The 138,225-nt window shown below is 41.1% G+C and overlaps 13 protein-coding genes, 1 long non-coding RNA gene and 1 other non-coding gene across 36 annotated transcripts in view; 4 read left to right on the top strand and 11 right to left on the bottom strand.

Moving 5' to 3' along the window:
- The window catches only part of fam91a1 (family with sequence similarity 91 member A1), a 12,264-nt gene extending 6,682 nt beyond the window's left edge, over positions 1-5,582 (bottom strand). The window contains exons 1-12 of the mRNA XM_053863949.1: positions 5,294-5,582; positions 4,543-4,627; positions 4,021-4,172; positions 3,891-3,948; positions 2,946-3,013; positions 2,001-2,114; positions 1,820-1,910; positions 1,219-1,281; positions 1,032-1,138; positions 922-960; positions 312-424; positions 1-81 (exon numbers count right to left, since the gene is read on the bottom strand). The exon at positions 1-81 is cut by the window's left edge and continues 29 nt beyond it. Coding sequence (XP_053719924.1) covers positions 1-81; positions 312-424; positions 922-960; positions 1,032-1,138; positions 1,219-1,281; positions 1,820-1,910; positions 2,001-2,114; positions 2,946-3,013; positions 3,891-3,948; positions 4,021-4,172; positions 4,543-4,627; positions 5,294-5,365 — 1,043 coding nt within the window. The 5' untranslated portion in view covers positions 5,366-5,582. The remainder of the gene's footprint in view (positions 82-311; positions 425-921; positions 961-1,031; positions 1,139-1,218; positions 1,282-1,819; positions 1,911-2,000; positions 2,115-2,945; positions 3,014-3,890; positions 3,949-4,020; positions 4,173-4,542; positions 4,628-5,293) is intronic.
- Positions 4,544-10,412, top strand: LOC128758113 (uncharacterized). The gene is made up of 3 exons (XR_008414437.1): positions 4,544-4,671; positions 4,829-4,870; positions 9,737-10,412. It is a non-coding gene; the product is annotated as an uncharacterized LOC128758113 (long non-coding RNA).
- A 1,585-nt stretch (positions 10,413-11,997) lies between these two features.
- spire1a (spire-type actin nucleation factor 1a) lies at positions 11,998-33,664 on the bottom strand. Of its 2 annotated transcripts, XM_053863485.1 has the most exons (19): positions 33,271-33,664; positions 31,979-32,010; positions 26,595-26,870; positions 24,182-24,307; positions 21,678-21,746; positions 21,445-21,609; positions 19,636-19,722; positions 18,887-19,016; positions 18,315-18,356; positions 17,115-17,252; positions 16,986-17,033; positions 16,302-16,453; positions 15,917-15,953; positions 15,685-15,827; positions 13,951-14,079; positions 13,821-13,891; positions 13,725-13,752; positions 13,489-13,646; positions 11,998-13,425 (listed from the first exon to the last, which is right to left on the bottom strand). In XM_053863485.1, the coding sequence occupies exons 1-19, from the start codon at positions 33,563-33,565 to the stop codon at positions 13,161-13,163; spliced, it is 2,391 nt and encodes a 796-aa protein (XP_053719460.1). In that variant the 5' UTR covers positions 33,566-33,664; the 3' UTR covers positions 11,998-13,160. The 2 variants fall into 2 exon arrangements, with proteins under 2 accessions (XP_053719460.1, XP_053719461.1); XM_053863486.1 differs by lacking the exon at positions 18,315-18,356.
- Positions 33,665-34,525: 861 nt separating this feature from the next.
- si:ch211-215i13.3 (brain and acute leukemia cytoplasmic protein) lies at positions 34,526-37,597 on the bottom strand. Its single transcript, XM_053863197.1, has 3 exons — positions 37,316-37,597; positions 37,047-37,177; positions 34,526-36,443 (listed from the first exon to the last, which is right to left on the bottom strand). Exons 1-3 carry the CDS (start codon positions 37,440-37,442, stop codon positions 36,318-36,320), a joined length of 384 nt encoding a protein of 127 aa, XP_053719172.1. The 5' UTR covers positions 37,443-37,597; the 3' UTR covers positions 34,526-36,317.
- Positions 37,598-38,321: 724 nt separating this feature from the next.
- Positions 38,322-45,554, bottom strand: atp6v1c1b (ATPase H+ transporting V1 subunit C1b). Of its 2 annotated transcripts, none has more exons than XM_053862548.1 (13): positions 45,406-45,554; positions 44,645-44,808; positions 44,500-44,567; positions 44,338-44,423; positions 44,104-44,198; positions 42,707-42,798; positions 40,923-41,021; positions 40,738-40,806; positions 40,404-40,496; positions 39,948-40,041; positions 39,276-39,373; positions 39,070-39,193; positions 38,322-38,994 (listed from the first exon to the last, which is right to left on the bottom strand). In XM_053862548.1, the coding sequence occupies exons 2-13, from the start codon at positions 44,774-44,776 to the stop codon at positions 38,896-38,898; spliced, it is 1,149 nt and encodes a 382-aa protein (XP_053718523.1). In that variant the 5' UTR covers positions 44,777-44,808; positions 45,406-45,554; the 3' UTR covers positions 38,322-38,895. The 2 variants fall into 2 exon arrangements, with proteins under 2 accessions (XP_053718523.1, XP_053718524.1); XM_053862549.1 differs by having other exon boundaries at positions 44,645-44,805.
- Positions 45,555-49,352: 3,798 nt separating this feature from the next.
- On the top strand, positions 49,353-56,143 carry azin1b (antizyme inhibitor 1b). Its single transcript, XM_053863776.1, has 11 exons — positions 49,353-49,528; positions 50,184-50,327; positions 50,842-51,039; positions 51,126-51,299; positions 51,454-51,626; positions 52,009-52,222; positions 52,381-52,455; positions 52,537-52,702; positions 52,846-52,955; positions 54,101-54,318; positions 54,901-56,143. The coding sequence occupies exons 3-11, from the start codon at positions 50,938-50,940 to the stop codon at positions 54,974-54,976; spliced, it is 1,308 nt and encodes a 435-aa protein (XP_053719751.1). The 5' UTR covers positions 49,353-49,528; positions 50,184-50,327; positions 50,842-50,937; the 3' UTR covers positions 54,977-56,143.
- Positions 56,144-60,142: 3,999 nt separating this feature from the next.
- On the top strand, positions 60,143-67,321 carry adnp2b (ADNP homeobox 2b). Its single transcript, XM_053863635.1, has 5 exons — positions 60,143-60,259; positions 60,388-60,634; positions 61,800-61,919; positions 62,637-62,735; positions 63,894-67,321. Exons 3-5 carry the CDS (start codon positions 61,812-61,814, stop codon positions 66,609-66,611), a joined length of 2,925 nt encoding a protein of 974 aa, XP_053719610.1. The 5' UTR covers positions 60,143-60,259; positions 60,388-60,634; positions 61,800-61,811; the 3' UTR covers positions 66,612-67,321.
- Positions 67,322-67,853: 532 nt separating this feature from the next.
- ggcta (gamma-glutamylcyclotransferase a) lies at positions 67,854-70,920 on the bottom strand. Its single transcript, XM_053863637.1, has 4 exons — positions 70,788-70,920; positions 69,028-69,173; positions 68,822-68,954; positions 67,854-68,601 (listed from the first exon to the last, which is right to left on the bottom strand). Exons 1-4 carry the CDS (start codon positions 70,905-70,907, stop codon positions 68,458-68,460), a joined length of 543 nt encoding a protein of 180 aa, XP_053719612.1. The 5' UTR covers positions 70,908-70,920; the 3' UTR covers positions 67,854-68,457.
- Positions 70,921-71,639: 719 nt separating this feature from the next.
- Positions 71,640-74,103, bottom strand: snrpd1 (small nuclear ribonucleoprotein D1 polypeptide). The gene is made up of 4 exons (XM_053862829.1): positions 73,980-74,103; positions 73,452-73,528; positions 72,742-72,933; positions 71,640-71,843 (listed from the first exon to the last, which is right to left on the bottom strand). Exons 1-4 carry the CDS (start codon positions 73,991-73,993, stop codon positions 71,767-71,769), a joined length of 360 nt encoding a protein of 119 aa, XP_053718804.1. The 5' UTR covers positions 73,994-74,103; the 3' UTR covers positions 71,640-71,766.
- Positions 74,104-74,621: 518 nt separating this feature from the next.
- On the bottom strand, positions 74,622-94,017 carry LOC128757497 (ankyrin repeat and IBR domain-containing protein 1-like). The gene is made up of 21 exons (XM_053862828.1): positions 93,826-94,017; positions 90,320-90,629; positions 86,784-86,955; positions 85,695-85,826; positions 85,173-85,364; positions 84,027-84,144; positions 83,734-83,954; positions 83,480-83,568; positions 83,257-83,401; positions 82,596-82,756; positions 81,548-81,636; positions 81,218-81,348; positions 80,904-81,038; positions 80,756-80,842; positions 80,227-80,293; positions 79,803-79,948; positions 79,548-79,726; positions 79,406-79,457; positions 79,227-79,283; positions 79,016-79,139; positions 74,622-78,743 (listed from the first exon to the last, which is right to left on the bottom strand). The coding sequence occupies exons 2-21, from the start codon at positions 90,505-90,507 to the stop codon at positions 77,395-77,397; spliced, it is 3,834 nt and encodes a 1,277-aa protein (XP_053718803.1). The 5' UTR covers positions 90,508-90,629; positions 93,826-94,017; the 3' UTR covers positions 74,622-77,394.
- Positions 94,018-99,445: 5,428 nt separating this feature from the next.
- Positions 99,446-114,466, top strand: fam83hb (family with sequence similarity 83 member Hb). Of its 5 annotated transcripts, XR_008414450.1 has the most exons (9): positions 99,446-99,630; positions 107,400-107,581; positions 107,659-107,991; positions 108,492-108,656; positions 108,747-108,871; positions 108,945-109,472; positions 109,569-111,915; positions 112,525-112,847; positions 113,114-114,466. XR_008414450.1 is itself a non-coding variant. In XM_053864034.1 (8 exons), exons 2-8 carry the CDS (start codon positions 107,456-107,458, stop codon positions 112,543-112,545), a joined length of 3,645 nt encoding a protein of 1,214 aa, XP_053720009.1. In that variant the 5' UTR covers positions 99,446-99,630; positions 107,400-107,455; the 3' UTR covers positions 112,546-114,466. The 5 variants fall into 5 exon arrangements, 4 of the variants coding, with proteins under 4 accessions (XP_053720009.1, XP_053720012.1, XP_053720010.1 ...); XM_053864034.1 differs by having other exon boundaries at positions 112,525-114,466; XM_053864037.1 differs by lacking the exon at positions 99,446-99,630 and adding an exon at positions 100,797-100,814 and having other exon boundaries at positions 112,525-114,466.
- Positions 114,467-115,094: 628 nt separating this feature from the next.
- Positions 115,095-120,522, bottom strand: si:ch211-199g17.9 (uncharacterized protein LOC108180085 homolog). Of its 7 annotated transcripts, none has more exons than XR_008414387.1 (11): positions 120,326-120,522; positions 120,121-120,173; positions 119,988-120,050; positions 118,377-118,451; positions 118,265-118,312; positions 118,118-118,172; positions 117,734-117,823; positions 117,606-117,669; positions 117,457-117,523; positions 115,954-117,382; positions 115,109-115,697 (listed from the first exon to the last, which is right to left on the bottom strand). XR_008414387.1 is itself a non-coding variant. In XM_053862987.1 (11 exons), exons 2-10 carry the CDS (start codon positions 120,155-120,157, stop codon positions 117,315-117,317), a joined length of 567 nt encoding a protein of 188 aa, XP_053718962.1. In that variant the 5' UTR covers positions 120,158-120,173; positions 120,326-120,522; the 3' UTR covers positions 115,117-115,697. The 7 variants fall into 7 exon arrangements, 5 of the variants coding, with proteins under 5 accessions (XP_053718967.1, XP_053718966.1, XP_053718965.1 ...); XM_053862987.1 differs by having other exon boundaries at positions 115,117-115,697; positions 117,315-117,382; XM_053862989.1 differs by having other exon boundaries at positions 115,580-115,697; positions 117,280-117,382.
- Positions 118,866-118,998, bottom strand: LOC128758262 (U8 small nucleolar RNA). The gene has a single exon (XR_008414466.1). It is a non-coding gene; the product is annotated as a U8 small nucleolar RNA (small nucleolar RNA).
- A 163-nt stretch (positions 120,523-120,685) lies between the features above and the next one.
- Positions 120,686-129,272, bottom strand: grinaa (glutamate receptor, ionotropic, N-methyl D-aspartate-associated protein 1a (glutamate binding)). 3 transcript variants are annotated; one of them, XM_053862986.1, is made up of 7 exons: positions 129,111-129,272; positions 125,298-125,365; positions 124,493-124,608; positions 124,117-124,317; positions 123,373-123,501; positions 122,569-122,712; positions 120,686-122,293 (listed from the first exon to the last, which is right to left on the bottom strand). In XM_053862986.1, the coding sequence occupies exons 2-7, from the start codon at positions 125,329-125,331 to the stop codon at positions 122,144-122,146; spliced, it is 774 nt and encodes a 257-aa protein (XP_053718961.1). In that variant the 5' UTR covers positions 125,332-125,365; positions 129,111-129,272; the 3' UTR covers positions 120,686-122,143. The 3 variants fall into 3 exon arrangements, with proteins under 3 accessions (XP_053718961.1, XP_053718960.1, XP_053718959.1); XM_053862985.1 differs by lacking the exon at positions 129,111-129,272 and adding an exon at positions 125,611-129,048 and having other exon boundaries at positions 120,688-122,293; positions 125,073-125,365; XM_053862984.1 differs by having other exon boundaries at positions 120,690-122,293; positions 125,073-125,365; positions 129,111-129,271.
- A 179-nt stretch (positions 129,273-129,451) lies between these two features.
- mapk15 (mitogen-activated protein kinase 15) lies at positions 129,452-137,829 on the bottom strand. Of its 8 annotated transcripts, none has more exons than XM_053862596.1 (14): positions 137,522-137,829; positions 136,402-136,500; positions 135,862-135,891; positions 135,340-135,430; positions 135,143-135,273; positions 134,435-134,598; positions 132,772-132,911; positions 132,640-132,697; positions 132,437-132,574; positions 132,248-132,353; positions 131,669-131,942; positions 131,337-131,443; positions 131,063-131,215; positions 129,452-130,571 (listed from the first exon to the last, which is right to left on the bottom strand). In XM_053862596.1, the coding sequence occupies exons 1-14, from the start codon at positions 137,621-137,623 to the stop codon at positions 130,386-130,388; spliced, it is 1,779 nt and encodes a 592-aa protein (XP_053718571.1). In that variant the 5' UTR covers positions 137,624-137,829; the 3' UTR covers positions 129,452-130,385. The 8 variants fall into 8 exon arrangements, 7 of the variants coding, with proteins under 7 accessions (XP_053718571.1, XP_053718572.1, XP_053718575.1 ...); XM_053862597.1 differs by having other exon boundaries at positions 131,150-131,215; XM_053862600.1 differs by lacking the exon at positions 137,522-137,829 and adding an exon at positions 137,264-137,334.
- Between the last annotated feature and the right edge of the window lie 396 nt (positions 137,830-138,225).

The raw sequence follows: 138,225 nt of genomic DNA, 5'->3' as shown, positions 1-138,225 counted from the left end.
TCAGTGGCAGAAGATCCTCCCTCCATGACAGGACTGCCTTGCTCCCAGGACAGCAGCATCTTTTGGGGATCCATGGTACCTCTACAAATTAGGTTTATTAATTCACACTTCTAGTTAACTAAAACATTTGAGTGTTTTGACAGTATATTGAAATGTAAATTATCATCTCAGTTTCTGACACCATCTTGATCGAGGGAAAATCCAGCCACCGCCACAATTTTAGTTTAAAATATCCATGGCAGAAACCTTGGATCAGACTCCATCTGACTGGAGTCCAGGTTTTGTGCTTTATTGAGCGTTTGTGTGCGTACTTGAGTCTGTTGACAGAGGGTGCATTCTTCCAGGTGGGGTGCAGCTGGTCGGAGCCAATCGCCTGACCTTTTTTAACAGCAAAGCCAAGACGACAGTACATGGACACAGCATTCTGACAAAGTGGAAGTACAGGAAAAAGATTTTAGTCAAACCATGATTAATTCAAAGACATAAAACCAGTTTAAATTCAATATTAAAGTGCTAGTTTGTTCCATTGTATTGAGGATTGTTCCTTTACTTAGAAATTTAGACCATACTTTGGCATTCACATGCATCGATCTCTTCAGTATTTAAAAGGTCGAACTTTTTAGAGCTTTATCTCGTGAAATGTCACCATGAAATCTTAATGGTAAATGAAGTAGTTGCTTCAAAAACATCCTGTTCTTGGCCAATGAAAACTATTTCTTCTTTACCTTCCCAACAATTTCAAAGAGTGACATCTTTAATTTTCATCATATTAAAGCATGTCGGTACAGTGACAGTATATTTCCATTTTATTTTAAAGTGCGCGCTGTGCTTGTGCCTAGAATTCATTTTCAAGTTATCAACAGAAATTAAATTCATGCATGAGAATATTATATCTTCTGTTCTTAACTCAGAGAAACTCACCTTAACCAAATCCAGGTCGATTTCCAAGACGTTTGCAAGCTGTAATGCAGACGAAATGTAAAACAGAGGGCACATACAGGGAGTGTAGCATTAAAGCTGAAAAACTATACCTCTGCTACGTTTGTCTGCTCATCAATAGACACAAAGATTTTGTAAAGAAGGGTTTCAAAATAGTCTCCCTGCACACGATTCATGACGAAACCCTCCAATGGAGGCACTGAAAATCAAACGAAACACTTCAATATTTGAACTGGTTCTACTGTCAGTCAATGGATGAACACAAAAACACACAATTACCTGAGATGCAACTGTCGTCGGATATGGGAACATCCAAGTAGATGAAGCCCCGGTTGTACAAACCTGAAAGAAGAACAATAGAATTTAGTGAACGTTATTTTACTGCATGTGAATACCACCATCACTGAACAAGAATACTTTAAACAGATGTAGTTGTTATTTCTAAAGTGTGTTTTGATATAATTAGATTTTCCAAAAGAACAAGAATCTATGCATATATTTTAAAGATATTAAACACTGTTATAGACATATTGATGTTTTTATATTAAATATAGTGTGCAATTCAGAAAACTGTTTTATTCACATCAAAATTCATTTAATTTTTATTCCAGTCATCCTAGTCCTGCACTGAGAGGTGTGTTACCAATAAGAAAGACAAACAGTTACATCACTTTGCTGAAGTACCTACAGTAAGTCTCAAAGCCACCATGACCACATTGCTGGGTTACCACTCCTAATGTAACATTTAATCAATAGGAACATAGCTCAGTCAAAGCTCCAGAACAGTCTCATCGTTCAAGTAAGAGTATATGGCATTAACTACAGTGCTTAAACATCCTGACTGAGTGCAGTATTGAAAACAGAATACATATTTGCTTACTTAAAACCACATTGAACTCTATAGTTCCGGCAAGTTGAGGACCAGAATCAATCATCTTATCGATAGCTTTCTTCTCTGCTGAAGAACAGACCTGCAAGCCAACACATAAAAAGCGCAAAAACAAAACTCAAGTTGAAACATGATCGAAGACCTGGATTCATGTGAAAAGCGATTCCCCTACCCTGATGTCATCTTCAGTGATGTATCCTGTCTGTGCTACCCACCACGGCTCCACCGAAATCTCGACTGGTTTGGTGGGAAGCAGATCCCGAGCTGATTTTTTGCGAAAGAATTTCTGAAAATCAAAACAATTATAGTATATGAGTCCAGCAGAAGAGAATCCCACTATGTGATTTTTTTATGCGGCGTACACACTTTGTACACTCAAATACCGCAGTACTGGATCGCGTGATACTGTACCGACAATTGCACAATGTTGATTTTTAATAAATACATATGAGGATATAAGCAAACCACAGAAATATAACTGTACGTCAAACTGGACTAATTTCAGAACAATACAATAACTTTAATGCACATACTACTTAAGTGTTCTATATCATGTGATTTTAAAAAGAATGGCTCTTGCCATGAAACATATTTTAAATACATTTTTGAACAATTTATCTACTACTAACTACAATAGCACATTAGGATATATTGTATCATCACTCCTGTACGGTGATATGTATCATATCGCCATATTCCAGTCAATACACTATTACACCTATTACTGTACATACATGATCCAAATGTGATAAAAGGACTAGAAGGGTAGTAGTTTCCCAAGTTATTTATTAGCACAGAGTGACAGTGAATGATGCTGAAACAGCCACTGAATGCAGGCATCTCAAATAAATAGCAGCATAACAATAAATGAGTCCACTGCCGGGCAGCACAGAGCTGAAGTGACTCGCTCTGCAACCTCACAGCAAGTGAGTCACAAGTTAAATTCCAGTGTCAAGCAACTCTAACGATCAGATACGTTTCTGAAAAGTTTCAATTTAATGGATTACATTTAATCTTTTGCCAAAAAAAACAAAAGAGCAATCTTCAATTCATAATACTCATTCAGCACATGCTAAACACCATCACAATCGCACTCTGTAAAAACATCAGTTCTTACCTTGGAGGACCTGCACTGGTTCATCAAGTCAATATACTGGTTTCGCCCAATGCCCAGCAGCCTCAGACCTGAGGGTGGATGAAAATGAGTTAACACCTTAACTACACCAACAGTTAATTACTTTATGCAAGAGAGTTCAGCGAATAGGGAAGTACCAACTGTGACTCATCTCTGCAGACTTAGCACTCTACCAACAGCAGGAGCTTAGAACCCATTATCAAATAAATAAAGGTCATGATTCACCTCCAACTCCAAATATCCACATTAGTGTGCAAAGATAGACATGAGGGCACTCAGGTTCTATTGTTTAGAATCCATCACACAACTCCTGCAGGACGCACACAAATACCAACCCCCACAAAACATTCGCTTCTATTTATCGACAATGAATGACACACTTCCTGGGCTCTCTCTGAAACAGCACAGTTGGGAAGCTCCACACTTGACAGCCTGCTCACAGCTTTACTCCACTGCAGTTGTGATGTCAGATTACACAATCTCAGTGTTTAGCCAGGTCTAATGCCAGCATCAGTGTCATCCATTTTGTGTCACGCCACTGTCCCTACACTTGACCTTCAGCGGTGAGGATCTAAAAATATCCAAACACGGACATCGGCACTGGATGTGACAGTGCCATTCAACAGTTCACCGCCATGCTGCCAACATACTACTAAAATCACATATAAAGCTTACTTTTAAAAGGTACCCATGGAGCTACATCTCGCTACTACAAAGATAATTTTAATTTAACAACGAGCAGACACCAGATGTATCAATTAAACAACAACAAGAGTCACCACTGGTGTCAACTGGCAGCAAAGAAATTGACAAATTAAGAGGCAAATCTACAGACTGTGCCACTTGCAACAACAGCAGCAACAAGAAACACTTTGAAAAAGGAATGACCAGCTTAGAGCAAATAAATTGTAAAAAAAAAAAACTCACAGTCAGCAGCTGTAAAGTTGGGCAACGAATCATAACTTTTCTCGCTGTTCATAATATCCTGCAGGACAAGTCAAACAAAAACAGTCAACAGACAATAAACAGAAGAATAATTTTTGTTTGTTTTCCATACCTCCATGATTCCAGTGTAATATGAGAAGGGAGTGACCCTCAGTCCTTTCACCATGATGTCAGATAGGTGGTAGGGGTACAGCATCAGGTGGTCCCTGCTGTACTTCAGCAGCTCCTCGTAGTATTTACGTTCATCCTTTCTCACATGGCGCACTAGTCAGTGAAAAAGACTGTGAAAAACTGCTCACATGATCTGTTGACCTGAACATGGCTGAAACCCTCATTATGTCAGCTACAGGAAAGAATGCTGACAAGACTAAAAGTGGTATTTATCTATCCTGCAAACAGTACAATAACTAATGATCGATGTATTGTGGAAATATTAACCTCAAGCCATTTATGATTTAGAATTGCATCCAATTGATATTTTTCCATCAACTTAGTCAATAGACAAAACAACTCAAGCCTATGACCGTTTCTTCTGTAAGATGATGCCTGGTGTTCAGAGAGCACCAATGAATAGCTTTTTACTAAAGAGAACCTTTCATGACAACAACACGATGACAGGACACTCAATGCTCACCTAGGTTATTGCGGAACCGGAGCTGATTCCGAATGCTGTAGAGCAGCACTTGCTTCTCATATTCACGCTGGGAATTGCCCAAACTCTGCAAAGAGAAAGGAAAATGGACACAATTGCTGCTGTGACTGTGTAAGTTCTGCATCTTATCGTGAAGTCACTGCAAAACTAGGAGGCTCAGAGTCGCTACTCTGTCTAAGCTGAAGATTTTTGCTGTGGTATTTTTAGACAGACGACTCTTAAAATGTGCTTTATTCATTCATTCGCTCGTTTGTCCATTCATTTCCAGCACACTACAGCTTTTAAGGAGTCTCAGGGGACGGACCAAGAGGTAGGGACACCCTGGATAGACCAGTCTACCCACAGTCCATTTAGACACGACTTAAGCGCTAAAAGAAAATGCGCCATTATATTACATCGCTGGTGAATACATTAAGAGACATCCATTTAATTGCCGTAACAATTGTGCTTTTAGCATTTGATACGTATTGCAGCTTCCACTGACGTCACGGGGCTATGCACAACTGCTGCATGAAAACCGTAATCCGAATAACCGAGAACTGGCATCATGTGAGTGCAGCGATGGAGCGGTCATGTGCCGTCGGTGCTGCAGCGGCGGCGGTGGTCGTTCATGGCTAACTGGTGCAGAGGCTACGGGGGGAGTGACGGCAGTGACATTGACGGGTGAACCCCGAGGACACCGCGGGGTTCCCCGTCATCCTGAGCCGCAGTGTGAAACAAAGACCGGCCGTACCTGTTTGACATTGGCTGGCAGCTTCGTCCACGGGTAATTCTGCCTGATGTGGAATTCCACGTCCGTGTTCATCGCTAGCTAGCTCGCGGATTGACGGCGGATTTCCCCGGAGATGATCAGACACGGGCTCTCGGGCGAGTCCACGGTGGCTTGACCCGTCTCACCGGCACCGAATGGACGAACACTGCGGGAAGAGACTGAAGAGGACGCTTTGTCCGCCGAATGTTTTGCCTAATAATGAACCTTCACTTCCGTGTTGTATTTTCGAACGGGCTTCTCGTCACGCTCGTGGCTGCGTACGTCACTTCCGGCCAGTGAATGAACGTGTAGATCAGTTGTCACCTTTGAGATCATTTTCATGCACCTTGAAAGACTTTGTAAGTACTCCTCAAAATATGAATCAATTATCATACAACGTTTGAAAGGGTTTATTTAGTTGGCTCTGGAATTTTAAAAAAATTGCCATTTTAGGACTATAATCTTCCTTTCCTTTGGGCTTCTCCCTTCAGCGGTGGCCACTGCAGATCATCCTCCTCCATCTCACCCTGTCCTCTGCTTCCTCTTCTCTCAAACCTACGAACCTCCTGTCCTCCTTCACCACCTCCATCAATCTCCTCTCTGGCCTTCCTCTCCACCTTCTGCCTGGCAGTTCCAACCTCAACATCTTCCTACCAATGTACTGGCTACAATGTACTGACTCTCCTAAACACCTGACATGTGCGGTCCCTCAGATCTACTCCATCCTGATCCATCCTGCTCACTCCCAGAGAGAACCTCATCATCTTCATCTCTGCTACCTCCAGCTTTGTCTTTTCCTCAGTGCCACTGTTTCCAAACCATACAACATTGCTGGCCTGACCACTGTTTTGCACACCTTCCCTTTCATCCTTGCGACACCCTTTTGTCACACATCACACCTGACATTTTTCTCCAATGATTCCATCCTGCCTGCACCCGCTTCTTCACCTCTTTCTCACAACCTCCATCGCCCTGGACAGTTGAGCCTCAGCACTTAAAATCCCCCACCTTTTTTATCTCTGCATCCTGTAACTTTACCTGTCCACTTGGCTCCCTCTCATTCACACACATGTATTCCGTCTTACTGCGGCTAACCTTCATTCCTCTCCTTTCTAAGGCAAATCTCCACCTCTCTAGCTTATCTTCCACTTGCTCCCTGTTCTCACCACAGATCACAATGTCATCTGCAAACATCATTGTCCAAGGGGCTTCTTGTCTAACCTCATCTGTCAACCTGTCCATCACCATCGCAAAGAGGAAGGGGCTCAGAGCTGAGCCTTGGTGCAGTCCCACCTCCACTTTAAACCCCTCTGTTACACCTGCAGCACACCTCACCACTGTCTCACACCTGGCATACATGTCCTGCACCACTCCAACATACTTCTTTGCCACTCCAGACTTCCGCATACAATACCACAACTCTTCTCTCTGTCCTACCCTTTCTCCAGGTCCACAAAGATACAATGGAGCTCCTGACCTTCTCTGTACTTCTCCATAATGGTTCAATATTCTCACCATTTATCGACTATGACCAACTGCCAAATAATAAATGCGTGTTATTTCCAACATGTCATTGTTTAGCTATTTGATGCCTGGGTTACATTTATCCCATATTCTGTCTCAACAAAACCCCTGTCCTCTTCCCAGTGCCTCTGCATGACGTTTGTTTAAGCCTCACGTCGCTTTTCCAAATTCCCCATGACAAACTGTACTCCACTGTATTGGCACTGTGTGGCTGTAGTGGTGATGCACATGTCCATATCAGTCTACTGTACACCAATATGATGTTTATTTTTATTGATGTAGTTTGTTTTTTTAGATTTTTGTCAATTACTTAACACTGAAAACCTCCAACTGCGTGTGTCTGCCACCTCATTTTGAGATACATATTACAATACTGTTCTGAGCAAGTTTGACTAATCCTACAACAAATATATAAATATATAATATATACAAACACAAATATACATATATAAGAGCGTCTGGAGAGTTTTTCTTTTTGCAGTTTTGGGGAGAACCTGACAGGGAGTTCTTTCTATAATAAAGAATGTCCTTGTTTGTAAACAGTCTGACCTTATGGCTACTGCTACTATTACGATTACCACTATAACTAAAACAGATTTTAAAGCCCTATGTAGCATGTGATGTTGCTTTATATACACAAGTTTGATTCAGAAAAAATGCATAGAAATTTTTTTGGTATGTCATTAGTTGCTGCAGAAGTCATTTCCAAACATTCGTGCAATATTTTGAAATGGATGTTAATGTAATATCAGTACAAGAGATAATATATCTAGTTTTATGAGACAGAGTATCATGGGACAAGAAGTAAAAATGTCCTCGCATCTGTCCGCTAGGGCTTCAGAGTTCAAAACAGAGGTGCCAAGCGTTGTTAATAAGGAGCATTGGGTTCAAGTTTTCTGCTTGTTGTTCAAAATAAATATAAATGGAAAATTAGTGGAAAAAGCTACTTCTATTTTTTTTTAAACGCGGAACGAATCAAACGTCTTTCCAAACCCTCTCGGCTTCTCGCGCAGTATAAAGGTTCTTAGGACTTTCTTGGCATTTAAAGCCTTATAAATCAGTCACAGGAAAATACAATTGCTTGTTTTGTTTTAGTTTTCTTGAAACAAAACCCACCAAAGTCTAATTATCAAAGGTTGGCCCTCACAATGACTTACCCCTCTTTACTTTTGCTCAGTAAAAATTGTGGTTGACCAGGCTGGTGTGGACACAATGCAAAGAGTCTGAATGTAAACTGTTTACATTTCTGGGAGGCTCAGCTCAAACACCACAGCTTCATGGCAGAGGAAAGCCCTCCTCCATTTAACACTCTCACCTGGTCACTAGAAGTTAAGTCAGCAACCGGACATCAAACAGTTCTGCGTCACGTGAGAGGCCTCCCTGGACTTGTGGATTGGGAAACTATTCTTAGTCGTGGGAATGTACTCAGAAGCCTCGTGGCTGGCTCCGCAGAATCTGAATGGAAAGCTTTATTGTGATTTTCTTTCCAAGGATCATCTGTCCAACAAGCTTATGCCTTTGACCACATGTCAAAGAAGACTGCAACACTTATGACTGAGGGCCGAAGGTTAGAATTCGCCCACTGACTGACGTTCAATGAAGTGGCAGCTGGTTTCATCAGCCACACACATATTCCAATTCTTTGACAGATAAATAGGCTTTTTTAAACTCTAAGGTAAACAACACGACGACTCAGGTGTTTCCCTTTTATTCAATTATTACAATTGTATCCAACTTAAGGACAAACTAGAGATTGGTGACTGGACACGGTTATGTGAGGCATCTAGGTTTCAGCTGCGGTTGACATAACATCCTCTGACAACCCACATTGACAGAATTTAAATGTCACGCAGCACTCCAGGCATAAGACAACACACAAAATGATCGTGTGCCCAAATGTTTCAAGAAGGCGCGGCTGTGCAAGTGGGAGTAAATCAGTAGCTGCCACAGCAGTGATTATCAGATTAGACAGGGTCTGGTTTCATTCATATGCTGTTTATAATGTTTGCAACACCTGAATCTTTAAGAAAGAAATAAGATGACGTTATTTTTCCTAAATTTGTCCTCTTGCAACGATATGAATCGCCCTGACATGGATGAGTTTGACCAGATCTTTGTGTTGGGAGGAGAGGATACACCATACACACAGTCATCTGAGGTGTCGCTCAATGATAACTCGACACCAGGACTGCCAATAAACGAATGGTAGCCCAAGTCATGAGGTTGTTTTTGCTTATTAGTAGTTTTTTTTGCTTGTTTTTATCATTATTATAGTATAGTAAAAAGCGAAAAACAAAGAAGACATTGTCAAGGCGAGTGTCAGAGGAAAAAGAACTAAAATACCAAAACATGTATTGTGGAGAATGATATTTACTTCAATATGAATACCATGAAGACATGTTCAACATTTCAAAAATACACAGAATACTGATAAGTAAGTTGAACATTGTATATCCAGTAACAGCGGGCCTGTTTGAATGTTAAGAGGGAATGAAACTGAGTTAGTTAATAGGACTGTTATGTCGTCTGGACCAGATTACAGAAGCAGCCAGTGAAGAGTGTTAGTGCACCAGCTGTGATTGAAGATAAGATCTGCACCATAGAAGCTGAGCCAACATACAGATGGTATAAGGTGGAAGAAAAGTCACATTTTCATTAAGTATATGCATGTGCAATGTGCTCAAGAGAGAAAACACATTCAATGTCTATCAAAGGGACCAACACTGCTCTTCTGGCTCATTTTTCTGAGCAGTCATTGATGTGAAGTTTGACCTCTCTTTTTGAGAGTGTTATTTTGTGCTTATCACCAGGTACTTTTTTACTGAGGCAAAACGCTAAGTGATTTACAACAAGCAAGCAAGCTCGTTCGGTCAGTCCTGATCCATGTGCCTTGTTTTCCAGGCTATAGCAGGTGAATGACACCAAGGCCAAAAAGTTGGTGAAGTGTGAGAATCTGAAGGAGCGAAGGATGGATGTGGACAGATGCGGATGTGTCGGACGTCCACACATCCGAAGACAGACGTGTGGACGTCCAGAGGTTCTCTGCCCGATAAGCTCTCCAACCATGGATCTCTTCCTCTTGTCTGCATCTGTATCAGAGCCAACCCACCACTGTCACACATGGGACAGGTGACTGTTGTTTAGGTCAATTGTACCAAACTCTAGCTGACACCCATTCACACCTGTGATTGCGCTAGTTCTATCACTTCTGCTAGGTTTCTCCTGCTGCGTTGACATTCAAAGACCCCTGACTGTGTAGAATACACTTGTCGCTCCAGCTTCTTTAGGTACATGCGTTTTTTCATGGCCTCAATTCAGACATTTTAGCCTCAAGTGAAGCAGAAATTACACCTAATTCAAGAGATGACCCACACATCCCTCCTATTTTTGTTTCTTGGCCTATATTCAGGAGAAAAAAACTACATGTATGTTCTACTTTAATTAATGATGTTCAAAGAGCTAGAAGATCACAATATAGTACAAATAATCATGTTCAGAACTGAACAAAACAGTCTTCAGGGCACTCATTGCATCAGAGCACCAAACGTTCAACATTCGTATTTTCACTGTTAGTTGAAGGCACGTCAAGTGGCATAATTGCCAGGAGATATGGGTTCCAACATTCTTCCAAAGATGATGTGTTCAGGGCTTCACTGTTAGTCTCCATCCTGCTGGAATGTTGATGCCCTTAGATTGAGCCCATCCTGAGTGATAAACATCATCATGAACAACAGCAACAGTCTGTAGCGCTGACTGGCCCAATGTTATTGACAGGACCGTTGGTTTGCCATGGCAAAGTGAATGCCCTGTGTTACGTGATATGATTCAGAATGGCGTTCACTGTTCACCAACATCTAGATTCACACACATTTCAGTATGGTAATGCAAACAACAGCATCCCTCTGCTTCCACCACATTTAACACTGGCAGGATTATGTCAGCCACCCCTCTCAGAAACCCCATGGATCAGCAACCTTGGAGAAACTGGAAACTGCCTTGCAGTTAGAGTGGAATGCACTGCCTCTGAACGTTATTCAGAAACATGAGGACTAGAGAAGACATTGCCCAGCTTCTATTGCTGCTGCTGGTGGACCTACACGCAGCTTTTACTTTTCCATCAATATCACATCTTTCTTTCATGAGGCATTGAACCTTCATTGGATAGGTTTTGTGTGTTTTCTCCACCAAGCTCTACTCCAATTGCTTATTTCTGCTCTTCTTATCCACACTTTACAATGGAGTTCAGCATATGTCAGGGTCAGGACTGATTTAATAACCAGTCATTTTCTCTGAATAGAACTCACCTCTGTTGTGATAATGCTGGACCTTTCACGCAAGTCGGACAATATCAATGGATGTATTGCTATAAACGTAACGGCATTCTATGGTCACAGCATAACCTGAAGAAAACGTCCCACAGCTGATGTGATCACGTGTGAGTCTGAGTGCCCGCCGGTGATCCTGTGACCTGGATATGTGGGGAAGCTTTCACGGTATTCTATAAGACCCAGTCACTCTCCACACTCTCACACCATTGTGCCCACTTGCCATCTCCCTTTACAACAGGAAAACAGCAATTACCATGGCAACGCTGTCCCAGACTGCAGTCTGTCATTCGAGATGTCACATGCAGCTGTGCAGTCATTTCTGTGTTAGTGAATGCTTGTGAAGCAACATCTCCCCTTCTCATTGTAGCAACTCACCTTGTCTGCATTAAACCTTTTTTTTTCAATCAAACAGTATTGACTTAACACATAATTTTCAGTCAGCCACCTCTCAGTCGCTTCAAAGTTCGCAGTTTAACTGTGACCTATATATTATAATATCATGGATTGGATGGATGGATGTGGCCCGCAGGGATTTTATTTCTAGAAATATGTGCCTCATGCTGTCACAGTCTGTTTCTTCTTTAGAGATTTATCTATTAACAAAAGGGTTAAATGTGTGTGTGACAGATGATGATTTAATAAAAAAAAAAAAATGTTTCCTTCCTTTTTTTTTTTTTACAGGGCTTTTTTATAGATGTGTTTGCTTGTTATCGTCCATTGAGACCAGCATAGGTCACCTTCCTACTGACCCATTGTGGGAATTGCTTCTGTGTGCAGTTGATTTAAAAACTAAAAGACTTTTAAATGAAAGGTTTTCACAACGTATGAATCAAGACTTTATTTCAAAATCTCACAATGTAATCAGAACATTCCAAATGAAAGGCATCTAAAATAAGCATTTCTATTCAAACGGGACAAAATTATAATCCAGAGGAAATGCTTTACTTTACAACACAAATTAAATAAGAATGTATACACAATATTTACACATTCAAAGTCTTCAACGTGAAACATATATTACTTAAAACCATTAGACAAGTAACTCCAAAAAAGACAATCGAAATATTACATTTTGGCAACTGGCACATATGAAGAAACATATCGCTGATATTACATTTGGCATAGTTGTTGCTGGAAGAGAAATAAAATGCATTGTTCACACCAGTGCTCAGAATCACCAGCAGTGTGCATTACTAGAGCTTGTGAAACTGGCCTTGGACTGACTGAGCCTTCAAGCAAATCATGCGACTTGTGTAGATTTTGTGAAGGTTAAGGTGGCAGTGGAGTTCTCACAATCATTTACAACTATACATTTGTTTAGTATCAATTTCTGTCGGTTCAAAATGGCAACATTCCAGGGAGAACTGCTTTTGTCAACATTCTGTAAGTGGTCAAAATGATCAAATATTGCTTTAAAAATGAATACAAAACGTAGCAAAAACTTTCCAGACTGCCCACAGTCGCTGAAACTGGTTTTCTTCCTGAGGACGTGTAGGGTTTGTTTGGAATGCTTGGATTAGCATTTGGGCCCATTAGAAACGTGGGTAGTTTTGGCCTTCACATGACACAACTCTTCAACTGCTGGCAATAGAAACCACGAAGGAACAAGATAAGTTAAACCTCAAGAGACTCACAAGCCCATTTTTCAAAACCTGTGAACTCTGGAATATCTTATCCTATGACTCTGTCGGGACATTAAACCATCAGAGTCACAAGTATGAGCTGCTTATTTTGTTACTTGAAAACAATGTTTAGTCGGGTGCAGTGTTTGCCAGCGGTGTGAAATGGGTCACCCTGATTCTTGATCTAAAGCTTAGCGGGGGCTCTGTAGTGCATCTGGGCAGAAGACAATCTGCGTTTCTTTTCCTGAGTTCTAGAATCAAGAAGGGAAATGTGAAACTAGTTTCCTTACGACCAGCAGGGGGCCTTCTTAACCTGAGAGCAAGGCTTGGGGACTTCATCTCTGGGCTCAGGGATGAAAAATATCAGGGTCAGAATCAGACCTCGCTGATGGTTTGCTCGGAAGGCCTGAAGTTGATGGAGCTGGACGAGGGCATGTAGAAAGAGTGAGACTTGCGAGTGATCCGGGCTCTTTTGGTGGCCACGCACATGTTCCTCTTGCTGGAGAAGATGATGTCAGTGATGAACTTCTTACATTCCAAACACACATTCGTGGAGACCCAGTCTATAGTCAGTTCCTTGGGCAGCTCGGGTTCCACCGCCGGGCGACTTTCCTCACTGTCCGTGCTTTGTCTGGTGAACCTGAAGTCAGAGAAGTAAAGTGTTTGGACGTTCAAACTAGATGACATTGTCAACACACCATACCTGTGAACACTCCTTCGAATGGAGTTCCTGTTGTCGTCTGTCGACCGCTGGAAGGGCTGCCTCTTCATCTCCGCCGCCTGACACGCCTCTTTGGCCAGCTCGGGAGAACCCAAAGTGTAGAAGGGCAATGTGCAATAGGGCTTCGACGGAAGCTTCATCTGAGGAAAATCAAAGCATCTGTAAGGTTGCGTTCAAGCTCTGTTTGAATCAGGGGTTACACCAAGTGCTGTGCCTACCTTCTTGCAGCACTGGGAGCAGACATGACTGAAACAGAGGACAACGTTCAGACCTACAAGTTCTTACTTTGGAAGATGGACAGTGACTTGTGTTACCTTTTGCAGAACTGACAAGGGTACGACCAGGTAAACAGGGAGAAGCGCTTTGTCCGACACGAAAAGCAAAGCTGTGGAAAGACATTGTTAGGCACCATAACATGTGCTGACACAGCGCAATATTTTTTACCTTTCCTTCCTTGAGGGACTTGTAGATGTCCTCATAGTGCTGATATCTCTCAAGCTCTGCCTTGACCAGAACCTGTCTGATGTGCATCACCTCCTCCACTGTCAGCGTGGATGGATAGCAGAACTCCTCCTACATGAAACGTTTAACATAACTTTTTATTCTTTTCACCTCTCTAAATTCCAGGCAGGGTGACATGGCTGGTCAGGTCGATGTAACAAGGCAAGGTGCACAAAAGTAATGTGAAATTAATGAAAACAAATGGAACAATAGCATATAGCTTCAGCTCAATATGATGCTCACCATGTCCACTAAAATGCAAAGCTAATAGATGCAACTATGTAAAACAAACTGTGACATAATAGGTGCACAACAACAAACGCAGTGAAAACTATGAATCACAATTTATGACTAAGTGACACAGAAAGCTACACCACACCCCAAAAACACACTCCGAAGATCTTGCTGTTCGACAAGACACATTGTCACAAAGTTTAAATTGAAGTAGCCATATACAAATTTTAACAAGTGGGCAGTTTAGAAAAAGTTAATCTTATCGAATCAATCTCATCTTAACCATTAAGAGTTAAATAGAAGGTGATAACGCGAAATCAGATGATGTAGTTTATCGTCTGAAGTAGCATTTTTTCCAAACGTGATATCATGCTCATCCCCCACATGACTTAATCCAATAAGACCACTTGGTCAACAGGAGTCCCGAGACGGCTGAATCAGGTTCTCCATTATGTCAAGAGGGGACATCAGCTCAGAGGACAAACAGGAAGTGCAGACCACACAACTCACAGAAAACATCAAGCGTATTATCAGACTCTGACCTTTGAAGACCGCTACAATGGTTGGATTTAATTTAAAGATAGCAGGTCCAATCCTATTTTACGATTATTGAAATTATGGAATTAGTTTTTATTAATTATGTCACTGTATGTGCCTCACTTCACCTTCCGGTTGTATGAAAAAAATATTAAATTGACAGTTTTTTTTTTTATTTCATGTGTAAATAACAGACTGGATGAATTCGATTTCAGTTGCTAAAGTAATAACTGTTGTTTTAGGTTAAAGCAGCGGACTACTTCGCACTGCAATTACACCATGCTATCGCTAGTCGGCGTCAAAACATTGTATGGTTTTTATTGAACGTTGCGTCCGTGACCTACCAGCGGACACAACATTTCTTACATCAGTATGTCCAAATACTTCCTGAAAACTGGGAGTTTGAGACGTCAACTATATAAAGCAGATGACGTGATGAACATTAGAAGCCCCAAAAGGTGGACATTTGTTTAAGTCACATAATCTTGGAAGGAAACTGGAGGAAAAGGAAGCAGGCAGTAGCATTTAAATAAATTACAGTTACTTGTTACTTCTGGTTGGCACCAGAGTGAAACCAGTGAGTGATGGGAATGAAGCAATTTCCTCTAAACTGCATGCTGTCTGGTGGTTCCAATTAAGTCCATCATCCTCACCGGACTCATATGACCCAGCTCAGAATGACTCAGAGCAGATGACCTCACTGCAGACAAATATTCAGTCAGTCGATTGTACACGCTGCGCTTTTGTCTCTGCGGCCACAGTCACTGGCTGCATGTTTTGCCATCAGGTTTGTGTCCTGGGCTTCTACCGACCCAGTTACTCAAGTCATGTGCTCATGACTTGAGTAAGAAGTAGATGTTGCTCATACAAGCAGAGACAAACTTAAAGCCCTGACACTGAACGCACCAGAGACTTGGAGTTCTGCCTTGATGGAGGAGTAAATGACGAAACGGTGCGATAGCTCCTCGGCTCTGAAGGCAGACGCCTCTGCGGCGACTGGCGTTTATCTGGTTGAGGGGTGGAGAACACTGGAAGAACCTTTGGGGCTGCTAAAACAAAGAATAAAAAGGTGATATAGACTGACAGCACTGAGTTTCTTGACACAAGAAGAAAAATATTTGTGGTATATCTAACTCACTCTTTGCTATGACGGGAGTGCTGCACGACAAATCCTCCTGCAAACAAGCGATTACAACCTCAGTGTGTCACGTCGCAAACAGATGTGGCTGTGTCATACACGTGAGAGGCAGACGCTGTTGAGGAAACACACCACTCCAAAACCACAGAAGTGTTTACTCGCTAAATTCTTGACCTCGACAGATAACTGGATTATCTTCATTGAATTTGATTCTCTAACTGTATAGTTGCTAAGAACATGAGGAATGAGAGGGACAACAAATAATCCTGCATTATCACCCTCATATGCAAGTAAACAAGAGCAGGCCTGCTTCCATTCTGCACATCTTAACGGATAGACTTCATCTCCACAGTTGAAATTGTCGACTTCATTAAGAGAGACTTACATCTGAGTCAAAGCTTTCCATTTCAGAGAGAGCGGGCGCCTTCAGCAACTTTCGTCTCTGGCCGAGCAGCTGCCCGCTACTTTCTGGGGGTCCTGAGGGGCCGCCTTCCGACGGAGAGCTGACGGGAAGCTTAATAGGTGCATCTGTGGCGTCTGGCAGAAACAAAGCAATGACTCAGGAGGAGGACAACATGTCCTCCCAAACAGCACAGCAACAACCAAGAATGCTGATAAATACTATTGACACAATGCTTTAAAACAAAGTCTGTTTAAACATTAAGATGAACATAAATCTAACTTTTACTTACACCATCAATAACTTACCAACGTCACCACGAGCCATTCAAGGTCGGCAGTATAATAAATGGGATAAATAAATAGGAAACTCCTCAATAAGATCGACCCAAGAGAAAAAATATAAAGACCTAGGTAGTCACTAGTGTACAGCTTATCACAGTGAAATGGTAAATGCAAAAAATATAAAGTCAGGGCGACAGGGATCCTCAAATTTTATTTCCTTTAATTTAATTATTTTGAATGACATGATGTTGATATGATAATAGCTGACAACTGAATAAGAAAAGTCTTTTTCATGTTCCTTAAATGTTTTTACAGCACAATTACCAAGCTGTATTAAAAAGGTGTGGTTAGGAATACGTCCCAGAAGGCATTTAAGTACATTTACCTAAGCTGCGGTACAAATCCTGAGGAGTACTTATACTTTTCCCAGCACCTGCAATTGAAGCAACAACACAGTGCTGAGTTTCGAGCGACCTATCATTACAAAAAATGCTAAAAAGAAGACGCATCTTACCCAAACGGGTTTTCCGGGTTACTGTGGGTGAGACAGGCCTGAGCCTCCAGCTTCCTGCTCGGATCTCTTCTTGAACACGATCGAGAAGAAACAGAGGTTGGGTGGACAACTGCTGCGAGCTGAAACTCTTCCCACCGCCTGTCAGAGACAGCACATTCATCATTCCAAACAGACCTCGGTTTGAAAATCTTATGTGTGAAGCACCAGATCTGACAGGATCATGTGTTATGGGGGCACAGCTGTGGGTCTGTGTGAGAATACAGAGGGGTGAGGTAGGGAGCGGACTGCAGTACAGAGGGTCGTCCTGTGACTGTCGGCAGTCCATTCAACTGATCCATTATTAAACATTTCCAATAGACTGCTGACACACAGCGATTACGTCATATTCCCTGCTGCAGGAGTAGATTAGAAGAGAGGATCAGTAATCTCAACCGCATTGCTCAAAAGCTTTTATAACCCAGGTGACAACCCCTCCCTGGAGCAGATTCCACAAGGATTAGGAGCACTGATTCACCAATATCTGTGAATAATATTTATGTTAATGATAGAATCTTTTTCAAATACAACAATTAGAGTGATCAAGTATGATTTTACATAATAACATTAAAGATTATACTGTACAAACTATGCACAGCTAACCACATCAGGGATAATCTGGATTATTTGAAACATGCCGTATCGCCAGGAATGGTGTAATCTAGACTTTATTTTAAATAAAAGGTAGAACTACATTTAAAAAAGAGTTTCATACACCTTTCTTCATGCTTTTAGACTTGACTTTGCATAGATCGTCTTTAACCATTTGAGGCCCAAATGAAATATTGTGTTGACGCATTCTTTTAGCTTGACTTCCATTCTATTTTTTAGATTAAAACGGATTTCCCTGCTCCAGACTACATGGGTCTAAGGGGGGGATTTCAAACTGTCCCTCAACAGTTTGAGGAAGTAAGCCTCTTTCAGCAAAATAAGCCTAAAATACTTCAATTTCACTGCATGTTCTTCTCTGCCACACATCATTCAAACATTTCATGCAGGCAAGTCCATAACAGAAGGATTTCTGGTCCTTTCTCAAGGCAGGGTTGGTGACAGGGAGGGGATAAAAAACACAGTGCACAGTAAACAAACAGGAAAGAGGCTGCACTGTGTCTAAAAATAACCTGGAGTGAAACACAGGTTCACAGGTGAGGCAAAAAGCTTTACCTGATGAGTCAAAGCTGCGCGACGTGCTAAGAGGTCGCATGACTGGCAGATAGTTTGATATGGAAGCAGAGTGGAAACAAGGAAGGAGTCAATGAATTAAAACAGCTTGACAAACACAAGACTAGATCTGAAGTAATTGGCCTCTTTATGTGAAGCGACAGACATCTTATTAGCAGGCACAATGCCTTTGTTACTTCGTGACCAAGTGACCGCAGAAAACATTACTGTCAAATGCCTGACTATCTAAGAATAGACAAGAGTGAAATTATGTATAATATATATATATGTATGTATAATATTTTTTAAGTCAAATGTGTCTTTACAACTGTAACATTTAAGCAAACAGAAACTAAGCGCGCAGCAGAGCGCTTCCTGTTCAAACACCATGACACCTTTGATCAATGTAGGAAGCGTAGTGTGAAGTCAACGTGATGGATTCAGGATGACTCATTTCTGGTTAATGATTTTGTCCTCGTGTGAGGCCATGTCAGTTTATCAGCCCCACCTGTCAGTGAAACGATAAACCTAGCCCGACTAGAACAGACTGATATGTAAATAGTTCTAAGTCTTACCCAAACGGTGACGGCGGATCATCTCTGCCGTCGTGGGCCTGAGCTGCCGATCAGCTCTGATGTCCTCCAGGAGGCGCTCATGGAGGCTCTGCGGTCGCACTGGTTGAGGTTTCATTTTGCGGGCTGATACCTGTCAGGAGGAACCACAAACAATGTCAACTATAATAACTATATCAGGGGCTTTTTTCTTCTCCCATCACCGGACAGACTAGAATGATCAATGATGATGATCCAATGACTCTTGACAGCTGAACCTCTGAGCATTGACTGAGCACTCTGTGCCCTGTTTAAACTACTCAATGACATGTCACTTTTCATCACTTCATCTCCCCTCTAGTTTTTAAAAATTTCAAAGAGTATGTAATTCCTCCCTCTGGTTCGGCCCAGTGGCTCCTCCCAGACCAACCCATCCCTGGTTCCGTTTCCAAAGTGTCCACTCAACAGTGATATTACACATCTTAACCTCACTCCTCATCTTATCTCAGTAGGAGACTATCCCCAACTGTAGACAGGAACCTGTGTTATTCCCCATGCGGAGATCCTTTTTGGTCATGACAGACTTTAAATCCACCGGTGAAGATCAATCCTTGGTTTTAGGTGTGAGTCCTTTCATCAACATGAACCTCCCCACCCATTGCAACGCATCACAAACCAACAAGAAGCTTATACCACTTGTGATTAGTAGTGTTGTAGCAGGATTCTGGTCATCATGCTGCTCGAATACAAACGTGAGCAAGAAGTGCACTTACAGGTTTGAGCGGAGGTCGTGACCTGATGAATTCCAGGATGATCTCATGAGCACTTTTCCTTAACCGGGGCGGAATATCTCCATTCACCTGTCATCAAGAGTCACACAATGACAAAGCAGTCCATTTAAATTCCACCGAACAAATGACCATAAAGAAAGTGATTAGTGCAATCTAACTATTGTTCTGTTTCTCGTAACAGCTGCTGTTATTGGAGCATATTGAAACATCAACAATAACAGAGATTTTATATCAAGTAGTGACTATTATGAAAGCCTGTCCCTGTCCTGATCATGTGGCCGTGGACGGGACCTTCAACTGTGGACACTCCAATTGGTCGCCTCTACTCTCCACCTTCACCTTCTTTCATAAAATAACTTTGTATGAGTACTGACGACAAACACCTCAACCGGCAACATCTGATCTATTCAACAATGATCTTATTATTGAGGGTATTTTGAGGGCACTTCAATCGTGTGGCATTTCAGTACCTATCAGCAATTACAAAATAGTTGACGTAAACCAACCACTGCGTCCTTCGTATCACATTTCAATTGTGTTTGCATTCTTGTGTTGACTGTCCAAACATTCCCTGATGGAAACTTGTGGTGTGTGATCTGCCATCCGAAGACACTTTTTATCAAATAATCTACTTAGTACCAGTCTTGGAAGGTACATACAATGCTCTGCCTCTGGGGTGTCCACACTTACAAGGCTTGAGAGCTGCATTAAAATGCCCATGAGGTTAGGATCAACCCATCGTTTAGTGAAGTGAAATGAAATGTAACCATCGCTCTCATAACCTCACAAGGTCGATAGACTCTATAAGTATGTTATATTGTTACATTGGCATGACACAGTTCATTAACGGAAAAATCTCCAGAAAGTCATTAATGACGGAACTCACAATAAATTTTACACTTTTCCAGGACAATACTGAAGAAATATTATAAATAATGTGGAGACATTATCATTAGTTCAGATTGCATTCTCCAAATTATTATACAAACTGTAAATAAGTCCCTTTTTCAGAGTGATAAAAAATATATTTCCACACTTCATGTGTCAGAGTTTTGGGGTGGGAATGGCCCTCAGCACTTTTTTTCAGGAGTGCTGCAGTACTTTGTTCCTTTTCTTCAATTCTCCAAAATTAATTATAATTCAAATAAATTTTTAAAGGGCTTAAAGTCAAAATTCTGCAGCGATTTCTTCATACAGTTCAATAATTCATTACAAAATGTTATTCATAGAGTATGCATCAATTCATTTCATTTCATTTCATCTTAATATGAAGGCCTGGCTTACAGGGAAAAGGGGATTTTTATTTTGAATTGCATGAATTTGTGCTGGTCCCGCTATGCGATTATATATCGCACTAAAAATATAAAAAGAATGTAAAAATATATTAATAATAATACAAACCAATTTACCCCACCAAACATGCATGCTGAATAACAATGGCAATACTGTTCAAATAAATCACAATTCAATGTTTTTCCCAAATCATTCAGCCCATTCTGCACAGTCTTGTTCGTGTCGTTACAGCTGCTTTTTTTTTGTTAAATTCACTAGCCTCAATGCCAAGTCGCAAATACTGAACCAATGATCTTAAATGAACATCCTAGGTATATTTCCCATGTGTCAGGTTCTTATTGAGCAACTGTTTTGATCAACTGGATCTACCGTATGGTGATCATCTACATCATATTCTGCCAGTCTTTATTGTTTATCAATACTGCATTGCTTCCTGTAGGTTAAAACTGTTTGATGCTTTACCTATACAGTATGCCCAATAAAGCAATGTGGACTCACCATGACTTTTCGCAGCTTGTAACGTTTGGAGCGAATGTCATCCATCAGCATCTCGTACGGTGTGAGCTGGTATTCGATGGGTTCAGGAGCGTAATGCTGGCTGCTCACTTTCCTTAATTTGACTCCATTCCTGAGATCACGCATCACCTGGCCCCAGAACAGCGCCTTACAAGAAACCAAGAGTTAGAACTGCTGCTTTACAGGAAATGCTTTTAACTACCGGGGAATCTTACCCAATCAGAACTATTTAGCATATTGAGGTTTTCAGCAGAGTCCACCTGAGTCTCCATTTTCTGCAGGTTCTGTCCAAGAAATGGGAGTTTCAGAGATTAAAAACGCAACAATCTGCTTATACTGCTTCTGAATGTTGCATATACAGAATCACAGGTTTGCAAAGCACCTCTTTATGATGACCATTTCTCACAGATTCATTGAGTCCGTAATAGGGTGAATCACTGAAAACTATGTGTGACCGCATCATTTTGTAACACCACTCAGCTTCATCATTGCAACTTCGATTTATTCCTAGCACGTCTCAACAACCACTTCCTGGTTAGTTTTCAAAATAAAATGTAGGAACAAGCAGTTTCAAATTCAGCAGAGAGGAGAGTCGATTTTTCAAAAATCATTCTCTGCAGACGCATGTGGCTTTGATACCGTTGGAAATGAGTAACTTGCCACAATAAAACTTCCATGGTTTGAAAGTTTAAAAGTAGGTGACGCATTCAAAGATGAAGGTTATTTTGCGCCACACCCTAGTTGGTATTGCAGGTCTTTGTTTCTTTGCTTTGTCTCTCACAAGTAGTTGCTAATTTAAAATGTGTTTTAGAAAAGCTCATTTAGTGCTTTACACTTAAAATATTAATGGCTCAATTTGTACCTCAAAATTATGGATAATTTTAAGATACTAATAACCTTACCTTAGCTTATATCCTTTAAAAAAAAACTCAAGCTAAGTTCGGGGAACAGTACAGCGCAGGAGAAAATAAAGAAGAATGCAAAATAAATTTAAAAAATAAATAAAAACTCACACATTATAGAAATGTTTATTTAAAACATGCAAGTATAGTTCCAAATGTTCAGATGGAGCAGACGCCATTAGAGACTGCAGTTTGCTATGGACTGGCATGACATGCAGAATTTCTCCTTTCTGCACTGAAGCTGAAGGGTGGAAGGTGTTGCCTTTGAATGCTCTCTGACGGAATCTGTCTGTCACTTCCTCCATAGAGTCCAGGAGGTCAGTCAGATCTCTTAACCACTTTATCAGTCTCTGTCTAGGATGCCAAAGAACACAGAGGCCACCACAGCGGCATAAAAAGTTCAGTGTCGTAGCTCCATAAGACAACAGTGAATATTTTAATGGGAAAATATCCTTATCCAAAACCTAGTAAAATCATTTCTACATGGAAACAGGAGCTGCCCTCATTTCTAATACTTGTCAACAATAAAAATGTCCTCTCACTTTAGAAAAAGGAAAAACATAACAGAAACACTTGAAAAACAATCCCTTACACTGCCTCCTGACTCCGGGATTGTAAAGGTCACTTCAGGCTCCAATCTTCACTACCCTGAACCCATCAACGAGCAAGAAGGAAATGACCCTTCAAAAATTCCTACATGAAAGAGGATATTTTCTCAAAAACGATGAAGTGAAACCACCAAAACATTAGTGAATTTCAAATTAAGAATCATTTTATTTATTTTTATTTATTTATTATTTATAACAATAATATTAATAATTAATTAAATTGTCGTCCAAATCCAGAGAAAACTAACAGCCTCTGATCTGAGGTCCACAACTTTTGCTTTCATTGTCTGCTGGACACTCGCCACCAACAGGATCAGGACTTTCCTTTCCTTTAGTGACACAACTATAATTAAAACCTTCAAACAAACCTTGACAACATCAATGTTTGCATCTTCCAACAACCAAACAACAATAAAAGACGGTTTTATAAAAAAAATAGCAAAAAGTAATGATTTGCAAACAGCTATGGTACGTGCCCAGCGACTCATTGGGAATTATCCAGAGATATTTCGTGCCACAGAGTGCAAAGCTGTTCCTATGGTGGGTCAGCCCTCACCAAAAGCTCCTTAAATGGCAGTAATAAGGTTACAGGAGATTCTATAAATGCACTTTACATAACAGGGTTTTGTGAATCACCCTTCTGTGCATTAAATTAAGCAAACATCTATAGCATGCTGCCGTAGCTTTACAGTACACATGGAATGGTGTATGCTCAGATTAGAAGCGTTGCATGTGACAGACACTAACCTGATCAGAGCAGCTCCCAAACGTTTATACAGCAAACATTTACTGTACTCTGGAATCTACAGTTTAATCCTCTTTCCATATGTAGATGGGATTTACTGTTGCTGTTTGTCAGATTTGAATTATACATCAACTAATAATGACAGTTATTTATTGCTGGTGCTATTGGATTTGAGCACATTTTACTGTACCTCTTACACATACAAAATTCTGATGATGTGACAAACATGATCTAGGCCACTAACAGTCATAGATCAAATAACTTATAGCAACAAATCAAGGGCTTCAACAACCAGGATTTAGGACTAGTGGGATTTAGCTCCTCTTGAATTAGTTACGTGCAATAATATGACGCCTTTAAAGCTGCGAAAGTCAGCCGGCGTCATATTTTCCCTCATGTATCCAACTCACAACACAAAGTGTGAATGAGCAGACTTGACCCATCAACAGTGTAGCAACACTGACCTCCTTAGCGCTTGAGATGTTCTCCAAAAAAGTGCGTAGCTCCAGAGACTCGGCGAAAAGAGCCCGGCACACGGCCTGGTAGTGGTTGGAGGCGTCTGATGGGTTGATCAGGTGGGAAGAACAAAGCTGTAGGGAGTGAAATGTATAGTGAGCGATATCTTGTGAACAAAATCAATTGTGATCCGTCAGTGAAAGCATGTTCAGAACTGTGAGTATTCTTTCCAAAAGATGCACCGGTTGTTACGGGAACCCCAAATCGAAAAAAATTAATGGAAGTCCTTGGGGAGATCAAAGTTATTTTCCACTTTGCCTCATGCTCTGGATCACACACAGACATATGCTGTGCCTCAATTTAAATGATAAATAATGATGTGTGTTGTGACTACGTTTGTCGAGTAATTTATGATTTATTTGCTTTAGAAAACACATTATTTGGACGACAAATCAAATGTCGCATGTATGATGTCACAGCAGAATCCGACTGTTCCGGCGCTAAGGCAGATGCTAGATGTACTTAACCATCAAAAGGTAGAAGATAGTGAACATTAGCAGACATCTTTCAATACTTACTGTAAAGCTTGTTCAGCAGCTCCACAGTTGGTCGAGTAAGAGCCTGCGACGTGCATTGTAGTTTGCTACTACATATCACACAAAACCTAAAGTCACTTTTGATGCTGGGAGACTAAAGCTCTGATGGAATGTATCTTTCAAATTCACAGACCTCATATGTGAGATCTATAGCATATTTCAAGATAGATCAGAAAACCTGTCCATATCTTTTGTTAACTAAGGTCCCATGAGGCAGAAGTAGATGGGTGTCGCTTATTGAGCTCCCCATTTTCTTGGCTGAAACCAGGTGCTGATTTTTAAGCGACTCTGACAAACCAAATGGATAATGCACCAAAAGCAACTTGTTTTTTGACAATCTGTTAAATAACACTGAATAAAACAGACCAAAAATAAATAAATAGAGCAACATTTGAAATGGCAATGCAAGGAAAATAAAAGCATTAGCCTGGATACCATCCCAGTCACGCTCATATTCCGTCTTGTGACTGTTGACAAATTTCCAAGTCGCTTACAGTGTATAATTCAAAAGATTAATAGGTGTAACAACCAGCACACCTCACCTATTCTTGATAGCCTGCGCTACACAGGAGAACTCAACACCAGAAATTTGACCAAGATAATTTAGAAGAACGAATATCAGACACGACTCCAGTAAAAGTTGAGCTGAAGAGGAACTTATTCCAACGCTCTTCTACACCATTTAAAAGCCACTCATACATTCAGGTGAGATTCTGACAGTGATACAAGATGCCAGGGAAACAGATTAGCTGTCAAATTATCTCCACTCACACAAAGGAGGAAACCAGACGAATTGCATATTTCAACCATCCCTAAAAGGGTTTGGTCGGCCACTGGAATGTTTGACTCAGCACTTGTTGTCATCTGGCTTCTTCTATGACGGAAAACTCACAGGTGAGATTCGCATTCGTAACGCAGCTCCTCGAGTTTCAACATCAATGCCTCCAAAAGGTAATGCATAGAGAGATACAGTAGTTATGAGGAAATTAACTGATCGAGGAAACAGGTTGATAGAATCATTTGGTACCATGCGGAAAAGGAATGGAGCCTATTTCACTTCAATTACAGGTCACATTCTCAAGGGTTTCTTGAGAATCCGCACCATGACCAACACAATCGCATGGAACTTCAACTTCTTTCACAGATGAAGTTCAAAATGGCGGGCACAGTAAAGAGCACAGCACAGAATAGTTGAAATGTCAGGAAAAATAAATGGTTTAATAAGCACTAATAGCATTTCATTGAATGCGTTTTTGACACTTCTCACCGTAACTGATGCATTTGTGATGAAGAAAATCAATAGCTATGGGAAAAGCAAAGGGTGAGGAGTCAATTTTGAAGAGATACAACCTTAGTTAGTGTTTATGAGATAAAAGATAAATGTGGGACAGCAGGCAGAGTGTGTATACTCACTAGTGTTTATCATACTGTGTGACAGCAGGGAAGGTGGTTAAGAAAACTAACAACAAAAATACATCAAATGTGATGAGGTTTTAGTTTTTTATGAGAGATATTTTAAAAAGGTCAGCAGCATGGTACGCGCCATACTAGAAATATGACAAGAATGGACACAACCATGGAAATGCTCATCAATAACAGACTTCTATATCACTATGGCAGGGGTCACCACGCTTTTTCAGCCAGCAGGCTAGTTATAAATGACAGTCACAATGATCCACCAACCATGAAAAATATTATTTCCATGTATTTATAATAATAAATATATTGATTATTCTTCATTGTTCTTGTTCTTTCTCATCAGAGTGATGGCAACAACACAGTGCACAAAGCATCTTCATACAACAAAGTGAGGTGAGACACCTACCGCAATGACGTCTTTGAAGCTGGAAATCTTGTTGATTGGTTTTTGTGTGATGTTGGACGGTAAAGAGGCATCCTCCTCCTCCTCCTCCTCAGTTTCTTCATCCTCTTTCTCCACAGCTTCATAACCCTCATCAGGGAAGGTGTCACTTTCACTGTCTTGTGAGTTGGTCATCAACTGGATCAAGTGTTCCAGCGGGGCACTGAGTTCACGTTCTTCATTTTCACTGAGGCCGTAGTCCAGAGCCTTATAGATCATGACACCCAGGGAGTCGATAACCTGCAACAGTATAAACAAGACTGCATGAAATAACATGGAAGTCCTATTCAGAAGTTACACAAAAGGTACTTTGCTTTTCCAAATGGACTACATTTGCTACAAACTCTGACATCGTCGCAGATGGAATCACACTGTGCTAGCAATCTAGCTCTGAACAGCTGGGATTATCATTAACAACTTAATTATTTTATGAGAACAATCTTCAAATCCAGGCCAGCCACCATCACAACTCAGAGAACTTCGGATACATGACGTGTACTGACATGCGCAAATATTTCAGCATTTTAGTTCCTCGATTTTAATAGTCCAGACTTTTGCACATTTTACACATCATTCAAGACATAAAACCAGCTCATAATTTGCCCATTATTAATCATGTTTCAGATGAATTCTTAATACATACATAAACAACGGCAACTACAACAAAATGTGTAATGTCTTTGCAATACACCATTCATCATCTCAATTATTTTTCAATTTGGGTTAAGTAAAAAGACACCAACTCCCCATTTATGACGTGAGCAAATTGTGTATGTAATTTCACCACACTCTCCAAAATGTATCTATCATTATGAAAGGTTGAAATATCATGTGAAATGCGAACACCGTCATTTGCTGGCAGTGTTCAAAAATGACAACACAGCATTTATTGCGCTGGGACCTTCTTAATATAAAAACAACAATAATCAACAGCAAGTAAAAGCTGACAAATTTAATAAAACAACTATAAAATAGCAGGTAATTTTCAATGTCAATATCATTAAGACAATCGTAACAACTGATCTCCATGTTCCCACATAGATACAGCGATTCATTGTTCAAGAAGGGAGGAGTCCAAATACATAATATGGGTGAAACCAGTCATTACACTAGGAACAAAGCTCAGCAAAGTATAGTGGCAATGATGCTGTTGACTCTGCATATATATATATATATATATATATATATATATATATATATATATATATATATATATATATATAGTAGTGGTATAGTAGTGGTATATATTATAGTAGTGGTAGTGGTCAGTGAGGCAATATTTTGGAAAAGCGAGTGAGTCGTAGCAGCCCTAGAATAAAGCTATTAGAACCTATAGAATTCCTATTATAGGACTGGACCTCTGTTTTCTACCAAGAAAAGAAAGTTGTCATATGAATTATTGTAATTAAACCCTATATTACTCATGACTCTCGATTCATCCACTTAGTCGATAAAAAGGAGAAATCCACACTTTTCTCCACACATGATGCGTCAGAAATAATCTACAATAATGTTTGTAGGGAAAGAGAGGATCAAAGTTCTCTTATTTATCTTCCACCTCAATTTGCCACTGATAATCCAGCTCCAGGGCTATGCTATTCCTTGATGTTTTATTATGCAAGTTTATAATCCATCAGTCAGAGGCGGCCGGTGGTGCTAGACTAAGTCACAATAGGATCACCTGCTCACAACAATGCAAGATTATGAAATGGAAGTGCAGTTCAAGGAAATCTACTGCACTTTTTACCAGGATTATCGATGGCCCTGTACCACTCTAACCTTTCTGTATATCAAATTTGATAGGTGCACCATTCCCTTCCAACAGGCGTGTCACTCTTGCCCAAATGAGTCATAGAAGTACAAGAAAAAAAGTGCCTAATAATGTAACACAATGAAAGAGTGACCACCCCTTTCTCTTCAGACCTGCTGTATTACTTCAAGCAGTGAGAATCTGCAAAAATAATACAGCTGCTCTCCAGGTCAAAAAAGAGAAATAATAATGTTAGTGGACTGAACTCATTTACAATCAGTGAAAAGAAATGATAAAGTAATATACGCCTAGAATAGGGCGTACAGTATATAATTAAAGCCACTGTGTTGACTTTGTATTGGTTTCCGAACCGACAACACCAGAATGGCAGACATGGTGAGGACGCTCCAGTGACTCAACCACTAACACAGATGTGGAAAGAAAGAGTGGCTTGTGTTTAACCCAAGAGAATGGACTCACACATGCTCGGAAAAGTCCAGCTACGTCTTTAAGTCCCAGAGAGGGAAGATTCCTCTACAGCACACTATGTTTTTTCTGGTTTGGGAGGCGGGTTGAAGTCTAAAAATGAAGCACTCAGTACTGGCCAGTGCAGGTCATACAGGAATCAGCCTCATGCATTTGCTGTACTGGTGATGCAGAGCCTCCACGTCACGGGCAGTTACATAAGCCGAGATTTAACCAGCACAGCGCCCAGGTCTGCAGTCTCATCAGGGTGGATCACAGCGAACACTCCCTCTTTGCATCTTTCCCTGATGCATCAGCTTTATATTCAGTGGTGAAAATGTCACAACTACATTGGATAACTGAGGGACCACCTCATTATGCATCAGCAGTTCACAGGTAAAAAAATTTGTATAGACATAAAATGAAGTTGCAGTACAACATGTAGCACCATCAGGATGTCAATACACTGGTCAGCATTAAGCGTAAAAACAAAAAACTCAAAGATCGATACGAACGGGTGATGTCATTTCTATGGGTATGAAATTGACCTAAAAACCCAAATACAAACTTTACTTTTGCTCCAGCGCTAATTCTTGGCCTGTTGGACAGCATAGATGTGAGCCCTGGCTCACTGGACAAACTAATAGGATTCTGCTTCTAATCTCACCTTAATCTTTAACAGAGCCAAAACTAGGTTAACTCTGTGCTATGGATTTTGGTGGTGACCCATCTCATTAATGAAGTATTAAGACAGTTTATTAAACTATGTTACTCTTTTATTAAAGATATATGCTATTTATAAACATTTTGGCAATGCATAAAAATGTATGTTGGGTTAGGGTTGACGACAATGCAAATGCAGCTACTGCAGACGTGATAGTGAATGTAAAATAGTGACTCATCACACCGATAATAATGTGAGTTTCCAAGCAATTATTATGAGCTTGATCACATGCAGCAAGAATACAACCAGAGGAGGAAATACACCATTGGTATGTGGCTGACGAACCAAATACTTTTAACAACACGCAAACATCATTCTTGGCACGGTCACGGTGGAGGCCAGAAAATCAAATCTCAATGTGACTGAAAGTAAAACACAATTCCAAAAATTGGTTCGAAAGTTTGGGGAATTTGACTGGGGATCACACAAAAACACTATCAACATTGCAATGCCATGAAGAACCACAAGACGAACATGCTGGTCTCTCAGGAGGAGTGGTCAGTGTGTGCACAGACATGATAAACAGGCTCCTGCCAGCAGTTTGACTTGACTTGTTCAGGCCAAACAAACACTGACCGAATGTCTTCCACACACAGTTTTGAGAAAGACAACAGCAAGTGAGTAAGCTCTCCACACAAGACCAGGTGATGCAGAAGTACATTCGCTTTGAGAGAGCGCATGGACTCTTCAGACGTCACACAGACATTTGTGTTTTTCCACACGAACAAGCAACTTTGTTCGGTTTGTAAACTACAAATTCAGGTCTGCGTAATGGTGTAGAACAGTATTTCTCAGGGAACTTACTTCAGGTCGAAAAAAAACGTACTTAATAGAGAAATGACAGTTGAGGAGACAGCACAAGGCAGGAGAAAAACAGTTGCTGTTGCATGGTGAGGAGGGACGTGGCATTACTAGAGCATTAACAAAGATTTGTGGTAGATAGACATTTGTGGCATATAAGTTACAAGCTGCAAGTGGAATAACATTTAGTAGCCACAGCAGTTTGAGATGGCTGACATACTGTGCAATAGTAAGTATGATACAGGCAGCACTGGGAAGCTAGATTGTCTAGAAGTCTAAGTTATAAAAGAGCATGTAGATTTAATAGCATGCCTGGCTGCAGTGTAAACAAACATTTCTATCATTTTGGTGTTAAACCATGTTGTGCTTGATACGCAACAGACTGTGTTCTGTCAGTTTTAATTTGGGGTTAAGTTGTGTATGTGTGGGATGGAGAGTGAGAATGAGAACGTGCCTGAGTCCTGAGATATTTGTAGCTTCGTGTCAACCTACGGAAGACTTGTTTATGACACGTGTTGATAGCATCGACATCTGAGGCCAGCAATGTGCAGGTGGAAACCAGTGCTCTCAGCTTGACTACAAAAACGCTACTGGATTTAGCCAATTTTAGTTGAATCATAGCTCAACAACATGCAGTCATCACAACACGGGAGAGATTTTCATTTAAATACCTCTAGTTGTACAATCATCTGTCATGCCACGATCAGACATAGGATTTCATACGTATTTTAAGACAAAAGGAAATTCTTTGAAAGAATGTTTGATTCATCAACATCAAGCCTTTGGCTTTCATTTTTCTGTCAGGACGGCTTATGAATGATGTCCAACCGCTGAAAAATTTCCATTAAATGACCATGTGACTTAACTGCTTAAGAGGAGAAAGAGTTTCAGAATGAAGAGAGCACAGTATTGGGGGTGACTAGCCGACAACAGAAGCACATGAAGCCAAGAGTTTTGGGGCAAAGAGCAGGTGTGAAGTACAAGTAGTAGTTTAACAAACAAATACCAAAGGAACATCCTTCTCCTTCTTTCATTTCCTCCTTTTTAAATGCAGGTTGAAAAGCTTTTCCAAAATATTGCCTTTTGTGTGACGATAAAGAAACTATCTATTAAGGATGTACAGTATAAAGGTCATGCACAGCAGCAGCAGCGTTTCACGATAAGCAAATATAATTCATGTTCTGGCCAAGATGGCTCTATCTAGGTCACACTTCTCAGTTGACAAAATATTGATTTATTTGATTTACATTTTAAATGACACGACAACCTGATATGAAAAATGTACGCAATTTTGCAAGCCATAGTCTCTAGTCTGCATTGAAGGTTTTTAATTCTGTGAATCTCATTTATAGCAAGCTTCTTGTTCCATTCAGTATAGATTGGTGGTAGTTTGGACTGAAAAGTTTTGTGATGTCATTACTAAATGACAGCCATGTCACCAACGTAAAAGTCGTACGGAAAAGAAAGAAGTGAAATTCTAGAAGTAAAAAGAAGTCAAATCAAAAATTATTACTGCGAGCCAACAAGTAAAACCAGTCTTAAAGCTCTGGTTGAGGGGGAAGTTCCTTTAAAAAATAATTCTCAGGAGGGTTGAGGTGAGGAACTCACCTCTAACACGGTTGCTGTTGACTTGTATCCATCTGTAATGGCAGAGCATAGAGACACATTAGATAGACACATCATCACAAGAACATTTTTAAAAGTGCAAGCACTGATTTACAAGAAGGCGAACACACCTAGTGAGGAATCTGTGACTTAAACACAAAACAAACCAGAGGTGAAAGAGAAAGGTGACGTGCCAGTAAACAATTAGCAGCACATTATATTTAAAACAGAAGCAGGCATGTTGTACATTATTACTTAATCTATTCCGTGTGTCCAACATTGTAGTTGCATTACACCCTTTTAAAGTTCTCAACCTGTTTTGAAAATACTAAGAATGAAAGGAATCCAGATGTCGAACCGCGACTTTCCTTTGCTTTGCTCAGCATGAGATTAGAAAAAAAATGGCAGATCATATCTGGACTGACTGATGTCTTTTTGTACCCAACACTGAAAAGATAAAGTTGTGACCCCAAAGTTTACCACAAGTGGAATGTAGACATGTCACTGAAAAACGAGTGAAAACGTTGCGGCTAAATGACACTTCAAAGAAAGATGCTAATCATAAGAATCTATCCTTACATCTTGTTTTTTGCGAACTGAAAGCTACAGCACACATTTTTCACCTGTGATGCCAGTCAAAACAAACTGTGATGCCAGTCAAAACAAAGACTTCAACTCTATCTGAATTTGGGCATCACGTTATCACCACTCCTACAGATAGATTTGTTCAAAAAATTGTAATTGTATCTTTTTGCAATTCAATTTGTAACACTGTTTGGCATTAACTTCCAATTTTTCTGTTGGAGGTTTCAGCCAACAAAGCAAAGATGTACCCAACCAAGAAACCTCCTGCAGCTCATTTGGGGAAATCTAGATGGAAATATTTCGTTTTTAATGTTATTATTTTTAGAGTTATTTGAGAGTCTCCACTGCTAGATCACCTTTCATGTCTGCCGTTTGTGTGTACTTTTAGTCACTACAACGTGTTTTGTGGTCGGAGCTTGACTTTTAAAGATGATATAAAGCTGTTGCCAATGTTGACATCTTAGTAACAGTTGACTAAATGGGAAGAGAGTGACCATCATTAGAGAGAGAGAAACGCCTCAAAAACCAGTCCAGCGAGAAGACTTGAACCACCATTCCGATGTTTGTCAACAAATTAAAGAGTGGCTGAAATTGAAAGACCGTCTTGTTGTGGCGGTACGAGGGGACGATGGTCATCGTTGAGGCAACGTTTGCTAGCAGCTTTTGTTTTTGCTGCGCATCTACTAGCGGCATTCCCGTTCGACTCTCACCAGTCTTGTCTTGGAAGTGCAGGTACACGGTTCCATCTCGGCGGATTCGGACCTCTTCCGGCCCCTCGATCCGCCTGGAGGTCCGCAGCAGAGCCACGCAGCTCTGGTAGCAGACGGCCCAGGCTTGCTCTTCGTTACACGGCTGGTTGAACAGACCCAGGATCTCCTCCAGGCTCAGCTCCTCGACCGCCGCGCGAAGCTCGGTGTTCGCATCGCCGGTGACCAAGTCGGCCGCCACTTGTCGGAGACTCCTCGGCAAGGTCAAGCCGCCGTCAGTCCCCTGGAGCTTGGACATCCTCACATACTAACAAGAAGACCCAGCGAACGAGGCGCAGAGCTGGATGTGGATGTGACGTTCAACAGTGTTACCTGCTGTGACTGACAGCAACGCGCCAGACTGGAGACTCCGGCTACAGGCCAGCGGCGTGGTCCTAGCGCACGCCCTGTTTGTCGTCACCAGCGTTCTCCCTTTTTCATACAATTGAAATAAAACTGTCCTTGCTTTTAAACATAATTTTATTCCATCTTCACCTATTACAATTGAAGTTTCCTTTATTTAATTGTTTGTTAAACAACTTTAAAATAGTAAACCACAATTGTGTTGTTGTTGTTGTTTTTTTTTTCCAGAATAGCCATAATAAACTCGTGGTGACACTGACAGTTACACAGCAGCATCCATTTCTTACTACTCGGACAAAAGTAAACAAATTTGCTGGACTTTAGACTTCCTCAGGTAAGGAGAGCTGTCGCTCTGTGCTGGAAATGTATGGATACCTTAACACTGTGGTAAAAATTACTTTTAAATTAGTCTAGAAAAGCTCATGAAAACAGAAAAACCCGACTTTGGGAACCACACATGAGTATGATAATAGATAAGTAAATCCGTCTGACTAACAACCTTTTTCTTTGAGGACGTTTCTGGATTTGCACAAATGTTTTGTGTATATGCGAGTGAGGATTGTGTTACATGTATTTTTTTTAAGTTTGCCTTATAGTATTATTTTTTTATTATTATTTTTGTTAATGCTGTTTCTTGGTGTGTGCGTGTTGTATGTTTAAAAAAGGAAAAATAACAATTCACATATTTTTTGCAAAACATTATGTAAATGACAAACAAGAAATGTTTGTCTACCTCTTGATGACAGTATTTTCTAGGGGTCAATTGTTCGACCCCTAGAAGATTGTTTAACGAATTTCAGCCCAACTAAACCTGGTTGAGTAAGAAATACACAATCCACACCAACAATAACCTCAAACAATTTTTATTACAAAGACAAATAAATGTATAATATCGATCAGGAGTGGTAAATGCCCCGTTACAAACGTACATACCAGCAGTCATACTTCGCTCAACTCAAAACTAGTTGCACATTCTGAAAGGCTGTGGTCAATACTGTAACGCAACAATGGTCATCAGGAAAGCCGAACCAAGGGCTCTCTCTGCTGGTCACACATCTCACCACCGCAAGCATCCACATTGGCGTGTTTTGTATTTTCAATTGTACATGTGTTACAACATAATTCTCACTGACTTAATTATATGTCGAGTCTACATGCATGTCAACATAAACCACACACACAAAAAAACAAAGCTCTTCATCAAACACAGGAGAATAAGATATTTAAAATAAAAAAATAAAGGAGAATCAAAGTGAACACATGAGTAGTCAAAATGAGGAAGAGTTATAGGCACATGCGGGTGTGTTCGTTACTGTGTTTTGCAAAGGCTTTAATTTACGGTCATCTGCGCTCAAGCTTCAAACCCTCGGATCCGGTGTTTCTAAACAGCACTTCAGGTTCTTAGAAATGTAAATCATTATTTGGGTAAACATCACTGTCACTGGTTCCCACAGACAACTCACCAAAAATATAAAGGCAACACTTTTTTTTATTACTGTACAACATAGTGAAAAGACTCATCCACGTCCAGTAACTTTACCATGGGACCAGTAGGTTTCTACTGTGTGATTACAATTGAAATGAATCCAGATTAGCCCGTATTATATTATGGCTCACAGTGTGTTTGCCAAAAGCCCTTTCATCGTCATGTGATGTGGCTAGTTAAATCATTTTAAAACAACTTAAAGGTCAATTTGTATTGTATTTTCTCAAATGCCCTTAATGCTTCATATGATGTATACCGTTCATAATTATTCTTATATATTCATTAAAGCTAGTGATGCACTCAATCACAGTGAGATATTTTAAATAATCATTTCAATAAAACTGACTTTGAAATCACACCAATTGCACTTAATATAACTTCTCCTGAATCCCCTTGTCATTTACTAATTCAAATTTTTTAAATCCAGAATTTAAGTGTTTAATCTGTAATTCACTTCTTCTTTCCCTCAACTGCTCAACTGCTGGGGGATTTTTGCCATGTTATCTTGCCAGAGTCTCCATCTCTTCCTAGTTATAGTTCATGAAAATGGCCGGAAAAAGAAAGGAATACTCGATGTCATTACAAGATGTCAGATACAACAGCTCTACTCCACGTCTCTGTCTGTCCATTTGTTTTTATGTTATCACTATATGGCAAGAAGTGTTGTCATCTTGATGTGGTGCTGCCTCTTGTAAGAACAGAGGATGAGAATAAGTGTGCAGTTTACCTATCTGAATAAAAGCGTTGCATTTACATTCTTCCTGACGATCGTACCTCATTCATAACTTGACACCATTCACAAGAGTTTTAGTTGCACAAAGAATAGAAGCAAATTCTTCATAAAGCAACCGTCTGATGTGCAGATTGTGATTATCATGTGCATGTGGTACGGCCGGATGTAGTATTGTCAGTATTGGCTCGAACACAGTGATACATTCCCTGACCAGCACCGTAAGCATGACAAAAAGCACGGTGGAGAGTGAGGTCCACTCTTTGCTTCACACATGCAATGGCACAACATTTATGCAGCATCCTCGAATCTTTGGGTGGAGACACTTGCAGGGCTGTCAATAACTGAGATCCTGTCTGCTCAACAGAGAAGACATGGAACCACCATGATCTGATCCGCTCAACTCTCGATCCAACACTCTCTGAAGTCTCCTCATCTTTTGTCACACGGAGTTCCATGTTCATCATCTCCACTAGCGCTTATAGTGACTGAGACTGCTTCTTTAGGCAGAGTACTGACCTCTTTTGAAGCCCTTCTTTTGGTTTCCAGAGTGGATTGCTGTGAAAGAAGTCAAACATTAAAACAGGAGGGGATGAAGACAAATCTACTGAGTGAGCAACGGTATTCAGTCCAACTGAACTCTTGACAAGTCATCGTCAAGAATCCAAATGCTGTAGAAATGGCTGATGAATCAGTCCCTTTTGTAGGCCTTGAAGGCCTCATAAATACAGACCAAGGGCCATATTTGGCCCACAGGCCGCACTTTGTTGATACATTATACCATCAACTGGTATCTATCTATGGATGTCGTTGAGGTAACTCTCTGTGATGGTTCAACTTCAACCATGCATGTATCCATTCCTGCAGAGTCACTGGTGACCCAATCCAATAAATCCTACGCTAGATAAGACATGGTGGGCTCGGTTTTAAGTCCATCTCTGGCCACACACAAAAAGAAAGTTGGGATCCTCCCACCACCTGATTTTCTTTCTATTAAAACAGAACAGTAGAAAGTAGCATTCAGACAGGTGATATAGTGCTGTGAGAGTTTGGGTCTTAAAAACAGACAATCTTGAGCTCAGGATATGTAAATCACCTAAGGACCATGCATAAATCTCTGCTTCACTAGTGATAATATCTACTTCTGCAAGACATATTTACATCACTCAGGGATCGTCGGGGTCTCCTCTGGTGGTTGGAGCCGCTGCTGTTGGTGGTCAAGGCCTGTTTCCCACACTGTGTCCCCGTGTTCACCATCCTCTTCTCCCTCAGACTGGCATCCAGAGCTTTACCTTCAGAAAGAAAGGCCTCACTCAGCAACACATCCAGACACAGTCGATGTTTGAGGGTGCAGTGACGCGTGAAGTCCCTGTAGTGTGACGCTGCTTGTCAGAATCCCTGACAATGACAGCAGACCGAACGGATCTTACTGTTTGCTACCGACAAAGGTGTCTCCACGTCGGTGTTGGTGAGCCACGTCGACTCGGTCTCCCTGGTCCAGCTTTCATGGTAGCGAGGCTCGATGATCGCGTCCGCCCGACTCCCCCCACAACCCATCGGGAAGATCGTCCACGGCGATGCGGACGCGGGGTGGGTCTCACATCCTCCCCTCGGGGCTCTCTAGCGCGCCTCCATCCCCGTCATCGTGATCCGCTGCCTGTGCTGGTTCTGGTGCTGATGGTGATGATGCTCTTCACAAACACAAGCCGAGCAGCGTGAGCGCACGGAGGAGCAGCGACGTCACGAGCAGAGCTCGAGAACTCTCATTGGCTGCATCACCGTTCAGCCGCCTCACATGCAGCTCGCCGATGAAAATCGCACACAGGACCTGGGTGGTTGTAGTAGTAGTGGAACAAGTGCAACACAGGTGGGATTCAACTTGACAAAAATTAAAATGAATAAAGTGACTGATGACACCAACAGAAGCAACAGCGGTTTCTTGGAATATGCATGAATATTTGCAAATACATAAATGAATGACAGTTGTGAAGTTGAGAAGTTTAAAAGATGTTTCTTTTTAAATAAGGGACTGTACGAGTGGTGGAGTCTGATGCCAGACCCCATGCAGAACCATGATAAAGATCAATATTATTTTTCTCTAGAAAAAAAAAAAAACAATTGACATAAGAACTGTGTTCTCACCAACTGAATTTAGACTACTCTTCAGAAGGGATACTCCAATGGGTGTGGAAGATAATTTAAGATGCTCTCATGCACTGTACTTCTTGGGTGTCCTAGCGACGGAATGTGAAGATATTAAACAAAAACTTCCTGATTACTAATATTTACTGACTAGTGCAGAAACCAACATATAAATATTTGTCAGTCCCCATTTGTAAAAGTATCAGTTTACCATGATGCACACTTCAACTCTGGCTACAGTGGAGGCAGTTTATGATGCAAGTTACTCATAAAATAAAAGAAGATATTCTTTCACATAAATCATTTATTTTTATAACATTTATCTTAAATATGTTTCAATTTCCAGTAATAGTTACAGTACAGTAATCACATACACTTGTCTCCAACAGCTTGATATACACAATAATGGGAGTACCATCAGCAAACATTGCTTGTAAAGACTTAAAATCAGGTTCACAGGATTACAAGTAGGGCTGAGGGTCGACATCTATTCTTAACACGCATTTTTACATGAGGCTAAAAACACTTTACTTTCAAAAACAAACCAAAACATATCCACTGATGCATGATGCTTTAAATAAATACTTCACTATATATATTCTCGGAGGTGCTGGAAATATGCAGCAGTTTGTGTTGCATTGCCAAGATGTGCAAATAAACCCAAGAATCTGTGCTTGGATGGATCCAGTGGTTTTACTGTTTCTGAGCAGACACTAGCCTGTTCCTTCTCCTGTAGCATCCAGTGTTAACCCAGGAATGTGGAAGTTGATTAAGAATAGACAAGACATACAGAAATCTAAATTAAAGCTTAGGAATGGGGCACATCAGATGACGGCACACACAGCAGGGAGTCATGGGAGCAACGTTTCTAGACTTTGAAGTCCAGCAGGTTGCATTCGATCTTGTAGTAAACATAGGGGTAGTACTCCTGCTGGCTCAGGTTCAGACCTGGGATGTCCATGGAGGCCTGCAGAGACAGGTGGAGGGCACGTTAAGTAAATCGGACATTGGACACCTTGCTTCTGGTGGGATCTGGACATACATCAATAATGGCTGCACTGCTGTCCAGGTGCTTGTACAGGTCATACAGCACCTCCCTGAGCTTCTTCATGTTCTTCTTGTTGGGCTGCAGCAGCATGGCCTGGAAGTTCACCGGCAGCCCATATCTAAGACACAAAAACACAATTGTCAAGATGAAGCTTGTTGAGGGGGGTCAAAAAAGATTTAAAATGAAGGGATGCTGCTCACCTCAACACTGACTCCACAAACACACGCAGAGCTTTGATGTGGATCCATGCGATGAAAGCCTCACTGAAGTTCACTTTCAGCCATCGTACCAGAGGACCCTGGAGGAGTTCAGATGACATCGTTCAGCTAACTAGAATCTCTTATTATTACCCATCTTATTATACAAGTAAAAGCAATTTACTTTTCATTTACTTTTTTAAATTGTCATTTTTAAATTCATTGTTTAAAATGTATTCATCAAACCCCCAATATGATGGGGGACAAAAACAAAACTACATGTCATGAATAGCAAATTTGAATTCCAATTACATTGGAGATGCATTTGGTTAATCATGCATTGGCTTTGTTTTTATTTTTGCATTTAAAACAAACTAAGGCTTTAGCATAAAACGCATATGATATAAAGTTCAGTGTGGTATGAGAGTAGAAGTGTGCACCTCACCTCTACAAGAATATGCTGAATGTAAACACTTAACTAAAGAAGCTCTCTTTAATTGCTGCCAATTGAGATTGTTGGGGCCCAAAAACTTGTGTTGTGCTGTGCTGTGATAGGAAACCAGAGTGTCCAGAGGAAAGCGTCAGTGCTGCTTCATTTAAGCAGCATATTTAAAGTCTAAGAAAAAGAGTGTGAACTATGTGCCACTTGCACAATGCTCCTAATATAAAACTTACAAACTGCTTCTTCTTGTCAGTGGACAGACGTGTCATCTCCTCTTTGTCTGCCTTCATCTCCTCCTCGTTGTACTGGAAGTCCCGCACAGTGAATCTGCATCAACACGGCAGGCGATAAGGCACAGTAGTCTGGCACAAGCTCTATTTCAAGTGTACTTTTGAAAACAGAGCACATTAACAAACAAATGCTCCAACTGTGACCTCTGTTTCATTTTAATAGCGAAGGTCATCAAGTGCAGACAGAATTACACCTCAAATAGAATCCGTTTAGTAGCTCGTGACAAGCTCCACAGTGTGTGTGTGTTCCACACAAGAGCCCTCGTGAATTAATGAAGCCATGATCTTAATCTGCACCTCCCACTGGGAGATCTGTCTCAGAATTATTTAGACTACGGAGGAAAGCTTCTTCTCATGCAATGGTGTATTCTCTACCGTAAATAAATGTGAATCACATACTTGTTTTCTCTGGCCTTATGCTTGAAGTCGTCCAAAGCCTTTCGGAACAGGGTGACACTGAACAGACCGCTGTCGTTGTCCTCAAATAAGAGCCTGGAGGTGAGAACAGAGGCGCAAATATAATCAGTGACTCAGATCTACAGCTTGTGCTGGCAAGCCACGGCTGTAGAATGCAGCTAAAATCATAAAATGCACTGGAAAAAATATCTGGTTTACTTTAGAACAACAAACATCAAAAACTGCTCTGTTTTCATAGAGTTCAACTCTGTTTAAGCAGTCAATGACAGTGGATGTGAAACTGGCAGCGGCCAATGTGAGATTATTGAATGCTTACTTGGTGGAACGTGGCACCACCATCTCAGCAAGAGTCTCGTAAGTCTTCTGCCAGTCAGCGTAGCTGGTCCTGGAGAGAGGGAGCGGAGTAATGAGGCCGTTCCTCTTCAATGTATCACAAGAACAGTTGCAGAAGGAGCGGAAAAATGTTTTCACGGATACAGTTTGTCACTGGCGCAGGCTTACTTCGGAACCACGACCAGCATGGTAAGCAGGTACTCAGAGTCCAGAACAAAGTCCTCCTTCTTCACAATGTCAGCCAGACTCCTGGTCAACAAGCTCCCACTGAGACAGACACAAACACACAGTCATGATGCTCGCATTTTCCACAGGAGAGAGAGAGAGAGCACCCTGGTGGCGCAGTAAGGCATTGCAACCAAAACTGCACATTGAACAGAACATTTCACTGACAACATTTTGTTGTCAGTGCACACACCAGGTGCACAAAATTCACTACAATAAGCCCTATCCTGCTTATTTCATGAGCTTTTAAAATGACACTGGACCCCTGTGACCAGGAAATCCTTTCTTAAAAGAGTATATACACGGAATATATATTGTACAGTATTTAAGGCCTTTTCAACATGGCAATCGCCAACAGCCATTCTTATCAGATAAACTGGCTGCATCTCCAAAAGATCACTTAAGGAATTCACATCATCGTTCACTCCATCTCGAAAGCCATCTGTCATCATCAACTAAATCCATTATCTTTGAAATTGAGGTTGCGGTCCATCAGTGACAGTGACATGAATGTAGTAGTGATGCTTTTCAGTTGAGCTGTTAACATGCACAGTTGAAATCTCTCGACCGCGACAATGAAAACTGTTGGCATGTTACATTTTATTAACAAGATTACATCATATTTACAAAAAAGAATATGACATTCAGACAAATTATTACTGTCTTTAACTTTACAATGAGAGAATCTGGGGCCACTTGACTCATTGTTCACTAGGACTACTGTATTAATAAGTAACACATATGTGATGTTCAGAACGCGTCAGATTGGGGTAAGTGACTGCGAAGCTTACATGCCCACTGTGGGACAAATAAGAGATAATCTAATCTAATCTTGTCATTCAATTCGCTTGTCATTCAATTTCCCATTGTACTGCAAATCAACAGGAGCATGAACTGAAACTGTTTCTCCTGTCTTTGACAGTGCTAACAGAAGAAAGACTATGTTGAAGGGAATAAATCAGTGTGCCGAGAGTTTACACATGGTTCCAGAAATCACTAGGGGAAAATATCAAATCACGATTCCTGACATCAATCACTGGCGTCTCTGATGTGCTGACCTATATTTGAAAGGAACTATTCCATTACTCATAACACTGTGTATGTGAACATGGAGTATTAACATTACCAAGAATAGCAAGCTCCATCTGACTAAGAGCTGAGAACAAGACACTGAAAGAAGATAATATTCTCTGAACTCAGGAAAATCTTGTTAAGCTTTCTTTTGCTTAGAAATGAGGGCACAACTTTCTAGCACACATCTTCTTTTGAACTAAAAATTCAGGAAGAACCTGAAATTAAATGATTTCTCTTGATTTGGTGGGGTAGACAGATGGTAATGATTGAATGTAAATACTTAACAAGCAGACCATTTTCACGTTCATTCTGCTAACTTCAGCCAATACATTATGATGTAAAAAAAACAAAGATATACATTGTCAGCATTTTGCCAAAATAACCAAGTTCTCAGAAAATGCTAATCACTGGATACACGGAATGTGAATATATTTTGGTGGTATTCCGGATAACATCCTGTACTACTATAAATGACATTGGCAACATTTCACCTACTAATACAGATATTTTACTATAGAGCTAAAACAATGCAGAACAATATTGGGAGTAAATTCCAAAATGACTGGAAATGACCTGCTTGGCAGAGGTTCGTGCTCTACGTCTAGCTTTAATGTTTTTTTTTGTTTTGTTTTTTATAACAGCAGGGTACTCACGCATTCTTCCTCTCCAGATTCTGCAGGTTTCCCTTCAGGTTGTTGTAGGCAGAAGCTCGGGCCTTCAGGTCATTATCTATCTGAGAGGCTTGCTGTAAAGAACATATCAGCACCAGTATTACAATAGGGTGCAACAGGGAATCATTGAACCATAACTTGGTCAGATGTGGTATTTGGCTTCTGGAAAGACAATCTAATGTTTTTTACATACACCCAAAACAGGCTAAATTTTCACAGAACCAAGAATTTAAATTAGGGTCGTGTGATATGACAACGTTAGATCATGAATGATTAGAACATGTTGACAATACGCCAGGAGATTGTATAAATCGTCTCAGTCACATTTTATGCACTGTAGTTCTATGTTGTTATGCGCCGCCAACAACAAACACTACACACTCATCACAAGAGCACATCGTCCTGGAGGGAACAAGCCAAAACAGAGCTTTGAGTTGTTTTTAAACCTGATATGTGTCCAACTAGATCACAAGATGCCAAAGACTATCTGCAATACGGAGCTAACAGCTAACGACTAATGGGAACGTTGCACTTGAAATCTTGAAACATTAAAACTTGTGGAGCATCTAAGTTTATCCTTTTCAAAAAGTCTATTTGGTGTTTCTGTGCACTAGAATCCTGTTGAAATGACTTTGTGGCTGAAAGCATACAGTCATGTTTGCACTGATATTTTATTAAGTGGCATTTTTATTGAAAGCCATAACAGGTTTTGAGCCAGGATGTTCTGAAACCGACCTGAGATTAAAAAAAAAGTGATAGAGAAACATTGATGAAGGGGGGAAGGTAATGACATTTACCGAGAAGATGATAATAAAGACACTAGTTTTTAATCATGAGAAGTCTCTTCTTATATCTGGCCAGGTGCGCAACTTGAGTTCCACGAGCAACAGACTTCAAACCTTTGAGGTTTCTTTCGGGATATTTCTGTGACTAACACGCTGAAAAGCGCTGTTCATGTCCTCCACCATGATGCGTTTTGTTTTATCAGTTTGTTTTCAATGTTTCCACCTCGTGTAAAGCCACTCCGTTTGATCACATGAGATTTCATCACGCACGGTGGCTCTCATTTGAACCACCATGCTTGTTAACATGTAGCGGAAACCCTGCATCTTTTGAGTTGCCAGAATGCTCTTTATCTCAGTGTTGTTGTTTTCTTGTTACATTTACATTCTTTACACCCATTGGCTGAAATGGGTTGCTTGTCCTCCCAGGACAAGAAATATGGATGTATATTTTGGCCTTAGCGCACAGCCCTAAAATAAAGAGGTTTCATTTTAAACTACTTTAATCATAGATTTGAAGAAAACAAAATCCAGGGCAGATGTTCCAATAAAACTAGTAAAAACTGGTAGTAGCTTTTAAAATGATTCGGAAAATACCTTGGAGATGATCTCAGAGATGTTCTTAAGCGATTGTTTGATGGGGTACTTGGCCATGTCCCACTGAAATCTGGAGATATACGTCACCAGGTCCACTGTGAAGATAAACTGAACTCATCAGTATGAAATCAATGTATTTGTGTACATGAACGACTGTGAGGCTGGACAAACTTTGACCCCTCGTCAATGGCAACAGTGCATGTGTGTCAGTGGGACAATGTTTAAAGTCATCACCTCCATTGGCCAGCAAGTTCTCTTGGACTTTGTCTCGGCTGTCCTCCAGAACATCAGCCATGTACTGAGCCACCTTTTTCACCACACTGCAGTACAAGGCAAAATTGCAGAACAGAATAAATTGCCTGGCCATTTTACCGGGAAAAAAAAGATCACGCTCACCTTTCAACGAATGTATCAAGCTTAGCCAGTTCATCGGACAGTCCCACTAACACATCTAGTGTTCCAACCTATGGAGAGTCAAATAAATATGAATGACATCTACTAGTCAATAAGAACAGTGTGGTGTTGAAAGTTGTTGCTGGACCTTTAAATCTGGGATATTGAACTTGTTGTTGGTTGAAAGGTTGTTGGTGCGAGTGGTGGCCACCATCAGCTTGTCCCATGTCTGCTGGCACGTTTTCTCCCCAGGAGCAGAGATCAACCAGAATTCTGTCATGGCTGCGTATCAAGTTTGTATCAGAGTCGCTGCTGAAAAGTCACAAATGAATGAGCAATTCATCAAAAGTGAACATTGTTTTCATTATACACATATGATTAAAGATTATTTGGAACCACGTTAAACATGACGAGTAAAATAGTTGTTTATGGACAATAAATGGGCTCACGTTAATCTAGCTATATTGTATTATGATTTGCTCAAATATAGACAAAACTATTCGCAACCCGAACTGCTGTGATGTTTTTTTCTGGAAGGTATTAAGTGCTTGGAAAATACGCCGGCCGTTTTCAGACATGAAATGCTGTGGTGATAAACGTGTTCCTCTTTTTCAGATATTCTTCCTGATTGCTGGATGTGAGGAGTCAGACTCCACGTCGCATGTCATATGACCACATTTTCTCGGAAGGACCGTAATAATGCATACAAACATCGTTCAAATATTCAAAGAACTAGCGTTATGAGCCGCGTGAAAACAACTAAATGGAGCGCTACTTCAGTTCCGAGGTTCGAAAACGCAGCAATAACAATATGATCATGTGCAGAAACGAGATGCTAGCCATGTAGCCTGCTAGCTTTGCAGAATGTCACTGTCACGACACAAATAAGCGGTGAATTGCTGTACTTACCAATAAGTTGATAGTATTAGATATATGATCCACGCTTTGTTGCTCAAATAAAGAACCCCAGCTTAACATGCATAGCGCAGATAACGGTAGGTTTTCGACTCAGGGATCCGCAAAGATGAGCATCTCACTCAACATCAGCTGATCAGGTGACACACAGTGCGCATGCGCTTATCCGTTTTCTATAAACGCCATATGCCTGCTCGGCTGTCTCGTGCTTATGTCATATTGTTTTCAAATAAATCATTTATTTTTAATCATTTAGTAGGAGATTATACCTTCTATCATCGCTCATACTAATTATGAAGTCTTTAATTTTATTAATAATAATTCATTTCGCTCACTGCAGACCTCTACTGGCTGCATATTGCCATTACATCATCGCTTATCTTGTCACAGTGCCGGGTTGACTGGCGCTGATCCTTTATTATGGTGGAAATTGTTAAAAGTAGAAAAAGTAGAAAAAGGACAATCAGTCTGAGAGGACTGCATAAGAAATTAGAAAAATCAAAAGTATATATATATATATATATATATATATATATATATATATATATATATATATATATATATATATATATATATATATATATATATGGATGTGTTATATGATATATATAAATATAAATATAAATATACATATATATATATATAGATAGATAGATAGATAGATAGATAGATAGATAGATAGATATTTGCGCATCACAACACATCCAGTTGCACCATTGTGCTTTTGTCTGAAAAATTACTTTTTAATCCTCCGGGTTGTTCATTATTCCAAATTATACTTGGTAAATCTGTTTCCTTCCGAAAAACATTAGTTACATTTGGGTGAATCAATGGCAGTAAAATCTGATCTAATCCTGCCTCACACATTGCTGTCAAAAACAGGATGAGGAGTACATTTCGTAATTTGAGCTCTGCTGATTTATTGTTCAGACACCCGATAAAAGCGTCTTCATTCCCAGAATTCAATCTGCCGTGTCGTCCGATTGATTTGTCACACTTAAGTCATAATATTCATACACTTGAATAAAATATCAAGAGGCTGTTTAATACAGGGATAAAGGCTAAATTGTCTCGACTCATCCGATCCAATTTAATTTTGTTTGGATATGGGTCACAGTATTATGCATTAGGTTTGACTGTTATACTTCAATATACTTATATATTGACAATACAATATACTTATACTATCTGTACATACTAAGTATACTGTATGCATTATCATACAGTATACTTAGTATTTTTTCAACAACATCTCATTAAAACAAGTCAGCGGCCATTTAGCTTTCCAAACATATGCGTATTAACGTAAACAAAAGGACAGTGATGACAAAAGGAGGCTGCTGTTATACGTCCCCATGCGACATGATTTATGGATGGCTTTTCCCTAACATAGCTTATTGGCCTTTATTGTCATTCTAGAGATTACAAATGAAGGGTATAAGCAGAGGCTCCTGTGGCAGAATCATAAATCAACACTGGTGATTGTCACACTGGCTGACATTTGACCTTTATGTAAGACATAGAAGTGTCTCAAGCACGTAACCATAACCTTTTAGGACCCAGAATATCCCAGTACGGGGGGACAACCATTGGCAAATGACTGTGTCCTGTGATAACATTTATTTGGTCATTTGGTTTTTTATGGTCATACTCCTAAAAACATCTGTCCTTTGGCTTATCAAAAAAGTTGTGCCGACAGCATAACAGCATACAAAGTATTTCCAATCAATAAATGAAATCCCAGGGAATTAGCTATTTACTATCAACATCAGACCTGGGCACATTACATGAAATAAATTGGCTCTGTCACTTTACACAAATGTAATTTTTATTACATTATTAATAAATTATTATTATTATTAAATGAGATACAAACCACTGTACTGTTTTACTTTAAGTTTTATCAGGGATTTTTCAGCACAAATGACCAAAACTAACTCCAGTGCATCTTATCTGTTCATAAAAACGGGATGCTCATGTTATATGACTATATTTGTTTCCATAAAAATGTACTTTGGGTCAGGTACCACAGCCAGGGCCAACTGTCTTCATTGTGGTTTCGATGTTGCGGTACTCTTAGACCTACATCCATCCATCTTGTTTTACTTCACTTCAAACTTGGAACTTGAAGACCAACCTGTTTGTTTTCAAAACAATAAATAAGGAACCTTATTGAATGAAAGTGTGCATGAGCTCTTCTATGTATCACATTCACCATATTAAATGTTGACCAATATGCACAATGTATCGATTACTTCTCAGCTGCAATAATTCAACTCATTGATGTTGTGTTCAAAAGCATTTCCACAGTTTTGTAAGACTGCCCTTTGCCCTGCTCTGTGTCATGTATATGTGTATGTGTTCCAGGGTCATTCTTTCACGTTAAATGATTTACTTGCTATTCACATAGCGCCTTCTTTAATTTGGTCAACACTTTGTGTATGAAAAACAAGTCCAAATAAATCCAAGAGCCCAAGGGCAACCAGACTACTTCCACTGCCACTGACACACAAAGTAAAAGTCACATGAACTGGAAGTTGCTGCGGGCAGAGTTTTGTCTTTCCGCTCCCAAACTCCTGACCACCATGATAAATGAGATTTGTCAGGACAACCAATCTCTTCCTGTTTAAATGTACTTTCTGCCACAGAATTATGAGTGATGGAGGGAGCCAACAAACATTTGCAAAGTAAGGTATACCGGTCACGTGTCCGCTATAGGTCTCATACAGAGCATTATCAGTACATTCATAAGGCATTATAATGCACTGGCTGAATTAATCTTAATTTTGGTGATATAACAGTCATATTTCAGGATGACTGTTATATCACTTGGCTGCTGTGCTGCGTACAATTCATGTCTTCAACAGCGAATTAAACGTAGCAGAGTGAAGAACAGTTCTCATAATTTCTGCCCCTTAATCCCTCTTTCCCTATTTTTCGGAACAGTGGTTGTGTATTGCTGTGTGTAGACTTGTGTCTGTGTGAGGTCCTTTTTATTGTGTAACGTGTTGTTGTCGTCAGTCAGTTTTGTGTTGCGCATTTATAAGGCCATCTGACCTTCTGAATGTTTATAATTATGGTTGACAACCAATGAAAAGGTTTATAATAAATGAATGAATGAATGACAGAAGCTTTATTGTCATTGTACCAATTTAATTTTCAAAATTATGTTGGTTAAGTAGTAGACTTAATGCTATCATAAATGCTGTCATGGAGGAAACGCTTGAATTATAAAACATGAATGAATATCTCCACGATTGTATTGACCTTAATATGACAACCTTTCATGATTATAAACCTTCATAATGTCTTCAATAAAGCCTTATAAATAGATGCATTGGTTAATGAATATACTCACGATACCAATGAGAGCCCTGTTGGGAAGGTTTGGGAAACGCATTTTACAGATAATTTTTTGTATTGAATTAATGTATTTTGTAAACTTATTTCCAATGTTGTTGTTTTTTATTGTCATTATTAAAACATATTTCTATTTTGTTTTTCATGTCCATTAATTAATTCAAGAATTATGACACCAAAACACAGTTGTTGTTTTTAACTTAACCTCTTGATTCAACTGGGTTTTTTGAAAGGGTAACTTTCAATAATGTTGACAACAGACAGACCACCAACACGCAAAATACCGGTCTCACGTTATGTTTATGCACAGTATAATGTTGTTTCAGCAAAAGAGTCTGAATGGCTAAATCCGAATTTTAAAATGGAATGTTTTCCACCCCAACGCAGCCCTGGCTGACAGTGGCCATCTAAGGCGAGTCGTGCTTATGTAACCAGAATAAACATCACTGATTCACTGCCGCCTCAATGAATTTCGGAAATACATATTTGGTGCGACTGAGTCAAAGAACGGCTCTTATTGGACGAGTTGAGGCCAGGTCCCGCCCCCCCGCCGTCGTTGACCTCTCCCGGTCCTCCTGCTCGCCGCCACACAGCTCCACCTACAGCCGGGAGACCTCAGCAGCCTCAGCCGTCCCTCCGCTCAACATATGGCAGAAATAACGTTCTGTCTTTCTTTCATAGTTGTGCCCACTACTCTTTAAAAATTCCGCCGAAAAAGAGAAGACGATTTTCTAAATCATTCTGGCCGTTATCTCACGTAAGTACAGCGAAACAGGGCTGATTCCAACGGGCGGACGGAACATCATGGCGGGCTCGTCGTTCTGCTCTCTCTGTTGAGATGACACCACGGTTCTGTAATAGCGCGTGGATCGCCGTGTCGTCTGCAGCCTTCGGGTGTAGCGTGACTGGAATGTTTGAAAAATCCCCGATCCACTGTCTTCGTTACCTGTTTTAAAATATGTGGTCGCGAGCTCGTGCCGCTGGGAGCCAGCTCCTCAACATTAGTAGAATTCCCGTCACTGGCGACTGTTCCGATCATATGTCCTATCTGTTTTCACTGAAGCGGCGTTGTCACGCCACATAACAATCGTTTTCCCTTGCTTTTTTTAAATTTCATGTTGTCTTGGTGACGTACCAGAATCTTAATCTCATTTGTCAAGTTCTGACAGTGTTTGAAGGCAAGTGCGCATGCGCAGATGTCATTAGAGCAATGTTCACTGGTAGTTCTGATGGTGACAGGAAAGAAATGGTGCTAGGCATTAATGTCATGGCTCATTATAGGGCTTCACCTACCAAGCCACGTGATAACCTAACCCACAGAATAGCCCTCTCGATCGCTCAGTATTTGTCCCTGTTGAATTCGTCCAGACTCCTGTCATGTACTGATGTGTATACTCTGGTATGATTTGCAGGGCTCCCCCGTCTCTGCACAGGTGTATGAGCGTTACCCAGAGGGCCTAGGGGCGGCTCTTTACAGGGAGCAGTTTGACTTCAACGCTGAGCCGCCTTGGGATCCTAGCTGATAGCGGGACGGGTCCATCTCCTGACTTGTCCATGTGAGTGTTATAGGAGTGCTTGCTCCAAATCATTCTTGATTTAGAACAACTATCACAAGGAACACTTGCGTATTTTTAATAGTTCAGTCATTGCTGTATTTTATTATTATTTTTTTTTATTACCATCATATTGTTGCTTCCTTTGCTTCTAGGAGTGTAACTGGTCATGTTTAATTTTAAGCAATGGTTTCTGTTCGCATCCACTGTACTTTTTAAAGTTTTAATAGGCCATTATTGCTTAATAATCTTATAATAACAGATGAAAAAATTAGTAAACACAATATGTAGCATATGTTCAGATGTCTCTCTTTGTTGTGGTACCATTTATTCAACTCTAATACTCTAAATACATGCTTAAGGTATCTGTGGTTTGTTTTCTAAATATCTAGCTTTATTCTGTTCTTGTCCAACAATATTTTCAGTTGTGTCCAGGAAGTTGGGCGATTCAGGCCTCCTCAATGGCCGTAGACTTGTTAATGCTTTTATTAATTCAATGCCTTTTTCCCCTCTGTAGTTTGTTGCATACCGGCAGGACCCATTGGCTCAGTCGTGACCCCTTGACTTGCGGACTTCACCTTTATGATTTTTGGCTTACTGGAATACGGTTGAGATGAAAGGACTTACTGACAACCCTAGTTACATTGTTGAAATTTTGGAGAGTGGCCTGACACTTGAAGATGTTATTGACGATCACATCTATGAGCAAACTCTGGTAAGCAGATCACTTTTTTTAAACACAGGAAGGCCGTACAAGGGTCCATGTGAACAGATTCTAAGCTTGTTTCTTTATGGCTGTAGATGGAAAAGAGTGCGTTTGTGGTGGCTGATCTGGGCGCCCTGATGAGGCAACATGCTTGCTGGCAGCGAGTGGTGCCGCGGCTGCAGCCGTACTTTCCCGTCAAGTTCAACAGCAGCCCGGTGGTCATTGAGGTTCTTTCCTCTCTGGGTCTGGGATTCGTGTGTACCAGCAAGGTAAGAAAAAATTACACACCTGTTTTGTAATCGACTCATTGCAATTGCTTAAAAAGCACTCTGCTGATTACAAGCTGTCTGCTTATGTAACTGTGGTACGTTTTTGCTGATGATTTTAGACTTTGTTACATTAATGCGGGTCATGTGCCCACAGGCTGAGGTCAACCTGGTGCTGGAGCATGGCGTCGCTCCGGAAAACATCATCCTGTCGGGAGTCTGCAAGCAGCTGGCGCACATCAAGAACGCAGCCAAGAATAACATCCAGCATCTTGTTTTTGAAAATGAGGCAGAGTTATCAAAGATCTCCCGCCTACATCCCAATGCTAAGTATGTGGACAGGATTACTTACAAAACAGTATTTGGAACTGTATAAAGTTGTCAAAATGTCCTTGTTCCGCCGGGATTGGCGGTCCGGATTCCAAAGTACAAACAAAAGACTTCAGTCACAGACAAAACAAGTGTGTGCTAGTTATCCAGCTGAGAATTACCTTCATGAGACAAAAACCTTTTTTAAACGTCCACAATTCACTGGATTGATCATAAGTTGCACATTGGATAAACCCAACTACTTTGCCTTTTTTTAGTTGTGTTGCACTCATAAGGGCAGTGCATAAGATCATTTTCTCCTCATTGACGGTCATTGTACTGACTCAGCAAAGGTCGCCTGCCAGATGTGCAATTGCTATAATGCGCTTCCCATCCCTTTCAGGTTGCTGCTCCAGTTGACCACCGAGGCCCATGCTGCTGAGACAAGCATGGCTTTTGGCTCCTCACTGAAGAGCTGTCGGCACCTGCTGGAGGCTGCTAAGAAACAGGGGGTCCAAGTGGTTGGGGTGACGTTCCACATCCCCAGCTCCTGCCAGGAACTGCAGCAGGCCTACACACACGCTCTCTCGGATGCTCGCTGTGTTTTTGATATGGGGGTAACTAGTCCTCTCCTTTCTCACTACAAATTAAGTACATTTAGGTTTTAACTTTATGCAGCCTTTCAGTGACTCAGAACAAGAGGTCTCGACAATGAGAATTTTTGTTTTGGGAGGGCCAAGCAGTGTCACTGATCCCACTTATGTTTTCTTTCCAGATTGATCTGGGCTTTAACATGAACATCCTAGACATTGGGGGTGGATTCACTGGCTCAGAATACCAGCTAAGACAGGTCTGTTTTTTTAACTTGACGAACAAATCTTTTTATCATAACCTACATTGAAAAGGTTGACCGGTCATTTGTTCACCACAGGTTGAATCTGCGATCAGGCCTCTGCTTGACTCGTACTTCCCACCACTGTCCGGAGTTCAGTTGGTGGCCCAGTCCGGCAGCTTCTACGTTTCTTCAGCCTTCCGCCTGGCTGTCAACGTGATCGCTAAGAAAGTGTTGAGTCACCACTGGGATCACCTGACACACGGTGAGATAATCCACCCTCTCAAGTTTCTTGTGAGAGAATGGGAGGCCCATGGAGGTCAACTGGAAGTGTGAATTCCTGTGTGTGGATTTAATTGACTGGTCTTTACAGTATATCTGACTTCTTCACCTACTGTATTTCCATAGGTGAAAAGAATGAGGACACAGAGTTCCTGTACCACATGAATGAGGGCGTTTATGGGCCATTCAGCCTGAAGCTGCTGGGAAACACTATAAGTGCCCCGTCTGTACACAAGGTTAGTCGGGCCCCACCCAAGTGACCTTTTTCTTGAACATCTGACATCATCATGTTCATATAAGGAACAAGGTCAGACTTTCAGTGTTGTTATTGTGTCTGACTTGTGCTGTCTGTTATTGTTATTCTGGGGTCTGGGGTGGACCATGACATGCAAAGATTTGGATCTAGGACTCTTGATTTTATTGTGTCTTATCTTATCAGCGCTGACGTCCACCGGTGTGCAGGCAGCTTAGAGTAAACAAATGGTTGGACCACACAGACGTCTGACCCGATCTGATACATTTTCACGGCCAATTTTGAAGCAGCTTCTTCTCAACAAAATATGGAAAAATGTCGTCTGGTTTGCCTAGATGCACCTTGTTGTACCTGATAGAAAGAGATTTCAGTATTACAAGAGATGAGTTATGAAGAACCGTTTACAGTTCAGTTTGCCTTATTTATAGATGGAGGCAGTAATGATCACTTCAGCCCATCTCTCTTACGATGTGGGATGTTTTATGTTTGGGTCCAATGCAGTGAGGAGTGGACTTGATAATTGAATTTAAAGAGAGGGTGAACCTGCAACTCTGCTGGCATCAGTTTACAAATATGGTGTCTTGCTTTTAAAGGCTGTCATGTAAAATGACAGTTGTGGGCAGAAAGTTTTTGTCGCTTTTTTTCACTCATGAGTGTGTATGTCTCCTGTTTATTTTGTGTTTTTTGTTGCACATTCAAGCCAATTCTGTGTGTGATTTCAAATATTCATTGAGAAAAACACTGGTATGTTGTGTGAGTCTGCTCTGTGCTGCAGGGGGCTCATACGTGTGGCTCCACCACTGTTGCGTGTCTTTTGATTACAATAGGATGTATGTTCTCACATAGATAGTGAAGGCGCTGAGACATGAAATTAAGTTAAAAAGATCATTAATAATAGTAATGATAAACTAAAAATGACATCATTTCTGAAGGGTATGCGTTAGGTTTTTTTTTTTTTTAATGTTGGGGGGAGAATTGGATAAATACAAAATGTATTTCAAATGTACAATGTTTCATTGCACATTGTCCATCTAGAATTACATAAAAGTGAAAATGTTCTCAGCGCTGGCAGTTGTGAGACATTTTGAATCAATCAAATGAAAATGTATTTTTCTATCCTTTGAACAGCACCTGCTGTGTGCCGATGAGGAGGTGTATCCCAGCAGCCTCTGGGGCCCATCAATGGACCAGCTGGACCAGGTGGTGGAGCGGTGTCTGCTGCCGGAGCTCAGCGTGGGAGACTGGCTTCTTTTCTCCAACATGGGAGCCTGCAGCCTGGATGAGAACAACGGACTCTCTAGCTCCCCACAGATACCAGTCTACTACACTGTCTCCACTGCTGACTGGTGAGAGAGATTAAAAAAAAACCCACCCGGCTTTGATCCACTCTGGTTTGACATTTGCTGGTGGTTCCAGTCAGTCTGCCTCAAAGGTTATTAATAGTTGGGAAAAAAAAATAATCTTACTCATGGTATTTCTGTGATAATATTTGTCTGCTTTAAAATATTTTAGTAATTTTTGTCTGTTATGCTAGAAGTAGGTATGGGACAGATTCATTGAGGTGCTCACCAAAACGTCCATGTACAAGACTAAATGTGGTGGCGCTGAAGGATGAAAAGTTTTAGTTTAAAAAAAATAGAAATTCAAGATAGTTGCATGAAAGGTGTTTTTCTTTCTACTCTATGTAGCATTGAGTTCTCTCAAAACTGGAGCACAAGGATATGTGGACCGATTCAGTTTTATCAGTTGATCATTCTGGTGTCTATTATAACATGATTGTCAATTTAAGTATTAAAAGTATTTTTTAAATGTAGCAAGTAAGTAAACCATCTCTTGTAAAACGATATTTTCCAGGTGTAAATGATTGTTGAATAATTTCAGACAAAAAGATGACTGTTGTTGTTTTTTTGGTTTTTTTTTGGATTCAGGTTAGGAATGCAGGATGCTGGTGTGACTCTGGACAATGGCATGAAGATTTTCTCCAGTGTTCCTTACAGAGTGTAAGCAACCGCTGCTCCAAATCCATTTCCTGGTACTTTTTTAGCCTCCGATCAGCATGGGGATTGACTCAAGGGGCTAAATGTGGTCAACATTCCTGCCTCCGTACAAGATGCAGTGTTCAATCATTTCCTGGAATTTGACAATATTCCTCTAGTCAGTGAACAATTGGATCTTTCAGATGTCCTAATGCAACCTAAAATCTAGAAGGATTCAAGAGTGTCGGCTTAGTGAAATCCGGTCCAAGTAAAACATTGTGCAACAAAATGGACGACTCGGTGAAGATGGGGCCCACCTGGACACAGGTGGTTTGTTTACAAAGTGTACAATTGATTTAGAATCATGATATATACATGTCTTGTGAGTCCTGTGTCCTCATTTTCTATGTAGATTATGTTTTGAAGTGTTAAAGGTGTCACGCCTCATGGACTCTGTTCGTCAGACTCGTGTGTGTGTGTGTGTGTGTACGCACAGTTTAACTAAGGTGATGTATTCTTGTTTGCAATTCACCTTGTTGCTTTTTATTTTAATTTATTAGACACAATAAGTGGAGCTTTTGGGGAAAACTCCGTGTTTCAATGTGATCTGACCCATTTAACAGTGTTTTTCTGTTAGAACGTGGATGTTTTTTCCGATGCTACACGTGTGCTGTGATTGCCATTTGTGACCTCTGTGGTTCCCTTTTACCGAAGCAGCATGAACAAACATGCATGTGTGCGTCGCTGCTTGGTTACTAGGCAGCTGCACACACACTTGACACTGATGGTCTAAAATTATCAAATATTTTTGCGGGGTAAAAATACTGTCCAACACATTGATCCCGTGATTAAACCTGTGTCTCCGGCTGCTCCGGTTTAAGCTGCTTGCTTCCACAAAGCCAAATGAGCCATTTTTGAAGAGTTCAAAAATATCTTTGAGGTTTCAATCTCAAGTGTCAGACATGTAAGTTAAGTAAGAATATCTGCCCGCAGGAGAAGAAGTGACAGTGCAGTCTCTTGTACAGATAAATGCGGATCATTAAGCAGCAGTTTTACAGATGACTCTGTGTTATAATGAACTAATGTATTATTAACTTGCTGTCTGACGCACTAAAGGACCATAGCCTGTTGATGTAAAATGTGCTTGTTAAAGTAATTAAAGTGATTAATTTAATACATTTTTGACTGAAAGCAACCACTTTGTCTTTGTGTGATTCCTCATTTCACTCGCATTTTTTAAGTTCAACGTGGCAACGCGTGTCAAAGATTTAGTCAAATGACCAACTAACTTGGGGACAGTTACATGAAAATCATTACATCTAGCGTCAAATAAAACATTTGATGATTTATGCCTATCCTTTAAAGGGTCGGTGAGGATTTGTCCTCGGGTAAGAACGGCATAACACTGATCAGTGGTAGATTGTGGCTGCGTCTGGGTCAGAACCAAGTGTCCACCTTTGGCAGAGTGGTGCCTGGTGAATGATGTTTTTGAACAGGATTTTAATGTGCAGTTGTGCAAAGAGTGGTTCATGATTCTGTTAATGTTTTACCTGGAGACCTTGTTGACTAGACTGGTCCTGACCTGGAATGGCCTTGTGATAGGTGCTCTGAGTCTTAAGTGATGAGTTTTCAGTAAGAAACTCACATGCAGGAACAAGACTTCCTCAGGTGGACTTGTCCTGGAAACAAGAGAATGGGGGGAAAAGACCTAAGAAAGAAGGAAACCTTCATTTTTTCCATATCCTGTGTCAAGAATCACAGACAGGCGGAAAGTGTAGAAGTGCTTCAAGGTCCCGGAATTTTCTTTTCAGACACTTAAAATTTACGCCTGAGCTCTGAAGAGAAATAACTGTCGAAGGTTCCTCAAGTATATTGACTCAGCTCATGCAGCCTTTGTGTGTAGATGATTGCTATACTTGATAACTACTGATGTGCTGATGAGACTGCATGAAACAGTGTCCGCATTTTCAGAGTCCACTAGATGGCACTCTCAACTGCAGAATCATTGGCTTTAAACTACTATTTCAATAAACATTATTGAGCTCTGGAAATGAGGACACAGTTTCATGAAGCCTCACCACCTCAACCCTAACATAAAGGAGACAACTGAGAGGTGACATCCTTTAGAGATCATCATGTCACTTTTTCATAGCAGGAAAGAAGTCACACTGACAACCTGATTTCCCACCAGCAAGTCAGCCTCTTATCTGAACTTAACTTCATCATCTTCCGTCACCACACTGATCGCCTTTATGTCCTTCTGAACCCGAGTCAGTTTGGTTGCCTTCCTCTTCCTATCTTGTAATCATTCGCTGACTTTGAGTCCACCGACTCTTGATTTTCAAGCATGCATCACATACGTCTCTGATGCTCCTGACTGCTTCATACAGTACCAAAACAAGTACCGTGGCGCACAGTTTTTCCAACTCTGAAGTGCTGAATGTAAGTTTATCATCTGTCTGTCTCCTACCACCTCCGCTGGTTCCAACAAGCAACCCACATCTGATACAAACTTCCGTTCTCATTGGATCACTCTGTTTCCATCTGCAGTTGTGATGCTGCTAACCAACAAGCAGAGTCTCTTAACGGTCCACTGTGTGTGAGGCCGTCTCCCATCCAGTGTGGAGACCATCTTTTGCAGTCAGCTCTTGTGTGCCATGTACATGTGAATGTACAGCTACGGTAGCCTTCACGTTTCAAAAAGTCAAGAGTTCTGTAAGTAGCAAACATGCGTGAATAGGCTGGATAGCATCACCTTGACGCAATCACGCGACACGTGGGTGTGTTCACACTATTTTACACTGGAATGCTTGCATAAACAAGATCTGAATCAAGGCACGTGTGTTGCGTAGCTCAGGGGTTCTTAACCTTTTTGATCTCGGGGCCCACCTTTTCCAGAACAAATGGGTTTCATATTCAATAACCATACATGTAACCAAAACCTTGTGAAATGGCATGAAACCATGTGAGCAGCGCAAAGACATTCGTCATCGAAAAGTCCAACCAGCAGCAGAACCAGGTGCAAGTCATGTTCATGAGATTTGCTTAAGAAAAAATACCCTTGATGCAAACTGTTGAGAAAATTGGAAAAATAAAACAAATATAATAAAACAACGTCTACATGTCATAAAATATTTTCTTTTCATAAATAAATGCTAAGAAGATAAGTAAAGTATCAAATGTTCTAATTAATTTTACAGTTTTTACTGTTGGAGGCGCCATTACTTTCTTTATATTTTTTTCTTTTCAAGAACTTCTCCATAGTTGGTAACTATCACAGATTTGCAGCTGTCAAGTCAATTTAATGACACACTACTGCCACCATATGTGGTGAATGTATTAAAACTTTACCTCAGACAAGGCCCAGACACAGAACTTGATTTTGACAAAAAAAAAAAAAACCTCTAGCGGCCCTCTAGGGGGCGCTCGCGGACCAACCATGGGCCTCAGCCCGGTGGTTAAGACTCACTGGCTTAGCTAACATCAGTAATGTGGCATCATCTTAGCTAACAGCAAAAAAGCTCTTATCCTTTTATCTGCGTTTTATCGGTTCAGTTTTTTAACATCTCCAGTTTATGACATGCATTCATCAAATTATACGTTATGATGTGTCACGAAAGTAATTGCCAGTGTTGAATAAATTGCTATTAAAAAGTGATGACGGTCAGTGGTGTGTTTTAAATTTCTGTCTGCTTGTCCACACTACATGAAATGAGATTAAACTGAAGGTCAGAGAAGTGCTTTCAGTCCACATTCTTGATTTAATCCCGGTCTCCCGTTCTTTTCATTGTTCAATTATTATGAAGAAGAAGAAACAGAAGAAGAAGACTCCCGTTCCTGTAATGTGGATTTTGAATATGGTGCTCACATTTCTTTGGTCCGATGTAGCCACGGTTACCATTAGCAGCACCTGAGTTAAGGCTAGACGTTACATGGCAGGGGTGAGCGTGAACTGGCCAATGTGTTAGAAGATGGCTCTCAGATGGTCAACCCCAGTTCATATACAGAAAAATGGCAATAGAAATAGAATAGAAATAGACAATCATAGAAATACCTGGAATTGATTTTGGTGGTAAACATTCATAAAAAGGATGCGTTTGTGAATGTGAAACTAAATAAAAATGTCACCCACTGGACCTTCAAGCAAAAACCCAGGATTCTTTTGAGAACTGCTGAGTCATCAGCCTGAGGTGCCACATTTAAATTTCATTTAAATTTCTTCTCTTCTCATAACCAAACACTTGTGCTTAACAAAGCTGAAGTAACACACTGTTTGACACACAAGTACACACTGCCTGATTCTCACTGGTTGTAATATGGAGAGAAACATAACAAGAGTTTGATGGCACAAGATAATTCATTGTCAGTGACCAGCTACAATTGCAAATAATGGCATTTACATAGTAGTAGTGAGTACATCTCTGAGCCGTACTGGTGCGTAGAGTCTAACCAATAAGTGCACTTCAACCGCGGAAAAAGACTCTAAAAGATAATACATCTTTAAGGCTCGGTATATTGTGCTATTTCAATGTTAATCAGCATAGTAAAGAGAAATGATGCCAAGGGTCTGAAAAACAAAGGTGTTTAATGCTATTATTTTTGCAGAAAATCTGCAGAACAGTAATTACATAATAACTACAACATGTGATTTTGCCGTTCACAAACGCCAAGACTGAACCATGATGAGCGATAGCTTCCTGCTGAGCCGAGTCACAGGAGTGAGGCCAAAACTCACCCAGTTCTCCTCGGTTCGACTCACGCTCTTAGGTCAGACTCGGGGTCAAGTGGCCCGATTTCGCTTGCGATTTCGCCCTAGAACGCCACATGCTAACATTACAATTAAACCAATTTGCGCGATGGGTGAAGTGCCATCATCATCGCTAGCGTTGTCCGAAAACGCATTATCGCCTCAGATACTTCAGAATGTGTGCCGTGGTGACGTCTGATACTAGCTACACCAGAGCGATTACTCTGAACTGGTCGCTGCTAGTACAAAAACTCCGAATAAACTGCATCCGTGACTCCTCCTGCCAGCAAATTGGTGGCTCGCTGCGATTGGCTGTAAAATGGCATGATGTGACGTCACGAGGAGAGCACCGCCCATTTAGCTCATTTTGTCGAGGGCCTATTGGTCACCATAGGCGTGCGTCACGTGACAGCCTTCCACTAGCCCAGTAGCCACGCCCCCCCAAACCTAGCTTTGTGCTCCTCAACACCTTGTCCAATAAACAGTCCAGGTGTGGCTTCTAATTTGGAATCTTGACTGGGAATTGCTGTACCGGAAGTTGTCAGGTGCGCGCAGAGTAACCAGGTGCGCAAGTAAAAGTTGATTTAGTGTTTTAACAGGGGCGCTTCCCATTGGTCAATTTGTACAGCATGCAAATGAAGGGACGACGTCAGATCCTGTACTTGTGCGCCATTTTTTTTTTCCTCCACCAGGGCAGAGAGACAAAAGCTGTCCAGTTGAAATTACGAACATTAGCGGCGCATCCCGAACCGATGATTGGTGGCGTGAGGCGTTTGTCTTGAAGGAAGCAGCGCGCAGGCGGAGGACGATGCTCGCGTCTGCGCTGCACCGCTAGCGGACGCTGCTCCACCACAGCGTCGGTGAAAGTGGAAAACGTCCACCCTCTCCATGGTTGGAGCTCTCTCAACTGTCTCAACAGCAAGCTGAATTCGGGACGAGGTAAATACCAGAGGCGATGTTCTGCCACGCCGAATGATGAGCGCTGTGAGCCGGTGCTCTGACCCAATTCGGGAGCGTCAGGAGTCTTGTCCGGTGTCGACAGATGCAAAGGGGGGCTGGGTTCGACTCTCCCAACAACACGCCGGGTTTGCAGGATTGTTTTGATGTGCACGCTCGGTGAGCGGCAGCTTTTCTCGTCATGGATGTAAACAGGCCACACGTGAATTCACCGGAAGACGCTTCTCACCCGGTGCCGTTCATTCAATGAAGTTATCTTACAATTCAGCCTGTAAAATGATAATGGAGCGGTGAGTCGCTGTCATGCTAGGCGTTTTTGCAAGTCTCATTCATATGAGAGGGATACTGAAACCGTTTATTCTCTTACACGTGTTTCACTGCTCACCAACAAAAGTATACTTTATTTTAACACAACGTTTATCAATACTGATCCCCTTTTTTGGACAGATGACACCAGATGAAACCAATTGTTTACAATGGCTCAGCATTTTCAACTCTTCTCTGCAAAATTCAATCACTGCCACCTCTCAGTAAATTTGACCTATAGATTTAGGGTAATCTAATAACAATAATAAAGTGTGTAGTAGCCATCTATTCTTTTAGGAGAGGACAACAGTGTAGTGTTGATTCGTCCATCATTCATTCCATGGTCGTGTAACTCGTAGTGATATACATCAAAATCCCAGGTGGAAACTTCGTTTTAGGAAATAAACATACAATAATACAAATGAATAGTTTGCTGGAAAGCTAAATTAAACCCGCACTTGTGAGGAAATTTCTAATATGGAAAGCGTTAAGCATAATATGGAGTAAAAAAAAAAATTAATTATTAATGATCTGAATTGAAAACAAGACGACACTAATGTGACTCTTTCAACACCTTCATGACCCATGGTGGCTCCTAGGCAACAGGACTCTGACCCTGATTCAATTATAAGATCGGACTTTTTAGTGGTTTTCATTTATAAAAGTGTGGCTGCTACATCCTTGGACAAGATATTAAAACTGGGTAACTAAACATGTTTTTTGGGAGAACTATGAAGCAATGCCTCTCATGGGTGTTCCACAATTAATGTGCAAGTTTATTTACAAAATCAAGGAAATAAAAGGAAATTTCACTGAAATCTTTAAATGTTTTTTTTTTCAGGTAAGAGCAAACATGTACCAGCTTCCAGTGGGGAACATTGAAAAGATCCGAAAGGCAAGAAGAGCAGTGAAATCTATCCTGAGTGAAATTGGCCTGGAAGACTGTCAGAGTTTTTTAAAGGTTTGTTCTACGTTGCCGTGGTTGATGTTGAAATCAGAGTCATTATAGCGGAAGGCTCATACGTGTGCTTGCTTGTATCTGCTTTCACACATCAGGTTTATCAGTTCTTGCAAAACGGTTGTCTCTCCAGCCCTCATTGACAGAACACTCTCTCAAATCTGACAATACTTAAAGGTCTAGATAGTGAGAAATGGAACTACTCTGATTACCAGCTTACACCAGCCAAAAAACACTTTTTTTTTTGTCCCTCATGGAAAGATATGATCTTGGGTGCATCTGGTGGAGGGCTTGTGTCTTCAATCTGGCCAGTGAACATCTCAAGGTTCTTTTCTAAGGTTGGCTTGATGGTGTTTGATTCAAATTGGATTTCACATGGTGACAGGTTGATGCATGAGTTCATAATTTGGATTTAAATCAAAGTGATTTTTGTAGGAAGTTAAGTTTCTTATAAGTCTAACATGAGAATTTAGTTTTTGTGAAAGAACTTCGTGCTCTGTACCAATGAGCTCACTCGCTTGTTTTTGCTGCACAATGTTGATCTCTTCTAAGATTCAGACAGAGATTCAATCAAATTGTGAATATGAATAATTCAGTCATTTTTCATTAGAAAAAGGGCGACTGAAATTCGCTCTGCTCCGTGATCGGGGCAGTTGTGTGTCTGTATTAACAAATCAAAAGTCTTTTGTTTTTATACGAACTCTGTGGTTTGATGTGCAGGATCACAATGAAACATCGGTGGAGAACTCGGAAGAAAATGTTGCTTTTGCTGGAACAGAATGGTGTGATATAACAGAGGACTATACCCGACCAAGAAAGGTAAAGGGATAACACTTCATTCACGTTGTGAGTTACTGAGTTCAGCGTTATGTTGCTGATATTACAATCCATTGCTGCATATTATAATGCTTCAAATAAGACTACGCACTCAATGTTTGCATTGTTTTTCATTCTCATTTAAACAAGATCAGTACAGCTCAGGGTGTTGCACAACAAGAGGAATCACCACAGAACAGGACAAGGTATCGCACAGCACTAGGACAAGGGACCTGTCAGAAGTTAAGAATGTTTCGTCATAGTTGACACCAACCTAGAACAGCTGCCATTCGGTGAGAGAGAGAACCCCTCATGTGAAGAGACTGGCTTGGCTTCCAAAGCAGTGAGAGGTGAAATGTATGAGTTTCACAATTTACTTGAGCACAGAAATATGTACTTGAGAACAGAAACCAAGGATTTGCCCATGGTCGTTGGTAGAAGGGTCTGGCAATTCAGTCTTAAACTCTTACACAAATGTATTTATTTGTCGTTTAATATGAAGGGTAGAGTGACTATTGACTGTCTGCATGAAAAATGGACACAAGCCTTTTGTTTAGATCTGAGGGAAGAGTCTTGAAATAAAATGAATATGTAAGGATTGAGATGAGGATTTGAACTTGTCACACATTGCATTGATCTTTCCTCAAGACTTTTATATCTGTTTCCCAATAGATGAGTGAAGTGATTTGGAAAGGAGGCCTTCCAAGAAAGGATTCCTTTTTGGGGTCTAGTTTGATTGATTTGGAGTGAACAATGGTTCCAAATTCATTTCAATACCAGGGTTCACAACCCCAACATTTGGCCAGAAATGTGTCAATGCTGCAAATAGGTGTACTGCTGGTTTATTCCATTAGATGACTTGTTTTCTCCAGGACGTTTTACCTGAGATAGTGGATGATCTGTACCGACATTGTGGGCAAAGATTACTCACGTGACACTTGGTTAAACTATGCTAGTCCAAATATGACGTCAGAGAGTGGACTCTACTGAAGTCAGCTGTGTGGGTGACAAGTGACCCAGATTTATTTTGGTTGAGACCGAGAGATAACTGGTAGTTTGACCAAGAGTCTAGTCCCAAACCAAGATGGAATACAGATGATACAACTGACACAAACATTCCCTATGGTCTGAGTGCTGAATTGTCATTTTGTTTTCTTTCAGTGGCCGTATCGGTCTCGAACACTGTGCTGCGCAATTTGCAAGTACTCTTCACAAAGCCTCCACAACTTCAGGAGTCACGTCTCACGCTGCCATGGAGATGAGCAGTCCGCTTGCGCGCTGGTGCCCTGCTCTCTGTGCCTCTTTGTCGGCCACCCCCGGGCCGTCAAGAGGCACACCATATTTTTTCACACCAAAAGCGGCCAACCGGCACAGCTGGCTAGAGATGGGTCGGTGTCGGCGCATCGTGGAAATGAGCGGTATCAGTGTCGCCGGTGCGGATTTCCCACCTCTTCCGTATTTGCTGTGAAGAAACACATCATTCTCAAACACCTGGACTCTTTGGCGGAGCGGTTCATCGGTTTCAGATTTCAAAGCCCAGGCTCCACTGTTAAGATCTACTGCTGCAAAGTGTGCAAAGTCAACACCGGGACTCTTGACCAGATGTTGCACCACATGCTGGTGGAGCCCACACATTACACTGTCAACGCGCAGGTACAGACTTTGATCCAAGAGAATAAGAACTATAGTATTAAAGGTGCGCACAACGGCAACGGTATGTTTCTGACATTTCCGAATATCGTCCCCAAGCCGCCGCAGCAGCAAGTTTACAACAATAAGGCACTAGTTGTACCAGCCAACGGCCAACCTGCGGGGGCCATATTGACGCTGCAGCAGGTACAAGGTGCGCAAAACAACACAACACTGATCTGCGCTCCAGGAAACAACCAGACCTTTCTCCCCCCGCAGGCCTCGGCTCTCGTGCAGTTAGCTAGCGCAGAGGCCAAAGGGTTGCTTCAACCTGGCGCGACCATTGCCCTCCGCAGTGCGTTACCCCAGGCGTCGTCAGTGGTCCAGCTCCCCACCATGTCTAATGTTGCCTTCGCCCCCGCCCAGACCCCTACACAGACTCAGAAGCCTCCACAACCCCCGCCACCGCTTCTTCCAACTGGACTTCATTCTAGCGCGACAGCTCAGTCAGTGCCTGCTCCTAAACCCACTGCCCCTGCTTCAAACGCAGGAGTACTTCCGGTCGGCCTTCCAGGCTCTATGATGACCTCCCAGTCTTTACTGAACCATCTGATCCCAACTGGGAACAAAGTAAACGGCATGGCAACATACACTTTTGCTCCACTGGTGACAGCAAAACCAAGTCAGAACACTGGTGGTCCGCTCAGGCCTGTGGATCAGTCCGGCAACACCTCTGTCCAAACAAAGAGGTGGATCACCTGTCCTCTTTGCAATGAGATCTTCCCGTCCAACGTGTTTGACATGCATATGGAGGCCGCACACAAAACCAAGTCCTTGTCATCAAAGTGGGAGAGTGTTGCTGCTCAAGCGTCGTTCCTGAGGAAGATGGCGGACAAGTCGGTCAAGTGTCTCAAGTGCAGAGTTTTGCTGTCGGACAAGACCGTGTTTCAGCACCTGCTGCATGGACTCAGCTGCCTGTCCTGCAACATGTTGTTCTTTTCCATCAGGCAGCTGGTGGAACACATGAAGCAGCACAATTCCTCCAGCAAGGCCTACAGTGAATTCCTGAGACAAAAGTACAAAGTCTACACCAAGAACAACGGCGGCATCTTGTTTCCTTACTTTGATGCCCAGACCAGTGCGCCTGCAGAGGTCGTGGGAGACAAGGAGGTGAATCTGGTTGTTGTCACGAACTCCCTCGAGCTCATCTATGTCAAGCTGCTGCCGAACAACCAACTGGAAAGCTGCTCTTCACCTGCCAAGTTCAACAGCTCCTCCTGCCCCTTCTGTGATGAGAAGTTTGTGGATGAGTTGAGACACGTTGAGCACTTGAAACAAAAACACTTGGTAGCACCAACTATTCATGCCATTCTCAAAACCGAGGCCTTTAAGTGCATATACTGCAGTGGCGTGTACACTGGAAAGGTCACCCAGCAGGCTGTGATGGTGCACATTCTAAGATGCAGGTGTTCACCGAAACAACCCGCTAAAATAGTTGCTCCACCACCATTGCCGCCGCCGCCGCCACCACCACCTCCCCCGCCACCAGCTCCGGCACCAGCGCCCAAACAGTTACTGAAGATAGCTCCACAATCTGGTCTCTACTTCCTCCAGGTGCCTCAAGGCGTGACGGTGAAGCCAGCTCTGGCTCCACGACTGGTCACAACTAAACCTGCGGTTCAAACGCCCCAAAACCAAGCCGAGTTGGAGTCGGCAAAGAGGCTGGAGGTTGCGTGGAAGATGGTGCTGGCTGCCAACAAGCGAGAGCGAGAGGAGAAGGCTGCTTTGAGGAAGAAGCGTGAGCAGGAGAAACTGCAGCCCCCTCCGGAGCCCGAGGTCCAAGTTGACCCGAAAGTGAAACTGATGCTGGAGCCCACCACTGTGGAGCGACGCAGCAACGACGATCGGCGGGATTTCATATCGAAATACTTCAATCGAAACCCATACGCAACCAAATCGGAGACCGAAGAGCTGAGCAAACGCCTGTCACTGTCCAAATCAGAGCTCGGAGCTCACTTCAGCAAGCGCCGCAGCAAATGCATGAGGAACATGAAGAGACACACGCCGGTCGTCCTCCTGGGCTTCAACATGACGGAGCTGAGCAAGCTCAAGCACAACCTCATTATCCCTGAGCAGAAGCCCGCAGACACCGGGGAGCGAGCCGATCAGGAGGAGGAAGAGGAGGAGGACGAGGACAGCGGTGGAGAGACGGTCGCGGAAGCTGAAGAGATGGATCACAGCCAAAGTTAAAACTTTGCCCTCCATGACTGAAAATAAAAACTAACTCATCATAGCCTTTTTTTTGTCAAGTCACTCGCATTCTGCTGTCAGACGTAGCCTTTCCTTGTCTTGAGGAAAATGTCAGATCAGTGGTCAGTTTGGATTTCCATATCCACTTAAGGACGCTTTTATTAATATTTATATCTGTTCCACGGCATAATATTATTAAATTGGTGAATATTAATGGCACTCTTCCACCTGCTAGCTGCACTCCTATTGTTTTGAAATACTTATTTTTGCATTTTTTTTTGTTTTTTTTTACATGTAGACTGTTGCTCTCAGCTAGACATGGAAAAAGGACCTACCTAACTGTTACCTGTTGTTAACTGTACTATTTATTCAGGATCTTCAGAGCACTGAACAGTCAAAGGGAAGTATACTGGTGGAATGCTCAACTTGCTGCAGTGAAGCCCAAATCTAAAGAATGTACAGTTGCCGGGGTAACCATATAATAAGTTAGTAATATCAGTTGGATGACGCCAACATATGACTATAATAGAATTGTGTGGTCCTTGTGTTTCAACAGAATATTTTGACAAACGGTTCAGTGCAGTTTTTTTTATATATTCAACCTTGATTTTTCTAGTAATCATAATTGATAAAATCTATATTGTGTGTTCAGAGCTGCTCTGTTGGAAAATAAAGGTGGTCCTCTCGTGACACTTCATTTCAGTGTTGTTCTGAGTGGCGCGCAGTGACGTGTGGCCCGTGCTTTAAGACTTGGAATTATTTATCCGGTTTCTACACAATTTTCAATTGAAGGGAATTATGTACTGAAGCAGTCTGGGTTTCAGCCTGCGGAAGACAAGTCAAATGCAGTGTTACCCAAGGCACTTCGTCTGAAAACAAAGTGCAGTGGCCTTGGAAGTTACAGTTGTTTCTTATCACAACGCTGTGTCAGAACTTACAGTGCTGTCCCCAGTGTCCTTGTACACATGAGAAACAAAGAGGTTTTGGTTACTGGCAGCACAAAAATGAGTACTATTGCACTTCTAACTAGTCTGAAAAAAAGAACGAAAATTGGGATATTGATGGTCATTGTATGATATATTGCTTAAACTTTTCGTTGGATCAGTCAAGGGCTCTGTGGGCATGACTTTCGCGTTTCACACTTTCTCTAGTGAGAAGCCACTTTTTTTATCTAGCTTGTTTTCATTCTTGCTCTGAAATTTGCCGCAAAATTAGAAAAAAAATGATCCAGACAGCAACAAATTTAGTTCAGATAAAACGTTTATTAAGTCAAATGAACAGTAATTTCCCCAAGCACTGTATTTTGTACTGCACCACTGTGGTCCATTCACATTTTAGCTTCACACAGGCTCCCAACACTGCTAAAGAGCCAGAGCGGATTCAGCCGTTCTTGGCAGTAACGGTAAAATTTTCAGCAGCTGAGCCTTCATGGGGTAAAGTAGTTGCCCCAAGCAAGTCACACATTCATGATAGGAATGGGAAAAGTAGGATGTACATCTAGCGAATAACTAGAATAAAATATTGCCTCATCTATATTCACAATTCTGTGCATTTTGATATTGCTGTATAAATGTGCATATTTATGTCCATGTTTACATTTATGTTGAAATTTCCAATTTTACTCATACTTTGCCTCATGCTCATGGAATTATGCAGATGAAACAACAGCTCATTTGACACATTCACCATCATTCATATTCACCAAACCCAATCATCAGGTCAAAAACTAACATAAAAACTACTTCAAATTAAATATAGCAGCTGATTCTGACTGAAAAGTCTTCCTTCGATAAGATCACACCACTCACCCTTTTCCCTTCATGTATATAAAACAGAGTTGCGTTCCTCACTCTCTGCTAATCTGCTCCTTCTCGGGCACTCTGATCTTGTCCAGGATGGACGGTCCGGTGTAGTTGTTGGTGGGAATAGCTGCGAGCTTCTCCAAATACTCTGCAGGTAGTCCATTCTGCTCCGCGCCGCGACACACCACCTTTTGAAAATCAGGAGAAATACTCATTGTTCATTTGATATACACAAACATTATGACCACCGACATGATTTACTCTCTATCCTTCCCACTCTGCTTCTGAATTCATATTTTTACTCAGAGACATTTGTGGTGTTCACTTGATGGAGCAGACCAAGCCACCTTTCTGATCAAGCTACTGCTCAAGTTAAACACCAAGTTGCAGGATATCCAAAAGCTGAACCTGTTTGTACTGGGGAGACGGAAGGCAGGCGTGGAAATTGTTCATCTGGTAGGTCCTGCACAGCACAGGTCCAGCTTGGGTCTCCACTTGCACCTCCAGTGGTGAGTAGCACCCTATATTCACCCCCTCCTGCCTGTGAGCAAACAAAAATACCGTCTTATTGTTGTCTATTTATCTTTTTAAATGCAAGCGAGGTCCCACCGTACTTGTCTAGAGTCGCCTTATGTTCGTCGCTGAGCGTCCACACCACCCCCCAAACCTCCGCACCCGGACTGGGCAGGATAGTAGCCACTCCACCGTGCCAGGCGTTGTCCACATGTTCATCCCACAGGCCGAAGTTTAACTCGTAGTCCTGTCAACACAAAGACCTTATTTGTTTACCGCTCCCTCTGCTGCTGAGGTGGATGCCTTCAAGCAGTGTTTCTCAACCTTTTTAAGCCACAGCACACTTCGTTCATAGACAAAAACAAATCTCCAGGCTCATAACCACCAAAAGTCGAAGTCGAAAGTCCTGTAGAAAATCTATGAGAATATTTAACTACCGAGACTCAAATACATTTGTTTAAAAATGTCCACAGAAAGCAGTGGGCAAAATGGCCAAAAAAAAAAAACCCTCAATCCCACGTGTATTTTTGAGACTAACTTGTAAGTTTCTGGTCCGTGTTAGTCCTAAAGGAAAAAGAAAAATCATGACAATTTAGTCCCAAGAATTGTATTCCAGGAATTCCCAGACAAATCCTTTACGTTCTTTGCCTCAGCTTTCTTCATAACAGTGCCGACTCTTTCTCTCTTCACATTTTGGTGCAAATGTATTTGGTTCTGCATTTAGTTTTTACCCAACTTTAAAACCACGGAGCACGGTTTGTCAATAAAGTTTTGAAGCAAGACGTCACGTTAGCCGTTAGCTCAGTTGGCTCTGTGGGGCAGACGGTCTTTGGCGTCGTGGTCCCGACAAGGATCACGCCATCATTCTGTCGTGAAGGTGTGTGGAGTCGGGAGGTTTAAAAACAACTGGAAGTGCATTTGACTTGAGTGCGTGTGGGAAGAGGAGCGCATGCGCAGCCCCGCAGTGACTGACAGACGACTCTACGCATCAGCATAGATCTAAAGTGTATAGAATCCAGTAGTGAAGTACAACTGCATGTTTGCCGGTTCCATGCTGCCGCAGCTCTAACATGATCTGATGTCAGCACCAGGTGACGTGTGTTTTGCAGAGGAGCGCCGCACGGCGGGACGCCGTCCTGACTCTGAGGGTTTGTTGTTCCAGCTGATGAACCCTGAAAAAGACAGCTACGACTCACTGTCGCGTGTGAGCGCGAGAGAGCAGTTGTTATTACCGTGCGAGCTCCATTGTGTGACTCGACTGTCGTGTATTTACTCAGGTGTTTAGTGGATCACAGCGCGCTCAGATGACGTAACTTCCAAGTCATCTATCATGTGCGGGGGAGGTGAGGAAGGGAACAATGTTACTGAAAATTAAGAAATTATAACTCACACTCACTTCCGCTGCTGCCTACATTTGAAAAGACGTGAAATATATGGCGGGTTTTTTTAAATGAAAAACTTTAAGTGGATGTGTGGAAAACAGAGGCGCAGAGAGGTCCATTTACAGGTAGTTTGATCTTGATCATTAGCCGCTATGGTGGATTTTTATTCAGGCACCGGACCATGGGTTAAAGGTTATGAAGCGCAACCAGCAGATCGGAACGGTTATTGCGAAAGTGTCAACAGACCGGCCAGTGTTTACCTAAATCATGGGCTAAACAATAGAGTGGCGCAGCTGTTAAACGCTGCAAATATATTGACAACTCTGGGCCGGAAGTTTCCGTCCTATAGTCCCCGCGAACACCGTCAGCAGCACGTTGTTGCCATGGCATCGAGTCGTGAATCGAGACATGGAAATGTGCTGTGTAACCGACGGCGGCTAAACAATGATCATAACCGAACACCGGCGATTCCACGTTACCTTCAGTCGGCCGGTGGAGAGGAAGACCGCGGACGGGTTGGCGAGGTGAAGCCGTTCTCTCAGCAGGTTGCTGCCGAAAGCGAAGTACATGAAGCAGCCGGCTGCGGTCGTGGCGGCCATGTTGGACGTCAGCCTGAGCGAACTGTGACGTAAGCGCACGGCACTGCGCTCGATAACCGGCCAGTGACGCTATTAATTATTACTCATGACTCTCATCAGTAGATTTACCACTTTTGCTGTTTCTAAACTAACAGTCGGATCGCTGCTTATTGAAACTGTTGTGTGCAACTATATTTGGCACCGAGTATGCGTTTGCGGAACAAACGTAAACAATGGAAAGAGGAGAGAAGTGCGACCACTAGTTGGAAAACACAGTATCCTCTGTACAGTATATGTGAATACACCAACTGTTCAGGAAGCAATGTCTTTGAAAGGTTCCCTCGGAAAAGTGAGGAATTAAGGTAGCTTCAGAAACAAAGTTTCTTAATTGTCCTGATCGACCATGTAAAACGACATAAAACATTTTTGGTGTAGTTTTCAGCATCTTTCATTCAAGGATTTGATGTTTCTTGCATGATTTTATTTCCAGTGTGACAACAAAAGTGTGTCAAAAAAGCCTTTATACACAATTAAAGTCAGATCTAAAGGTCAAATCGGTGAGGCTAATTTCAAACATTTCAATGTTTCTACAGGACATACCTTTCAAGGCAAAGGGGGCACTGTCAGCAGCTGCTGAGTGAACCTAATATTGGGAATAAGTAGTGACAAACAAAAAAACGTGTCGTGTTGTGATCATTAAGGAACAGAGAGGACTTATGATGAAGAAAGACAATTTCATTTTCTTCGAAAGAAGCATTTTAATGTACAAAATAAAAGAAAACGAACAAAAGTTAGTTCACAAGTCATTTCTCCTGGGAAAAAAAAAAGAAATACTGTACAAAAACAGCAAAAAAGATGAGCCGTGTCCCCAGTACAGCGTCTATCTCCTGGGGCCGCCCCGGCTGCGTCCTCTTCCTCTGCCACGGCCTCGTGCACGACCACGTCCCCGTCCGGCCACTGCAACACACCTTAGTCAGCACAAGCTTGGCAACATTTTGAGAGAATCTGACAGGACTCTTCATAATTGAGCAGTCCTCTGTTTAGGTCATGCGTGACTGACGGAAAAAAGAATTTCAACAAGCTATAGCAGCTGTGAATTCTCATTTGAAATTGAGTATTGATCAATATGTTGATCTTCAACCTGCATGTCACGTTTCTGCCTGAACACCCTTTACTGGAAGCTGGAAGTATGTGCACCATCCTCTCAGTATTAACAAGTTTTATAAGAGATTTTTCCCCAAGTCATTTAACTAGTTGTGTAACTACTCAATACAGCTGTTTCCTTTTGAATTAACTGCTTCAATACAAAGATATATATTATTTTGCTAATAACATTCACTTGCAACAGATGAGCTACTGTGGTCATTTATTAAATGAAATTCCAACCACCTGAGACAAGCAAAGCCTCACAAGGAAGTTAAACCAGTTCGATACTAGAAGGCAGTTATCATTAACAACGCATAACACAGAAGTTAAAAGTGGCCATACCATCACTTCATGAATCCCACATCCCACAGACGGCAGAACTACACTTTACGGTCACATTCATTTTTTTACACCTTCAGGCTGCAGCTATCGTTTGAGCTCTCTATTGACTATTCTGTCAATTATTCAAGGCAGGAGTCTCACAGAAGGGCCGCAGCAGGTGCAGGTTTTTGTTCCAGACAAACAAGTACGCCGACTTTGTTCAATACCCAGGTAACTTCAGTTTCATGAGTGCATGCACGTGCACATACACTCACTGTTCAGAAGACAATAATGTCTGTGTGATGACTGCGTTTTTTTAAACTCACTAAACCGAATCAAATCCAAAGTTTAGATTTGCACATTAAATTCTGAATTCAAAGCAACTTACCCGCTTCTCTCTTCTTGGACTTTATCTTGGGCTCGATATCAACCAGCAGTGTGTCCAGTGGAAGGCTGTCGGGCAGGATGAAGTAGCGGATGTTGTTCCCACGGATGCTCAGAGACTCCATCTGGGTGGGCTCTCTATTTTTCAGGGTCATTTTCACGGCCTTCAAGTGGGTGTTCATGCTCACATCCACGCCTGTTGTGAACAAAAAGTAGATGTTAGCAAACATTCAGTTCCTCAAGAAGATCTGTATTAGATTATATTAGATGGCCTTTATTAATGTAATACATATGTCATGTTTCACAAAAAGACAAGGCAGTGAATTTAAAAAGGTCAGCTCCACACTCAGTTGGTTTACAAAACCACCTGTGAAGCATCCGGAACAAGGTTCATTCTACCTGGACTTAACCCGGTTTCCTCCAGTACGTAAGACACGACCCACACGTTTGTTTCACAAGCACAGAAGCCATGGACAATCACAAAATCGTGATATTTAGCCTCAAAAACATCAAGACTATCGCATCACAGACACAAAGAGAGTCTTGACTTAACAGAATAACTAGACTAATGTTCCTGTACTGTGCAGTTCTATGATACTTTAGATCAGATGCCCTTTGTTAATCCAACAGTGTGGGAATCTAGTTCCATGTAGTTCAAGGCTGTTTTGGAAGGAGATTACCATAAAGCCACAGCACAACAACCCCTGCGCTCACCTGTGATGGTTCCGTGGACCTGCGTTCCGTTCTTCAGCTCGATGGTGACCGTCTCATGACTGAGCTTCATCAGAAACCTGGGAGGCAAACACGGGTTGGATTAGAACCATCTGCAGAGTCGTGAGTCTCGTAACTTCTGCGTAACACCGCTTGTGTTGCCACAATGCAAAGTTATTAGCATGCTATTCATCGTCAAACAACTGATGGGTTCGTAAAAAGAGGCTAAGACCCGTGGAACAACAGGCAGCTTTAGCACAAGCTAACAAGTGAAAACAAACTTCACGGATGGTCTGCGGACGTTCCACTTTAACCTTGTATTTACATGGGCAGTTTTTACAGGGGCAGCAGCGTAAAACAACACGAATATATGTTGAAAACTGGAACTAGCATGATAGCATTCATTCATTCGGCCGATCGCTTCCCGCCTCCTCAGCAGGTTCAATCTTCATCCATCCAACAGTTCCGCCGCATGTTATAACGAAAACATACGATTGAATCACAAGAAGATGTTTGTTTACATCCACCTACCTGACTAGTTTCATGATGAATATCGATTATTAAGTAGAAAGACCGGACTGAATTAAAGCGGCGGACAGCGCTGGACGTTTTGTGTACGTTCTTTGAACAAAAGAAGAAGTCGCATACAGTTACCTAATGTGCTGCAGCGCCACCTAAAGGTGGGAGGGTGAAGTGCACACGCTATCGCAGCGTAGCAAAAGTATCCGGTAGATGGCGCTGTGCAATAATTTTCTGAAGAAATGAGCGCATTTAATATGAAATCATTAAACTTGTTATGCTCATCATAATTTTAAGGAAAACTTTCTCTGATTCATTTGAGTTGAGACTTGGTAAATATCAACCTGATACAAACCTAAACAGCACTTCTAAGTCACATGTAGTGGTTTCTGCAGCAGCCTCACAGTAAGAAGGTCACAGCTTTGACTCCCGCTTGAGATGACTCCGGGTGAACCTGGAAGCTTTTCGTGAGGGTTGTATGTATGTTATGCCTGTACTTGCATGATTTTACTTCAAGCACTCAGGTTTCCTCGCACAGTCCTATTACAGCAGTTCTGTCAACGTGTGATGGACTGGGAACCCACCATTACCGAAATATGATGGTTGACGTTAATAGGGGTTAAAAAAACACATATAGTTTATTTATTTTTTTTTTTTATTCATTGAGCGTAAACGTTTCACTTTCATTTACAGTTGTAGTCTCACACCAGACTTCTCTCACGGAGCGACAAGGAATGTATCAAGTAGAAGAGTTGCAGCCATCTTTTGTTGGGACTCTGATGTTGTTCTTGGAGTGGTTGTTCTTATACCATCAGATGTAAACAACAATATGGCACCGGATCATTCCCATGACACAGTAACTCACCTCTGGGGGAAATTATAACCGTATGGCACACTGACGTGCAACTGAGCTGGCATCACACATCTAAGATGACTTCAGTTCAGTTCAGCACCGGTTTAAATAAACAAACTATGAGCACCTCAAATCATCGCTTCAATTACCAGATATTGAACAGCTTTGACCTGGAAATGTTCAGTGAGAGGCAAGGCGCCACTGCAGAGCAAGAAATATAACATTTTTTGGACAATTGCTCTTGAAATTACCTTTTTTTTCCACAAATCAAAACAATAGACCAAAACAAGTTTGTAAAAGGAGGAAAATCATGTGCAGCAAGAATGTTCAGTTTACAGAATGATGGCATCAACAAACACCCTGAGAAAACAAACATCTACAGTGTGGCAAAAAAAGGCACCCAGATTTGAACAAATGTTTTCTAGGCATAAGAAGAACAATAAGTTAAAAACAAAATACATATATTAAAAGCATGTTTTACTGCACCCGAAATCAGTAGTGGAACAGCTATCGCAATACCTTGATCTGCTGAACGGTAAAATAACGTGTGAAGCTGCAAATGCAACTAAATGAGAACATTTCTTGACATTTTTATAACATAAAAAATAATAAATATAATAATAAGTAGTCACGATCATGTGTAGAGTTTAGGCTTCATCCACACGATTACATTTTACAATTTAAAATGCAGGTTCATGGCCGTTCTGCTGTCAGCAGAGAAGGCGCTCCAGCTACCTGACAAACCAATTTAAATATGCTGAAATTTAAAAGACTCTTTTCCTCAGTTTGACTTTTGTTTCAGATTTAGGAGCCAACCACATTTTTTTTCTGAAAGAGATGCACATCAGTCTTGTGTAAGTCAAATACATTTCAACATTAAAAAAATATCTTTTTTTAATTATTTTTTTTAAAGTAATTTACCTTAGCTTTTAAGTTAAAATCATAAAACCTCAAAGGACCTTGAATACAACAGCTCATTAAAAAAGTTTAAAAGGTGCCAATAACCAATGATGCATTGAAAAATGCAAACATAATGTGTGGACTAGTTTGGAAATTAAGCAGAATCTAACATTATGAACCTCAAAATGCGCATATTTAAAGGTTCTGCAGGAATTCAGTCGTCGCTCGCCGCTATGCAGACGAGGGCCGGAGAATCTCTCGCTTCCTCGCCACAGGAACAAGAGCAAAACGCAGTGTGAGCTCCGAGCCGACGGTCGTCCTTCAGTAGTGAGTCGGCTCTCTAACACAGGCACGGTGTGCGTGAAGGTCCAAAGACGAAATCAGAACCTCTGATTGTACAGTACGCTAGCAAGCTCCAGGTGACGTTCATGAGGCTTGGCTTGGAGCTGTCGACAGGCTCGTGGGCGGGCAGCTGTGCCACTGGCTAACATTAGCACCAAACCCAAAAAGAAGTCGGTAATAACTAAGATTCAGAAAAGTATAGTGATCAGCAGCTTCCCTTCATTCGCTTCACGTCTAACAAATTGTGAAAATAAAAGCACAACATTCGTTTTTTTCCACATTTTGACCCCATTTTCTACATGGAGTGTTTGTTGCAAGATCAGATAATAAAGCTTAGAGAAAAGTGGTGTGTGTGTAATTCAGTATATAGTAATCTGAATAGTAATCTGAATCACACAGCAACTTCTTTTATGTGCGCGTTGATAGCCATTTTATGCTAGATCCATGTGTCATAAAGCAATGAAGCCTTCAATTTTCTTTGTATGACGTGATACAATGACTTTTAAAAACAGGCTTTGTTGTATAATAAAGTGTTGTGCACCTCACATGACAAGGTGCTGGCATGAACCGCAAAGGTTTAATGAGTGAAACAATTCAGAGGCTAAATGCAGTACAGAAGGCTAGTTTATGGAATTATAGTAAAATATAAATGTTTATTTTATTTACTTTTATTTACTTCTGCAGAACTCATTTGTTTTTTTTTACAAAAGAATAATTTAGAGATTGACAGATCCGACAGATGCAGGCTGGGGTGAAGACAACAGTGTTAAATATATGTGTTTTTCAACGTGAGCTTGAAAAAGGAGTGTTGTGCTTCTATTTTTGTTGAAACATAAGAAACAAAGGCTTGTGCAAAAACGATAAGCAGCTCCCCAAAGATGGCGATTTAGGCCCATTGAAGATAAAATATGGCCAACACAGTTGAAAACTATTTCCTAAAATCACATCTCAGTCGATGATGTGATTGAAACACCTCTCTGATTATGGCTTCACTGTAAGCAATGATGCGTCAAGCCTTCAAAAGCAACGGTTCACTTGACCTTTGACCCTGTGTATGCGAGTTCAAGTCATTGTCGTGTGAGTGTGACACACCATCTACCAGCCTGAGTCTATTATAATTATCCAATTTGAAGTTGATAAATGTGTGTTTTATACCTGACGTCTGCACAACTTCCTTCAATGGACCTAAAGCCTTGTCCTCCACTGTGGGGTCCCACATGTGTAAATAAAAGAATGAAACAGCTCATGACATCTTGAGGTGGTCCGCCTCTCTCTACATACATTATAATACAAAGACCAGCACGGCATCAACAGCGCGCTCCTCTCCCTCTCTCACACCAAGTGGACCTGCTCCTCCCAGTCCTCCTCGGGTGACTGGTCCTGCTCCAGCTGCAGGTCCAGGTCTGTGGGGTTGGCAGTGTGCGCGGGGCTGTCTCTGGTTGGGAGGTGTGTGTCTGCGTCATCCAGGTCAGACACACATTTGGCGGCTACTTCCTCATCACCCTCTTGATTCTCCAGCTCAGGAGTGTCCAGTTGGAACTGGGTCTCTGCGCCCTCAAAACCAGGAAGTGGATCATCAGATCCTGCACAGGCCTCTGACTGACCTTCCAGGGGCTGCCAGACAGCTGCATCTGTGGAGTTCTGGCTCTCAGACTCGTTCTCTGTGAGTTTGTCGGGGGAGGAGTCAGACTCTGTGGTGGAAGGGGAGGGTATGAGAGCCAGGCTCTGGGGATTGTTCTGGGGGTTTATGTTGTGGTTAAACCAGGCCATGATGTTGTCCAGCAGCTGGGCACTGGTGGTCGGATCCAGAAGCTCCAGGCTCTCGGGGTCATTTGGGGTAAAAGGCCCCCCACGGGGAATCACCGGTGAGAACTGAAGTTCAGGCTCCAGGTCAAAAGGAGGGAGGCACAACTGGGTCGGAGGCTGAAGCTCTTGCTGTGTGGAATGTTCTATAGCGCCAGAGGACAGAAGTGTCGGGTGAGAGCTACAGGGATAAGAGATGTCAGGGTCTGCTGTTCTGTTGTATACGGGACCCTGATCCAAGTGGTATGAATTTGGTTTTTGGGAATGTTCATGAGAACAGGAAGCAGTTTGTTCCACCTCAGTCACGCGTGCAGCTGTGTTATCAAGCGCGTAGGTCCGAGCACCAGTCTCATGTCTGTCACCGGGAGCGTGTTCTAGTGGATTGGAAAGAGCCCGGTTGCCGTATGAATGACGAGAGCAGCGCTGCTCCTGTTCATCTGTGTCATAAGTGGTGGTTATGCTCCCGAGGTTCATAAGGCTGTCTCCGAGCTCCAACAGCTCCGCGCTGAGGGAGGGAGGAGGTGGGGGGAGCGGGATGGGGTTAGACAAAGATGGCTGATTGGTTGAGTCTGTCCTGTTGGGGGGTCGTGGCGGGTCTCGTTGTGAAGTGGGGAAAGAAAGGCGACTGGCCCCAGAAGAAACATCTGTGCTGAGAGAGTGCAGCGAAACATCACCCAGGTCTCCAGTGGAGGCAGTGCGCCTGCCCTGCTCTCTGTCCGGATCCACCCGGGGCTCAAGCCCTCGCTCCACACCTCCGTCTAGGCCTCGCTCTCTGCGGGACTCCTGCAGGGACAGCTGAATGGCCAGCAGGATATTTGGGTCGTCATCATCCAGAGATCCAAGTCCTCTCCTGCGTCCATCAATCCTGTCCGGACCTTCTGCAACAACAGAAATAATTGGATGAAAGTGTGTCCTTGTATTTTGCCAGGTACACAAATAGTTTCCATGATTTATTACCCCTATTCTTAAATTTCCGAAAATGACTTGAGTGCCATATTAAACAAATTAAAATGTTCCCAAAAAGGTCCAGCCAATCACTTATCCTCTGGTCATTGCAAAAATTAAAAATACTTTTTGATGCAAAACCAAAGCTCCTTTCCATTTGTGAGATGAGGCTGCCACAAAGTTCCTGCTAAACTGGAGCCCAGACCTGTGTTGCTGCTGCGCCTGCTGCTCTCCGGCGTGTTGCTGCTGCTCCTGAGGTTGTGCAGACTCAGCATGTCCCCTCTGCGCCGTGGCCGGTGTCTGCGTCGGTACTGGATGTCAGCATAATCCTGCAACCATTCATCACAGTCATTTGGAGTCCAACGCCAGAGGTTTTTTTTTTTCCAAGGCAGCGCAGCTGGAGTCAAACAAATCACCTGTGAGAGGCGCTCCCTCTGATCACCAGTCCCCAACACCGAGTGGCGGCTCCCCATCTGCACACACACACACACACCAGCAGGAGTCAGCAGTGACAACATGACCTCACATGTGGGTCATAATTCAGATATAGATCTGCTACTTTTGAGTATGTTTTCATGTTGCACATATTGTTTACCTCGGGAGAGGCAAAGCCCAGATACTCCCAGTCCCACGAGCCCCCGGCATAACTGAAACAAGAAGAGCCCCCTGATGTCAGCATGGTTGTGAATAAACAGTGCGGTTGTTTGACTTCTCTCAGTGAGTTTGTTTGTCCATACTTTCGACGTGGAGGTTCAGGGGAGTCGTTTGGAGCGACACCTCGGGCCACAGAAGCCAGAAACTCCTGTCTCTTCTGCTGCACCAAACGGGCCGCGCTCATGATCTTGTGGCGTGGAGTCCTCAGGTACGGTCGGTTGACCTTTTGGGCCAGGTCCTCCACCACCATCTCTAGGTCGGTCTGAGACGCCAAAGAAGACGAGTTACCAGCTCAGTATTGAAATGTGTCTTAGAGAAGGAGGGGAGCGTCAGGTTACCTGCATGAGCTCAAAGATCTCCTTCTGAGTGCTGCCCTGCTGCAGGAAGAAGCCGTACGGATAAGAGCACTTTAGCACACGCCGTGTCTTCAGCAGCTCGCTCACACCGTCCTCGATGAACCGCGTGTCTGGAAGAGTTCCCTCACCTGAGACACGCACACACACACACAGACTCATGACTGACAGACAGGCGCCGAGTTACAGTCCTAGATTTGGTTGCAATGTAATGCAATGTAAATTGTAAATACCATAACATCCATTCATCCCAATCTCACTACTGCTTCACAACTCACTTTGCTAATGACATCCACCCCTGCACACATATCACACGCTTTCCATTTGCCTAAAATGTTCCTGTTTCAAGCAAAATAAACATCGAAAGAGGATGCAGAGGGCACAACAGACCGAGTGCTTGAAGACTCACGGCAAATAAAAGCTTTGCTCAGCTGCTCCATCTTCTCCTTCGCCGTTTTCAACAGTTTCTGCTCCAACTAACAGAAAAGATTAAGAGATAAAACTCACTCAGCAAAGAAAAGACCCTGAGGCAGCGGCAGGTGGATCCTCGTGTGTGTGTTTAACAGGTCTGCTGGTACGTGCTGTGCATCAAATTACCATTTAAATAACGCATACAGGGTATTAAAGAATGAGTGCATCGGCACTAAATTATTAAAGACCACCTTTCTCTCAACCAATTACATTATTGTTTATTTGATCAGGGACTCACGTGGATTTGTTTTCCACTCAAGAGTTGATCATTAGGTTGTTTGTTCTGAAACTGTCAAGGACTTTGAAGTCTCTTCAAACAAGCCAGTATGCACAGTAGCTTCAATTTAGCCAGGATCTATACAGAATTATTACCATCACTGACTACATCATTACATCTAGACAAGCAAGTGGTTTAGCAATCAAATATTGTCTACCAGATGGTGGCAGCGGAAGAAAATGTATTTTACCTTATAACTGTGTTCATGATTCTTGAAGCGAGTGTAGTAGTGCATGAAGCGGTCCAGCTCCTGGAAACTTTTGTGCTTCTTCTCCGCCTTTAACAAAACAACAATTTAGACCCACGTGTGAAACCGATGTCTTTTTCCCCGACTCTACCTCCACAGTCATCTCCTTGGACTGCTCCTCCAGCTGCTGGATCACCTCGTAGCGAGTGCAACGATAGTAACCTCCAGTGGAAGAGCTGTGCTTCTTCCACTCCTCCAGACAGATCCAGCAAAAGTCGTACTTACACTGAAAACAGCAGAGCAAGCGGTGGGTATTAATCACCAAGATCCCAGAGATCGCAGCAAGCCATTTCCACAGGCCATTCAAATACAGTTCCCATCACTTGAGGAACACATTCATTGCGACTGAGTCAGTTTACTGCGAATTCCCAGTTGACACAATCACACACACATGATGGTGTTTACCTTGGCACACTGCATGTGGTTGCAGCCCTCATTCTTTTGAATGGGAGACTTGCAGTTGGCACACGGTTTGGAGTTGGTCAGCAGCCACAGACAGTTAGCAGCATCTTCATAGGCCTCACTCACACCAGCCACTGTGAAAACACAGACATATCAAGTCAATCCTGTTCGACAAACATTTGGCAAATACTGTGTCCCTACCATCTGCTTCCAAAACAAATACAACATTCTAAATTTGCTTACAATGATGTTCTGTTGTGCTTTCTTTAACACTTCAGGGATGCAAGATTGAAGGTTTACTTAAACAAATCTCTCCACAGAGGGAAGACTTACACTCCTCGGGTTTCATCTCAGTCACCTTCTGGAGCCAGTTCCTCCACATCTGACAGTCACATGGCTCATGGGCCTCTCCAAGGCACTCCCTGTAACGGCAATAACACTCAAGGTGAGACTTCAGTAGTCAAATTAGGTGCCCCAGAGAGGCACTGTGACAGTTCATATCTCCACCAAGCTGCTCATTTCCATTCATGATTTTGCAAACCAACATTATTTCAATACAAAGATTTTGTCAACATAATTCCAGTCCATAATATCCAGACTGAAATGAGCTCAATCAAACAAGAAGTGTCCGTAATATATATAACAGACAAGAGAAAAAAAGGCTGCCCGCAGATTAGAACATGAACGCGAAAACCTTCAAAACGTAGGTAAGCTCATTTATAGCAGGAATTCTACTGTATGCTGGGTTCAAGTCAAAAATGTTTCTGCCTGTTTTCCAAAGCTGGTCATGTGACCAGATGTGTCTTTGGTTCCACTGACTAACAATAAGGGAATCTTTACAATGTCTGTACAGTACAAACCTACAGAACACAACCAAAATCACCCACAATGATCCAGTTAAGTTTCATTGAAATATGTTCTGGAGTTTTTCCGTTAATGATAAAACGCAGTCCGTATACATTACCAGAGATTAAAATATCAACAATTGAAATGAGAGCTATAAAAAAAAAATATATGTATTGATTGCACAGATCAGACGAATGACCACTAAAGAACTCTTTGTAAAGAGGAACCTGGATCATTGCTACGATGACAGGGAGAAGTGACACATCAATCATGCATCTGTTACACTACACAAATAAGTCAAGCATAATTCTCATTTTTCTTTTTTTAACATGTAAATGTTCTTACTATATTGAATCTTATGCATCAGAAGGGAAATTTGAACCAGTAAAGGGAGCTACATTAATCTCTTTGCCTCTTCTTCCCTCTACTAAGATATTTTTGTCAACCGTAAATTTGGGTTTCATTTAAAGTTTGAGACTTCAAGCTGATACAGGAGCAGACACTGGTTCCTTGGAATAACATGATCAGCAGTTACCAGCAGAAGAGGTGGCCCCTCCCACAGTCGACAGCTGGAGAGGGGAGGAGTGGGAGGCTATGTGGGTCGTTGTCTCCCGGTCCCGGTCTGGTGAGTCGCACTGCCCGCTCACAGCGTGCTGCTGGACACCAACGGATGGCCGGATTGTTTTCTACAAAAGCCTGGAAAAGTGAGGGAGGAGGGAGAAGAGAAAGTAGGGGAAGGCAAACAATCAACATGGTTTTTGTGTGCAAAACTCTATCTCAACTAATATAACTGCAGTAATTGCCCTGAAAAAAGTAGACAGTAGGACAGATGGGGGATAAAGACAAAGAAAGTTCGAGAAAGAGTAATAAGGCAGCAGATATCAAGCAAGATAAATGAGTGACAGCTCAAATGTGGCAAAATAAATGAAAAGGAAAAATCAAATATAATGTAGGGAGACTTTTACAAGTAAAATGCAGAAATAAAAGGGGGACCTAAAGTGAGTTGTGAAGCATAATCAGAAATGTTCTAATCAGAAATAAAAAACAAATCAGAAATGAAGTGCAACGAGTAAAAACGCAGAGAAAATGAATTGAGGGAAATGAATGTTGACAGAGTGAAAAAAACACCAGACATGGCACCATCATTTTAACAAAACAACAGATAGGGGATATTTGATTTGCAATTGTTTCTTTACCTTGATGTCAAATTGCAGATACCTCTGGTCCATCTCTTTGGAAACGACGCTCTCAATCACATGCACAGGCACCAGCTGATAGCACTCATACGCTGGGCAGAAGATATTGTGGGCATCACCCTCCTGGATTTTCACATTTAGGAAACTGGGGTGTGAGCAGAACCACAGCAGGTATGTTAGCACAATTTCAGGAAAACCAAACAACGCAAACAGCAGTGCTTACCCCTCCCAGCAGCCTCGGCAGAACTCGTGGCCACAGGACATGTCCACCGGGTCCTCGAAGACAGAGATGGAGCACATGCAGATTCCACACTGCACAGACGTGTGATTCAGAGGGGATCAGCAATTATCAATAAAAGCAACGTCGATACAATGAATACTGCAAATTTTAAATGTTTGACTATTATGATTTTTTTTAGGTTGGTTTACTATTGAATTCAACCCAATATGACAGAATCATGAAAAACATTGACTAACTGTAGCTAATCCCTCTTCTCCAGGTGTCAAGCAGCTGTCCGTGGGGGAGGTGAGGGTAAGAGTCAAGGGTGAGCGAGGGGTCCTGGGAGTTCGGGGTGAGGGCAGGGTGTCCCAGGCGTTGTAGCCACTAGGTGGCGGGGTGGGCATGGTGACGCCAGATCGCTGGCAGCAGCCCTCAGCATCTGACATCCAAGCTTCCAGCAGTTTCTCCCTGTCCCAGTCTGAAGCAAGACCATAAGTTAATATCAGGAAATAGTGATGCTCTGACAGGAAGAAGTGGTTTTAGGGCATACCGTGAGCTCTCAGCAGAGCCTCCGCAGTGAACAGCGGTGCTTGCAGCATGTCTGCCGTCTCCACAATCAGCATGTCCTTCAGCCTGCGCAGGTCCTGAAGCTTCAGTCCTTCATAAGGCTGAGATCAAGGGGAGTCACAGTCATAAGCATTCAGTCATATTCATTTGAAGAGAATCTAGACCAGAGAGCGGGAAATGGGATCAAAGTGCAAATGAGAGCGAGAAACTGACGTAAAAGCAGACAGAACTGAGTCACTAATGAGGCCCTGCAGGCAAAAAGTGTTTTTATCATGTCGGTTATAATAATGAATGATTTGCTTTGTGTCTGATAAGATTCTGAAGAAGAAGATGGGGAAAAAAGGAAATCGAAAATAGACCCTCGTGAGCTTTGTGAAATCAGATCAACAAGAACTGTTTGTAAGAATAAACACACATCAAACACTGGAACGTGTGAGTGACGGGGAGGAACAATGATCTAAAAAAAATAACTAATTCAATTGAGTCATGTGCAATGAGTTGGTTCCAAAGGACATTACTTGAGGTGAAGTATCTGTAAATAAACTGTTCCCTTTCCTACTGTGCAGCCAACCTGTCACAGCTAACTGTTAAGTCAAATGACCAGTTCTTCTCTTCAGGTCATTCAACCAGGTGTGTAAGTGTAATCTGAGACTGGAGAAACCGGTCTTAACTGTTCTTGTTTTATCAACTCGACAGCCTCCAAAAAAGTGGCCCCCACAACATGACACCAGATCTTCAGCTGCTGTGCCTATTAGGTGGAACCCAGAGCTCCCCAGTCTGTCTCCAACCCAGAAGCATAAGACACCAATTAAATGCTCTGTCATCATGGTCTTGGAGAAAACAGGTACCTTCTGGTTGAACTTTTTTTTGGCCCACAATGTGGAGAAAATAAAAAAAAGCATTCTACCATAATGTCTCTTTCAAATTGATATACCTCTGTCATTTCTGACACACAAATATGTTGCTGCAGTGGACTCATTCAAATTATTTTGAACTGGTTTAACAAAAGTATATTTCTCTGATCATAACAGGCTATTTAAGGAAGGCAGGAAACTCTGAACAATCTATATTTAGTGATCTTAAAATCTGGTCCAACTAACTTCGTCCCTGAGTAACCTATTGATCTTACCTCTTTGAACTGCATAAGACTGGTTTCTCCATGAACGTCCACGTTTGAATGCTGTGTTGTGGACGAAGAGAAAACCATCTGCGACTCAAGGCTGAGGGCCAGCTCAGTGTGGTGATGCCGCTCAGCGTGGTCACATGGCGTCAGCTTGTCCTCGTCCTCTACAAAAAGATCTGCCTCGCTCTGGATTAGAAGCTGGGAAGGGAGAAAGAACAAAGGGAATTAAATGGAGAATGAGGAAAAAAAGATAAGAGGGAAGGAAGACCAAGACAGTGAGAGAAAGAAAGAGAATAAAAGGAGAAGAAGGATAAATTAGGAACAAGAGTACAAAGAAAATATGGAAACATAGAGAATGAGAACATGTGCTATAAAAAAGAGCCGTAAAGAGCGGTAAAGTCAAACAGAGTCAGAAAAGTTCATGGAGTCAACATAAGAAATGCAACCTGGATGGAAGGCGGATCGAACGAAAGCAGATGCAGATGGTTCAAGTATGATTTGAAAATGTTCCAGGAACCACTCTCTCACCTCCACACAGCTCTTCATGCCAGCAGCAGCAGCGTAATGCAGACAAGTGCTGTGGTGGTTGTCAGTAGAGTTCACATTTGCCTTCTCATACTGGCCTCCCTCCAGTCTGGCTCCCGACCAGCTCAGAATCATCTAAGAGGGAAACCCGCACAGTCACATGATGATTTACTTCCACCTTACAGTACTTAAAATGTCTACGAGGACACAGCAAATTGGGCTCTTTGGGTTTTTTATATATATATATATATATATAGGGGCCTTTTGTGAAAAGTTAAAAGTGACACAGGAAGACAAACACAATAAGGGGTCAAAAAAGAACTGAACGTGATACGGTGTCAGCACCAGCCTGAAGAAAACTATTCTCATGGTCATCCAATCAAGTTTCTGAGTTTCACTTTAGATTCACCGACTCTTCGACTCTTCCACAACAGCACTGAGCAGTGAACCTTGCTCTCATTCTGAAGCCAATATAACAAAGAGCAATACACTGTAACACTGTACAAACTTCTACGTATTTCCTTATTGTGTAGCAAAGACATCTTAAAGGCAACCAGTGAAGCAGACACTAGCTGATTAAAAAAAGAAAGCCATCGGTCCAAATTTGTATTGAACAAGGCTTTAAAACAGCATGGGTCCTGAGCTCTTGCTCATCAGAAACCTCATAATCAAAATTCAAAGCATGCAATTGTGACTTGCTGAAGAGCGAGAAGATGCTAAACAGGAGAAGATAACACGCATGGAGACCTTTTAAACAATTTTCAACAGGCTTGTGACCAACACTCAGTTTGGACCACGAAACAACTGTCTAGGATCAGATGACACTGTTTTGCTGCCCATCTCATGCTCAATCCTATTAAACCGAGAGAGCTAGACCTTTGAAGTATATACACATGATGTAAAAACATGCCAATCATGGGGTTCCCTTACTTGAAAACAACATATATTTATAATTGCTTAAATATAGTACACAGTGTTGGTTCCAAATACGTATCAACGTTTCCCATCAAAACAGTTATGTACATAACAAAAGTGTGCGGGGAGGGGGGGGTCAGGATCACAGATACATTTGACAAAATCGGACTTCTTTACCTGCAGACAGTCTGCACGCCGCTGCTCATCCCTGTATGGATGGGCCAGTCGTGGTGAGAGCGCCCCCTCCGGCAGCAAAAGGATCTGAGGTCCTTGGCACAGCACATGAAGACACGTCTCATTGTGGACATTTCGCTTGTTTGGATTCCCTTCTTTACTGAACAAGAAGGACCTGTCAACACAAGGGAGAGTGAAATGTTGATGATAAAATAAATGCCATGTTAAATGATACAAAGAGAGAGAAAGACATAAATATTGACTACTCATGCCGCTGTGTCACTAATCATGAGTAATCACGGATACACACACACCCAACAGACACACATCTCCTCAAATATATGACTGACGCTGCGCAAGGAAAAATTATGAGGTGTTTGCAGTTGGAATTACAGGAGAGTCCTTTGTATCCAGCGGCATTCTAGACTCATGCATTTGTACGCAAAGTGCTGTCAATGAAGATGGGTTGAGTGAAATTAACCTTCTTTACAAGCCACAGGTGACAGTCATAATCGGGGAAAAAAGATCTGTGCGAGTTTTCCTCATTGAAACTCCTGTGAACAATCTCTGCATACTTTAAAACTTGTATTTTAAACAAATACAGTTTTTTTTAAAGCTAAACTCTGTGTGAACTCGCGCATTTAGAGTATCTTTCTTCAACAGTACAGCGATAAGACAACAACACAGAAGCAGAGCTATAAGTAAATACTGTATAAAACATTACAAGCACACAAACGGGAAAAAGAATCTAAACTTCTTTGTTTATTTTGACTCAACAATCTCGCTGTCTTTCCGCTCTGCTCTGTCCATTTGAGCTTCTGGAACAAAGCAGCATTTCCTCCGATGCTTATCAGAAGCAGAGCGCTGCCATCAGCACGCCTCTCTAGACCATTATAGGTTAGTAGGAAGCGACACAAATAGCTCACCAACTGGTTCACTGTGCTGCGTCCACACACAATTGTGCGTGGAGTCACATTTCGTTGTTAAAATCTCACAAGCACATGTGCACGCACATAGATGCACAGATAATTAGCTGTCCCTTCCCACCTCCAGTGATCATGGAAACAGGAGCAAGACAAGCGAGGAGAGCAGAGGGCGGAGATGAACGCATGAGAAAGACTGTTAAGTCACTGAATCAGCTTCTATGTTAAGGCCTGATTATCCCTGCAGGGGTTAAACGGACACTCTTGCTGTGCCAGTTTCTCCTAAATTGACCCCTTTCTGTTTGAGGTCAAGTTACACACTTCTTCGAGTCACTGAGGCCACTTGAGCACTTCTACGTTAAATAACTGGTGTGATCTTATGTCTCATGTTTTCATGCGTATGGTGGTTACTCATCTGTGACCATCTTCGTGTCAGTTTAAATCACTGCTTAGCCAAGGGCAGGACGGAGTGATCGTTTTTGTGTTCCTTAGACTTAAGACAAAGCAGGCGTAAAGATAATACTGTCGTTGGTCGACTTTGCCTTTGTGAGTACATCAACGTACAAATGCAAATACTCAAGGAGATTTGAAAACAGCCAAGAACATGCATGAGTGTGCGTGTGACTTGCAAGAAGCAAAGCAAACAGAGTGAAACAGGCTTAGTTGTTTAAGGTCAAACACAGAGACAGATATCTCATAGCCCATCTTTAAATAACCCACTGCTTCCTGGACTCGTGAGGACGCATTTTCCTTTCAGCAAAACATTCATAGATAAAGTGGCAAAATACATTTCTTTCATTCAGGACCACATTTCAGGAGTCCAACTCCCATCTCGTCAATGATCAATGGTAGTTTTAGCAGCCGACACCACATTTCTGTGCTCCTTTGGATGAGAAACCTATCCAGCCGAATGTAACAGAGTCCTTCTGGATTTTACGGTTCCATCAATACATGAAGCTTCTCTTCAAGTCTGCATTATTTTTGGCTGCCCTCAAAGCTTTGTTCATCCATCCAAAAGGAAAAAAAATGATAAAGAAAGTGATGCCACCCCCAACAGTAAAAACTGTTCATGAAAGTACCTGTAGCTGTTTTGAAATTTAATTGGAACATTTTATGGCGATATTTTCATTTGCACCTCACTTATATCTTCTTTGGGGAATAAAAATTATTATTTGTATTTTATGACATTTAGAAATGGTTTTATTATGTTTATTTTATTCAGAATTTTATTGAGTTTTTCAAATTTTCTCAAATGTTAAGGTCCTAAATGGCCTCCTCCCAGGCGGACATACCAGAATTGGCAATTGCCAAAGGGAATTGGGCGACAGCCAAAGGCAGGGTCTTGGCAGTCAGATCAAAAATTCACATCATCGTATGAATTGAATTACTTCATGGTATGCACAGAAGAATACATTTTAAAATGTCTTTGACTTTTAAATGGCCGATTCGCATCCACTCCCTGAGACACTGCTCGGCTTCCCACTTTCCAATCCATCCTAAGAATGTTACTGTATGAGAAATAATGATTCCAACACAAAATGTTTGAATGTGTCACACTGCGCCGCCAGCTACAGGAGATGATCCCCAAGTGCACTCACGCTAATGATCCCATGCTGGTAGGTTAAAATGCTAATCATACACAAGTATGTTTACATACACTCAACTGTTTTAATGACGCCAATAGTGCATTTGAAAATCAAAAAACACTCGTCACGTTGTAGCTCGAAGCATGTTTTAAACAAGTGGCCGATCAATTCCCACCATTACCTTAATGCCCTTGAGCATTCCCATAGTGGCCGAGCTTCTTACAATTTGTGAATGTATAACCAAACTGGGCCCCATTAACAAAAGACCCCACTACTTGCTGCTAGCCAACGACCCCCCTCGCCTGGGCCCAGTGGACCATGTCAATAAAAGGGTAATGACATTCATCCACAGAAAAGCGACACCTCAGTATCCAATATAGAAAGACAGTAAATGTATTTATTCAACTGCTCTCACATCTACATGCGTGCCTCTACAGGCACATATACAATGTATTCTATTCTTTGCACGCTCTTTCATATCATTTCAGTTTTATCTAATGTGTGAGAAGAGGTGCTATATACATCCAGCTCTACTATCAAGTTGGTTTTTTCACAACAAGCATAACAAGAGGTTGTTTATGGAGTGAAATTAAATAATATAACTTTTATGTTTTTGTCTATAAATGCATATCACTGTGCTACACGCAGTTTAAATGCTGCAAATCTGTGTTTTCAACATGATCCTGTCCACGGAGCAGATTTCAGTTTTGCCTCTCCTAAGATCAAAAAATGGATCTCACTTTGAGTTTTATTGTTACCGAATGACCAGCGCATTTGCTGAGTCAAGTTTATGACTGGATTTATAACATTGTATTTGATTGACCTCTTTTGAACATCTCCCGAGCCCGTGTCCTCACTTGCCCAGCAAAAAGGGGAATTTCAATCCATACAAGCTCATGTATAGCTGATTGCCTACTCATTGGACTGAATTGACCCCTTTGCCCGCGCAAGTCAAGTGGACAACATTTCCACAGCAACAACAGTAATCAGCATTGAACACATGAATGGAAAGCTTAAAGATATGCATTACCTGAGTAGACGAGTCATAGCGTGGCGGCATACATAGTGGAGTGCTGTGTTGTGCTGGTATTGCTCTCCATAGGACACATTGGGATCGAAACCATCTCTGAACTGGGGGTTGCCCTCGTACAGCTGCCAGGCCAGGACCTCATCTCCACTCACTAGAGCCTTTCTGAACTTGGTGGCTGTGTTGCCCATGTTGGCGAGCTTTCAAAAAGTCAACCAAAATGATCTGTGGCGAATTCCTTCCTGCGCCGCCCCGCGCCACTTCTAGCCACACAGCCCTTGAGTTACAGCAACATGATGTGTTTTCCTTTCTTCTGAAAGAGATGGAAGAGAGGAGAGCTTGGTATGCGAAACTGGTTTGTGATAAATCTAGACATAGACGCAATGATTCAGATATGACTTACAGACATAAAAAGACATTTCCAACACTTGCTTTCTTACAAGATCCAAACACAACTTGAAATGATTGCAGAGAAACATTTAGTGATCTGTTACTGTTCAATATCAGGACATCCCCCAGTATTTTTTCCATTTTATTTACCAATCTAATTTTTCATGTAAAATTGCTTGAAAATAGTTTCCTGAACTAGAACAAAGACAAAACGTGACTAGGAAAGCATGCAAATGAACCATGTGAATAGAATGAGAAAATAAATGGAAATAGACTGAAAACAAACAGGAAAAACAAAGAGCCGGTGTGAAAAAGGGCAAACATGGGGGAAATTATATGCAAGACATTGATTCGGTATGTCAGGTCATGACAGGGAGAGTCAATAAAGCCTCAGTTGGTCAAGTGTTGCATGAATAATTTGCATGTACTACACTAAAAAACAGTGGCTGTCTGCTACTTGGACTACAAGTAAGTCAGAGTGTGTGACGGCAATAATAGTCCAAACCAGTTTAGTATCGCCTCAAGGATCTCAAACAAATGACAAATATGGCCAATTGAGGCAGCTGTGTTGACTTTTGAACATTTATGACAAAGAAATACCATAAAGGAACAACATTGAATATTTTTACTTACTCTAAAATATACAGTGGTTATCCCCAAAAACAAGTACTTTTTGGGGATATAAGTAATCAAAACATAGAGTATTACAAACTGTGTAATACAGATGTAAGTGTAGCAAGAAGATAGTTTTAGGCTTGGGTCCAACCTTTTTGCACAAAACAATTCAAGTATCATTAATTCAAGAAATCAGTAAGTGTCACACACAACACATGAATAATAATAGCAATTTGTGAACAAAATCCCACAATGTCAGGCACAACTTCGCACACACAACCAGACATACATTGTTACAGATAGCAGAAAACAACAAAAAACCCATTTGTCTCTAGGGTCACATCTTAACAGGGGCTCTGACATTTTAATTTGGTGAGAAACGGAAGCAGATTACCAATATGTCAGGGAAGTAGGATTTGAACAGGTGACCTTTATTGCTGATGTTGCTCTGCTAGGTAAAACTCGGAGGGATATTGACAACAGAATGCTGGGTTTACATTGATATCGGTTAATATAGGATCTATACATATACTTTTGTTGCTTTATGACAAAAAAAACTGAGGTTGAGTGCAAATTGTCCCTGCCTCAGAAAGAGAATCTGGTCACATATTGACAAAATCCTTCATTTCCACATCTTTCCATCCACTCAGTCTCACCAACAAAACCACCACACACACACACACACACACACAGACCAATGTCTGTTAAGGGTGTCATTACAGTCTTCATTCTATGGCCATCTGTCTAGGCTTTACAAAGGGCCCCTTTTAGTGCAGCTACAGTTGGCTGCTGGCTTGTCGGGTTTAGAGCACTTGAGTAACTGGCTGTCTCCTCTCCTCTGACCCCCAATTTCAATCCAGTGATAGACAGGGAAAATACACCATGACAGACAGGGACAAAGAGATTGCCAACACTTGGGAATATTATGAGGTACTCAATAATTCCTGCACCTGCCACATAATGAAACCCACATTTTTGTCCCTGTTGTTGATGGGGGTAACATTAGTTAATAGGTCAGTCTGTCTGCGGCGCTCTATTATGTACAGCATTATTTCCACTTCACTTCACGCCTTTTTTTTCTGTAAGGATGAGCATAAGGGACGTTTTGGATTCTAGGTATAGGAAATTTTGCATTGGCTATGACAATGTAGTTCTGCTCTGCTAATGCTCTTTAAGCCGACACGCATTCAGAGGCAAGGCTGTTACCGAGTAGTGTTTCCTGTTAACCCTGATTGATGCAATGTAAACAACTCCTTCAGCAGGCTTTAACCTTATAGGATTTCTCACACTGGGTCAACTTTCTCCAAATCCTTCCTCGGTGAATGCCAAATCACCCCTTGTGCTTTCACACCCAATAAACACTCATCAATAAGCAATAAGGGATGAGGTGAATGCGATCACAGTTTCATCATGGACTGCTAGACCTCCATTTTTCTGGTGAGTGCTGACATGTGGATAAATCCTCCCAATTAAATCAATATCATTCCCTTCCTGCTGGACATGCTACCAACTGACATGTCGGCAGCACCGACTGACTGTTTAACATAGAAAACCAGACTTCAGCAGGCGTACGACTCTTATGTAGTAACCTGCATGGGGAAGGGGCAGGGAGGCTGCAGAGACTAGCAAGCTGAACAAGTTGGTAGAAAGGCAGCTCCTGTGATGGTGACAGGAGTATGTGGAGGAGATAAGGAGTAGGACCAGGAACAAAATTAAGAGAATCATGAACAACACCGTATCAGGCCTGCGATGATCAGTGGAGACACGGGATCAGGCCTGAATGCTTCTGATGCTCTAGCTATAAGACTATACTAGACTATACCAGCTTGTAACTTAACTGGACCACAGGTGAAAATACCAGACAACATGAATCCTTCATTAATAATGTACAACAGTGAAACAAAGTTTTAGATGTTATGTAACAGTGCGGTAACTACCATAACAACATTTTTCTACATTGAAACTCATTACAACAGGATATATGCTTACTTTATCTGACATCATAGAACTGTTCGCATTCAATCTCTGGCTAGTGAGTGGTCTTTACCTAAATCTTTGTAAGTCCACTGTGTTGTCACACCCCCATCAATGCTCTCGGCTATTCCCAAGACAGTTGAATTTCAATAAAGTAAACTAAAGATGCAGACAAACAGAAGTATATCTTGTTCAATAGTACTCCCGCTTTGACAGATATTAGCCCTGTATTGCCTAATGTCCAAGATAAACCTTAAGGCGCGTTTAAGTGTGTCAGCAAGAAATGGAGCACTAAACCAACACTTCTATCTGCATGCTTCTGTCCATGCGGCCCCAGCATTGGAGCTCCTTTGTTCGGCTCACCAACACACCCTATTTACTGGAAAGAGTGCGTTATCAACTGAAATGTGTTGTTAAGCGACTAAGTGTTCCCCTCTCCCGCCGTTGCCAATGCTAACATTGAGTGTTTGAGGTTAGCGCAGTGTTAACTACCTCCCTTGTATCAGGGCGACAGTCGTTTTTGTACTTACACTTTCGCCTCACTTGGTCATCAGTCGCACATTCGGGAACCTCCGAGGGTACGGGGCATTGTTGTCATTCGAGACAACGGCTACTCTCCGGCTGGACCATCCTCTCTGCCATCGGCACCCGGCGAAAACAACGAAGATGCCGCTGACAGCGAGGGAGACTGCTCCAGCTCCGCGTCCTAGCACTGTGTTTTTGTTGCTGCCTGGCAGAAGTCAAACTGCGCATGCCTGGAACCGCGAGCTGTCACCTGATTGGTAATCGGTCAAACTTCCGGCTTATTAGCGAAGAAGCGAGTTTTGATGTCTGTGTCAGTCGAGCAACTACCACGGAAAATGTGGTGGAAAACGAAATAGAAGCTGGCAACTTCATCAAATGCCACAGGTATCTCATTAAATAGAAGTTCTGGTAAATAGGAGGGATGATTCGAATCAGACTTTTTGACGAGAACTATATTTATATTGGATGTATAGGGGTTTTATATGCATTACCAAAAAATCTGAATAACTTGTACGCATATATAATAAAATACAATACAATATGATAACATTTAATAAAATAAAATTCTTTATCGTAAAGTCTGGCGAAATAATAGATGAAAAGACATAGTACAACTGTAGTATTCAGCAGCAGCGATTGCCGTTTGGCTGTTCAAGGGAAATGACCAAACAAGAGACAGAAAAATTCGGTTTTTAACGTTGGAAAATAATATTTTATTTCATTCCCTGCTTATAATGTGGGTAAAAATGTCCGACAAAGCCGCAAGGCGGCGCCAACAGTCAGTTTTTAAACCGAACGTCGGAGTCAGGTTTTGCAGACGCTTGTGTGCCAATATGTAATAAATCCTCCCCTTCAGTGCATTAATTTAGGCTTCATAAATGGGTTACCGACTCCATTTCTTTATTATAGCACAGCTAACCTCCATCTGAAACAACAACATGGACGTACCCTTTGCCATGATTGCAGCTCTTATGCAATGTCAGAGCAGGAAAGTAGATATGAAAGTAGATGAAAGATGAGCGATATTTACATAGAGGTTTACATATGAACATGGTTTAACGGTTGCAGTCATGTGTTTGTCTTTATCATTAACAGTTACATCATAACAGATAATGTTATGATTATTTAGTGCCCGTATGTCGTCTGTCAAGCCGCACAATGACCGACATAGACACACACACACGATGAATAACCATTACCTTCATGCATGGCATTGTGATTACATGAAAGCTGTTCCACCTGATGAAGGCATGTTGTTGCGAAGTTCCTATAATAGTTTTCTCTTGGTGTAAATGTTCACACAGGGACATTCCTGTTGCATGTTCAGTATTCAGCCTGCTGTTTATGGCTCATCCTGGATGCCTCACCCAGCACTAAATACTGATAGCGATGCATTTCAGTCTTTCGATAAGATCAACACATGCAAACAGGTTTGTCAGGGTTATAAAAAAATATTTGACGTCAAGGTAGACAGTCAATTAGTTGACATGAAATACGTCCACACATTACACCAGCTGATGAGTAAATAACATTTCCACTTCCGCACATGAGCCACCTGTAGAGTTGTGAAGTGGACGGAGGGACGTTAGGATGACCTCAAAGCCTTGAGGAGTCAGTTTACACTCAGGTGTGGCATTACAGCGTGAGAAAGGCATGCTGGGAAAGTTTGTGCTGCTCATTTGATTCAGGCCTCCTGCAGGGAGAAAGACACTCTCCAGTTGCAAAACACTTCAGAATAATATATATACATATATATATTTCACCTTCATAAGGTGTTGTGTTAATTACTTTTCTAACTTGGTTGACAGTGCGTTTTGTATGAAGCCTTGGCACATGACACACAGGTTTGGCGGTTTAAATTGGTATTTACTCAGCAACAAAAAATAAAAGGGATTATAGGGTGAGGAGCTCAGTTATCCAGCAGAGCCTCGACACAGAATTTCTGCAACATCACATAACAGCTTGTAATCTATCCTGGAGCAACACATTTGCTTTTGTGGAGGTTTGAATACCGCTTTAAAGTTGTTTAGACATTCAACATATGAACAGCCAGGCTACTACTCCGCCAGAGCGAGATGAAGAATAACTAAGAGTTGACAACTATTGTATTCGTCTGTGGGACCTTGGGACTGACTTGTTTTGTCTTTACCACACTTCACTTAAGCAGGGGAGCAGCTGGTCGACTCCATGACTCTGGTTTGTGCAAAACCAGATCCCAATTCCAGAAAGAGACGACCACTTACAGGACACAGCTTGAACCTATACATTTTTTAAAAATTGTATTGACTTAGTTTAGCTTTTAGCTCAGCTCACCTTAGTCATTTAACTGATTGTCTGCTTCATTGTCATTTATCACTCTGAAGTACGACTGCAGGATTGTTACACCTTTATACTCACGTTTTAGAGTGACTATTTTAAGTGACTCACACCACACGTCTCATAAAGCACTGCAACACGTTGCTCTCCAAAACGTTATTACTATAGACGTCTTCTGAGTTTGTAAACAGTGAATGTGTATTAATAGGTGCCTGAGGATTTGGGATTTTTGGAAGGAAGGTGAAGCAAAAACTCACACTAATGGACAGGAAAAGGACATCAGTGAGTGGACACCTTTGGGATATTGGATATTGCTAGGATATCATGGCAGAACTTCAGTCCATGGTTAGAATGCCTGTTCTGACAGCTGACCATGCAACAACCAGACATATTAAGCACTGAAACGCTTGTTTTTCAAAAGCAAATGTTTACTTGCACAGCTACAGTATGTCGATGGAACTAAGAACCATAATGCATCTAATAGGTTAATGTGGACTGTAAATGAGTCCATAGGAACCTAATGAAAACATGGCCAGCTTTCAGAGATAAGATTTGCAAAAACAAAAAAAGTTTGATTGCAAAATCCTTCATGAATCACGAGTGACTAGTGAGTTCCTGGTGTCATGAGTTCCTGTTGATGAAGTTACATTGAATTTAATAGCCACAGGTGATGAGAGTCATCGTTTGCTGAAGCCAGGGTTCAGCATCAACCTGGAATCCTGTCTGGACTCGAAAACCTGTTCTGCAGGTGACGCAGGTGGGGGAGGAGAATGGAAAAAGAGGATGGAGGAGGAGGAGAAGAAGGAGGAGGAAGAGGAGGAGAGAGAGAGAGCAACGACAGGGTGGAGAAGATTGGGTGTGCTGAGAAGCCGTGAGCACATTCCTCCGAGCGGCCGCGCCCTCCTCTGTAGTGTCCAGTATACCTGCGGCAGCTTATCAGAGTCAGATTCTATTAGAGTCTTGTCATTGCCTTTTGGGTGTAGTAACAAGCGCGCTATTCCAGTGTTATAACACAAGTGAGACAGCGCTCTTGATAAACACCTCAGTGTGTGCGTGCATGTGAGCGTCAGGAACAGTTATTCAAACAGCAGGCACACCCATCGTGGCTGTTTGTATGTGTTGCTCCAACAGAGCAATGAAACAAGGTGTGTTCCTGAGCAAAGGACAGGCCGAGTACTGCACACACTCCACAGCACTCTCTTTAACCACCGTCCATTGAGGTGAAGGGAGTCATTGAGAGAAATAAAAACTTGAATAGCAACATAAACATGTGTGTGGACTCAGAATTGCTCCTGCAACCCTGAGTCTGCATTCTATTCCCAGTAACAACAAGAGGAAATGAAAAACTGCGGCTATGGAGTTTTCTTTTTTTTTTTTAAGATCATCCATTGTACTGGCATACATATGTTTCAGTCAGTCAGTGGAATATCCTTCTGGAGGTATTGAAACTGACAAAATCAAAAATACATATTTGACTACTCTTATAAGAGATTCAGCTGTTGCAGTACATTATGGTATCTGAAGTGCCAATTCCAGGTCACTCATTATGGATGTTGGGAAATTATGTCGAGGGCCATCTATACTAGCAACCAAACGTCACACAAACTTGGTCAAATGAGTAAAATAGTCATTCATCGGATTCACAGCCTTAGCTATATACAATAGAATCATTCAGTTATAGTGTGAATCACTGTGGACATGTAGAAGCACATAAGCTTGCCTTCTGGGGAACAAGTTCTTGCCTCAAGGGATAGACAGTTTGGTGTCTAGTTTGACTCCATGAACCTAGAATCCTGGTCTTCATTTGATGGAGGAATTTGAAGGGGCAACTTTGTTCATATCAAAGCTTTTGTGAGGCTCTGTTCTGACTTCCAGGCTTGACTGGATTAACAGAGGTGGACATGGAGATGGAAACATGGAACTGATGGAAATTTTACATGTAGTCTTTACTGGTGTTAAAGTTAAAGTTAACATACACAGTTACTTCTCTATTTCACTTCAAAAAACTCTCACTGTAATTTTCCTTTGATTTTTGGGGTAACAAGAATGCAACATTGGAAGCACGAAACTGAACAAGAGCAAAGAGACAGATTTGTGATGCATAATGAAAGTACTGATATTCATCACTGGGGATGGTTCGGTTGAAGAAACTTTCAGTTTAAGAGGAAATGAAAACATTTAGCCCCAGGACTGTGAGGACGTTATTGTGATGACGCATTTTCAATAAATATTTTGTACTAGGCAACAGTCAACGTGATTTCTTTCACGCACAGGCTCATATGGAACATGAAAAAGGAAATCATTTATAATTTTTAGCACATAAATGCTGTTTATTCCAGTATCATTTATCAGCCCAACATCTCAAAGGAACAACTTTGGTGTAAACAAATTAAAGTAAGAATTAGATTTTGAGCCCAAGGGTTAATTCCTTTCATGGCATTTGTCTGGTTTTTTCACCGGAAAATACTTGGAGCTAATGTGTCTCTCAAACCTAAAATATCCCAAAAATGTATGTTGTTATAACCTATAATAAATGTAATGGTTTTGAAACACAATAACTAAACAAACCTCTCCTATACTCCAACAACCCTACACATTGCCACTTTTTTGTGATCATAAAAACTATGTACCTGGACACACACATGTTTCTACATAACCATGCAAAATGCAGCTCTGACTCACAACACAATTTATTGAAACACTGATTTACAGAAATACGAAACACACATTAACACACTTACACTAAAACTCTGCAGTACAACCACACACCAAACAACATTCTCCTCACCACCCATGTCAAAAGCATGGCTCACATAAAATCATACTTAAACACTGCATCACATCCAGTTAAAAACCACAAACATTTCAACGGATACATCCAAAATATACACCATAACGCTCACACACGAGTATTTTTACACACTTACAGAAAACCAGAGAAAAGAAATCCAGACAAACCCCAACAAAAAACGCACTAACTTCTCACATACATTCCAAAACATACAGTAAACACTATAATGCGCAGCCCTTCAGAAATGTCCTCCATATCACTATCCCTGCAAACACCATGATAAATCTGATAAGTCTCTTGGACGACATTACAAGGATCACAGTCTTAAAAAGTAGTTCAGAAGGCTATGTTTTACAAATGTTCCTGGAAAAGTCGAGAACACCAAGGACCTTTTGAAAGAAGCCACAAGAAGTGAGCCTCCAATGGAGACGAGCGCGAGCTCGTCAACCGCTCTGGGAGGAGTCATGTCTGTGGGAAAGCCCTCTGGAGCTCAAGTCGCCCAACTTCTTCCTCATTCACCGCGGTGTGCAGCGTCTCAGTGGCACTGGAAGACTCCCACCGCCCCGTGTATCGCAGCTCAGCCCGGGCCTGGAGCGTAGACTTGCCGGCCGGCGGCGGCGGCGGCGGACACCAACTCGATCCGTGGAATGTGACGGAGGATCGGGAGCCACTGGTGCCGAAGAGAGACGAGGACTGCCGAGAGGTACGGAATAAAGACGGACTTTGTACGAAGTGGAACAATAGATGTTACGTATCTTCTCGTTAAGATTCAATCGTCTTACTGTCTTAAACTCAGATTTCCAGTTGGGACGAACCCCGTCCAGGTGTATATTCTATTTCACTATTATTACCGCGTGACGCGTTTATTACGCCTGTCTGTTAAACTGTGAGTGCAAGTCTATTTGTACATTTTCTGCAAGCATGTAGCCGTAATTTAGGTCAAGTTTACCTAGAGGAACAGCTTTGTTTTTTTTTACGTTGACAACATGATGTGCTACAGAATATAGAAGATGAACTTGTGGAAGGTGCGTTCAAGTGCACCTCAGATTTTTTTTTTTTACAATGCTAATGTCAAGGTAGTGCAAACAGAGCACACCTGAGCGAGATAACGCTTGAAATAATTTACTTTCTGCATATGTGAAACTTTTCAAAAATGTAATTTTAACCAGCAAATATTCTCACTAACTTTCTAGCAAAGGATACATTTGCACATCCAGCTTATGAAAGTAGTCGAACTTGATCATACAAAAGGCTTGTTGTTCTCATTAGACAGTATGAAACATGAAAAATGTATGAATGTGGAAGATCAAAGTCGATAAGCTACATCTAATGAATGTATGAAATCAGGCGCAGGCACCACATGTCAAGTTTAGGCTTGTTGGATTTGAATTTTTGAGTGTAATGAAATACAACTGCTGTGTGTCTTGTTAATGCAGTGAGGCTCCACAATGGCTGGCTCCTTAGAATTGTTAAAACATGCATTAGTTTCAAGCTATTAAGTGCTGTTAGAGTGTGTATTGATAGAGAGAATTTTTTTATTATTATTATTTTTAATCAAATACTGACTTGGACATGAACACTGGGTCGTGATCGGAATAACAAAAAGAAGCAGCAGGTTTTAGCTTTCTTAGAGAGTAACCTATTGTTCTCCTAAGCAAGGAGGAGCTCAGTTATCCCAAGAGACTCTGCACAGAGCACCTGGCTCATACAATGAAGGCAGTTGAGGTGATCCTGGCATTTAGTGTGAACGGTAGCGGTCTACTATTCAGATCCAGGATCAAGCACATTTTCACTCCAGCTTGGGAACCATCAGGGAGCACAGCATAGTTGCGGTCCACAACTGAAGAACTCTGATCTTTAGCCGCCCAACACATCCAGGTTAAACAGGTCTCTCTATACCTCCAAGCTATTTACTCATATTCAATTAGTTTTATTTTTTGAGAATATTTATTTGCATTTACAGAAGTGCAACACCTACTACTGCAATGCCATGTCATTTGACTGTTGAGTAAATGTTGAGATTACAAAGTGGAATCTTCCAACCAGCGACAACAAATGTGACTTTGTAGCTATATACTAGAATTTAATCACCGCAGTAAACACTTCAAATTCTACTTCTTGAAATGTTTAGAATCAGCTGGAAATGAAGTGAATGCTGACATAACAATACAGATGTTGTATCTAGGATTGTATCTCATGGGATTCCCAGGTTTCGCTTTGAGTTTGAAAAATCATCAGCAAGTTGAATTACGCGATAGTGAACCACAGCTACATTTAAGCAAAACAAGAAAAGCACTCAATAATGGAACAGAATAAACAGGATTGTTACCACACCATTGCAAATGTGTACACTAATGTTAAGATACCCTTTGCTGTGATTTGGACCCCTACTCGGTCTTTCATTGTTGATTTGTTTTTAAGTGTGAATCTTAAGAACAGCTCAGCGTCTTTGTTGGTCCACTATTACGTGTCTGTTTCTATGTTTGGCATAATGCCATGCAATCTTCTTCATGTGTAACAAGACCATAGCGGTCACCCTACGCAGATAAAGAAATCCTGGTGAGAACCCGGAAACTGAACAGGTGCTACACAAATTTAATCATATGTTTCGCCATGTTGGTTTTCAAAAGAGCTTCATCTGTTGCAGTACTCAGTGGAACTTGTAGTGTGAGTGATGTGTAAAGAAAATTGCGAAATAAGTTGCACACCTCATATGACCCTAAGGCCTTAAGTTAAGGAATATTGTGTTTTTAGGTTGTTGCTTTGCGTTAAATGAGAGGTTTTCAGGAACTCATTGCTCATTTCTACTTTCAAAATGGCTGTTACAAAGTCTGTCACACGTCTCCACCTATAAACTTTGCTCTATCATTCAGCCAGTATCTTTATTGCCGACATTTATAAATCAGCTTTGTTGTTCTCTGCCCTCCACTTTAGCCATCAGTTAGATTTTATCGTAATGAGTCACAGAACTGGAAAAGTCTGACATGTGCACAGTCTGTCTGCCACTTTTATGTGGTGTGACTTAAAGTGGCTCCTCCATGTTGTCAGCATCTTTTATTTCACGTTATTTTTAACATTCGCGCTGTTGTGGTGAAACCATTAAACAGAATGTTTATGAAACATTCTTGCTGTTTCCTGACATTTAGAAGCTGAAAGAACGATCTGAGAGGACTTGTTTTTCAAGCAGAGCCACTGCATGAAAACAGGGCAAAGAAGGGAGGATACACACTCCGTCTCTCACACACTGTACACACTCACCTGGCCAGCAGTGCATCATCTTTTGTGGAGCATTCAACAGTAGCACAGAGGTGTGATGATATACTCACAGTGACAGCAGTCATCTGTGTTTGTGCTTATCTCACTGAGTGAGTTAATCTAAGCAAAAGATGGCAGAGAAAAGTCCTGACATTCGCATCGGCAGATGACTGGCTCGTCCATCCCGACCTGTTCTCAGGTATTCCCTTCTCGCCCTATTCTATTCTGCGAACTGACTGATGAGGTATGGCACATCTATCGAGTTGTTTGTTTAGTGAGGCGTGTTCAGAATGTGAGTTTCTCTGACAAGGAGGCAACCAGGTTTATGTATTTCTTGTAAATACTGAAGCCAAGACAGACCCTTGTCTCCTGTCCCTCCCCTCCACTGTCGATGTGGGTGCAGGAATGTGGAGAATGAGCCGTTCACACGCTTGGTGAGCAAACTTAGACACATCCGAATATTGACTCTGACCATCAGCGGCGGCTGTTGGTCGCAACCAGGATACCCTGCGGTGGTTTAGAGTTTCCGACCGTCTTTGTTATGGAGCATTTAGGCCAGGAAGGTCCTCATGTGAGCAACAGACGCTTTAGATAGGTGAAGCCTCATCTTTGTTTTGTGTCTTTAGTCTACTGTAGAGTTGCTATACCAACCAACAAAGTGGTAATATTAGTTTGAATACCTGACTGTCAGGTGAGGTGTAGGAGGCTTGTCTTACTTTTAACTCTGCAGGTCACAACTCAAGCCGGTCAAATTGTCCCCTTACTCCGGTGCCGAATGGAACCCTCTGCATAATGCAACGTTAAAGAAGAGACTAACATTGTTAAGTATTAAAACCTACATTATTTAACAAGTTCCTTAGGTCATTTTTTCCTATAGTCCAGAGATGATAAAATACATGCCCACTCTCACACCTACTCACAATGAATGAATGAATGAATGAACTGCTATACGTTTTTGGACTGCGGGAACAACACATAAAGCAACAGGGTTTGCCTCAATCTGAAATAAAACACTTTAGTGACACAGTATATACTGAAATTCAGGTATTATTGAGTGGTAAAAAAAAGAGTATTCACTAATCTGATGCTTATTTACATGGCTGTCTGTTGGGGCTTATCCCAGAAAAAATAGGGCAAGAGGTAGGGGATACCCTGGACAGCATACTAGGTCACTCAGGGGACACATCGAGCGACAACCACTGACGATGCTTTCGGAATATGGAAGGCAAAGGGATTTCCCGAAGGAAATCCATGAGAGCAGTGGGATAAAATAAAGCAATTTTATGTAATATTATCAGTCCTGACAGAAGATAGGGATGGAAATAGAAGTACAATTATATTACATTATTTAATATAATCATAAATTCACTAAAGGTTCGGTAGAACTACATATGTGTAAAAGCAATAACAATGATGATGTAGTCTTCTGAGTAAAGGGAGAGGAAATGTGGATGTGGTGTATGTCAATATTTAGCGTATTAACAAGCTGCGTTAGTGGAAACGCAAAAGTCTGAATACAAAATAAGCTGGAACCAGCAGGGGCAAGTAAAGGGCAGAATCCTGCCTCAGGCTTGCTAAATCCACAGGGTTTGGGTACAATAAAACTTGACAAAACATTTTATAATTTTCATTCATGTGTTGCATTTATTATATGTAATTTTAAAAAATGTTATTATGTCTTATAATTGTTAGTTCAAGTTGTTATGCAACAGTTCTGTGACAACGTTTTGTTGTAATCTATGATCCCTGATGAAGGATCTATAAAGAGTCATAAGACATATTTACTGATCAAGGCTTTGTCATTTTTTAAATTGTCAATTTGAGTTCAAATGTATCTACTTATATCAGGTATTCACTAAATCCTAAAAGGTTTTTATCCTTGTTATCTGGTTCAGGCAAATGAGAATATGAAACAGGAGAAATGACAACTACTGATGTTTTAGTTCAGACTTTTGTTGAAGGAGTGTCACAGGGTCTATTACAACCTCTCACCTCAATGCTTCCTGCTGAAACACAGCAGCCACAGTACAAAATAATGCGAAATATTTCATAGCTTTTCTTGTGGTTTGAGGGAATATTAAACATGCAGCAGCATGCAAATATAATTTTGTTACGTAGAACAAGGTTGGGCAAAGATTTTTCCTCTCCCGAGGGAAACGCCCATTTTATGTCTGTGCCCAGTGTGGAACTTTGGATGGGGAACGGCGCACCGCGAAAGCTTGATTTCTATAGCTAAAAATGAGTCAGGAAGTCGCCAATTTGCCCGATGAGTCATAGCAGAGCAACACGATGGAAGTTAACCCCATCCAGGACTAGCAGAGCAGCCCAGTGACTCATGTGGCACCACGTGAAGCAGGTTCTTACTCGGAAAGTGGGCTGTGCCTTCACATTCACAGATGAATGTGGAACTTCACTGCCACTGTTGCACACACTTCCAAATTGCTTACTCATCTTTTCTGTCAGCCCCCCCAAGGTAACATACACCTCACTATTTCAACAGACAGAGAGCACGGCTATCAAATGACAACCTTTTAATTAACCGCACAACTTGCTCCCACTTTTTCATGAAACAATAGATAGACATTGTTGCTGTTACATCAGGCTCTCAGCTTGAAAAGCAACAAATTTACAACACCACCCAACCATTTGTACACATTTCACTTAATTGCATTTACTCCGATTCCTGGCCATTTGATTGACTTCACATGTCTGATATATTAATTACTCCTACACATTAAGGTGACCTTCATATGTTTCCACAATAATGTGTTTACAAAGCAATGTCACCACGCTGATGTCACTTCCTGAATTGAGCAGTAATGTCAATACTGTTCATAGTTTGTTAACAAAACTAACCCAGAGACAAGAAGCTGCTCTTAGACGTTCCCTTGGTTGGCTGTACTGCATAGATGCCACAAGTCAGATGACTGATCCTTGCATATGAAACTCACTTCACTGAGAGCAGTTGCTTGTCCTCTCGATTCTCCTGTAGGTGAGGTTACAATGAAAAGCGCTTCTTTCCTTTTAAGCTTTTAATTGAACAGCACACCGCACTAATCCCTCTCTGGGTCATTTCTCACACATTTTTCTTTTCAAACTTGAGGCCATCCAACCACAGCTAAAGCCTTACACAGAGTTGAATGGGTTATTTCTATGCGCACATCTAACAGACGTATTGCTGTCGCAACAGCTGCCAATTTTTTTTTCTTTGTTTTAGTTTTGAGTGTCGCCATAACGACGGTGCTTGTTATTTGCTCGTTCGCTTTGTGAGCCAAAAATAAAATTTGCTCCTATAAGTCAGATGAAGCAGGTTATTATTTACATTGAGACATTGAACAGCTACTAATCTGCTTGCATGGCATACGTGATCAGCTATCAAAAAGCTGTGCTTGAGATGTTTCTCCAGTCAGTTTAAACCATTTAAAACTGGCACGAAAACTTTGCAATTATATTTAAATCTTTGACACATAATCTAATGAGTTTCAGTCACTTGTTTCACGCATGTCATGTTTTCTAGTTGATAATTATTGAGACAGGATTTCCAACAGTAGATTCAAGCTTGATTCGAACCCTCCTTTGTCCTCTCCAGTTAAGGATTGTGCAAGAACTTTCTCCTCTTTTAAGCCCTATCTTTCTCAACAATGCATAGTTGACAACTTGCTCAGCGGACTAGCACCGTGGCAAAAGATGGAGTCTGAGTAGCGACTCGCAACATGACGCACCAACATGTTTACGAAGTGGAACCTGCCCCTACACCTCCACATGCCTTTCCAACCTCTCCCTTTCACTAGCTTACCTTTGCTCAATATATAATATTATAATGTGAAGGAGTGCATGAAGGTGTGAGGATAGTGTGGAAAAGGGGAAATGTTAAATCATTGTGAAAATCATGAATAGTTTCTATTCCAGACCTTTACTTTTTAAATAATATAGCCCTGGGCTGAATTTTGTCGTACTATGAATATATGACTCAGGTCACGACGACAATTTAACCTGTGGTGGAGAACCTGTAGTTTGTGGAGCAGCAGGGATGTCGAGTGAAATAACGCTTCCATCATTGACTAACATAGATATTTAAGGAATGTTCAGCATCAGTAGAAACTGAAACAACAATGGACTGTGAGACTCAGAATATGAGCTGTTGCCGGTCCACCAAACAGGTCTGATCCGCAGGTGGTTAGAAGGGCTGATGGTGAAAAGTGTTTCCAAGAGAACTCACAATGTTTCTCACCAACTGAGGTCAGACTGCAGGGGCAGCAGTCAAAGCAAAGAGGCCAGAGTTCCCTCTCACTCAAGTTCCGACCTGTTTTCTGCCACCTGTATCCAGAATGTTGCTTTTAGTCACAACATGTAGCTTACAGCCATATATGAGAGTGAGGATTTGTGTCGATCAGAGCCTCTAGAGCTCATACTACATCCTTCCCATACAGGCAGATATTTGGATTCTTCTCTCTAGAGGCCTTTCTCCTAAGAGCCGTGGTCTAATTGAACAATTGATTTGCTTTTTGAGTTCTGTATTAAAGAATTTAAAAAACAACACGACTAAGGTCATTGCCTTGGTACATCTTGGTTTGGTGAAGAAAGTAACAAGTCCATTGTAATTGTAACATTATTGTGACTAGTAAACCTCATTGGAAAATATGTCCTTACAGTGTAGCATGATTTAGCATACATCGACATGCATCAATAAGATTAAGGTCACGCTTTAATACCCTCGACCTCACTCCTACAACTGCAATCTTACAGTGAGCAGTATAATTATAGTGTCATTATCGGAAGACACATCAGAACGACCCGATTTTGGCAAAATTCAAACATCAAGCATCAGTGTATGAAATAAAGACACAGAGTTAGGAAGCTCTTCCAAGTATATGACTGAATAAACTAAGCCAAATCAAGGTAGAAAATATGCAACATAAAAAATAAAACAAGGTAAAACAAGAATTTAGTGTCAACAAATATACAATTAATCTGTAGCTGTGAACATGTAAAAATAAGAATATGCCTTTTTGTGTTGTGGAATACAAAATCAGTTATTTGTTTTGAGTAAACAAACCAAAAAAAAACCAAATATCCCTTCTATCTAGTACCAGTTTATAGTTAATCATCTTCCATTTATCATGTTATTAAGTTTAACTATAAAATTTCATTTACTTCAGTATTTTAACGCATTAAGCAGTACAGTATTTGCTACTAATCTTTCTTTTTTCCTTCTAGTTCTCTAGAATATAATCCCTGCCTCCTCCTGCTCGACCTCTTCCTGCACTGCAAACATGGCTCATCGTTCTCAGAACTCATCGATGGGTGAAAACAACCCACTGCACAAAGACTACCTGCCACCTCACTACAAGGAGGAGTACCGTCTTGCAATTGATGCCCTTTTAGAAAGTGATACAATGGTACGATTCAATCTTGGTGAAAGCATATCTCAGACAGGACTAATGAGATTAACCTGTTCTCCCTCACGTCCAAACAGGGCTATCACGACTTCCTGCGCACAGCAGACGTGGTTAGTTTTCTGGCTCAGCCTGAAATAGATTACATCAAGTCCACAGTGCAAGTCCCCACGAGGACGACCAGCTACCCTGACCTCACGTTCAGCGAAGGACAGAATGATGCCGACGGTTCTTCAGATACCTATTGGCCTATGCAGTCTGACGTGGCGGCTCCGGGTCTGGATCTGGGATGGCCAACAATCCCGATTAGTGGGATTGGAGCCACAGAAGTCACCACTCTAGTCAACCCATCTGACCCAGACATGCCAAGCATCAAGGAGCAGGCCAGAAGACTCATCAAGAACGCTCGGCAGGTAACTGATAGAGAAGGACAGAGCTCAAATGCCCAAATTTGTTGTTACTATTTGTCTCCCTTGAAAACAGTTCTGCCTTTTTTCCGACGCCAACAGTGGAGTCACCTTTATTTCCTTTGGTTTAAGATGACGAATGCAATTGAAAGGTTGCATGAATCATTATTAATTTACTGAACTGGATAGACTGGCTTAGGTCAAAAAGTTGTGTGCCTCCATTTTCCTTGTGTCACTGCATCTTTTATTTGTTGCTAAGTATATGACAAGTTGATGACAATTACTTTTGACACGCTTGTTGCTGTCATACTTATTCTGCAAAATTCTGTCATCAAGTTAGTCAACACTTTCTTACTCAAAGGATTAAATTAAGGCGCGTGTTCTTGAGAGCCAAACCTACTGGGATATGACTGGGGTCACTGACAGCCTCCCCGTAGATGAGTCTGTACTCAGTCAAATAGAGGGCCTTGGCTCTCATTAACAAATATGTGCTTGCTGTCTTTCAGGTTATTGCTATTGTGATGGACATGTTCACAGATGTGGACATTTTTGCCGACCTTTTAGACGCCGCAGCACGCCACGTCCCTGTTTACATTCTGCTTGATGAACACGATTCCCACCACTTTCTCTCAATGGTGATGAACTGCAAAGTCAACTTGGATCTAATTCCTGTGAGTTTTCAATAATCCCAGTTGACCAGGGTTATTATTGACAAACATTGAAGCAAAAATCGGTTCTTGTTTTTTTTGTTTTTTTTACAGATGATGCGTGTGAGATCGGTACCAGGTATTACCTATTATTCACGCTGCGGGAAAACCTTCAAAGGTCAGGTGAAGGATCGCTTCCTCCTGGTTGACTGCAGAGCTGTGCTCAGTGGTAGTTACAGGTGAGACGAGGATTTGTGTTTGGATGGGACTAGTTTGATCATAATCTCACTGTTGGGTCTTTCGATTTAACAGTTTCATGTGGTCTTACGAGAAGATTCACCGCTGCATTGCCCACCTCTTCCTGGGGGAACTGGTCGCTTCTTTTGATGAAGAGTTCCGGATTCTTTATGCCCAGTCGGAGCCTCTTGTCATTGACCCGTCACATGCTGTACCTGACACCAGCAATTACTTAAGCAGCCAATTTGGCTTGAAGAGGTCCCAGTCTTTACGGAATCCTATAGGCTTCCGAAGGCAACATGAGCTCCCATCTGCCTTCCCCTATGGAGACAACGCTGCACTTCCTTTCCGGAGGAATGACCCATTTCGCCACACAATGGAACCAGGGACAGGAGTTACAATCGGGAAGTATTCCCAACAGCAGTTCCGACCGCAACAGTCATATATAGACCAGGGCAGGTCTATTGTCTCCAGGCCGGAGATTAGTGGCAGTGGTTTCAAAAGACACAGCTACGCTGAGGGTACCCAAGAAAACTACACATCTTCAAGGCAATACATGAAGCACAGAGTCATGAATAATTTGGATGAGACTGATTTTCACAGGTGAGTCATCTCCTCCTTCTATTTGGAGTCACATCCTATCAACAATGCATCTCTTATGACAACCTTGTCAATGTTTTCTTGCTTCATCTTTTGCAGAGACCAGACCCAAAGTAGCCATTTCTACTCTGATGGGCCTGGACCAGGTTCTGGTCATGGACACTATGACAGACTTCGTGGCTACCCCTCACATCTCTCCATCGACCAACATTCTGACTCCAGTTTCCGTTCAGATCGGGGACCCACTGCAGGAAACTATGGAAGACCACATTTTTCATCTGAAGATTTAAGTCTACCAGAGGGCCTCCTACCACCTCCTGTAGCTGGAAGATATGAAGGAGGCCACTCTAACAAAAGACCAACCATTGGTCAACCATATACCTGTCTGGCTTCACCAACACAGCCTCATCCCCCTGCTAAGAAACCATTCTCTTATGAAAGATTGGAACCAGATCCAGATCAGGATGACAATGCTAAGCAAGGCTTGAGGAATTACAGACTCAATTCATATCTTAGTGCGTATGAAAACTACGTAGAGGAAGGTCTAAACCAACAAATAGGCCCAGATGCATTTGATGATGCCCTGCCATCTCAGGATCCCACTGCAGCTGAAGGATCATCACATTACTTTGGAAAAAGGGATCAACCAATGGTCCCTCCAAAGCCAAGACCAGATATCCTGAAACCACGTTTTGGGAAGCCTGTCTCACATGACAGCACAAGTTTTGACTCTTCCCTTTCAAAGACCACAATGGATTTGCTACCTTCAGCAAGTATACTAGAGAAAAGAGAAAAGGAAGCCGAGAAGGAACGAGAGCGAGACGGAACAAGAGAGGTTGGCGTTGATGTGGGGGTCAAAGAGGCTCCTGAACTCCTTCTGTCAAAGCACGAGTCATTCCGGTCACGGATTAACCCACACCTACAGCGAAGCTCTCGGCTACGTTCCTCACTTATCTTCTCCTCCTCCAAGGCGGAGATGCACAGTGGAAGCCTTGGCATGAAACCAGCCACCGAAGATGATGAGGAGCTTGACCTTGGCCGCACTACCTCCATCGTGTCCCAAATCCTGGAAAAGAGGAGATCGATAACTCGGGAGCCTTTCCAGTGGAGAAAAAAAACGGAGGAAAAAATTCAGGAGTCAGAACAAGAGAAACCAGAAAAAGTGGAAGAGAAAGATGAAAAGCCACCAGAGAAAGTGACTCAGGAGAAAGATGACACAAAGATGGAATACCAGAAGCTTAAAGATGTGAAGTCACTCACAACTTCCAAGGCTGATGAAGACATCAGTGCACTTCCAACAGTCAACATGAATGACCCAGCCAGTCGACTACAATATTTCAAAGATCTTGCAGCCAAGAGAAAAGTCACAAAAACTGAGACAGAATCAAAGTTGAGAGTCACGGGACCATCTGAAATCAAGCCAGAAGAGTCAAAGGAACCTCTCAAACCACAACAAACCACAACAAACCCGAGTGTCTCCAATGGGTCTTCAGAGCCTGAACGGAAGAAGCCAGACGTAGCCAGCAAACTCAAACTAGCAGATCTTGAAAAGAAGGAGACTCATGGTTCCTCAAAGCCACCTTTAATCCCATCTAAACCTCAACTCAGCTACTTGAAATCACTGGAGCCTTCTCAAACTAACAAAGAGGAAAATGCATCAGATGGGCATAAAAAGGACATTTTCAAATTAAAGCCGCTTCCATCACCTAAAATTTTCAAGAAGGATCCCCTCAAGCTGAAGGGGTTAAACCCACGCCGCTCCTGCGGTGAAGAGATTCTGACCGGAGATGCCACAGATGCAGAAAAGAGTGAAATGAAAAAAATCCGCTCTCATAGTTCTTCAACTCTGCCACGTGAATATGCAAAAGAGCAAAAGGGATCCAACACGTCAATCAACACGCTTGGGACTGATGGCAAGAGTGAGGGAAAGACGCTCGACTTCCTGAAGAAGCAGACTCAAAAACTGAAGGGAATGTTGGGCACCAAGGACAAAGACAAAAAGACTGCAGCGGAAGATCGGGGCATGAGCTCTGTCAAAGAGCTGGTAGAGGACTACAACAAAAAACAGGGCACATCGACTAAAGATACGGGATCCGCCTCGACCGAGCAAACTACTGCGAATCACAAATCGTCAACCCCTACAGCTGCACCTACGCGCACCTACCAGTCCCCCACAAGCTCTGTTATTTTCAGCAGTAACCTGAGAGACGACACCAAAGTCATCCTGGAGCAGATCTCAGCCAACAGCCAGAAGAACCGACAGGAGCGAGAACAAGAGACGGGAGCAGATAAAGACAGCGATTCTGGGGAGAAAGGGTTGGACAGACAGAACTCCATAAAGAGAGGAAGATTCCTTCGACCGATTGGCAATGTGCAGGAGAGAGAAGGACTGCTTAAAAGAATCGAGAGCCTGAGGAAGGAGAAGAAAGTCTACAGCCGCTTTGAGGTATCACAGCAACACTGCAACGTTAGCACCTGCATCTTAGACATGATAGACATGATAGCAGTTCGTTTCAAAAATACAAATATCCATGGCACACTATGTTTGGGTACCTAAACAGAAGACATTAAACAGGACTGTAAAATGTAAAAATAAAATGCATGCGGCGAAGATGACAGATTTACATTTGAAATTATATAAACTATAAACCAAGCAGCAATGAGAAATGTGTCAGCCACCCAGAATACTTTTGTCTTTCTGTTATTGTGAATAAGGGCCCATTATCAGCTAAATCTCAAATTCGCTGTCATCAACATTCCAGGCAAAAATATGAAATTACCATCATATATTGATATTTCATAAAAATAAATGCCATCATGGTCAAATAAAAAGAATTAGAATTCAAGCAGCTTTATGTTGATTTATTGTATTTACTGTGTGATGCTAAGTTTAAAAAGATGGACGCAATATCTAACAAATGTGAAAGCAAAATGCTATAGATGCACTACAGTTTTATAATCCACTAACAGCCTTATTATCGACAGCATTGAACTCACGATTGTGGATGGATGTTGTACACGTTGTACACTGATTCCCTTGTTGTTCTGTTCACAGATGGGCAATAGCCTGGGATAACGAAAAGAAGAGGAGTGGCCTTTTTCTGGGGGGGTGAGAATCTATTTATGCAAGATGATCAAAGAGACTCCAATGTGCCAACTACACTTTCAAAGTACCACTGTGACTCCACGCTGCAGCCCTTCTTGGACTTTCACATCAAGTAGTAAGACTTTAAGAATAATAAGAATAAAATAACGTAAATGGAATGTGCCTTCTTGCCAAAGTCGGGACCAACTTTACCTTAAATGGTGCATGTGTAAAAGGAGAGTGACTGGTTGAAGAGTGGCCGCAAGGGATAATGGTTCAGCCAAAAGAAAAAGGTAGGGCATTTGTCCTTTTACTGAGCTAATAGGAGTGTGACTAAGGGAGAGAGATTAACAGGGAACATTTTGTACCTCAGGGAAAATCAATGAATTTGCGGCTGTAGTACTTCTGTAATGCAACTACAGTGTTCATACAAGGCTGATGACTATATTTTGTTTAATTAATCTGTGCCAATGTTTTAGGATTTTTTTTGCAAAAGCAAAAATTGACCCGTGTGTACTTGAAAGAATAAGGTGATACGTATTTATTTCGTCCTATCTAGCCCACTGTATTCAAATGGATTTAGCCCCTTTCACTTCGAAGTAGTGGAATCAGAGTTGACAAATCACAACAGATCTATAAAGGACGCCACCCAAACGTTTTGACTGTACCTGAGATGAAAGAGATCATCGATGCAAGGCAAGCTCTACAAAAGTGAAGGACATCAGGGGGTGGACAGAGCAAGGGAACTAGTGGTTGACCAGGTAGCATGAGAGGTAGGTGAGGCAGGTTTGACTGGAAGAGCTCCACCTTCTTGTTTTTTGCATCTCTTAAGGATTGTCCTGGTATGCAACAGCTGCCAGCCCTGAAAGACCTACAGGGTGGAACCAGATGGAGAGATGATCACTTTCCTTTCTGACACTGCATGACCTGAGGCATGGCCTCACATTGTCATGTACAATCAAGATGGAGATGGGAATACTTTCTAGCCCACGGTTGAATTCAAAGAGAGCTGATAAAATTCTGAACTCAAGAGATAAAAGCTCACGTCACAACAGTTTTACATCGATCTGAGGCTGTGGTATTAAACATAAAAGTAGACAGAATTTGCTCAGTCAATTTCAGTGAAAACAGGACACATGACTCATTGTGGCTGTGTACAGGTTGTGGTACTTTACTGAAGCACAATGTCAACATTATATTTCAAATGGATGTGTCAACCTGGTGAGACGAGTAACCTGGCCGGTGCATCAAAGGGTGGAAATTAAGCTGGAAGTAAAAACTCATTCTCCCAGTGCAGATATTCTCACAGTACCAAAAATCACAAAGCATTTTTTAGTTGCGCTGGCTAACAGCTTGCACACTTGTTGTTCAAGTCCCCACACCACATGGCACTACACGCACACTGTAGGGGTAGCAGAGTAGAGGCTCTCTAGGACTTCACCCTCCAGAGATTACATAATGTACTTTTGTTTTGAAGTGTCAAAAGAACATGGAATAAGAATTTGAAGCTGCAATGTAAATATATAATTAAGTACTTTGTAAATAAATGTGGACAGATGCTCTTTTCCCAATACATAAAAAAGTGTTTTTTAATTCAATAAAAAGTAACTTCCAGAATCAAACACTCAAAAGCCCAACGGAGGAGGAGGAGTACCACTGCACATGCCGCTTCTGAGGAAAACTCCCTACAAAAGACCTCCTTCCTCTTTGTTGGTCTGCAATCATGGACCAAAGACTGAGCTCAACAAATGGTACACTTTTTTATGTCTTCCATCGACCAAATAATATATGTTTAAAGTGCATTTGCATAAAGAGTATTTCAATGTGGACACTTTATTGACTTTTTTTAATTTGAGTATTAGAATGTAAATAGTGGAACAATAAATGGTCGGTTAAAGCTACCAGTCTTGAGATTTTCATTCTCTCTTACGATAGTAGTTTGTGTTTCGATTGAAATTGTTGTCGGAATTAGGTTTAAGAATGGTATGAATGGTTCTGAATGAGAAGAACCCAGTACATGATCCTGACACACACAAGGAAAGTGTATTGGCTCAATGATTTCAAGGAGTTGAGCAAGAAGACAAGAAATTCTTACAGGAGGAACATCCTAATGTAAGATAAGGTAACATAACAGGCCAAGTTCAATATTTAACGCAAATAATGTTGGGAAGATCACAAGTACATTCAACCTGTTCTGATCATGGAGTAAGGATGTACCAACAACTTCATGGCATCACCATTATACATAGTTAAAAATTGCTGTCACATAGTTTTTGAAAGGCAACATGAATGAGGTGTTAATCTTTTAAACATGATCATTAATCCATTGTAAACAAGCCAATTTATTGTGAGTCATTTACTCATTCTAATGGCAAAGAAAAAGAATCAAGACATTAAAAGAAGCATGTGACATGATATGACTATGATACAACATAATTAAACAGTTAATAAAATCTAAACAGGCATTACATCATGATTCCAAAAGGGGTGGAACTGAAGTGTGTATGTAGAGTGGCTGACAAAAAGACTCACACTGTGATGTGATATTACAGTTTATTAAATCGGAATGGAAGACTGAAAAATAACCCAAAGATCCAACAGATGGTGTCACTGAACATCACGAACAGAAGCCAGACGAATCTGAAACCCAAAATATATGGTTGCGGTCAAAACTCTCAGGAAGCAGAATAACACAAGCAAAACACAAAACAAAGGAAAAAACCCACACTAACAAAGGTTTAAGTACTTAAGGCCCATTTATGGTCTCTTCACGTACGAAATTGTACCCTCCGTTTCAAACAATGTTACACCACCACCATCACCGATCACATACTTTCATGCGTTCTTTACATTGGTATTGCTGTTCACCAACATATCCAACATGGGGAGCAGCCCATAGTAAAAGGACAAATTCCAAAGCAAACATGCCAACTGAGGAAGAAAGACGGATGACGTACCCCTTGCACAGAAGACGAAACGGAGGATACATTGTGGGAGGTGGTGGTCGGTGAGGTTGTTAAATATATTGCTACTGGAGGACAGAGAATTGCCACCGTTGTTTTCTTCGTGTCTCTTCAGATCTACGTATCACTGCCCCCCTACTGTTTCTGGTGGTACTGCTCCATCTGGCCCGCATCCATGGGCTTTGTGCAGAACATGCAGAAATACGGACAAAATGAATGTAAAGCGCAGACAAAAGGATCTATTCGTATTCAGATTGATATATAATGTTGAGTAAAAACGGGCCTAAAAACAATAAGCACATATGAGTGTCAACACCCATTTATGGTACAGGACCAAACAAAATTACACCGAATTTAGCTAAGAAACTTGGGCACCAGAGCAAAAACAAGCACAACATCCCAGTCTACAAAACTTGACAGAGTAGAGCCAGGTTACCAGTGTTGAGATGCTGCAAGTGGTCGAGCACTGATTGATCAATGAGTTCCAGCTGGGAAGCTCAAAGAGACGGCTAGGGGAGGTTCAAGTGCATGCACAAAATAAAAGAAAACTCAAATAGAACGAAACACATGTTGTGAGCGAGCTCAGTTATCTGGGTCATCACGCAACTAAGGTTTGAATAAGACTTTGAATGTGTTTGAATATTCAACTGGATCATGCAGGTAGCCATAGTGAGGCCTTTGATGTTTTTAAACCCTTAATATAAAGGTTTGTCAAGTTTGTGATCCTAAAACAGGTCCTGAGAGGTCACAACAATAGGGACTTTGGACCAAAATACTTGTTTGAATAATCTGAGTAAAAACACCCTTTGTGATAAAAAAAAAAAAAAAAAAAAAAGCTTAAAAAGAGAACGATACTGTTGAATTTCAGATGACACTCTTCCCCAAAATAAACCTGAATGGTCATATGAGTATCTTTAACTTGATGTTTTTTTGTAATTACTTTATGAACATAGTTTGGATTTGTCAGTCCATTAGGAGCCACAAGTTAGTAAATTAATTGAAAATATAGTGTACATTAATAACAGCGTCATCTGAGGCAACCATTCTTGAAAATGCATATGAAGACAATGAAGTAAAAAAAAAACAAGCATTTGAGCAATCTTAATCAATCCTATTTACAACAATATTAAAAATAATTAAAATATATATATTTTTATATATTAGCAGCCCTTCTTCAAGAGCCACAAATTCAACAAACACTGCAAGAAATCTAGACCTTTTAGACCTATTTTTGTCTGCTTTTTGGAAACCACCTGTAATCTTCAGAATCAAAACCAGGAAAACCAGGAATTTGAATAAGGAAATTCATTCGGACGTTAACAGGTAGTGCCTGACAAACAACATACCAAATCAGAAGCTCAAGATCAAGCGCAATCAATTTTACTTTATTTTTGTTTCGTTTTTCTTATTGGTTTTAAGGATGATCTCAACCTTTAGAAGGTGCTTCGCAGGGTCAGTCACTGAAAGTTTAGTGAGGATGAGCATTAGCAGGATGAAAGACGGTCTTCAAAAAGGTTTCCAGCATTTTACTGACTTAAAATCTATTTATTGTTACATATTTTACAGCACACACTGTAGATAATTATATGACGAATGTGTGACACAGTAAAGAACCAATCTTATGCATCAAGAAGGACGACGTAACCAGAGAACGATTAAGAAGATGAACCTGAGAATTAATGTTATTTAACAACATGCTTTAAAGCAAACAATTAAATTGACAGTAATTGTCTACCAACTTAGTGGCATATTTATTCCCCACATTTGTTTTATCCAGATGATGTCCAACACCATTACTTAGTCCTGCTGATTCGCCTTCTCCCAAACCTCCTCAAGGCGGCGCAGCTGATCCAATTTATGCTCTTCTACAAATGAAGGGATAAATGAAATCACGTTGAGGAAGACCGTTGACAGAATGAGAAATGCAAGTGTCATTTACCAGCTGACAACAGCTGCTGCTTTGCAATTCTTGCTTTCTCTATTTCAGCTGGGAGTCGCTTTGGATACTAAACAGGCAGTTTCCATTATCTTATCATGGATGTCACCAGCACTTCATTGCAATCGCTTATGAAAGTGAAACAAACTCACGAAAAAAGCGTAAAGCTTCTTATGCAGCTCCAGAAGTTGCTGAAGGTGATTCTCAAAGATCATTCTAAGGAAAACACGCCGATTGAAGTAGACGGAACCGATGCAACTTCATGCCTTCAGGTTTGTACCTTTGCTTTCGATGTTTGAGTTTGACCTCCTGGATTTCACATCTGTACTGTCTGAGCAATTCCATGACCCTTCGATTCTCCTCGACCAGCCTGAAACACAGTAACAACAGATTTGATCATTTATATCATGTTCAAGTTTCATGTTTTTCTGTGAACTGTCACTAAGTGCCAACACAGTAAAGATTTACTGACATCTAGTGGTGATATTTTTAAATTGCTGTTGGCGATTTTCCTTTTCGCTACAGAAAATGCGACAATTCTCTTTCACAACATCGACAACATCGCTTTGATAATGACACTGTCTTAAGTGATCAGTAGGTGTATAATTCAGAACCATTATTATCAAATCAATATTATCTTAGTCTAGTCTTTGAAAAGACTTACTTGATAGACTCCTGCTCAAACTCTTTGCACTGGAAATTTAGCTTATGGCACATTTCTGCAAAAAATGACACTTTACTTTTTAGATTATTTTACTTCAGAGGCTCACACAAATACACTCCATTAAAAAATGCCAGATAAAACAAGTACCTTGTTTCAGGTTGTAAATTTCATCCAGTTGGCTTGCCTTGATCTGCACTGTAACATCCATTAACTCATGTTACACTTCATACCGTTTATCATTAGAAAAATTGTTTCTTACGAGCATCGTGTTGCCTGGTAAGCGAGTCATAGAGGGACTTCACCGAGTTGATTTTGTCTTCGATCATTGTTCTTCCTAAAGAAAAAACACCAAAGAACGTTGGTCTGAGAGCAACAGTGACATTTATTTGTTTGCTGAAAGAGTCCAACAAACAGCGTGCTGTATAATACTGAGATCTAGTGGCATAAGTGCGCATGACGCTTTAGAAAGCTGCAAAACCGTATAAGTAAAATATACACCAGTCAGTCATGGTGATCGTCTCGAAGAACCGCCAACATGAGACTCGGGTTTTCTATTTTGATTATACTAAAGTTGTTTGTAATTCCACTTATTGTTGTTCAGATGCTAATGGTTTGTACTAATAAGGGCTTTGGCCCCCGTGTTTTCTTTAATTGTACTTCCGGAAAGACAGTCCGTCTTTACAATGAGTTTTACAAAGAAGAAGCGATTGTCTCATCAATTTATAACTTTTCTTATGTACATCTTCAAATCAGAATGGACGTTACTGGGTGTTGTCGTTCCCAATAAGTCAGAGACAATAATCATCTCTCATTGATCTCCATTCATCATATTCTGCAACTCCTCGGAAGGAGTAACAGGTAAGGATGTACCTCACTGAAGATGACGTCAATGCACGCGACGGCAGGACAGGATCACTGCGCTTCCACTGGTCACTTACGGTACTTACATTCTCAGAACCAAAATCGTTTGCGTCACCGAGTCGGTAAACCACGCGAGAGCGTTTATGATGCGGTAATAACCGGGAGTTGGCTCGTTTTTGTGATACTAACACCAAAAAGTTGTGACAAGGAGACGCCATTAAGGTGACGTCACAATAATGCTGGTTTCCCATTGGTGCACTTTTACAAAATGCTTTGGACGATAACAGACTCGCTTGACATTAAAGTTTGGGTGCATTGTCATGACTATTCAATACAAGGATCTCAATAGCGGGTGAAATATCAGCAACGACAGAGCGGTTGGATCGAAAAATTTGTTTGATAGGGCCTCAAACCGGAAGCGAAGAATCTAGAATGTGACGTCATGTCCGTTTAACTAGCTTTTTTTTTTTTTTTTTTTTTTAGAAAGTGCTGTGTTGTAAAATATATGTTGACAAAATAATGAATGAATAAAACGTATGTTTTTTTTTATACTCAGAACTGTTACGCTTTATTTATTTAAACCAAAAAGGTTTTAGATACGTCTGTAAACCAAATGAAAGTAAATAATTAGTTGGGGGTTTTAGTAAAGTCAGCACAGGTTGACAAGAAGTCCGGTTTTTTGACTGCTACAAATGGCGGCCGGTCTCTGCAGTGCATTTAAGGTTAAAATATATACAGGTTGACATTTTTAGACGATGCGTTTGACTCCCTGTAATGTCGGGGAGACATAACCAACCACGTAACACACAAAAGGGAAAAAAAAAGAAGAATATCACTCACTGTAACAACTGTCACAATATGATTCGGAGTAACATCATACGTAAGACTACAAAACTTATTGAAACTGTTGCGTTGATAACAACGTAACAACTGTCTTCCGCCTTTCAACTGCACATAAAAATAAGATTACATAGATAAGTAATTTCTCCGAACAAATATAAGAGAATACCTAGTTGCAGTTTCTTGAGTTCGTCCACCAAGGCGTCAACTCTGGGCTCTGGCATTTCTTCGCCTGGATAAAATAACAGGAGATAAATGTACGTAAATGTATTTATATGTTTATTTTTATTTTTATTTTTCACCTTCCACTGGTGCTGCTCCCCTCTTTTGTTCCTCCATGTGTCACGCGGTCAATCTGTCATTTAATTATCGCATTTAAAACAACGATTCAAGTCAGTACCACATTGAAATAATAAACACGTCAGAGTTCGTTCATGTAACATTCGGTCAATGAACACTAATTTCAATTTAAATGAAATGCAACTCAATTAAACATTTTTAAATTACCTTAACCTTAAGAACAGCTAGCTTGTCGGTGGCACGTCTACGATACCGGTTGTTACGTGTTAGCTAAGTACTAGTTTCGTCTCTGCTAGCTTTGTTAAAATAGAACACCTAGGTTTTTTTTTACCTTAAAATTTATATTATATTATATTATATTATATTATATTGAAACCTTTTGTTTATGTTTCTGTGTGGCACCATGTAATTATAAACAATGCTAGGTGTTCTATTTTAACAAAGCTAGCCGGGACGAAACTAGTACTTAGCTAATAGGTTATTTATTTTAAGCACATGCAAGTTCCAGGTCGAATCTGTCAATATCGAAAAAAATGCGTCAAATACCATTCCCCACTTTATTTTTTTATTTTTATTAAATCATGGCCATTACATTTTACCTGTTTCATTTACATTTCAAATTATTATACATCAATTTCACAAGTTGGTTCTTGATATCAACAATTGTGTCGTGCGCACAATGCGTCATGAAAAAAAAAAAGATATTACTTGTGTTAAGACTTTAATTTTGAGGGTAGATTGCTGCAAGGTGAAATTAGGTGAGACACGTCGGTTGCAAACGATAGCAACATTACTGATGCGGCTGGGATTAGATATTTCTGCCAACCAAAACAGACATTTAATTCTCACTGTCTGACATAAAGAGCTAAAAGGAGCAGGGCATTCCCTAAGATAGTACTGTATGGGTTTTTATTTAAAGCAAACAGAGCTACCAAGACTTTATATAAAATGTACAATGAGAATAGACCTACAGTGTCTAAATGGAGTCGAGCCATACGGAGTAAATCTCTTAGTTGTCTATTGATACACTTGTGAGTTAAATATCTTCACACCAGGTCTGAGTGAGCTGCCATTATCCTCCCATAAAAATCTAAAAATAAATAGACAATAAGCAATAAGCTACTGTATGCACTGAAATGGAACTTGAAGTTAATAAGATAACAGTGGGGGAAGTTCCTCCGGGTGTTCACTGTCATTTGACACCCCACTGTATCAAAGATGCCTTTCTTTGCAATCTTTCATAAAGGTCAGAAATCCAAATTCATCACATGATTCACACATTTAATTTACATACAGTCTTCAATAAAGATAAACATCAATCCAATAAATTAGAACTTCAAATTCAGGTGACATTACATTACTATATTTAAGTTATGATACAGGAAGGCTAATGTCCTTTTAAGCCAAGCATCAGTGTCAAAGTCAACCCAGTTTACCTTTCGGACAGCTATAACATTAGCATCAATCACAGTAACACATGTAACTATTTTCTGCAGTGACAAGTAAGACCTTATAACAGTGAGGTCCTCACTTTTTTGTGTTTCCTTTGTTCCCATGCAGAGTGGCAGAGGCAACAAACAGAAACAGGTTAGAAAAACAATAAGAAACTCATAAGGAAGGAATTTTCACCAGCAATGTAGCAGGCAAAGCGTGTTGACTCCATCATATTTAGTCAATGACTTGCGAGGTGGTGTACACTGAAGTCACCCATGCACGCACCGGTAAAACATGCAAACTTCAAACACTGAGTTGCACTGTGGGTTTTGAATCATAAACCCTCCTTTTATGGGTCCAGTGCCAACTACAACACTTATTTAATAAACGGACAGAGGTAAGTGGGAAAAAAACAAAGAGGTCGGTAAACAATAAATCGGTTGCATTCAATGATTAGTGCATGTGGCACTGGGAACAGTGAGGTCAAATAAAAACTAAGAATGGTGTTGAACTGTTTTCAGACAGTTGGCATCATGTCGCACAAAGGAGAGCACTATTCAATCCTCGCTGACTTCTTGAAGAGCAGCAGCTTCATTCACGGGAGTGTCCCACAAGAGACAGGATGAAGAGGAAGATGTTGACAATGTCAGTGAAGAGATTTAGGGAGGCAAAAATGTATTCCTCCGGACTCAGTGCCAGCTTCTTGTTGCCCAGGAGGAGCTGAGTGTCCACGGCCAAAAACTGCGGAAAGATACAAAGGCACATAACATTGTCACCATGTCAAGTAACTGACTGGACAGATAACACATGACTACATCGCCATGCTTTATTATTGATAAACAGAAATTATATACAGTTGCATGTGTGTTTGAGCACTTGAGTTTTTTGTAGCTAACGTATACATGTGTTCTTTCACAGACTACCATTTTAATGGTGCAAATATTGCTATAAAGGCAGTCTAATCTAGTCTAATGTCTGTTGATATAATACTTTGTAATTTATCAGTGCAGGCTTACGCAAGTGAACAGGAGCGCCCCCAATGAACCGTAGACAATGTGCATGATCTTGTTGCGGATGAACATGCAGAGGATACCGAAGACCAGCAGCACAATCACGCAGACAAAGAGAACTCCCTGGCAGGACGTGAAGTCATACTTGGTCTGTTGTAGAGATAAACAGAGAAGAGCACAATTACATAACATATAGTTGAAATAGGCTGTCATTTGTGGTTTACTGGTGGCAATAATTACATTTTCTATTGCTAATACCTCTTCATTATTCAGATAGATAGATAGATAAAGAGACTTCCCCTGCCTCTCTCTGTCTGTGTTCAGATCACATCCTTCAGAGGAACTATAAGCTTGATGAGTTGTGAATTCCAGTAACTGCTACCACCATCTTCTCTTCCTTGTCTTGCCAATAATTTTCTGTAAAATCTGGGCTCAGATTGGCTGCGACGAGGAGTTCACATTTTTCAACTTCTGTATTTGATTCCTTTGAACGCCTAAAACATGTTGCTTGAAACAGTCAAGTTGTGACGCTGTCCACATACCTAAAGTATAGTGGATCCACAGATCAATATTATAACATCATAATACACCAATTAGACAAGTGAATTTACTCCCATCCCAAACTTCCATAATGAAGATTTTTCTCATTAACATGCTAGTAGTAACCCTTTATGTCCAATCATTTTCAAGCAGCAGCATTCTTAAATATAAAGTTTAAAAATATAAGAGTCGGTGTATTAGAGTTATACTGCATTTCTAAGGTTGTGTGTTTAATGAAAATTTCATTTTCAAGAATGGCCAAACACTAACCTGCATTGAGAAGAGAACCACAGAGAAGCAAACAACAGCTGTGATGCCAACAGCCATGATGACGCTGTCTGTCCGGTAAAAGCTTGCGATCATGCCCACCATGTAGGACAAGCTCACCGTCACGATCAACTGCAAGACAAACACTGACTTTAGTCAAAAAAATGACATAGCAGTGTACGATCAAACGTATTTTATAACAAAGGCTATAAACTCAAAAGTATGAATGATGTAGTAAAGATGGTTATTCTCTTCACACTGGTTGGACTCTAGGAGTCTGTGCTAAGGAGATTTAAAAAAGTGGACCTCGTCTTTAATGCTCTGGATCAGGATTGTGATGGACCTTCTACCAATGGAATATTTAACATTCCGCTCAAAAGGCGAAGTTTCTGATTTTCATTGTGTGTGGAATCCATTTCTTGACTTATTGGGACACAGGTTAGCTCACTTGTTTTGGAGAGTCTTACCAACACCAGACTGATGACAGTTGCAATGCGGAGTAATGTTTGTGCTCTATTGTGTGATGGGACGCTGCTTTTTTTTTTTTTTTTGATGGGGGTTGTTACCATTTTAAATCACAGAAAAAAGTATGTACATACAAATGACAATGATAGTACATGTTTGAAAAAAAAAGTATGAACGATGTACATCTGTAATTATTTCATTTCAGAATGGCATTAAATATCTCATTATTGACTACAAAACCTTGTGTTAAAATCAACTGTGAAAACCAATATTGGCTCTCACCAGTGCAATCATGTTCCAGGGGTGTCGACGGCGGAAGTCTCCACAGCAGCTTAGGACGATCAGAGCTACAAGGAAGACCGCGTAGGAGACGTAGTACATCCATGGATTATTTTGCACGAAGAACTTTGCGTCGTCAACAAAGGTGCAGACGGCCACAAAGCTGAAAACGATGAGCATCTGCATAGTGAGGACCATGTAGACCTGACAATCAGGAAGAAAACATGTTCAAAATACTACTAATATTGAGTTGACTACAAACATGGTTTGACAGGGAAAGACTTGCTTTGATTTTAAATTTATGTCTTGTTAAGAGCTTGAAAAAGTCCTCAAACTTTAAAATTAACTTGTATTAAGACAGACTTAACATAAAACATACTTTTCGGATGAAATTATGCCGGGCAGTCTTATCGTCAAAGACTGAGTTGGTGATATCGCCATTATCATAGTAAGCAGGAGGGGCGTCACCATGGTATCCAGGACTCATCATAGGATCTGAAAAAAAAACGTGAGGATAGCGCTTACCAGTTCCCTGCAGTGAGACAAATATTGGGGTGGGAAAATAGTACAATAACTCATTAAAACTACTTTGTTTATTTTATTCCCAGTGTGACAAACACACTGCACACATTAAAATATGTACAGTGCTGGCAATTCAGTGGCTCTCTAGTGCACGCTGAATAGAGAAAGAAAAACTCCACAGAGACCAGGTTAATCCATGCAAATTTAAAGCAGAAGTTTTACTTTCAGAAATGTTCCACTTGTATTATTTTGACCTGCAGTGTAGATAAACAGACAGGAAGAATGGAGGAAGAATTTCAACATAAATGGCAAGTTTTGACCATAAGATTCTGCATCATCACACTGCAACATTTGATATCTTTTGAACTGCTTCAGTATAGTTTTAACTTTTCAGGGCACTAATGCTGTCATATTCATTACATGTTTTCACCACTCACCATTGAGTCCTTGCTGATAGGGGCCAGGTGCATAAGGCCCCTGAGGGTATGGGCCTTGGGCATAGGGAGCCTGAGGATAGGGCATCTGTGGGTACGGTGCCGGACCAAAACCAGCATGGGGTGGTGGGTACACTCCACCAGGGCCTTGGTTATAATTTGGAGCGGGCATCCCGAATCCTGCTGGGGGAGGCCCATACATGTTGTTATGCATGGGGTTTGTCTCACCCATAGTAGGGTAGCCTCTTTTGTCCTGTGACATGGTCGGCTAAACAATCCTCTTGTTCAAGAACAATCTAGAAAAAGTAAAAGAGAAGAATCAGAATGATTGAACATCAAATTCTTGTTAACAAACTACTTTGATCTGCTAACATGCTGACCTCAACAAACATTTTCACCCAGTAACCCACAGTGATATATTGTGTGCCAAACTGCGGAAGTTTTATACTGACAACAGAATTAGTTTATCTTTTTTCCATTTGGAATTCATAACTATAATAAATATTATATATTGTATTATGATTATCATCCAACTACTTACGCAAAGATTTGTTGCAATACAACTTCTCTGCCCGCAGTTTAGATTTACAGATGTTCGGGGTTTAGTGGTATCTTGCATTGTCACCTTAAGAGCAAAGTGTTTTATTCCCTTGCGGAAGAACAGGGTCCTTTTCTTTCAAAGCAATTGGACAATAAAGATGACTGAATAGGGACAAAGGCAAGCCTTTAATTCTTTCATGGAACTTGTTGACTCCAGAGGTAGCGAAAGTGTTCAGGATCAATAACGGTGAAGAGTAGTGGCACACCAATAATTTGACATAGTGACGATTAAGTATTAAATTAGTCACAGATGGATTTATTAGTCAACTAGTTGTGATGTCATTGTTCTCTTAGATCCAAGCAGAAATGCCAAAATACTGAAAGCATGGGATCATTTCACAAGTAACACGAGCCATTCATACCACATTTTGAGCGGTTACAATTAAAATATAAAGTTTGCAAATGGCATCTAAACCAATTTAAAGGCAATTTAAAGACTGTGACAGTTGAGCTCGTGACACTGACTGAGGCTGACTTGCACTGGGGATTTTTAACAAGCAGAAAATGTTATCATTTAACAGTTGCTCTTTTTAAAATGCACTTTTTATTCATTTGGTTATTATGCAAGCATTTCTCCATTCAGGTTTTATCCTGTTTCCCCTTTTGTAAGAATTGCCCAACACAGATAAATTGGCCCTAAACAGTGTATATTGATCACTGATTTAATATCTGTAGTTGATTTACAAAACTGTAATAAACAATTATAACCAATAAGCCGCTTCATTTCCACATATATGTCTGTTTAAATATCAACATGGATATTAAAACAGAATACCAAATCTGGTTCCACACACAAGATGTGATTGTTGTATGCCTTAAAATAAAGCATCCTTGTGTTTAACTGATTTAAAGTTCTGTAAAAATGTCAATCATTGTGACTTCCCAATGCAGTCACAAGTGGGTTCACAGCCTTCAAAGGAATTCACACAGTTCTCTTGACCACGCTGTGTTGCAACAGCTTGTGGAGAGAAATGATCAGCGCCAGTGATGAGAGTCTAGCACAGTAAACACTGCCCTCACTGGATACTGCTGATATCCATCACTAGGGGATTAAGGTCAAAGACGATTGTGAGTCAGGAAAGCGAGTTAACACAACTTGACACAGCCGTCACACCAGCAAACAAATACAATAATCCTGACAAATATCAGAGGAGATATTATATGCTATATGCTACTATATGCTATACTATTAAGTTATTAATTTTTCAAACTGAAAAAAAATGAATTTGATGGAAAGGATTCAAGTTTGTTAATGCAATTTCAACACCCTACATGTACGCATACTTTCTGAAGATACTATCAGACCTTGTGTTCAAGCAGCACTCTGTTTCATGCTGTGTCAGCAGCGGCACTGCTGATGTAAAGCTGCAGACACACTCGCGCAGACAGATTCATCAAACTACACTTGCTGAGTAACAGTGTGACGCATGAAGCATTGCGATGGTAAACGCAATTCAATGTTTTCGTTTTAGATTAGATCATAATATGACTTTATGTCTTTACTTTATGATGAGATGTCTGCATTGAATGTTATTAAAATATGGAGAGTAGATAGCAATCTTCTGCTTGAACTGTTATTGTTATTTTTATTGTTTGTGATGACAGCTATCATATCAATAGCTATAAGGCTACCATTCTGGAAAGCACAAACACTTGTTTGTTGTGATTCGTGCTTCTCTAGGGATATTGGGTCTGGACTCATCTCATATACTGTATTTCAGCTTTCTTTTTGGAAGTAGTTTAATTATTTTCTTTTTTAAATACTAACAAAACAACAATGTGATTCATGTTTTATACTCAACATTTTTCATACAAGACACATGATATCTGTTTTTTACAATGACACTGTTGTTTGGGGAAAAACAAATCAATTCAAATTAATAATTGACAACACTGAACAAAAACATTTAGGCTCTTAATAAACTTGAGGAAAAGTATCAAGGAGATGATTGATGTTACGCCAGCAATTATGCCAGGATATGAAGGTCATCAGGGATTTCCACAGAAGCTGATCAGCAGATTGCCAGCTCATTGGTGAGTCTCACTCACCGTTGGACAACCTTCAGCATCAAACCCAGAGCTACAGAAACTGACGGTTCCTTCTTCAACCCTCTTTCCACGCTTGTTCGCTCACATATTTAGCAATTCAGTATTCTTTCTCTGGAACTCTGCCACATCACATCCAAACAGATGACCTGTTTTGAACTGCATAACGTGTCTCCAACTCCCTCACCACATCCAAAACCTCCTCCTCACTGTTCTTTTTCTTGTTACTTTTCAGTCCTTTTTTCTCTCCAAGCATGACAATTTTAAGATCAATGCGCAGACATTCTTAGTCTAACCTCTGCTCCCTCTACAACAGGGATGCCATCCCATCTTACACAACTAATAGCTTTAAATGGTTCTTTCTAAACTCCTTCCCCAGTGGAGGAGTTCAAGCTCCAAGCAAAACAAAAACAATTCAGGGGTCAGAGTGGACACAGTATTAGGCTGTCATGAAGAGTGGTATAAAAACGTGGGTCTGTATCCATGTATTGATGGCTGGAGTTTACATAAAAATATGTTTTTATTATTTATTAAAAGCCTTACACAGAATCCAAGAGATTTGGACACAACAGAAACGTGGTTTACTACTATTATACAAAAGATATGTGTTTTGGTTTCTTATTTGATTTTGGATTTAAAGCCTTTGTCAGTGCAGGAAAAAAAAGTATTTTGTTTTGTTCTTGATGACATCATTGAGGCATCAAAGCTGTTTGGTTTCAATGAAATGCATCTAGTCACGACCTAAAACCAAACATTTGAGGCATTTTAGAATAGGCCTCACCAGTGCATCAGTTTCGGTAGCAACACAGACACGCAGATGGTCAAAATATTACCTTCCTTCTGCCCATTTCTGCTTTCACTATAAGCAACAGTTGAAGAGCTCATGCAATAACACATTCATGAAACGCAGTGCTGCCCTATTTACAATGTGTCTTAAAATCATAATGCTCCACAAGCAAATCAAGACCCGGCTTAAGATGACTAGCCCAAAACAAAAAGCAGAACCATAATAAACCCCCCTCGACGAAGCACCTGCAGCAACCGAAGCTCCATCCAGAACACTGTGGCGCTCGCAGATGATTCACACTGACTGGTTATTTATATCGAAGTATTAGACGTATAAAACCACGTTGTCATTTTGATATCGATCGACTATGATGATTCCGTTATTTGCACGCTGAACCGCCCATCTTTATAACGGAAAACGCAAGTGTCCCGGATGGTTTACATGTCGCCCCAACACCATTGCAGTTAGCAGGCGATTCTGTTGTGGCCAAAATGCTAAGTAATAGTCGTGGGAGTGACGACTGATGCTAATCGTCGGTACTAGGCGTTCGTTTCAACAGATTAATAATTAACCGCAGAAGAAACACGCAAATAAACCATCACACGTACCTATTTTGATGTCCACACGTCGAGACGGAGATTAACGGCGCTTGTTTTGTGAAGTGCGTCTCTCAGTCACCACAGCGCCTCCAACTCATCAACTAGGTCGAAAGCGGCTGACGTCATCGCACGACGACGTCACGTGGGCCGTGGAACTCTCTGGTCGTTTCTCAGTACGACACCGTGGTTCTCTGTTGTGACGCAGTAATTAACAGCGTGTTGCAAAAATGATGTCGCTTTTAAAGTTAGAAAAAATATAGACATGTGTTCACTTTGCAATGGCGTGTTTATGTTGTCTTTTTATTCCAAAATACAAAGGACTCCAAAAGATCAACTTTTTATTCCCGGCATATCCAAGGTCGACTCAAGGGGGTAGAAGAATTTCCACTCCCGAAAAGCAAAGAATGTTCCAGTAAATTGGAAATGATCAGTGCATTTTTTATATATATATATTATGCTATTTAGCAAGAGAAAAAATACAAAACATTAAATATTGAATCCCACTATCAATTGAAATATGATACATAATTGCAAAATATTGAAGACACAAATATGAACCACGATGAGTGGATTATTGCATACTTTTTTTTTTTAAATCAAGTTGACTTAAAGTACAGTTTATGAACTTGTGCAACAAAATAAAAATAAACTTCCTCGCCTTAGTCTTAAAATCACATGGGCTGCACAACGTCCAAGCCTGATGCAGACAGTTCTGCGTGACCTGATTCGTCATGAGCAAAAAGGCACATTAAATCCATTTTACAATTTACATATCTCACAGTTCCCTCAGTTCATGTGATAGTCACATTAACAAGGAGGTACGGTTATTTACGGTTGGTGATGACAAAGCAACTACGGAGTCCTATTGCAACACAATCCTGACCTCTCAAACTTCAAATATCACTCACAACAATGAAAACAGACACTAAAATTGGGGAGATTTGTCATTTGTCAAGTAAGGAACCAGCTTAAAGCTGATGGTGTTGATGAAAGTTAAAACGTTCTTGTTCATTTATAATCTAATTGGCAACCCAACAGTGATACAACAGTTCTGAACATCATGTACAATGTGTGTGCTTTAAATGAAACAATATTTTTTTGGCCAACCAAACACGAATAAAAACCTTAATATTGCCAATTCCTGAAATACATCGTAAATTCAAAATATTGTCAGGTTTGTTTTGTTGATGTTTATACTGTATTTTCTATTTGTGGATTTATTACAGAAATGTCAATGGTATACAGGAGAATGATGCGTAACGGTATTGAATCTATGCCAGGTATTTACTGATAAGGCCGACTTGGCAGCAGATTGTCCAGTGCTGTCTTCTTGATGGTTCCATAGGCCTGGGAGTAGCTTCCAAGTTTGGCTCGTGGGTCCCCTGAAGCAGCCACATTACAGTTGGTCTGAAACACCTTCTTGCTGAAACGGAGCGGTGGATGAGCCTCATGACTTTTGGGCCGCTGCTTCTGTAATGAGTATGGGAATTCAAGACATCAAACGCTGCAAAAATAACTATATTTTACATTCTACGTTCTGATGGGAATGTGTGTCAAAATCAAACTTCCATGAAGTAAAATATATGTGTCACTGTCATGGGACTATAATTAAATGTAGGTAAATGCCAAGTTCGTTTAGACAGACATCACGGGATGGAAAGGATTTACAACATTTCACAATTAGAATTGCCTTGTAATAGCTTAACTTAGTGGAATGTTCATTGGACCGAAAGCATCGTTTCATAAAGAGCAGATAGGCATTCACAATCCTGAATAAATTTGCTTTAACAATTTCAAATCATTTGGTCACATAGATAAATTTTTCAGGCTGAAGTAAAAAGGAAAAGAAGGTGGAGAAAGAATCAGGGTTGAAAGTGAAAAGAAGAAACACAAGCTCTTAGAAGGCACATAACAGATGCCTTGAATCACCAGTTACTTAATGTTGATGAAATTACACTAACCGGGTTAATAGCCTTAACATTTAGTCCTGCAGACAGAGAAGATTCCTTCCTGCGAACCAACATGTTGTTCTGTGTGTGGGTTAGTACCAAGGAGAAGGAGCATTTATGGGCTGTTGGGACCGATCTACCATGCTGGAGGATCTGGTCAATGGACTGCAAGAGAGCACAGAGAAAAAATTCCCTATGTTAACCCCAAACATCACCAGTTATTGAGGAACACGATGTTAAAAGAAAGAAAATAAGATGTTAATAGCTCGTAGTTAATACGGCGTACAGAATGAGTTGTGGCGGCCTCTGCTGGTGATCTTGTCAACCCTCTTTCAAGTTCTCTGCTTGGCTCATGGTGCAGAGAAACTACTGGGGGCTTCTGAACAAAATCATCTGCAGAAAAGAAAAGTGTAACCAGAATAAACATTTTGTTTGAGCCCAAAGTAGAGCCTGTAAATGGCATTATTTCTGTACAAGCAGTATACTAATGTCATACAGACTTAAAGTTTTCATGTGGCTAAAAACCTAAAATATTAAAATAGTTAGAGTGTGACAAGATATGAAGTGTAATCATTAAAAAAGAAAATAGTAACCCACATTAAGTGAGATTAAACCTACTTGGGACATGAGTAATTGGGTTGTAGGTAACCTTTGACATCTGGCTGTTATCCTCAGCGAGTCGATGACTTCTAGCAAAGTCTCTGTTTGATTCCATGTTGAGTTTTTCTTCATCCTGAATCTTTTCATCTTGGTTACCATTTAGATGACTGATCCCATTCACATTGCCACTCTCTGTTTTTTCTTTGCCTTGTTCTCTTTTAGTAGTTCCAAATCCACTTATAGGTTGAATTACATTCAGCATCCCCATGTTTGTTCGCCTCTCCAGCATCATCTGTAAGTAACACACATGCCACATCAATTAAAAGCTCCAAAATAATAAGACCTAAAAAAAATTGAATATATATAAGTGATTGATGGAATAACTGAAAAAATAACTGGGAAAAAAAAAAAAAAAAAAAAAATATATATATATATATATATATATATATATATATATATATATATAGTAAGAAAAAATGCAGGCAAAGGGGCAATGACTAAAGGGGCAAGGATTATTAGAAACAGTGGCCACAACGTGCACAGAGAAGCCTTGTACTATAGTCCAGAAACTACAGTATGTAAAATTCTGTACAGTACCTCATAAAGTTTGTTGCGGTACTGAACAGCAGATAAGTGGGCATCATCTTCGAGCGGCAGCACCACATCATAAGAGAGCGCAGGCTCCTTGGCTGTGTTGTGGAATCTGAAGGATTTAAAAACAACAATCAGATATATTCATCCCTAAGACAAAACAAGAAAAGAAGTAATTTGTCTCATTGGCTGTACTTGGCTACATATGGATGCTGAAGAGCTTGCTCAGCTGTCAGTCGCTTGTCAGGATTGAAAACCAACAATCCTTTTAGAAGGTCCAGAGCATCAGAAGGCGCTGACGGCTGAATGAGACACTCCAATGATCTCTGTGGCCTTTGGAGGGATAGGTGAGTATTTCATTATTTATTTTTAAATAAATACAGTTGGGATGTTCTCACTTGAGCATCATTCTCTGGATGATAGATGATCCATACTCTGACTGGATGGCATGGACATCTGAAGAGTTTTAAATCACATGGGTGTTTCACTTTGAAGGAAGAGCATGAGCACAGTACAAATTATGTTTTTACCTTCAGGGCTGGGGTGAGGAATGACTCCCATGATCCGTTCTATTTGGTTAATTGTTGATGTTCCTGGAAACAGCGCCTTGCCAAGCAACATCTCTCCCAGGATGCAGCCGAGGCTCCACATGTCCACACCCTTGGTGTACCTGCAGAAAGAAAATAAGTGTACCGTCTATTTTCGGTTTTTTTACGTCCCCCCAAGAGGCAATGGCTCAATGGCTTTGGTTTGTTTGTTCGGTTAAAAAAAAACTTGAATGGAAATGTGTGAAATGGGATAAGGAACAAATTATTGCATTTTGGGAGTGATCCAGGAATTCGTATGTAGGATTCTTTGACATTGACAGATATGAACTTATTTCGGCATTTGTGCCAGATTGGCTTTTGGATCCATATATGTTTGAAGGATACTTTGTCATTGGGAGATTGTGTTGTTTTGTGTTGATTGTGTGAAGCTGCTTGGCTGCGATTTCACCCTCTATGACTGCTATTTTAGTCTTCAGCTTACATTGGTCACTGCTGAATCATTCATGTGTGACAGAGATCTCCAACAAAGTCAACCGTTTTTCACTTTCTGGCAGTGTTACTCATAACATTACTCTTAAACAAAGTAGCCAATCTATAAAGAACAGAACAGAAATTAAAATATTAAACATTATTTACTGTATATATTTTGTGCAATCAGGCAAATAGTCCTAATAAAGTGGCGTCCGACTAATAAACATTTAAAGGATATGTCTAAACAGCATGAGATTAACAGGATGGTCATGACTGTGTCTTCCTTTCTGTTTCTGTGTGTTTCTGCTCTTTCATTGTGAAAGACAACGCTCATGATTATGGATTGACTATGGACACAAACTTTTATTTGCCAACGCTGGAGCTGATGTAAATGGATGGAAAATGAACTCTTTTTGTAGACTGAGTGGTCAATATCTGTTGCAGCAAGCATCTATTTGACATGGAGTACATGTGAACCCTTAACAGCAATAACAGGGATTCATTGACAAATGTATAAAAATGTCAAACACAGTATTATAAATTGTCTTACAGCATGTTTATCAACCACGGGACCTGCTAATGCTGTTATCGAGATCGGAGCATGAATCATGCTGTAAAAAATTGCCCTTCAATTACGGTTACTGACGTTTGTGATCAATGGCCAATGACCTACCCTATAGTAATGGCTTGCTCCACTACTGTACGGTGGCCTCAGCAGGACACAAGGAAAGTCTCGTAGAAACACCTGAACAACATAAATTAGTTCCAATGGCACCCATTGTTCCATGTTTAAGCTACTGCCGGGATGAGCAACATAGTATTTATAGAAGCTGCTCTTGCAGAGTTGCTTCCCTTGCAATGATTTTGCTGAATAAAATATAATTGAACGAAAGAAGTTAAAGAGATCATAAAGTCATTGACCAAGTTTCAGACAGCAATTTCCCACACAGACTGATTCAGTGAGTACAGGCTGACTGGTCAATTTCCATTGAGCTCCCATTCCATTCCATGCTGAGTTGTTGTCCGTATGTTGTCAAAAGGATTATAATAGACTTCATTTGTCATGCATTCAGGAAATAAATGTTTTATGCCCTGTTGTTTCAATTATTATGAATAAAACTAAATCACCTAAGGAACAAACTGAAGAACCGACAGTATTTCCCAACAGGGGTACCTTGTGGATCCCAGCAGGATCTCGGGCGCTCGATACCATCGTGTTGCCACATACTCAGTGAGTGCCGGATTCGTGCCATGCTCTTGAATTTGGTTGAGTGACCTGGCCAGGCCAAAGTCACACAGTTTAACAGAGCAATTGGTGTCCAGGAGAACGTTGGAGGGCTGTATTGAAAACACAACACGAAACAAACATTGAATGTTTTCTAAGATGATAATGCTAATAGTTTAGTTTCATATTGTAAAACTTGACCCGCACACTATATATTTTAACAACTTCATTTTCGCATGATCAACCATTAAATAATGACCAGTGTTCTAATGGTAGAACATCATTCCACTGATCACATGCATGCAGGGGTTAGGCCTAAAGAAGCTTATTGCTAAAACTTCAAAACTAGTGTGGACGATTGCCAGTCTCTAGCGGTCAACAGTGTCCATCACATTTCTTGGAATCGTTTCAAAAGCATACAGCCAGGGACAGGGCTACCACAGAGGTTTGTGAGCAGCTTTTTCCCATGGAAAATCGAGGTTCAAGGACATGTCAGAACAGTAGCGCCCAACCTTCCATTTCAAGAAGCCACGTTGTGTAGCATCTTCCTTCCTCAGTGCACTTTGTTACATGCTATCCATGTGCGGAGAAGAAGCCCGTGCACTGCTATTAAAAGTGTAATAACAGGTATGACCAGTAACATATTTGCAGACTTACCTTCTGGTCTCTGTGGATGACGTTCCCCGAATGTAGATATTTAGCTGCCTTTAAGAGTTGGTACATCACATAACGTTTATGAATGTCTTTAAGCAAAGTTCCTTTTTTAATAACAGCATGTAGATCAGTCTCTGAAAAGTACAAAAAATGAACCGCTGTAAATCACCAGCTAACCTGACCAATCCCTCAGAACTCACCCATATATTCAAAGATGAGATAAATATCTTTATCATTGTGAGCTCTGATGACATTGAGGAGCTTGACAATGTTTGGGTGATCGCCAAACTCCTGCATGGACAGTAGAACATCAGGCAATGGTGTAATCTTGCAGGTACACATATCAAACACCAGTTTTGACCTGAAATATCCAGCTCACTCTGAGCCAAGGTTATAGTTATACAACTGTCAACCCTGAGGCCGCAACAATAAACAGAGGAGTTAAAGAGGCAGATTATTAAACAGTGGCAAGACTGAAGGTTATATAAATGTAGGTCAGCGGATTAGGTGCTGCTCAGAAATATGTGGCAAAAACTACCCAGCCACAAGTTTATTCATGTATCTGAAGAACAAACCATATCTATCCTGGACTGCGCTCTGATCATATCCTTGTTTTGACTTTAACATCTTCTTCTGTTTCATATGCAATTATGCCAGTGTTGCGTGAGACATTGCTTGTAAGATTACTGATGGAGTGGAAACAAAAAGTTTTTAAAAATTACCTGTAAGAGTAATATTTCTCTGAAGGTGCGCTGCAAAAAAACAAGAAATATGCATGTGAATAAAACAGGCAGCTCAAACTGTAGAATTTGCATTTACTTCCAACACTTGTCATTGTTATTGTGACGGGAGATGTAATATCCCTCCAACATGTGTTGGTTCTGCCTCAAGGTCCTAGAAACTTCACAAATAAGTCACCATTTTTGGACATTCCACACCACATTTAGTAGCCTGGTAGTGGCTCTACTATTCTATCTGGTGAATGACATAACCACGCACCTCAAAGGGAGGCAACATTGAGAGGAAAAAAAAGTAATATAACTGATACTAACATTTTAGTCTTGGCTAAATGTTCAACATATTTGTCACTTGTGGGCAACTACAATCCATTGACAAACATGTTTGTCAAGGATGTTTCCTGCAGCAAATGTGTCTGTTTTAGTCTTAAATTAAACACTGCCATTATCCCACCTAATTCTATGACCAATGAAGGGAAATATCCAGCCACATCATATATTTATGTTTAGAATACAGGTACAAACCTGAGCATCTGTCCTGTTTCTGAAGGCATCAAAAATCTTCTTTACAGCCACAATGTCACCCGTCTGTCGGTCAACTGCCTTCCAGACGATTCCATATGCCTGTGACAGACGCCCTGCTTATTATCACAGTATCATAGACAATATATTTGTGCAGCTGAGATTGTAATCAAACAATCTTAACATTTGGCACTTGATGATCAGTTCATTTATCAGACTCTTATTCGGCACCCACAACCCTTGAAATGGTGAAATTGAAGAATGGAAACAAGGGCTTTCAAAGGTCTCATGCAGTCCTGACATGACTCATGGCTAAGAATAATAGTAGGGAGGGGGCGGGTCACTATTGTTGCTTATTATTAGTATAAGTTAATGACAGACACAATCTTGCTGTTTTGAATGTATTAGGAAAATTGTCATGTTTTAACCATCATTGTAATCGACCATGTTGTGGTCAGTTAGTCCATAAATTAAATAAGTAAATGCATTTTTTCCTTCCTATTTTTCATCAATTCTCTGAGTACCATCCATCAATCTTTATAGCTTCCATTTCTATTTGTTTTGGGGTTGTTTTTTTTTTTTTTATTTCTTGTATATTGTTGTTATATCTCTATGTATCCGTGTGATCACAAATATCGCAAATTCCTGCAGAAAAAAAATCTTGTCGAATCAAGCTCTCGCTGCGTCTGAACACAGTACGTCACGACAGCTGTAGGAGAAATACATAACTAATCACATAAGTAAATACTCTCCAACTCATGTTATACTGTGTTAATTGACCCCCCCGGAGCACGAGCGCAGGTGCGTATCTCAGGAGGAACAGGTTGGATGAGGCCACAGGTAACCACATGTACGTCGCTGTCACCTTGCTACGTGGCAGCAGAGGTTCGTAATGCTGTTAGTAACTGTGTAGCAACGAGGGAGGAAGGGAGGTCCGAGTCAGGCTCGCAAGGGGGAAAAAAAGTCTGTCACCTGACAAGAAACACCACAACAGGAAAACAAAACTTACAGCTGAGGAAACATTGTTTAACAGTTACAAAGTTAAATTATAACACGATCGTGCTGTGCTTCCAAAAAATCCTTTTAAAAAACAACATTATTTAGTTGTGAAAAAAACACTCACCCCTTTTCCAAGTCTTTTCTTGATCTCATATTTCAAAGTGATGTGTTCTTCAACTTCGTTGACGTTCGTTGATTCGTATGGTTTGTTCATGTTTGTTTTCATCGCCCAGGGAGCAAACCAAGGTAATGCAGCAGTGAAATACTGGAACTAGTGAAGCTTATTAAACGATCCAACCGTATAAACGACAGCGTGCACTTAGTTTCAACCTTCCCGTCCTCCTCCGCACTCCCTACACGACCAATGTCTGCACTAAATGGTCAATAAGACCTGTGTATGTCCTCTTGTTGTGAAGTTCGGAGTACACCGACATACGCGCACCGGGGAGAGTAGGCAGTTCTGTCATTATTAGTCGCCCTGGAAACGAAACCTACGGCTTCCTTGTTCTTAAAGGACCCGCGGCGTTTAATGACTAACGTTGCTCTCACGTAGAACAATTTTAAATGTTGCTTTTGGGAGACTATGGCAGAATGATGGTCACAGTAATAAAATGAAAACATTATTAAAGCCACTTCTTTGATTCTTGTACTGAAGCTACGAAGTACAAAACACATTTACAAACTCTTGGAACACATTTACAAATGGTGTAGAGCTTTTCACTTCAAACAAATTTATGAACTTCCTTAGTTCAAACTTCTTCCCCCTGAGTTTCTAAGTGTATTTCCACGCTTATAAATGTGTTTTCAGTTTATATATTTGATTTTAGA

Source organism: Synchiropus splendidus, chromosome 4 (genome assembly GCF_027744825.2).
Source record: "Synchiropus splendidus isolate RoL2022-P1 chromosome 4, RoL_Sspl_1.0, whole genome shotgun sequence".
In the NCBI taxonomy this organism is placed as follows: domain Eukaryota; kingdom Metazoa; phylum Chordata; class Actinopteri; order Syngnathiformes; family Callionymidae; genus Synchiropus; species Synchiropus splendidus.
This window is presented reverse-complemented; position numbering and strand designations above follow the sequence as displayed.

Bases quoted from the DNA above. Each gene is read 5' to 3' on its own strand.
- si:ch211-215i13.3 (XM_053863197.1), bottom strand. From the start codon at position 37,442: ATGGGTTGTGGGGGGAGTCGGGCGGACGCGATCATCGAGCCTCGCTAC. The intron at 37,178-37,315 runs GTAAGATCCGTT...TTCTTTCTGAAG, and splicing joins ACCTTTGTCGGTAGCAAACA to GTAAAGCTCTGGATGCCAGT. The intron at 36,444-37,046 runs GTAAATATGTCT...CTTCTTTCACAG, and splicing joins CCCGACGATCCCTGAGTGAT to CAATCCACTCTGGAAACCAA.
- ggcta (XM_053863637.1), bottom strand. From the start codon at position 70,907: ATGGCCGCCACGACCGCAGCCGGCTGCTTCATGTACTTCGCTTTCGGC. The intron at 69,174-70,787 runs GTAACGTGGAAT...TTGTGTTGACAG, and splicing joins TCTCCACCGGCCGACTGAAG to GACTACGAGTTAAACTTCGG. The intron at 68,955-69,027 runs GTACGGTGGGAC...GTTTGCTCACAG, and splicing joins CATAAGGCGACTCTAGACAA to GCAGGAGGGGGTGAATATAG.
- atp6v1c1b (XM_053862548.1), bottom strand. From the start codon at position 44,776: ATGACAGAATTCTGGTTGATCTCTGCTCCTGGGGAGAAAACGTGCCAG. The intron at 42,799-44,103 runs GTATTTTCCGAA...TGTTCTTTACAG, and splicing joins TCTCTGAGATCATCTCCAAG to CAAGCCTCTCAGATAGATAA. The intron at 38,995-39,069 runs GTATGTCCAGAT...CTGTCTCTGCAG, and splicing joins GCAGTGCAGCCATTATTGAT to GCCTCCATGGACATCCCAGG.
- grinaa (XM_053862984.1), bottom strand. From the start codon at position 125,331: ATGTCACAGGACAAAAGAGGCTACCCTACTATGGGTGAGACAAACCCC. The intron at 124,609-125,072 runs GTGAGTGGTGAA...TTTTTTTTTCAG, and splicing joins CTATCAGCAAGGACTCAATG to ATCCTATGATGAGTCCTGGA. The intron at 122,713-123,372 runs GTTAGTGTTTGG...TCTCTACAACAG, and splicing joins TGGTTCTCTTCTCAATGCAG to ACCAAGTATGACTTCACGTC.
- snrpd1 (XM_053862829.1), bottom strand. The intron at 72,934-73,451 runs GTGAGCGCAGGG...TGTTCACAACAG, and splicing joins GGTCCACGGAACCATCACAG to GCGTGGATGTGAGCATGAAC. The intron at 71,844-72,741 runs GTAAGTTGCTTT...GGTGTGTTGCAG, and splicing joins GTCCAAGAAGAGAGAAGCGG to TGGCCGGACGGGGACGTGGT.
- fam83hb (XM_053864034.1), top strand. From the start codon at position 107,456: ATGGCTCATCGTTCTCAGAACTCATCGATGGGTGAAAACAACCCACTG. The intron at 107,582-107,658 runs GTACGATTCAAT...ACGTCCAAACAG, and splicing joins TTTTAGAAAGTGATACAATG to GGCTATCACGACTTCCTGCG. The intron at 111,916-112,524 runs GTATCACAGCAA...TTCTGTTCACAG, and splicing joins AAGTCTACAGCCGCTTTGAG to ATGGGCAATAGCCTGGGATA.
- mapk15 (XM_053862596.1), bottom strand. From the start codon at position 137,623: ATGAAAACAAACATGAACAAACCATACGAATCAACGAACGTCAACGAA. The intron at 135,892-136,401 runs GTTTGTACCTGT...GTTTTTTTGCAG, and splicing joins GAAACAGGACAGATGCTCAG to CGCACCTTCAGAGAAATATT. The intron at 131,444-131,668 runs GTAGGTTTAATC...TCTTTTCTGCAG, and splicing joins CCCAATTACTCATGTCCCAA to ATGATTTTGTTCAGAAGCCC.
- si:ch211-199g17.9 (XM_053862987.1), bottom strand. From the start codon at position 120,157: ATGGAGGAACAAAAGAGGGGAGCAGCACCAGTGGAAG. The intron at 120,051-120,120 runs GTGAAAAATAAA...TATTTTATCCAG, and splicing joins GGGAGCAGCACCAGTGGAAG to GCGAAGAAATGCCAGAGCCC. The intron at 117,383-117,456 runs GTAAATGACACT...CTTCATTTGTAG, and splicing joins GCAGCAGCTGTTGTCAGCTG to AAGAGCATAAATTGGATCAG.
- spire1a (XM_053863485.1), bottom strand. From the start codon at position 33,565: ATGTCCAAGCTCCAGGGGACTGACGGCGGCTTGACCTTGCCGAGGAGT. The intron at 17,253-18,314 runs GTAAAGCTTTTT...TGTCTCTGACAG, and splicing joins GCGCAGCTTTGACTCATCAG to GCGGTGGGAAGAGTTTCAGC. The intron at 16,454-16,985 runs GTAAATGTACTT...TGTTTCTGCCAG, and splicing joins GGATTTGTACCGCAGCTTAG to ACGCCACAGATGCACCTATT.
- azin1b (XM_053863776.1), top strand. From the start codon at position 50,938: ATGAAAGGACTTACTGACAACCCTAGTTACATTGTTGAAATTTTGGAG. The intron at 51,627-52,008 runs GTATGTGGACAG...CATCCCTTTCAG, and splicing joins CGCCTACATCCCAATGCTAA to GTTGCTGCTCCAGTTGACCA. The intron at 54,319-54,900 runs GTGAGAGAGATT...TTTTGGATTCAG, and splicing joins ACTGTCTCCACTGCTGACTG to GTTAGGAATGCAGGATGCTG.
- LOC128757497 (XM_053862828.1), bottom strand. From the start codon at position 90,507: ATGGGCAACACAGCCACCAAGTTCAGAAAGGCTCTAGTGAGTGGAGAT. The intron at 80,843-80,903 runs GTAGAGTCGGGG...GTTTTGTTAAAG, and splicing joins CCAAGGAGATGACTGTGGAG to GCGGAGAAGAAGCACAAAAG. The intron at 79,727-79,802 runs GTAACCTGACGC...TTGGCGTCTCAG, and splicing joins AGATCTTTGAGCTCATGCAG to ACCGACCTAGAGATGGTGGT.
- adnp2b (XM_053863635.1), top strand. From the start codon at position 61,812: ATGTACCAGCTTCCAGTGGGGAACATTGAAAAGATCCGAAAGGCAAGA. The intron at 61,920-62,636 runs GTTTGTTCTACG...TTTGATGTGCAG, and splicing joins ACTGTCAGAGTTTTTTAAAG to GATCACAATGAAACATCGGT. The intron at 62,736-63,893 runs GTAAAGGGATAA...GTTTTCTTTCAG, and splicing joins ACTATACCCGACCAAGAAAG to TGGCCGTATCGGTCTCGAAC.